At 36.3% G+C, this 104,475-nt stretch overlaps 5 protein-coding genes and 1 long non-coding RNA gene across 11 annotated transcripts; all 6 read right to left on the bottom strand.

The window, feature by feature from the left end:
• Positions 1 to 2,478: 2,478 nt before the first annotated feature.
• Positions 2,479 to 4,455, bottom strand: LOC142624144 (uncharacterized). Of its 3 annotated transcripts, none has more exons than XM_075797659.1 (4): positions 3,976 to 4,455; positions 3,828 to 3,894; positions 3,468 to 3,713; positions 2,479 to 3,322 (listed from the first exon to the last, which is right to left on the bottom strand). In XM_075797659.1, the coding sequence occupies exons 1-4, from the start codon at positions 4,054 to 4,056 to the stop codon at positions 3,210 to 3,212; spliced, it is 507 nt and encodes a 168-aa protein (XP_075653774.1). In that variant the 5' UTR covers positions 4,057 to 4,455; the 3' UTR covers positions 2,479 to 3,209. The 3 variants fall into 3 exon arrangements, with proteins under 3 accessions (XP_075653774.1, XP_075653775.1, XP_075653777.1); XM_075797660.1 differs by having other exon boundaries at positions 2,479 to 3,319; XM_075797662.1 differs by having other exon boundaries at positions 3,213 to 3,314.
• A 27,305-nt stretch (positions 4,456 to 31,760) lies between these two features.
• On the bottom strand, positions 31,761 to 46,592 carry LOC142624618 (putative amino-acid acetyltransferase NAGS1, chloroplastic). Of its 2 annotated transcripts, none has more exons than XM_075798265.1 (10): positions 46,179 to 46,592; positions 39,053 to 39,140; positions 38,596 to 38,804; positions 38,281 to 38,432; positions 37,497 to 37,920; positions 36,664 to 36,761; positions 35,113 to 35,224; positions 34,800 to 34,959; positions 32,975 to 33,047; positions 31,761 to 32,345 (listed from the first exon to the last, which is right to left on the bottom strand). In XM_075798265.1, the coding sequence occupies exons 1-10, from the start codon at positions 46,575 to 46,577 to the stop codon at positions 32,195 to 32,197; spliced, it is 1,866 nt and encodes a 621-aa protein (XP_075654380.1). In that variant the 5' UTR covers positions 46,578 to 46,592; the 3' UTR covers positions 31,761 to 32,194. The 2 variants fall into 2 exon arrangements, with proteins under 2 accessions (XP_075654380.1, XP_075654381.1); XM_075798266.1 differs by lacking the exon at positions 46,179 to 46,592 and adding an exon at positions 40,049 to 40,612.
• Positions 46,593 to 53,345: 6,753 nt separating this feature from the next.
• LOC142623929 (uncharacterized) lies at positions 53,346 to 92,879 on the bottom strand. The gene is made up of 4 exons (XR_012842249.1): positions 92,801 to 92,879; positions 92,473 to 92,532; positions 92,286 to 92,352; positions 53,346 to 53,357 (listed from the first exon to the last, which is right to left on the bottom strand). It is a non-coding gene; the product is annotated as an uncharacterized LOC142623929 (long non-coding RNA).
• LOC142624739 (protein CYSTEINE-RICH TRANSMEMBRANE MODULE 13) lies at positions 66,019 to 68,148 on the bottom strand. The gene is made up of 3 exons (XM_075798473.1): positions 67,744 to 68,148; positions 67,479 to 67,611; positions 66,019 to 66,237 (listed from the first exon to the last, which is right to left on the bottom strand). Exons 1-3 carry the CDS (start codon positions 67,793 to 67,795, stop codon positions 66,192 to 66,194), a joined length of 231 nt encoding a protein of 76 aa, XP_075654588.1. The 5' UTR covers positions 67,796 to 68,148; the 3' UTR covers positions 66,019 to 66,191.
• Positions 70,359 to 76,842, bottom strand: LOC142623310 (uncharacterized). 3 transcript variants are annotated; one of them, XR_012842105.1, is made up of 11 exons: positions 76,685 to 76,842; positions 75,878 to 76,094; positions 75,183 to 75,340; positions 74,942 to 75,087; positions 73,871 to 73,933; positions 73,691 to 73,783; positions 71,914 to 72,075; positions 71,589 to 71,770; positions 71,101 to 71,276; positions 70,690 to 70,998; positions 70,359 to 70,612 (listed from the first exon to the last, which is right to left on the bottom strand). XR_012842105.1 is itself a non-coding variant. In XM_075796707.1 (11 exons), the coding sequence occupies exons 1-11, from the start codon at positions 76,791 to 76,793 to the stop codon at positions 70,587 to 70,589; spliced, it is 1,566 nt and encodes a 521-aa protein (XP_075652822.1). In that variant the 5' UTR covers positions 76,794 to 76,842; the 3' UTR covers positions 70,359 to 70,586. The 3 variants fall into 3 exon arrangements, 2 of the variants coding, with proteins under 2 accessions (XP_075652822.1, XP_075652823.1); XM_075796707.1 differs by having other exon boundaries at positions 70,765 to 70,998; XM_075796708.1 differs by having other exon boundaries at positions 70,765 to 70,998; positions 71,670 to 71,770.
• A 1,648-nt stretch (positions 92,880 to 94,527) lies between the features above and the next one.
• LOC142625344 (serine/threonine-protein phosphatase 7 long form homolog) lies at positions 94,528 to 95,602 on the bottom strand. Its single transcript, XM_075799022.1, has 3 exons — positions 95,253 to 95,602; positions 94,962 to 95,052; positions 94,528 to 94,791 (listed from the first exon to the last, which is right to left on the bottom strand). Exons 1-3 carry the CDS (start codon positions 95,600 to 95,602, stop codon positions 94,528 to 94,530), a joined length of 705 nt encoding a protein of 234 aa, XP_075655137.1.
• Between the last annotated feature and the right edge of the window lie 8,873 nt (positions 95,603 to 104,475).

Below are 104,475 nucleotides of genomic sequence, written 5' to 3'. Positions count from 1 at the left end.
ACATAACAAACCAGATAATCGAACAACGAAGCCTTGTCCATGTTCAATACAGTGCAGATATCAAAAGTATTAACTGAAACAAAGGTGGGTGAAGCCCAAAAGAGAGGCCACCGCTGATCAAGAATAGAACTATCTTTTCAGCTTTTCTCTTAGTTTCCTTAGTGTTAGGGAACTAGTTAGTGGACTGTGTGATTAGCATTGTAATTGAGTAGGGCTGTGCTGTGTATGATAATCAGTTAGTTAGTAGCAGTTGTGGTTGTGGTGTCTGTTATATTCATTTAGTTAGGTTGTTAGTTTTGGCGGGAAGAGTAATGAATTGTATAAAAGATGCTAAGTGTTGGGAAATGGGGATTATGCTGAGAATTAACCAACTTTCCCTCTCAATTTCCTTCTAATCTCTCTCTCTCTCTCTCTCTCTCTCTCTCTCTCTCTGCCTGGAGGTGGTTACCCTCGAAGTAACTGTCCACCCCTTACTCAATTCTTTCTTTTTCTCCGCTCCTTCATTCTTCCTTTCTTCCATTTTCTGATTAACCAAACACTTAACACTTAGTTTCCCTAAGATGATGTTACCAGCAGAAGTCTCCAATTCTTTTAGCATTCACATTGATTATATTTATGAATTTACCATTGCTTAAGCTACCATACTTTATCCATAGATGTTTCTTGTAAATTAATGCCATTAGTACTGCCCTTACTCATACACTGATGCCCTGGCACCAAAAATTCATTGTCTTTGCGAAGAAATTAAATGGAAGCAAGAATCAGACCATAGAGGATGCTTCATGCTCAATCACCTTCCTTTCCTAACAAGAAATTCACGAAGTTTGTGATTAGGAAGGGAAAAAGAAAAGATGCAATTGTGTTAACTCCTACAGGGAAAGGAAAAAAAAAAAAATAAATAAAAGACCATGGCCTTTGGCAATGAATATGCTTCATATTTCTGTTTTTCTGCTGTTTCAGATTGAGGAACTGAAGGAATACGAGGTAACTTAATTTTTTGACTCAACCCCTTTTAAAAATCAGGTTTAGCCGCTGGAAGGTAGTTTGGCTCCAAATTCCAACGTTGGTGAACACACTGTCATCACCAAAGGAACTTTCCTTTCCCTTTTTATGCCATTAGTTTTCCTAGTAAAACTAATGGCTAAAGCATTGAAACAAAGCAGTATTGCCAAAGGAAAGGAAGAAAATCCAACTATGGTAGGCTCTGCAAAGGATTTGGCAAATCTAAGGATTTCAAATGGGTGATAGTGTCAACTGAGAGAGAAATTGAATCAAAGATGAAGGAAAAGACCCACCAGAGGATAAGGATTAATGGCCATCTTTTGTCTTCACTTATTCTATTCTTTGAAAAGACTAACTAAAGTTACTAAAACCCAAGTCTAAGAGGACAGATTTACTAGTGATAACCCTATGATTCCAGTATTCATTTTTTTTTATAAGTAAATAAATTTATTAAAAGCGACACAAATCAAGTACATGGGGGAGTATACAAGACAAGAGAGCAAAAATTAAAGAAAAAATGATACCAGTTTTCATATAAACCAAAACCAAGGTACAAAATTGAGATGATGACAATAGAAAGATCAGTGAACATTGTAAACACACTATAGCCTCCAACTGGTCTATGTTTCTAATTTATATCACTCTCTCTCCTTTGTCTCCAAACATTTTGCAAAACTGATGTCAGAAACGCTATGACAAGTTATGACAAATGTTATGTTGAAAATCTCCAAGGGAAAATCCATTATGATTGACTCCATATTCTAAAAGAATCCTGGTTCAAGTTAGTCTTCACCAAATGAAAAACCAAACACAAAAATATGAAATACCGTGGCTAACTAAGAACAGAGAGAGTCTGCAATCAAAAAGGCCTGGAGATAACACCTCCATATCAATGCCTTGATAATAAAAAACAGAGACAAGAAAAACAACCTAAGTTTGGAAATATTCATAAATATATTAATAGGAAATTCTGAGGATGGATTTGAAACAAGAAGTAGAGAAGTGTTAAGAGAAGCCGCCAGTGAAAATATGAAGGACGTGGTACACCTCGTCACTTTCATTTGTGTACTCTTCTCAATAATTGACCAGAGCCAGCGTCTCCTTAGTGTTCCCATCCTTGTACTATTCAATGGGTTTAGAAGATTTCATTTTCTGGTGTGTATTTGGAGAGAATAGAAAGTGAGAAAAGTGGGGAAGAAAAGGGCTATTTTGAAAGAACTAGCTTGTTTTATGTTATTATCATTTTTTTTAACTGCAGGCACAAAGGTGAGTTATGGCAGCATAACAGAGCTCATCTCAGCTAGATAAAGTGATACTTAATAAACCATGGGTAGGCAAGGTGCAACTGCCCCAAACCGAAGGTGGGTTAAGTGTAATCATCCTTTCAAAAAAAAAAATCTCCATGGTAAAAACCAGTGTGTCCCTTATAATTTGGGTACACATGTTCATTCCAAAAGGAAATCACAGACTGAGCAGTAGCTTAAGTTTTCCTATTTATAAGATGAGCCCAATTACTTCTAAATTGTGCAGTATTACTTTTAACAAAATTTAACATCTGCCTATTTCCACAAGAAAGATGCCCTTAAAACTGAATGCTCAATGTGAGCAGATCAAGTCATGATTGAAGACATGGTATGCAGAAACAGCGTTTAAGAGGCCAACAGTGTGAGTGAGGACTCAAATTTTGAAAACAGGGCACTGCAGTCCCCAAATGCACCATAAGTTATTCTTCAAGATTGAGTTCTTCATCTTGACTCCATTAACTATTCTGCCCCTTACATCACCTTTAATAGATTTTATAATCTGCAATTCATCTTTGACTTTCCCATCATGATTTCCTTCGTTCTAGTCTCTCCAAATATGATAACTCTAAATCCTAATTTTACTGTATAATCTCTCTCCACTTTACATCAAATGATGCAGCGACCCACAAGGGCCATTGACAGAGTCTCACAGTAGTATTTCCTTTTCAACCCGGATTGGTACTAGATTCACGCTGATGCTATTTCCAATGGATCTCATCTAACGTATTTCTCCATCATCGGCGATTCCAACATGTGTAATGAATCCACTTATCAAATCATATACAATAAGAATCTGCATTGAGACACTCGCTAGGCATCTTCAGCTCCAACACTTAAAAGGAGAAAATTCAACATCACGCACATGTTTTCTGGTAAAGTCCTCAATCCTTGGCAAAAGGGTGATTATTTTGGATCGCAATGCTCCACATCAGCTATTTTGCACCTTTCCTTTGCAAGCCTTTTAGCCATCCTTCTGTGCTTTCGTTTCTTCTGGTTAGCACAAGCTGGCTGCTCTGCTAAACAAATGCAAAAATCAACCTTACCATTACTGGCAACATTCTATATATACAATACAAATTACAATGTGCTGCTCTCCTCAGCAATATCAGAAAATTGATTACCAAATAAACATAATTTTTGGTTAGCGTTTGAGAATTTCACCTGACTTATCACTCGTAGCATCAACATTCTCAGCGGAATTTTGTCGAACACCACCTGTACAATCATCATCACCAACTTCCTTCATTGAAGGTAACAACGGCCCAATCATTTTTCCGCGGCGAGAAGCGTCCTCCTTGAGTTTCTTCTTGCGAAGCCTCTTCCTCTGTGCCCTCGTCAGCTTCTGCGTCCCAGACTCGCTATCATCATTATCATCACTTGCAGAGCAACTACTCTTTTCCAAATCATCTGAATTTTATCCAATCGTCAAATCATCAATCAAGAATCAATTTTTCTTATTCTAAAAAGAAATTGAAAAGAGAATACTAATAATAATAATTATAATTATATAGATATTGAAACCTGAAGAAAGATCCACAGCAAACTCTTCTTCTAATAGCTTCACTGGCTTTTCCTCCTCCTCTTCTGTCTGTAATGTCACACAATTACAATCCACATTACAGTAGAAGAAACAGAGAGAGAGAGGGAGAGAGAGAGAGATATATATTACTGGCGGAGAAGGAGGAGGTTGCGGATAAAGCATGTTGACAAGGGCTTCATTGAATCTGCGTCGTTTTTGTTCACGGTTCATTGGTTTAGAATATTGAGACAGACAAAATTTCAGTTCAGTGGAAATAACAAGGCTGTTTCTGTTTGGTAATGCCCTTCACTTTGGTAATTGCATTTGAGCTTTTATTAGTGGAGTATAAGGTGGAGCAGTAAAAGTAGGACAGAAGATTTGAACTCTTTCTCTACCGTCTACGACGGTCATTGGTGTTCTGAGTTTTTGTTTTTCTGAAATTTTTTTAAGGTTTTTCCGAGTTTGTAACCAGAAACCAAATTATTCTCAGCTCTTCTCATTATTATATATATATATCACATAGGAAGAAAACAACAACCAATAATTATAGAAAACAACGGTACAAGACTGATGATTTCTATAAGAAAGAAAAATTCAACGAATCTATTCCACAGGCATCAGACAAATGCTACAATTGTGAAAAGAAAGGTCATTTTAAGAGCGAGTGTAGAGCTAAGGCAAAATCCCTTATCAATACCCTCATTAGTGACCAACCTAGTAAAAATGAGATCTTCAAGTTACTAGAACTTGACCACTCAGATAGTGAGTCATTTAGCAGTGCTAGTGAGGGTGAACTCAGAAAGATATATAGGTCATCCTCTGAATCCTCTAGAACCAGTACCTCTAGTGGCCCAGATGAACCCACACCATGCAAAGATGGTTGTTGTAGGAACAAAACCATCAATGTTCTTAACAAGCAAGAAGAACTCCTTCTAGACCTCATAGAGGCAATAGAAGATCCTGTCATCAAAGCTCAGAAGCTTACCCTGTTTCATCAGACCTTAGTAAAAGAAACTAGTAAACTTGAACTAAGGATCTAGCAACCCAAGGTAGATTTAGAGCAAATCTACAATAGGTTTAGAGCAAATCTACAATAGGTTTACCCACTCCAAGAAGGAAGTTACGATCAACGACCTTCAAAGAGAAAATAAGGAGACCAAGTCAGAAGTTAGAACCCTAAAGCAAGAACTAACCATTCTCAAGGTTGATTATGATCTTCTTAATCGAAGAGTCTAACTTTTGGAAAACACTTCTCATCAAAGCAATGAGGAAGGACCCTCATTCCAAAATCCTTCTGATGATGAAGAAACAGTTAACCCCACAGCTGATCTTATCAATGAACCTTCCAAAGAATTGTTCTTAAATACCATCAGTAGGATTAACTTCCATAAATGGCATTTCAAAGTCAGGATTGTCATTAGCAAAGATTTTGAATTCGAAGTAATAGCCTTAATTGATTCAGGTGCTGATCTTAACTGCATTCAAGAAGGAATCATTCCCTCCAAATATTTCAAGAAGTCTACGGAGTGACTGACATCCGCAAGTGGTGGGAGAATGCAAATTGATTTCAATCTCCCTCAAGCCAAGGTTTGCCAAGGTGGCATATCCTTCAAAACAAAATTTGTCCTCGTTAAAAATATGACAGATAGGGTCATCCTAGGAAACCCTTTCTTATGTTTGTTATACCCTTTCATCACAGACAATGAAGGAATCACAGCCCATCCCTTTGGTCAGTCTGTCAAGTTTGAGCTCATGAGAAGCCTCGAACCTTGGGAGGTTAGCTCCCTCGAGAAAGCTTTTATATCAAAAACTCTCAATACTATCACTATCCAACCCCTTCCATCTCATAATCAAGTCCAGCACCTTGATTCAGTTGACCCCAATCGGTCCCAGTTATCATGCATTCATCATTAAAGCAATTGCATCTCTGCATCCATCAGTTTTAAAAACAAAAGGTTTTTTAACAAATATTTGAAAATCTCAAATGATCCAAACCTTTCTTGGCAGGTTAGAGAGAGAGCAATATTTAATACCACTAGTAAGTGGACAATGACTTCTTCAGCAGAGAAGACGAACAAGGGGAAAGCACCAGCAAGGGGTTATCCTCAAGACAAAAGACTACTAGCGGGACAGTCTTTTGTAATGCATGAAGGCGCATCCTCTACCAGCCATAGAGGATCAATATCCCTTCAGGAATTTGTCCCACCAACAGTGACATATTCCAGTGGTGATATGGCTATTATTTTATAGGAAGTTTTATCCAGGACTTTACAATTCAATGATGGAGCATATACAGACTTACCCTACTCCATTAAATGTCTCCTTGATAACCTTCAATTTGCCTACACCCGAAAAAACCAAGACTTTTTCCAAAAAACCCTTAGAGCACTAGAAATTCACCTAGTTAACCTTGAGGCTAAGACTGAAGTCTTAACCAGTCAACTCTTTGGCAAAGAGGATATCCATTCAATGGATAGGATGACTATCATGAGCACTGATTATGCTAGGCTCAGTCTTAAGACTCGAGCCACTCTAAGAAGTGCCACTGCCAACTTGCCACCAGACTTACAATTTCGTATTCTGAAAAGCAAGGCTATGAACAAATCTCTGAATTTTTGGTATAAACATTTCAAAATACTGGTCACAACCACTATCCCTAATCCAGATGATTCAGATGATATCGATAATGCCCTCATGCAAGCCACATGGGAGGAATACTTTGGAAGCAGCTCTAGAGTATATGAAAACAAACATCCCTTTCCGGGACTTTTGGTCAACTATAAAGACGGAACAGATGATGATGAAAGAGATCCTGCTTGGCTCTCACAAATGTTTGAATCCGGTTTCATCAGACTTATCAAGCTAATAAGTCATGACCAAATCAGCCAACTACCCCAGATCATCCAAAATGCTGTTAAGCAAATCAACAACCCTTTTTTTTTCTATCAGATGTTGGAGTACTCTACCAAAATGGGACAGAGATAATTGGATGGAGGTTCACCCATCGAAACATCTTGTTCTCATCAATGGTTTTACTTATCAGGGCCCATGGTATGAAGGAGACACATATATTTCATACAAATACCCTAATGCTCTAGCAGAACGCTAGAGGAACTACTTCAACAACCAAATCCTTGATGTCAGCTAGGATCTATGGAAAGATTACCATTTTATAGGTTCTACAGACAGAATCTATGTTTTTGGAAGAAGACCATATGACTCTGCTATTCGGCATCTTAAAAAGCTTGGTCCTGATAATCCTAGGGAGTTTCTTACGGGAAGAAAGCCTGTACATGAACCTCTCTTATATTGTGGACTCTGCAATCACTATACCAGGTATCACGAGCATAATTGTGACGACGATTCCCCATGAGATCCTTACAAAAGATATCCATCAGATGCTCCTGATACTGACTAAATTATCCTGACCAGCAACTCAGGATAAGGTTCCAATCCGGTTACTATTCAAAATCAGCACCAACCACTGATATGAACAGTACCCGCATCATGAACAGTTCCAGCACCTAGCAGATTCCCGACAGAATACTATTCATCCAAAAGCGACAGATGAACAGTACTCCAGAACAGCAAGGGGACAAGGCACTATTCATGAACAGTAAAAGTTACTATTCACAGACATAATCATTCAGAATCACTGTTGCTTTCGGTGGAAAGAGTTTTCACCTCAGTAAAAGCAATTTACCCTCCGTGATTCTAGCAATCTTCAGATGGCATCCAAGGCTCCCTCCAGTCTATATAAGGCAGCCAAGACTCCATTCTGAAGCAGGTCCAATTCTAGGAAGAGTTCCAGAATACCTCAGAGGTTCAAAATTTAGGAAGAACTCCAAAATACCTCACCCAGCTTTGCCTCCTCTTTACAACCCTTAGCATTGTAATCAGATCGCTCCCCATTACTTTTGTAATACCTCAACCGGTTTTCACAATTGTAATCCCATGGCCTCAACCGGCCTTTATCTGTATTTTCCGCATATGGCCCCAACTGGCCTTAGTCTGGAACATATCCCGATTCTTCTTATTTTTGTGTTTAACCCTAAAGTTTGTTGTAGAATTATACTTGTGAGACTTGTTAACCGAACTCTATGTGGTCTCTAAACCATAATTGTCTGAAAATCTTCCTGGTTTGGTTTGGTCAGCCCGTGTGTAGTCGGGGAAGGCGTTGAAGGGTGGTCCCCATTTTAGAAGAAAGTATGGTAGGTAACCGAGTTCACAGATTAGGTGTCTATCTCACTGTTGTATACTCCTGTTTTAGATTTAAAGGTTAGATCCAGAAGTTTGAGGATAAAGGTGACTAGGTTGTAATTGTTGATTTAAGCTTGTAATCCAGAACAATGAATAGGTTGTTTAGAAGTTACTCTTCTACCAGCAGTAGATGTTTCCAACCATCATCCATCCCAGAGATACCAGCAGATGTAGGAATAATTAATTCGGAGTCTTATGAGTTATTCGATGTAGATCTAGACATAGGAGATTGGAATATCCCTAAAGTAGCCACCAACCAGATCTATAAGTCCTCATGGTCTTGGAAGAGAGCCTTCAAGACATATTACCATGTCAAGACTATAGAACAAGTTTATGGTATAAACAAGGAGTACGAAACGTGCTACTTGTTATCCCCTTCACCCATTCAAGCACATAGGAACCAAGGTCATAACTTCCTACACATAGGTTTAGTCCAGGTCGGAGTTAAACCACTAGTCAGAAGAGGTTTGAACAGCTCAATCCTCATGGCCCTCAGAGATGCTTGTCACATCAGATTTAATGACAGCCTCCTAGGAACCATATAAACCAGTCTTAGCAACGGACCAGTCCATTTCGACTGTTTCCCAAATTTTGCTGTCCACATCCATGATAGCAATGTCATCAAAGCCTTTACACTCAATATCAAGACCCATAGAACCCTCATGACACAAGGAACTAGTCAGATCGCCTTGATATACAGAGTATACTACAAGTGCATGAGAACGAACATGAATGTCGGAGCACTTGACAAAAGAGAAAGAGGTGAGATAACCCTCATCCAAACCACTGACCCTAGTGCCAAGATTCAGGTTCCAAGAACTCTAAAATGGACAGAGGTCACATTCCTAGCCAATTGGACTTTAGAGAATGAGAACCATACTCTATAGATCCAAAATTCAGCCCAGAATCCAGATCTAGAATTTGTCCAACAACTAGCTGACGACATGGTTAGGCTGAGTTTTGACAGATCTAGGCTTAGCACTCCTCTAGACTATGAGTGTAGACCACCCCTGGATATATCTCGGTTTAGATCCCCAACAGATCTACACCAGCCCCATAGGTAGTCACCTATCTACCTTAGAGATAGATCTGCATCCTAGTGTAGCTCAACTAGACCCCTAGGATCACCATTCCCAAGGTCTAGAAGAGATCTAGGTGTACAGCTCAAGGGAGTTAGAACCAATTCCCAGCTTACCACACCTTGCTACACAGCCAAACAGGATTCGATTGTCAATGAGGAAGACGATCGAGAGCAATCCCCCCCATCTCCATCTGGAACTGATATGGAACAACCACCATTTCAGCAAGAGTCCATAGATAGCCAGCTTCTGGTTTTAAACAAAGACTTCGTTCCTGACTTAGAAGAATTAGGAAAGGAATTTGGTTTTGAGGAAAACAGAATCAAAAGAGAAGCCTACAAAGCCAATTACACCAGAGAGCAAAAAGAAAAAGTATTTGAAGCATGGACGACATTCATGAGGGAAATATCCCGTAATGTCCCATTTTTCATATACTTTGAAAGATACTTTGGCCAGCACAAGCAGTTTTGTGTTTTCACCAGACCTTGGACCATAGAAGGACCTAAAGCAACTAAGGAAGTTGTCAGGTCTAGCCATCCACCCCTTGAGAAGCTTCCAGTCAAGCTATCCACAAATAGGCACACCAGCCTCAGTTACCCTAAGGACAAAACAGCCTTAGAAATAGTTGCCCAGAAGCTTGAAGAGCTAGTTAAGAAGGAACCAGTCACCCCTTCACCAGTTTCTAATCCCCAGCTTAAGGTTTTAGATATCCGTACAACCTCTAGCAGTTCCTCCTCTGACACAGAAGAAGAGAAAGAACCCCTAGAAGCCAAATGGAAACGTCTGAAAATGAAAAGACTTGAAAACCGTAATAGCAAAACCCCTCGACTAAGGATAGTTTCAAAGGCCTATCGAAAGGCTAAGAAACTTAAAAATGGTTTTCCACAGAAACTGGGAAGATGCTTCAATTGTGGCAAGCGTGACCATCTCAAAAAAATTGTGGGATCAAATCCTTTTACATAAAAATAGATGACCCAGTGGTCCAGTCTCAAGAGCCTAGCCAAACTCATCAGCCTTTAGTACAGGAAACCAGTAAACCTAAACTAGGGATCCAGCAACCTAAGTTAAAAATAGCCTACACTCCAAAGGAAGTCACGGTCGACGACCTCCGGAGAGAAGCCAAGGAAACCAAATGTAAGATTAGAACCTTAAAGCAAGAGCTAAATGCTCTCCAGAAAGCCCAACAGTTGGAAATCACTTCTCATCAAAGTAATAAAGAAGGACCCTTATTTCAGAATCCTTCTGATGATGAAACAGTTAACCCTACAATGGACCTTGACCATGAACCCCCCAAAGAATTGTTCTTAGATGCTATCAGTAGGATTAACTTCCATAAATGGCATTCCAAAGTCAGGATTGTCATTAGCAAAGATTTTGAATTTGAGGTCATAGCCTTAATCGATTCAGGTGCTGATCTCAACTGCATTCAAGAAGGAATCATTCCCTCCAAATACTTCAAAAAGTCTAAGGAGCGATTAACGTCCACAAGCGGCAAAAAAATGCAGATTGAATTCAAACTTCCAAAAGCCCATGTTTGCCAGGATAACATGTGTTTCAAACCACATATGTTCTTGTCAAAAATATGACAAACAAGGTTATCTTAGGAAATCCTTTCCTATGCATCCTGTACGCTTTCACAGTGGATAGTAAAGGACTTACTACCCATCCCTTTGGCCAAACCATCAAGTTTAAGTTTCTTAGTGGACCAGTGCCTAGAAACATTAGCACCATCCAAGCAGACTCTGTCTCCAAAACCTTAAAACCTGATTAGTGTCAAGACCATACATTTTAAGTACCTTTAGGAGGAAATGAGATACAAGAAAGTTGAGGACCAACTAACTTGCAAAACCCTCCAAGAAAAGATCAGAAAGTTTGGGGAAAAACTTAAGCAGGAAGTCTACTCTTATCTACCCACAGCTTTTTGGCATAAAATGATACACGAGGTAGGTCTCCCATATGTCAAAGATTTCAATGAAAAGGATATCCCTACCAAAGCTTGACATATTTAAATGAACCAAGAACTCATGGATACTTGCAGAGCAGAGATAGAGGACCTCCTTAAGAAAGGAATCATCAAAAAATCTAGATCACCATGGTCCTGTCCAGCTTTTTATGTCCAGAAAAATGCTGAGATAGAAAGAGGTGTTCCCAGATTAGTCATCAACTACAAGCCCCTTAACAAAGTCTTAGAATGGGTAAGGTACCCAATTCCAAACAAAAAAGACTTGGTCAATAGGCTTAGTAAAGCAGTAGTTTTCAGCAAGTTTGATATGAAGAGTGGATTTTGGCAAATACAAATCAAAGCGTCTGATAGGTATAAGACAACCTTCACCACACCCTTTGGACATTACGAATGGAATGTAATGCCCTTTGGTCTTAAAAACGCACCTTTTGAATTCCAAAATATCATGAATGAGATTTTTAATCCATTCTCCAGTCACGCCATTGTATACATCGATGATATACTCATCTTCTCAGAATCTTTGGAACAACATCAGAAACACCTAAGAGCATTCCTCCATACTATCAAGCTTAATGGTCTTGTTGTTTCAGCCCCCAAGATCAAACTTTTCCAGACCAAAGTTCGTTTCTTAGGTTTTGATATTCACCATGGTGTCATCAAACCCATAGATAGAGCTATCCAATTTGCAGATAAGTTTCCAGATGAAATCCTAGATAAAACCCAGCTTCAGAGATTTCTAGGATCTCTCAACTATTTCTCCGATTTCTATCAGAATCTCAGACAGCAATGCAAACTTCTTTTTGATAGACTTCGAACCAATCCATCCCCCTGGACTCCAGCCCATACTATAGTTGTCTAGCATATCAAACAATATGTTAAGACTCTTCCTTGCTTAGGAATTCCCTCAGTCAATTCCTTCAAAATTGTCCAGACAGATGCCTCTAACATAGGTTATGGTGGCATACTCCTCTAGCGTGTTAGTCCCAATTCTCCTGAACAGATAGTTTGTTTCCATTCGGGAATATGGACTCCCACTCAGATTAATTATAGTACTACTAAGAAAGAAATACTATCTATAGTACTATGCATTTCAAAATTTCAAAGTGATCTTTTAAATCAAAAGTTTTTGATCAGGATTGATTGTAAATCTGCAAAACATGTTTTAGAAAAAGATGTTCAAAACATTGCATCAAAACAGATTTTTGCACGATGGCAAGCCATCCTTTCAGTTTTTGACTTTGATTTAGAATTCATTGAAGGAAGCCAGAACAGCATCCCTGATTTCCTAACCCGTGAATTCTTGTAGAATCATAACCAAGATGTCCAGGAAGAAACCCATACAACAACCCCAACCCCCAAAGTTGCCTAAACAGCAAAACCTTGTTAGTACTAACCAGGCACAAAACCCTGGCAAGCTAGTACCAATCACCCCTAGCCAAATTGTCCCTTTATCCCAAGCAAAAAACCCTAGTTAGAATAATCCTGCTTCCCCATCAAATATTGCCAATCGTTATTTGGTTTCAACAATTCCAAAACCAAATTATGAAAGGCCACCTTATGATCAGCCCAGTTACAGTTCCGCCTTAGCCTCTCCAGCTCCAAAAGCAATCAACCCTTATCTTGTAGAAGAACCTTTTGGCATTATCCAAACCCAAAAGCCTTCTTATCCAACCAGGACAGGAAATTCTTCTTATGTTAAGAAATCTTTCCTCTAGCATATCTCTTATATTGAGCCCCACCTAGTTCATATAACAGATCCTCTTGCCCTAGCCATGAAAGTTCTGCCACAAGGATGGCATTTCTTACTAAAGCATCTAGAGAAAAATATCAAGTTCTATAAGAGTATCCTCAGCCAGGAAAAGTCAGTCCAAATAGAAAACATCTTCAACAGCAGGGACCCCTGAGTAGTCCTCTATCACAAGTTCATCATCATAGGCTTCGTTAGTTGCCAAGATTGGGGACAATATCCTTCTGAATTAAGGATCCTCAAGAACTACAGATCTCCCTCACGCTCAGCACTCTATTATAGTTATTATGACTATATTGATGCCTTTGAAAAAGTTCTCTTCATTTAGAACTAGAATTACAGCCACTCATGGTTCTTAATGTTTAGCAGAGACTTCTTTGGTCAACTTCCATCCTGGTTCCTAAAATGGTGGGAAATGTTTAGATCAATCCCTCAGATTTTTCCGGAACCTTTACAAGATGCCCTGAGATACTTTGATTCAAGATATAAGACCTCAAGCCATCGCTCCCAATTTCCAGTAATTCTACTTTTTTTTTCCCAAAGATTCAGAATCCACTGGATTAGCAAGTGGGATTATAAGATTAATACCAATCTCTTGGATAGAGAATTCTCAGTAAAATGGTGGGACAGTCTGAGAATTGAACAAATCATCAACCAAGTCTATAAGGACTATCCTCCTCCAATCCAGCAACTCATTGCCCACAGGACAAGATCTCAGTCTAGCCTAGACTCCATCCAAATTGGTGGAAAAACCAGCAAAGAGTTAAAAGAACTAGCCCAGCAGCTAATGGCCCACTCATAGCAGCTAGAATCAGAAGAACATGTTTCTCCTACTGCTTCAATAGCTTCAATTAATCACAATCCAATTGATCCTCTTCAGGATTCTCAAGATCCTTATAGTGGTTACAATTTGGATAGTGATTAAAGCATCCTGACCAAGCAACTCAAGATAAGGTTCCTACCCGGTTACTGTTCAAAAATCAGCACCAACCATTGATATGAACAGTACCCGCATCATGAACAGTAGCAGCACTCAGCAGATTCCTTGACAGATTACTATTCATCCAAAAAACAACAGATGAACAGTACTCCGGAAAAGCAAGGGGACAAGTCACTATTTATGAACAGTAAAAGTTACTGTTCACAAACATAATCATTCAGAATCACTGTTGCTTTCGGTGGAAAGAGTTTTCACCTCAGTAAAAGCAATTCACCTTCCGTGATTCCAGCAATCTTCAGATGACATTCAAGGCTCCCTCCAGTCTATATAAGGCAACCAAGACTCCATTCTGAGGCAGGTCCAATTGTAGTAGCAACAATTACCTCAGAGGTCTAATTCTAGGAAGAGTTCCAGAATACCTCACAGTTTTGCCTCCTCTTTACAACCCTTAGCATTATAAACAGATAGCTCCCCTTTACTTTTGTAATACCTCAACTGGTTTTCACAATTGTAATCCCATGGCCTCAACAGGCCTTTATTTGTATTTTCCGCATATGGCCCAAATCGGCCTTAGTAAAAGTTACTGTTCACAGACATAATCATTCAGAATCACTGTTGCTTTTGGTGGAAAGAGTTTTCACCTCAGTAAAAGCAGTTTACCCTCCGTGATTCTAGCAATCTTCAGATGGCATCCAAGGCTCCCTCCAATCTATATAAGGCAGCCAAGACTCCATTCTGAAGCAGGTCCAATTCTAGGAAGAGTTCCAGAATACCTCAGAGGTTCAAATTTTAGGAAGAACTCAAAAATACCTCACCCAGCTTTGCCTCCTCTTTACAACCCTTAGCATTGTAATCAGATGGCTTATTTTTACTTTTGTAATACCTCAACCGGTTTTCACAATTGTAATCACATGGCCTCAACCGGCCTTTATCTGTATTTTTTGCACATGGCCCCAATCGGCCTTAGTCTGTAACTTACCCCCTTTTGAAGAAGGAATCATTCCCTCCAAATACTTCAAGAAGTCTATGGAGCGACTGACATCCACAAGTGGCGGGAGAATGCAAATTGATTTCAATCTCCCTCAAGCCAAGGTTTGCCAAGGCGGCATATCCTTCAAAACAAAATTTGTTCTCGTTAAAAATATGACGGATAGGGTCATCCTAGGAAACCCTTTCTTATGTTTGTTATACCCTTTCATCACAGACAATGAAGGAATCACAGCCCATCCCTTTGGTCAGTCTGTCAAGTTTGAGTTCATGAGAAGTCCCGAACCTTGGGAGGTTAGTTCCCTCCAGAAAGCTTCTATATCAAAAACTCTCAGTACTGTCACCATCCAACCCCTTCCATCTCATAATCAAGTCCAACACCTTGATTCAGTTGACCCCAATCAGTCCCAGTTATCATGCATTCATCATGAAAGCAATTGCATCTCTGCATCCATCAGTTTTAAAAACAAAAGGTTTTTTAACAAATATTTGAAAATCTCAAATGATCCAATCCTTTCTTGGCAGGATAGAGAGAGAGAGAGAGCAATATTTAATACCACTAGTAAGTGGACAATGACTTCTTCAGCAGAGAAGAAGAACAAGGGGAAAGCACCAACAATGGGCTATCCTCAAGACAAAAGACTACCAGCGGAACAGTCTTTTGTAATGCATGAAGGCGCATCCTCTACCAGCCATAGAGGATCAATATCCCTTCAGGAATTTGTCCCACCAACGGTGACATATTCCAGTGGTGATATGGCTATTGTTTTACAGGAAGTTTTATCCAAGACTTTACAATTCAATGATGGAGCATATACAGACTTACTCTACTCTATTAAATGTCTCCTTGATAACCTTCAATTTGCCTACACCCGAAAAAACCAAAACCTTTTCCAAAAAACTCTCAGAGCACTAGAAATTCACCTAGCTAACCTTGAGGCTAAGAATGAAGTCTTAGCCAGTCAACTCTTTGGCAAAGAGGATATCCATTCAATGGATAGGATGACTATCATGAGCACTGATTATGCCAGGCTCAGTCTTAAGACTCGAGCTACTCTAAGAAGTGCCACTGCCAACTTGCCACCAAACTTACAATTTCGTATTCTGAAAAGCAAGGCTATGAACATATCTCTGAATCTTTGGTATAAACATTTCAAAATACTGGTCACAAGCACTATCCCTAATCCAGATGATTCAGATGATATCGATAATGCCCTCATGCAAGCCACATGGGAGGAATACTTTGGAAGCAGCTCTAGAGTATATGAAAACAAACATCCCTTTCCGGGACTTTTGGTCAACTATGAAGACGAAACAGACGATGATGAAAGAGATCCTGCTTGGCTCTTACAAATGTTTGAATCCGATTTCATCAGACTTATCAAGCTAACAAGTCATGACCAAATCAGCCAACTACCCCAGATCATCCAAAATGCTGTAAAGCAAATCAACAGCCCTTTTGTTTCTATCAGATGTTGGAGTACTCTACTAAAATGGGACAGAGATAATTGGATGGAGGTTCACCCCTCGAAACATCTTGTCCTCATCAATGGAGATTTTGAAGGGAGAGGCAACTATCTCTCTTTTGCAGTGGTTAAAGGTTATTGCTTGTAGGGGTGGATGGCTAGACCTGACAACTTCCTTAGTTGCATTAGGTCCTTCTATGGTCCAAGCTCTAGTGAGAACACAAAACTGCTTGTGCTGGCCAAAGTACCTTTCAAAGTATATGAAAAATGGGACATTACGGGATATTTCCCTCATGAATGCCTTCCATGCTTCAAATACTTTTTCTTTTTGCTCTCTGGTGTAATTGGCTTTGTAGGCTTCTCTTTTGAACTGAGATATATCTAGGGGTGGTCTACACTCATAGTCTAGAGGAGTGCTAAGCCTAGATCTGTCAAAACTTAACCTAACCATGCCGTCGGCTAGCTGTTGGACAAATTCTAGATCTGGATTCTAGGCTGGGTTTTGAATCTGTAGAGTATGGTTCTCATTCTCTAAAGTCCAATTGGTTGGGAAAGTGACCTCTGTCCATTTTAAGGTTCTTGGAACCTGAATCCTGGCACTAGGGTCAGTGGTTTGGATGAGGGTTGTCTCACCTCTTTCCCTTTTGTCAAGTGCTCCGACATTCATGTTCGTTCTCATGCACTTGTAGTATACTCTGTATATCAAGACGATTTGGCTAGTTCCCTGTGTCATGAGGGTTCCATGAGTCTTGATATTGAGTGGGAGGGCTTTGATAACATTCTTATCATGGATGTGGACAGCAAAATCTGGGAAACAGTCAAAATGGACTGGTCCATTGCTAAGGTTGGTTTCTATGGTTCCTAGGAGGCTGTCATTAAATCTGATGTGACGAGCATCTCTGAGGGCCATGAGGATTGAGTTGTTCAAACCTCTTCTGATAAGTGGTTTAACTCCGACTTGGACTAAACCTATGTGTAGGAAGTTATGACCTTGGTTCCTATGTGCTTGAATGGCTGAAGGGGATAACAAGTAGCACGTTTCGTACTCCTTGTTTATACCATAAACTTGTTCTATAGTCTTGACATGATAATCTGTCTTGAAGGCTCTCTTCCAAGACCATGAAGACTTATAGATCCGGTTGGTGGCTACTTTAGGGATATTCCAGTCTCCTATGTCTAGATCTACATCGGATAACTCATAAGACTCCGAATTAATTATTCCTACATCTGCTGGTATCTCTGGGATGGATGCTGGTTGGGAACATCTACTGCTGGTAGAAGAGTAACTTCTAAACAACCTATTCATTGTTCAGGATTACAAGCTTAAATCAACAATTACAACCTAGTCACATTTATCCTCAAACTTCTGGATCTAACCTTTAGATCTGAAACAGGAGTATACAACAGTGAGATAGACACCTAATCTGTGAATTCGATTACTTATCGTACTTTCTTCCAAAATGGGGACCACCCTTCAACGCCTTCCCCGGCTACACACGGGCTGACCAAACCAAACCAGGAAGATTTTCGGACAATTATGGTTTAGAGACCACACAGAGTTCGGTTAAAAAGTCTCACAGGTATAATTCTGCAACAAACTTTAGGGTTAAACACAAAAATAAAAAGAATCGGGATATCAGGGAAGCAAAAGTTAATCTGAACAAATAATCACAGAATAACAAATAGAATGGTTAAGAAGGAGGCTCAGCCTACCATTTACAGATGTAAAAGAAGATGATGAAATAGTAGCAGACGAAGAAATAAATAAATGGGAATGGTAAAGTTATTATGAAATAGATGTAAAACAATATATGGGGTATGGGAGATATATCCATAAAATAATTCAAAATAATTATAATGCTCAAAGTAACTTGTATAAAAAAAAAAAAAAAAAAAAAGGAAAGAATGGAAATGAATAAAATATTTATTTCTCTTGTTTGGATGTTTGAAAGAAAATAAATTCAATGATGAAAAATAACATCTTGTGGAATATTTTCGCAATTGCTAATACATCATGATTTGATTAGTGCTAATAAAACTGTTTGTCAATAATAAGGATGGAAAATAACAATTTCTTAATTGATTTCAACTTAATCATTTGTGATCTATCGAACTCACTTTTTAAGTACCAAAATTCATCTAGACAGATTCTATACAAAAATTTGCAATAATTTTCCTTTCTAATATACGACTCAAATAGTCTATTAGATACTCGTCTTCTATTTTGTTTTGTATTCTAGTTTTTACAATATTCATGACTAAAAAACATTCACCAAATTGACAGTTTAATTATTGTAATTGAAAGTTGTGTTAAGTATAAGCAACTCAACATATGATCAATTATAAAGTCATCTTGTTGATGACAAGTTTGGTCTCGTCTCTCAACATAATAAGCATTCATATATATTATATTGCTAGCCTTACAAAATAAATTTCATAGTGTCAAAGTATCAATAATGTATCATCTTTGAAATTTTGGATAAGTGCTTTAGTAGATGAAATAAGATGAATGGCATAAAGTCCTTACATAATATCTCAGCAACTCAACATTTGTGGGAAGAGAACTAGGATAATTAGCTACATTCTCATTAAAAAAACACAAAATTTTCTATCCACTTTATTTCCCAATTCTTAAATCCATAGACAGTGAGTGCATTATTTCTACTAATCCAAGATGTTTAAATAAAAAGAGCATGATTGACAAAAATTGTTATCTTTATTAGGTGAATATTCAAGCTATGGAGGAAATAATGTGAATCAAGAAGGTTAAAAATTTCATATTTGTTATTTTATTATATGCCTGGCATCCTTCTAACTAAAAGACCGAGTAGTGTTGTGAAAAGAAAAATATACACACACATAAAATCAAAATGAAAGAAAAAAGTTCGTACAATTCTTTACCTGGAGTTAGATAACGTCCAAATCCCAACTATTTAACTCAAATACTAGACAATCACATTCTCAACAAAACAAAACTAAATATGCTAATGTCCAAATCCCAAATATTTAACTTTAGGTCTCAAATACTAAACAATCACATTCTCAACAAAATAAAACTAAAAATACTAAACAATCAAAGTGTCATGCCAAACACTAATATGTATCAATCCTTTAATTTTAATTCTTGGGATAATGATACGTTTTGCAATCAAAGTGCACTTTGCTAGTCCTTTTTTTTAATTTTATTTTTTTTAGTTCTTGGAATAATGATATGTTTGAACTTGTTGGTGACTTGTTTTTCTTGATATATATATTTTCCCTACAGTTTCAGCATTGTATTTAGTTAATCCTTGGTTTCGCCGATTTTTTTTTTTTTGGTTGAGAAATACACATATAAGGAAGAGGAAAATAGGTTTTAACTTTGTTGATGCTCATTTTGGCAATGAGGCCCAATTGCAGGAAGAAACCCAACAATATGGGAGGAAAAGAGGTAGTAAATTGAGAAGAAATCTATTAAACCTGAATGGCAAGAATAATGGATCATAGGCCTAGAAAATAGCAAATAGGCCTCAAAGAAAGCAAGCGGGCCTAAGGGAGCCCAGAGAGAGAAGTAGTAAACCTATGAACACTATGAGAAATAGAAAGCAAGCAAGAATGGGCCGAAGAGGCCCGAAAGTAATGAATTAAGTGAGTAAGGGGTTAATGGGAAGCCCATAAACCCCAAAGAAAAAAGATATGGAAATTTGGGCTGAGGAAGCCCAAAAGACTTAGCAAAGGCCCATGGGAATGAAGAATTAGAATGGGCCAAGGATGCCCAAGGAAAGGAAACGGGTTGAGGATGCCCAAAAGGATGAAGTGGGCCTAGGAAGCCCGGAAGCAATGGGATGGGCCAAGGAAGCCCGAAATAGCATGAATACTAGCCTAATGATAATATTGGGCCACTGGAATCAAGTAAAGGGAAAGCATACAGCAAGCCCAAAAGAAGCCCAGTAAGCACGGGTCAAACAATGGCACAGTAGGAATGACAAAATGGCATGGTAGAAGTGCTAGCAGATCCGTGAAAAGGGCAAAGAATGAATTAGAGAAAGAAAAGCCCATAATCAAGCAAGGCCAAGCCTAAGAAGGAAGCAAGCTATATAAAACAAAGGCTCAGAAACCCATTCACTCCACAAGAAGTCAAGAATGAGCAGTAGAATGCACAAACGAGCCTTCAGGTCATGGCAAACACATGAGTAGTAGACAAGTAATGGACATACATGGAAGTGGAGCATGCACAAGGCTCAGACACCACTAACTTGTACCTAACTAATACAGGAGTGGTGGGTCATGGGCCAGAAGGAAGAGAGTGTATAGTCTGGTGGTGAGAAGAAGGGGAGAGAGCCTATCTTGGGAGAAATGTCCTGCTGGGATGACATACCACCCAAAAGAGGGAAAGATGAGTTGGAATCACTAGGTGCATGCCATGAGGGATAATGAGAGAGAATGCCCACCCTTATTCAGATAGGGATGCCACAGTGAGCAAGCAAACAAAATAAGACTCTTTGTCTGGTAATGGGATGTGGCATGGCTAGCATAGGTAAGTGATGTTGACTGGGCAGCTGACAGACCAGTGGGTGGTTTGGAAGGACACCCATACCTAGACAAAAGTGGTTAAGGGGTAAAATAGTAAAAACTCATCATGGTAGGCAGTATAAAAGGGTACTATGCCGTGCACAGTGAACAACAACGGAGGGATCACAAGAACACGAAACAAGAGAGTAAAAATAGAGCAGAAAATTTAGAAAGAAAAAGAAATAAAAACAGAAAGTAGGCAAGAGTGTGGTAGCAAGCATGCACCAATAGGCTAATCCCTTCTCTCCCTTTAAAAGCCTACCCTTTAGTGAGGAATAAGGAATTTGAGAATAAGCCATTTAGGCCTTTTATCTCAAAGGGGATAATTTTTGTGGCAAGATCTCTCCGTGAGATTACCCACATTGAAGAAGTGGTTCCCTTCTTAGACTTAACTCCGTAAGGCAACCAAGCATGGTAGATTGGCCATCCTTTCTTTCATTTTATTGATTAAGCATTGGAGTTATTTCCCTTCATTTATTATTACCGTCATACTTATATTGCATTTCTATCGCTGCACTATTTCTTCCTCAGTTCATTCAGTATTCCCTATTTTCTAGCTAACTATAAACATACTTCCTTTTATTATTGTTATATTACACTTGCCTACCATAATTCTCTAGTAACAATTTTATCTACCATGGGCGAGTGATCAAGGTTTTAGCAAAAAAAGGGCTTCAATTTGCACATAAGCTGGTTTAAGGCGAGTTGTGATTAGGTTGGTCCTGACTCTCTAACCCGGAACCTTTGGGTCATAGCGTGGCAGGTGGTAGCCCAACCCCCAGTCACAAAAAAGGCCCACCACAAACTTCTAACACAAGTGCACATCACAAACTTTAATAAAAAACAATCCTTGATTGTAGCTAGAATCAAGATATATCAATTGTCGATGATTCAAGCCTAATTGGATCCTAGCTATTGTACGTCATGGCCTTATTATAACTGGCATTTATTAGCAAATAGCAACTGCTAGTGTATCTGCTATTTGGAGCAGGAATTAGAGAGTGATTACAGTGTATATGCATTCCTTAGGCATTTCATCTGGAGCTGTATGACCCCCTCCTTGCAAAAGTCATACTAATTAAAATTTCCCCCACTTTCACTTGCAAAACAATTATGGTTGAATAGCAATAGCACTCTTGCCTTTACAATAGCATATGTGAGGTGGTTTACGAATCCCTTTGTGAATCTGCATAAAATTTCAAACAATCAAAACTTGAAATAGAACCCTACATTGTAAACTACATCAGTATAACCATAGGATAGGCCGACCCTCCAACTTGATCATCTACCAGCCATTGACGCCACTCATCAACAATAGACAAATTTAAAGATTTGATCCACAATTGGGTTCCTATGTATGGAATGACCAAACCCCAAAAAACTATTGCACATTAAATCAAAGTTCAAGTGGGATTAACGGGTTATAGCATGAGCAATATACCCAATTACACTCATACCCATCAAAACCCTAACCATATTCCTAAATTTCTTTAAAGGAAATTACACAAGAAACTTTCCCTAGGCAATTCCATAAAGGTGAAAGTATTCATGAAAATAAGCTATATTTGGAATTTATGCATGACGCTATCTGCTTATTGCAAATGATCCAGCATATGTACCTGATGGCTACCCTGGTTTGATCAGCCAAGGATATGCAGCCCCAGTTGCCTTGGTCATGCTGGCATCGTCCAACCTTCCCTTAATCTCCTCCACATCATCACTCAAACTGATGATCTTCTCCTTCACCTCCTTCAAATCAGCACTAATTTCTTCCACCTTTCTCTCCAAACTGCCCCACCTATTAAAAGGTCCCAACCATTTGGATAGTCCCAACTATTGGAAAGGTAGTAGGTAGTACATCCTACAACCAAAATCTAGGCTCCATACCCAACATAATGCTTGTATTTCCAAAGGAATGCGAGAAGAGCAACTAGAATCAAGATAGCAGCAGATGGCCTATACACAACAACAACAAGACATGAAAATATGTATTGTACAGAAGGATACAACCATATATATATATATATACACACAACAGAGAAGGAAACAGAGAGTAACCAACTAATCAACAGAGGAAACCGAAAGTTTTTTATATATAGTAATTAAAAATAAGAGCATACTAAAGCATTTTTGGATACTCTTCTTGAATTCCCCAGGAGATAATATCATCACAACTTAAGTTTTATTGGCGCATACAGTAGTCAATGATTGTTTGGTTAAAACATCTTTTTCGATAAGTGATTCTTTAACCAAATAGTAGTTAGTGATTATTCCTTTAAAAAATCTTGTAAGGTATCCTTTGCATATTTTTTCTAAAAAGTGATCAATCCTGTACGATCCTAGTCTGTTTGGTGATGTGGAATTGAACAATCCTAGTGAAATGAAAACCTGTATCAAGACAGACGCAAGAGGCCTATACAACAACACCACCACCACCACCAACAAATTAATCAAAAACTAGCCTAATCTAAATTGTAATTAGAATTTAAGATTCTAATCCAAATACATCAAACAAGCAAAGAAATTATATGAAAAGCAAAGCAATTATGTGAAAAACAGAGAGTGGAATGAATCTAAACAATAAACCCTAGCAATTTTAACTATTGCATCTTTACTATCGCATATGCCTTTACATTATACACCAGAGGTCTACCCTATAAAATAAGAAACGTGAAGGAACAAAAAGAAATGGAAGTTAAACTTACTAAATGGAAGTTAAACTTACTTAATGGAACCAAATTTTGTGATCTTGCCAATAGGAACGCTTCCATTGTAATTTGGACCATTTCCTCCTCCTCTCCAAGATTTTCGCCAGCTTTCCATTTGATCCCCTCCTCTAGGTGCTCAACCGATTTAGCCATTTGACCCTCCTCCTCTAGGTGTTTGACCAACTCTGCCATTTCCTTCTCCCACTACAAGAAAAAAGGCTTAATACAATGAAGAAAGTCGTTGCAATAACAATTAATGTCGTTGTAATAGGTGTTATTGTAACGACAAAAAAGTCGATGCAAGCCGTTGTAATAAATTCGGAGGCAATAGGTTTATGCAATACTAAATTCTCGTTGAAAATAATTCAACATATTGCAACGGTTTACTTTGAAAATCTCATTGCAATAAGTTGATTTTTTATTTAAATAAATAAATTTAAAAATAAATAAATCATTTTTTTCTAAATAATAATTTTTCATTAATCTATTAAAAGGTCCCAACCATTTGGATAGTCCCAACTGATTGGAGAGGTAGTAGGTAGTACATCATACAGCCAAAATCGAGGCTCCAAACCCAACATAATGCTTGTATTTTCAAAGGAATGCAAGAGGAGTAGTCAAAATCAAGTTAGAAGCAGTTGGCCTATACACAACAACAACAAGACATGAAAATTTGTATTGTATAGAAGGAAATAACCATATATACATACAACAAAGAAGGAGACTGGTAATAACCAGCTAACCAACAGAGGAAACATAAAGTTTTTTTATGTAATAATTAAAAATAAGAGCATGCTGAAGCATTTTTGGATACTCTTGTTGAATTCCTCAAGAGATAATATCATCACAACCGAAGGTTTATTGGCACATACAATATTTAATGATTGTTTGGTTAAAATATCTTTTTTGATAAGTGATTCTTTAACCAAACAGTAGTCAGTGATTGTTCCTTTAAAAATTCTTGTAAGGTATCCTTTGCATATTTTCTCTTAAAAAGTGGTCAATCTTGTACGATCCTAGTCTTTTTGGTGAAGTGGAATCGAACAATCCAAGTGAAATGAAAACTTGAATCAAGACAGACGCATAAAGCCTATACAACAACATCACCACCACCAACAACAAATTAATCAAAAACTAGCCTAATTTAAATTGTAGTTAGAATTTAAGACTCTAATACAAACACATCAAAAAGGCAAAGCACTTATATAAAAAGCAAAGCAATTATATGAAAAATAGGGAGTGGAATGAATCTAAACCCTAAACCCTAGCAATTTTAACTATTGCATCTCTACTATCACATATGCCTTTACATTATACACCAGAGGTCTTCCCAATAAGCTGAGAAAAGTGAAGGAATAATAAGAAATGGAAGTTAAAGTTACTTAATGGAACCAAATTTTGTGATCTTGCCAATAGGAATGCTTCAATCAAAATTTGGACCATTTCCTCCTCCTCCTACAAGATTTCTACCAGCTTTGCCATTTGATCCTCCTTCTTTAGGTGTTCAATCAACTTTGTCATTTGATCCTCCTCCTCCACGTGTTCGAGCAACTTTGCCATTTCCTCCACCCACTACAAGAAAAAAAGGCTTAGTACAACGAAAAAAGTCGTTACAATAACAACTAATATTGTTGTAAAATGAGTTATTGCAACGACAAAAAAGTTGATGCAAGCCGTTGTAATAAACTTCGAGGTAATAGGTTTATGCAACACTAAATTCTCGATGCAAATAATTCCACATATTGCAATGATTTACTTTGAAAATCTCGTTGTAATAGGTTGATTTTTTTATTAAAAAATATTTAAATTTAAAAATAAATAAATCATTTTTTCTAAATAATAATTTTTTCATTAACCTATTGAAAGGTCCCAACAATTTGGATGGTCCCAACTGATTGGAGAGGTTGTAGGTAGTACATCCTATAGCCAAAATTGAGGCTCCATACCTAACATAATGCTTATATTTCCAAAGGAATGCAAGAGGAGCAATTAGAATCAAGATAGAAGCAGTTGGCCTATACACAACAACAACAACAAGACATGAAAATCTGTATTGTACAGAAGGATACAACCATATATATATACAACAGAGAGTAACCAACTAACCAACAGAGGAAACATAATTGTTTTTTTAATATAATAATTAAAAAGGAGCATACTAAAGCATTTTTGGATAAACTTGTTTGATTTCTTCGAAGAAAATATCATCACAACTTAAGGTTTATTGGCGCATATAGTAGTCAATGATTGTTTGGTTAAAACATCTTCCTTGATAAGTGATTCTTTGACCAAACAGTAGTCAGTGATTGTTCCTTTAAAAAATCTTGTAAGGTATCCTTTGCATATTTTCTTTTAAAAGTAGTCAATCGTGTACGATCCTAGTCTTTTTGGTGAAGTGGAATCAAACAATCCTAGTGAAATGAAAACCTAAATCAAGACAGACGCAAGAGGCCTATACAACACCACCACCACCACCAACAACAAATTAATCAAAAACTAGCCAAATTTAAATTGTAATTAGAATTTAAGACTCTAATACAATCACATCAAACAAGCAAAGCAATTATATGAAAAGCAAAGAAAATATATGAAAAAGAGAGAGTGGAATGAATCTAAACCCTAAACCCTAGACCCTAGCGATTTTAACTATTGCATCTCTACTATCACATATGCCTTTACATTATACACCAGAGGTCTCCCCTATAAACTGAGAAAAGTGAAGGAATAATAAGAAATGGAAGTTAAACTTACTTAATGGAACCAAATTTTGTAATCTTGCCAATAGGAACGCTTCCATCAACATTTGGACCATTTCCTCCTCCTCCTCCAAAATTTCCACTAGCTTTGCCATTTGATCCTCCTTCTCTAGGTGTTCGACCAACTCTACCATTTGATCCTCCTCCCCCAGGTGTTCGACCAACTCTTCCATTTCCTCCTCCCACTACAATAAAAAAGGCTTAATACAACTAAAAAAGTTGCTGCAATAACAAATAATGTTGTTGTAATAGATGTTATTGCAGTGACAAAAAAGTCAATGCAAGCCGTTGTAATAAACTCTGAGACAATAGGTTTATGTAATACTAAATTCTCGTTGCAAATAATTCCACATATTGCAATAATTTACTTTAAAAATCTCGTTGCATTAGGTTGATTTTTTTTATTAAAAAAATTTAAATTTAAAAATAAATAAATCATTTTTTCTAAATAATAATTTTTTCGTTAACCTATTGAAAGGTCCCAGTAATTTGGATGGTCACAACCATTTGGATAGTCCCAACCGATTGGAGAGGTAGTAGGTAGTATATCCTACAGCCAAAATCGGGGCTCCATACCCAATAGAATGCTTGTATTTCCAAAGGAATGCAAGAGGAGCAACCAAAATCAAGATAAAGCAGCTGGCCTATACACAAGAACAACAAGACATGAAAATCTGTATTGTACAGAAATATACAACCATATATATATATATACAACAGAGAACAAACAGAGAATAACCAACTAACCAACAGAGGAAACATAAAGTTTTTTTTATGTATATAATAATTAAAAATAAGAGCATATTGAAGCATTTTTGGATACTCTTGTTGAATTCCTCAGAAGATAATATCATCACAACTTAAGGTTTATTGGCGCATATAGTAGTCAATGATTTTTTGGTTAAAATATCTTTTTGATAAGTGATTCTTTGACCAAACAGTAGTCAGTGATTGTTTCTTTAAAAATCTTGTTAGGTATCCTTTGCATATTTTCTCTAAATCAATCTTGTACGATCCTAGTCTTTTTGGTGAAGTGGAATTGAACAATCCTAGTGAAATGAAAACCTGAATCAAGACAAACGCAAGAGGCCTATACAACAACACCACCACCACCAACAACAAAATAATAAAAAACTAGCCAAATTTAAATTGTAATTAGAATTTAAGACTCTAATCCAAATACATCAAACAAGCAAAGCAATTATATGAAAAGCAAAGCAATTATATGAAAAACAGAGAGTGGAATGAATCTAAACCCTAAACCCTATAAATTTTTTCTGTAACATCTCTACTATCACATATGCCTTTACATTATACACCAGAGGTCTCCCCAATAAAATATGAAGAGTGAAGGAATAATAAGAAATGGAAGCTAAACTTACATAATGAAACCAAATTTTGTGATCTTGTCAATAGGAACGCTTCCATCAACATTTGGACCATTTCCTCCTCCAAGATTTCCACCGGCTTTGTCATTTGATTCTCCTCCTCCAGGTGTTCGACCAACTCTGCCATTTCCTCCTCCCACTACAAGAAAAAAGGCTTAATACAATGAAAAAATTCATTACAATAACAACTAATGTCGTTGTAATAAGTGTTATTGTAACAACAAAAAAGTCGATGCAAGCCATTGTAATAAACTCCGAGGCAATAGGTTATGGAACACTAAATCCTCGTTGCAAATAATTCCACATATTGCAACGATTTACTTTGAAAATCTCATTGCATTAAGTTGATTTTTTTATTAAAAAAATTTAAATTTAAAAATAAATAAATCATTTTTTTCTAAATAATAATTTTTTCATTATCCTATTGAAAGGTCCCAACCATTTGGATAGTCCTAACCAATTAGAGAGGTAGTAGGTAGTACATCCTACAGCCAAAATCTGGGCTCCATACCCAACATAATCCATGTATTTCCAAAGGAATGCAAGAGGAGCAACCAGAATCAAGATAGAAGCAGCTGGCCTATACACAAGAGCAACAAGAAATGAAGATATGTATTGTATAGAAGGATACAACCATATATATATATACAACAGAGAAGGAAACAGAGAGTTACCAAGTAACCAACATAGTAAACAAAAAGTTTTTTTTTTATATAATAATTAAAAATAAGAGCATACTGAAGCATTTTTGGATACTCTTGTTGAATTCCTCAGGAGATAATATTGTCAAAACTTAAGGTTTATTGGCGCCTACAATAGTCAATGATTGTTTGGTTAAAACATCTTTTTTGATAAATGATTCTTTGACCAAACAGTAGTCAGTGATTGGTCCTTTAGAAAATCTTGTAAGGTATCCTTTGCATATTTTCTCTAAATATTGGTCAATCTTGTACGATCCTAGTCTTTTTGGTGAAGTGGAATCGAACAATCCTTGTGAAATGAAAACCTACATCAACACAGACGCAAGAGGCCTATACAACAACACCACCACCTACAACAACAAACAATAAAAAATTAGCCTAATTTGAATTGTATTTTAAGACTGTAATCCAAACATATCAAACAAGCAAAGCAATTATATGAAAAACAGAGAGTGGAATGAATCTAAACCCTAAACCCTAGCAATTTTAACTATTGCATCTCTAATATCACATATGCCTTCACATTATACATCAGAGGTCACCCCTATAAATGGAGAAAAGTGAAGGAATAATTAGAAATAGAAGTTAAACTTACTTCATGAAACCAAATTTTGTGATCTTGCCAATAGTAATGTTTCCATCAAAATTTGGTCTATTTCCTCCTCCTCCTCCATGGTTTCCACCGGCTTTGCCATTTGATCCTCCTCCTACAGGTGTTCGACCAACTCTGCCATTTGATCCTCCTCCTCTAGGTGTTCGACCAACTCTGCCATTTCCTCCTTTCCTCCTTTAGGTGAGTGAGGTTTTTCTATGCTTCCCAATCATAGTAATATTACGTTTTATGCTCCTCCAAATAACTGAAGCTGACATGGATCTGAAACAGAACAATTTAAATTAAAACAATTCAAAGAGAAAAATGAAGAGAGAATTTGAGATAGAGAGAGAGAGAGAGAACCTGAGTGTGAAAGTGAACTTGAGTGTGAGAGAGAGAGGAGCTTGAGCTTGAGTTGGAGTCATTTCGAAGTGGTTCTGAAGTTCTCAGGTTTTTTTTCAAATGTAAATAGTTTGGCTTTGCGCTAAAATGTGATAGTCGGTTACAATTTTTTTTTTGTTTAATATTAAAAAAAAGAAGGTAAATTCTAATAAACCACGATTTTTTTTTTTTTGTTTAGAATTAAAGTCTACTCCCACGATTTTTTGTTTCTAAAAAAACTAAAGCACAAATTTTAGGAATGGCAATGAGTCAGGTTTGGGTTAGGTTTTTTGATACCCGACCCGCGTGTCTTATTTGTAACCCAAACTCGGGCTGTTTAATAAACGAATTTTTTTTGCTTGCCCAAATCCGCCCCATCCAGCCACTTCTGGGCCTATTCAAAAGCCCTAATCTGTGGCCCAATCCAATCCAATCTTTTAAAAAAAATAAAAATTACAACCACAGAAATCATAACCACAAAAACTGTTTTGATCACAAACATAAACAGAAATACAAATCACACCCATCAAAAAAAAAAAAAAAAATACAAATCACAAACAGAAACTATTTTCAATCTTCAATGTGATATTGTTTTGTTTCAAATACAATTTATAGTTTTATTTAAAAAAGAAAAAAGAAAAAAAAGAGGACAAAAAAATGAATATAGATTATTTTAGGAATAGTTCTGAGGACTTCAAGTGTGGACGTTTATAGAGACATCAATTTTAGTGGCATCTATGGATTATGGTAGCAAGTTGAAGCAACGAAGAGATGAGATTGTTGAGAGGCTCTATGTTGCGATGACGCCGTTTCAGTCTCGTTATCAGATTTACGATGAAGATGATGGTGATAACAGTAACACTGGTAATGAAGCGAAGACGATGATGGTGATGAGAGATGACGACGACAACAAGAATTTGGATTTGTATTGTGGTTTGTTCGAAGATCAGCAAAAGTGGGTGGCCAGTGGCAATGTGTGAGAGCCTTTAAGAGAGAGAGAGAGAGAGAGAGAGGGAGAGAGAGCAGCTGAAAGGTGAGGGTGAGGGTAAGGGTGAGGGTGAGGGTGAGGGTAAGGGTTAGGGTTAGGGTTAGGGTTTGGGAAATGAAATCTGATAGGAGAAAGATAGTATTTATATCTAGGGTTTTTTATTTTTTTTTAATATTATATATGTATACGGGTCGAGTTCGGGCAGGGTATGCATAAAACCTAGATCAGACTCGGACCCGTTCTGGGTTTTTTTTTTTAAAAAAAAAAATCCATATTCGACCCTATTATTTATTGGACCAGGTAAAATCTGGCCCATTAGGGTCAAACTTTTATTGCCATCCCTATTGTTTTCTTCCCTTTCCACACAATTTTTGTTGTTATTTGATTTTTTTTTTTTGTCCCTTTTATTTTGTCTTTTCGATTGCGTTTGCCCCTTTATAGAGAATGGTGTGAGTTTGCTGGGCTTGCCTCACCTTGTCTTGCTATCAGTGGGCCTTTCCAGATCTCTCCCTTATTGTTTTCCATTAGTTCTTGCCGAGTTGCCTATTAGGCCTTATGCCTTATTCCTTCTTTTGCCCATTCAAGGCCCGTCCTTATTTCTTGGAGAGGGTCATCTCACCGTGGCTGATTCTTCCACGTTGCCCATATCCTGTAGTGGGTCAATGCATATTCCTCCTCCTTGAGCCTTTGCTTGGGCCATGCTTATTCACTTCCTGGGCCTTAGGGGAATGGCCCTATTGATTGGCTTCTATCCTCTAATTTCTTCCTTCTTCTTCTTGGTTTGGTTTGGGATTTTCTGCCATTGGGCCTTTGGGTCCATATTATCAAAGTGGGTTTCAACACATGGTAAAACTGTGCCTAATTTTTTTACTCTTTAACCAATTTATGAATTTTTATTACAAATAGAAGGTTTATATTATTAATAACATATAGATAATAATTTGATATTATATAGAACTATTTCAAAATTTACACAATTTAATCTTAAGTCTATATAAATATATTTTTAGATAAGTATACATATAAAAAATAATAATATTACATACAGTTAAATTGAGTTCATGTTCATAGCTTGTTCACAAATATAATATAATAGTTGAGCCCAGCTTGTTTAATAATCAAGCCTAACAAATGAATATAAAGATGTATTTTCCTGAGTTTAACTAAGATGTTTATAAATAGTTTGGTTCATTTGCCATTTGTTCCACATCAAATGGTGTTCATCAAACGTGAAGTTATTTATGCATAAGATTTAAAATCACAATCCAAACGTACTATACTTTGGAACAGTTAAACCCTTACAAGTCAAACCCTTTTTGTTACATAGATGTATGCATAATTTAGCCTACTAGTACTAGTGACACAGCAATCTTCAACCAAGAGAGTAAAACAATCCAATCTTCTACCAAATGAACAATAAAGCAAACATTTTTAGACAGAATCACCATATCATTCATTATTTTTGTGTCATCAAAGCATCTTACAGTTATGTGCCATCCACAAGTAAACCAACTTGTAAGTAATCCTATCTCAGAAGGATGCAATAACTGATTAAGACAGTTACAGCCAACTTTTTCTATATATTATCTAAAAAGTTGGCCAGCTTTGAAGTAAGCATCAGCAAGCTGATATCTTGCACTACTTAAAATACGACAAGACTCATGACTCCAAAACTCCAATGCAGCCATACACTGGTATTATCCAATACTAGTAGCTATTTTTGGTAAACCTCAACAAGATGGCAGACTAATCTAACAAAACTGAACTGCAAAAATCTGATGCAGCAAAGTGAAAGACATCTAGGATATACTTTCTGATCTTAATATAGATTAGATAATTTTCCAAACTGTGGTATTGCAACTTCAAATGACTGCCCTATCAACAGTAATTCCACTTGTATCAGGTACCAGCTTTTTCATATAATACTTGGATTTACGAGATAGATTGATCTTTCTCCTCTTCTTCTCTGGTATTGATTCAAATGAACATTCAGAGAAACCACGCCTCACAAACCTGTAAAACAAAAGGTGGAAATCCATTTTTCAAAATTAAGAATTTTACCCTTTCAACATACCATAAACTAGGAAGTAATTACAATTAACTCAGCACTAAACAGAGTTGTTTCTGCATGGCAGGCTGGGACACCAGTAAACATGACATCTTCCAATTGTGTTTTCCTGGGCTATCAAATGCACAATTCTAAGCTAAGGAATGGAGTTGTAACAATCAATAATCAGAGCTCTCCCTAAGAAGCATCTTAAACAGATTATAGTAATAATAGGAAATAATCCCCTCCCTTAAAACCATATTCCCATAAACATAGTAGATTAAAACCAACAGATCTATGAATTGTCAATCAAGTAAAAGAAAAACATAGGAGTGATGACAATGCTTTTCCTAGAATTATGAAATTTATCAAGTGACAAACCAAAGTTGGACCAGTACATGTAATGATATCAACTTAACGACAAAAAATCTGTGTGTAGAAAGAATATGTATCCTACAAGTTTAGGAGCAGAAATACTCCTGCAGCGTTAACCATACAGGCTTTTTATATATATTTTATCAAACACATTGCAAGTCGACACAATTAGCATACATTTATGGAATTAATATAAAGTAGTAGGTGGTTGCAAAAATACCAATCTGCAGTTCGGGTTGTAAGCAGAAAAAGCATCTCCAATCCAAGGGAGGCTGCCTTCCTCTCAACGTAATCTGCATGTATTTATTCTTCAGTTATATAATTGCAGGAAAAGAAAAGAGTATCACAAACAGCAAAGCTTGTATTTTTAGAAAAGAGAGAGGGGTGGGGGGGAGCCTGCAGAAACCACAACCAACCTGGAACCAATCCTATATCGAATCTAGAACTTTGGTTTTTCCTAGAATTTGTGATACTTTATAATACATATAAGATTAAACCATGGGTCATACCAATCAAATTACTTTTATTTTTTTTTTTTAATTTTAATGTAAACGAAAATGTTAATAAACATAAAAGCATCACTGGAAATTAAAAAAAAAGTTTTACATTATCGTATCAAAAAAAATCTTGAATTAGAAAATATAAATCAAATAGAAAAAGGATTCACGGACCAAGTGGATCCTGATGCGTCTCTCTCAAACCAAGAAAAAGAGGTTGAAGAAGATTCTAGGAGATTAGACATTAAAAATGTAGAAACAAAAAGCAATACAAGACTAACACGGAAGCAGAACTTGAGTTATATAATTTTCTTATATATATATATATATATATTTTTTTTTTTTTCTGGAGTTCAACTTGAAACTTGTGTAGAGTTTTATGATTTAATGATCAAGTGCATGAAAAAAAGTATATAATGTATTTTATATTCTCTGTGAGATGTGAGATGTGACTGCAGCATCTGAAAGAAGCTAAACTACTTTAGACATGACATATAATTGGGCAGAAGCAGTTCGTGTGAACAATTACAGTAATTTTTTCCCCTCTATATGTCAATCTCCAACAACATTGGTTTGGAGCAAAATATCACCTCATGTTTATGATATACTGAAGCTTCCAAAGGGTTTCTAAAAAGAATGATTCCAATAAGTCATTTTTATTACTACTTGTGACTCAGCCATGGAAGATTAATTTGCTATAACTTTGCAAATTCGCCTATTCAAGATTTATTTTATGGGGTCCACCTGTGAAGTCCAATTTAAGTAAAAGTCATGCGGTTATACAGGTCTAAGCACGAGTCTTTTAAGGTTAAAAAAAGTTTTTTATTTGGGTTTTTATTTTATTAGTTACAGTCAATTTAATATTCAGGGGCAGACCTGTAATTTCAATAATTCTTGCGAATTAAGGGTATTTTGGTAATTTAGCTGAGTCTTTTTTTTTTTTTGGGTAAGAATTTAGTTGAGTCTTGAATCTTCTAGGAGATTCAAAGTATCTTAGATTTTTTTTTGATAGGTAAAAGTATCTTATATTTTATTTTATTTGGGTCCAACTTATTAAATTTATTAGGTTTTAGTTTACTACTAGTACAAGGAAGGGTCTTTATATATATGTATACTCAATGTACTTAAATGAGGCAGACAGTTGATTAATAAAATTATTGAGTATTGGGTTACCTTGGTCTTAATGTTTTTCTTCCTCCATTTTCTCTTCTTCTTTTCTTTCTCTCAGTTAGTGTTCACGGGTACTGTTTATACAGCCCTTGAACATCATTAAACCTTCTCTTTTTTTCTTCTTCCTTAAAAAACCCCAAATCAACCTCTTTATTTTACCTATCAAAACCCTAGAAGCCAACATACTTTCTTCTACCAAATAGCCACCAAATAACTCATCAAGCCATCTTTTAATTCCTACAACAACCCATAACCCTTTCTTCAACAACTCTAAATTCCTTGTCCACAAATCCTCCTATACTTTAATACGTGTCACTCTATGGATACACATCTAGATGTTCCAGCAGTACTGTAAGAAGGGAATACTTAAAATCATACCAAGTAATTTGTCACCCTGTCCTTGTCCACGACAATCGGGAGAAACTGCAATGGCAGCAACCTCTCCACACTTCTCCTCAAAGAACGGAAAAAGAGCAGCACAAGCAATGATCTGACCTTCCCTTTCAACGACGATGAATGAATCCAATGCTTCAAGAAGCTATTAACACAAAATATGTGAAACAAAAATAATTCCAGTTTAAGTAAAACTACCAAACATTAGGCCCGTTTTGAGTTTTAACATTTGTAAGAGCATCTGCCAAACGATATCCAGACCTGTTGAACAAAAATATGAAAGGGCAAGGGTGCAAACCTCTTGATCAGTCCGGCGAACCAATGTTCCAGCTTCTTCCAAAGGTAGTAAGATTTCTCTTATTCCAGAGAGATCTTTGACCATAGCCATGCGGGTTCCTTCATACATGTCACTAAGAATAGAATTTAATGCACAAGTTAGTGAATGGGAGGAGGAACAGCTTGATGAAGTATAGATCAGCATCGTGATCGCATGATTCTAACAATCAAATGTCAACCGCATAGAGTTAGTGGCAGATTCCATGCCATTTCAAGTACAACTTCTGAACAAGGGATCACTTCAAGGTAAATGTAGTCTTCAAACAATCTATCTTCCATAACTATTTTGATTAGTTTGTTGCAAATAGATTCAATCTTCCTTATTTCTTAAATTTATTTTACTCATAGGTCATTTGAGTAGGAATCATGAGACGACACTAAAACTGCTTAGCGCTATACTGTCTTGAAGAGCTAAACTTGAGAATGAAAACAGTAAAACCATTAAGCTTCACGTACCTAACAAATAATATAAGCAATTGAAATGGGATAACTATGAGGAGTTTCTGGCTGAACAATAAAGTTGTAACATCTCAACTGATTTTTTATTTTTATTTCTTGTAGATGTTGAAACATCTCAACCGATGATATAATATTTTTGAGGATGTTGAAGATTTCTTCACATCTTTATTAAAGCAAAAGGTGAGATAGCTCTTGGGGTTAATTGGGTGTCTTCATTCAAGTGACAATAAATAGAAGAATGAAACAAAGTGAGAGCGGGAATTTTCAAATTTCAGTTTTCACCAAGGTACCTTGTTTTTCTTGTTTTGTACTCAAACAAGTTACCAAAACATGATATGAGGTAAGCTCTTACCATAAAGGAAAGTCAACCAGATAAGTTCTGATAATAAAAGTTCTGCACTCCCACTAACCACCTATCACTTTAGAATAATTTTCAGCAAACCTTTACCACCAATTCTATTTTTAAGGGGTCTGCCCCTTATGATCAGAACTTAATATGGGCTAATCATCAAATGATTTCTTACATTGAAGAAAACTGGAGCAGTTGGGTAAAAGACCGAGAAAAGAAAAGGGCAAGTTAGCAAAACAGGTTAGCCAGGTTCACTTATTAGCAAAGTTTAATGACCTACCTTTCAAAGGGTAATTGGCTCAAAGGAAAAAGGAAAAGAATAAATGCAACAGGTCTGCAAGGAAAGATACAAAACCCACTTGGGCTTCTTGTGAGGGAAGGTTATAAGCCTCAAAATTACTTAACCAAGGACAAGGAAACTACTAAAGCTCATAAGTTGATATGCAAAGTCAAATCACAATAATAAGCCACATGGTGACTTGTAGGAATGGTATTTGAAAGTCCACTAGGATGCTAACCAATTACCAGCTAACTGATTCACACAACACTTTAGAAATGAATAAAGGACATGGAACTCCAATATATATTTATGTAGAGAGAGAGAGAGAGAGAGCGAATGCCTACCAATAAGGAGCACATACTTTAGCTTATAACCACCACATAAGTCACAGATATTAAGTTTTTTTCATAAGATGATAGTCATACCTAGCCACCATAGTCCCCAACCCGTCTCTTGTAAACAATTCCAACAATAAAACTCCACCTTTAGTACCATCTAACAAATGAACTCTTTGAACACCTCCCTGGCAATAAAACAGAAAAGTATGTTGGCAGGGTCCTAGGCACCAACATAAAAAGCAGTTGAAACTTCAAACAAATGAGGCACATATCATGTGAAGGGCTTTCTAAAACCTGAGAATATGATGGATTATTTTTTCAGAGAAACCAAACACCTCACAAGGCACATAAACACCAAGATAGTATCAATGCAACCCTCTCGTTTGAGACAAAGATCAAATTATTCTAACATTTAGTATTAACAGAAATAGAAGAATAAGGAAGCATGAGGAAAATACCTCCAGCTCTTCCTCTTCCCCCCCACCCTTTCTCATCCCAGCAGGCAGGGAAAATACATAAGTAAATAAAATTTGACTAAGGACCTTTTGAAAATTATATGTAGTATCCACGTATCAACAGTGTACAGAAAAAAAAAGATCAACTTTGATTTCTTTTATTGGAAAGTTACACATGCACCCAGTGAACAGCTTCACTCTCCATCCCATTATTAAGGAAGGAGGAAGTGCCACTGCCAGTTGAACAACTCATTGGCAATTTCATTGGCTCTCTTTTTTATTTTTTTCTTTTTATTTTTTTTAATAATAAGAATAACCTATATTAAGGGAAGGTACGTGTTACCACTCAGATTCTGTGCACATTATGGTTAAAGAGAAATGACAAAATATAAGGGAATCAGTATTTAGGAAACATCCACCACTACTGACGTTGATGCAAAGAAAATGTGTCTATCATGGACTTACCCGGCAAACAAAAGCTGCAGCAGCCAATTCTGAGAGGTAACCATTTAATCGACTTTGCCGCTCATGACCTCCGATAGCAAAACCTTGCTCACCAGTCCAAAGTCCATTCCCATTGTCAAAACCAACACCATTATGAAAGGTTGGATTCTGCCTTTCACTAAAAAACTTCCCATTCTGGGGAGAAGGGTCCGCCCCATTAGAATTATTGAGTCCAGGAGAAGTGAAATCATTGACTCCAACAGCTTTCACATAGTTAGCAGCTATCTCACTTTGTTGAGCCCGTTTACGGATCAACATATCTGCCTCTTGAAGAGTCAAGAAGCGCATAAGGTGCCCACTTTCATTCAGGATTGGACCATCTATGATGCAAATAAGCTTGTCTGCTCCAATAGCTAATGCACAAGCCGTTGCAACTTCATATGTGCTGAAATTTATAAAAGCACAAAGAATTTGTTATCACTAAACAAACTTTTCTTAATTTTTTTTTTTTTTTTGGTGGGGATAACCCTTCAGTCAACTTATTAGATGACACTGGTTAATGAGGCTCAGGTACATTATAATTTACATGCAAGGGAAGCAGGGGATAAACATGAACAAATTCTCACTACCAAAACAAACAAAGATTACAAAACTACCAAGACAACACCCGTAGACCCTAACCAAATAAAATTGCAAACGAAATGAAGATTCATATGTTCTAGAATCAGGTAGAAGAAAAGCATACAACAAGACAGATAAGAAATAGAAATAATCAATGATACCTATCAAAAGCTATGTAGCTTACTTGCAATTTAAAACTTCTCCAGAGCTGGAATAGCCCAAGTTGCTTAATATAACTATACAGCCAGCATCGAGCCTCTCACGCATGCGAGAAACATCGACTTTCTTAACTTCACCTGTTGCCCCATAATCAACACCATTTACAACTCCTCTTCTCTGTAAATGAATTTAATGAGCCTCAGACCAACAAGCATACAGTAGCAATGACAGAAAACCCACAACCCAAAAAAAGAAGCTCAGAAAGGCCACCAATTCTTTAAAAGAAAAGGAATTGGATGTGGGTTTCTGAAGACATAGTATAAAGAGTATATATCCTTACCTTGGCTGCAAGAAAGTTGCCACTGGCAACACTAACACCAACTTCATGCCAACGACTACTGTCACCATGTCGACGAATGTCACATATGGAGGGCCCAGGAGAGAGTTTTGCCTCAAGCATCATACGAATCCCCCCCGCTGCTTCCATTGCAGCCGCTAGCGCTTCTTTGTCAGTTATCCTGTATTGACCAAGATACTTGGGCTCAGTTCCTGCAAGAATTACACACCTGCTCAAGCGCTATCTAAGCATTTCATCTAACTGGGGAAAAAATAATAAACAAACAAAAATCAGAAGCAGGTAAAGAATATATAATTTTAATAAACTGGCTTTATGGGAAAATGGATTAACTGAAAGACAGAATGATATCATTCAATTTAAAATTTTGACCCTGAGGCTCAAAATTGCACATGTACAATAAGATACATAAAGGCTCAAAAGCAACTAGGTTCTCGCTGACCTCTCTCTTCCAAAAGCTTGTCAATCTGCACATGGGTCCCGGGAACAATCACAAATCTTATCCCGAGATGATGAAGAAAAGCAATATCCTGCATAAAGATATATTTGCGCTATAAAAATGTGAACCCAGAGACAACTAATAATGTTAATAAGCATAGCTTGGAAGGGTAACATATTAGGTGTACACAGACATAAACTAGTTATGGTAACCAAAGAATCATACTTTTAGCTTGAAAAGTCTTCAAGCATTGTAGCAGAGACGCAAAATCAAATCCTACATAAGGGTGGGAGGGCTTCTTTGTGTTTTCTAGCTGACAGGTTAATGAGTTTTCCAGCAAGAACATGACGAAACCAGGCCAAATGCCTTGTAGCTCAATTGACACCTCCAAATCCCCCCTCCCCAATTGTAACTATCGAAATATCAAGAACATGGAGAAACCAGGTCTACCTGTCACTTTAAGGCCAGGCTCTCCATTTCTGATTTGAGCTCCAGAACTGAACGGCTTTCTTTGGCTTGTCTACAGTTGGGAATGGGAAATATAAAACTAAGAATTTTGGGGGTGAAAGGATACGGGTGGGAGGGTAATGAGAAACATTGTGGTGAAAATTACACTCTTCCAGGAGGAAGATAGGAAATTTGTGGAGAACCTTCAGGAAGCTCAGCCACATACTTACTTCCACAGTGACAATGCATTTGTCTATCTGTGTAACTAGTTCCTACTTCCTAGTCCTTGCTTGGATACTATACACATGTACTTTTCACTCTCTCTTAAAGTTTTACAACCTAATCATATAGAGACTGCCACTTTTCAAAAAACACTCAAATGCAGAATTCTTATTGTAATTGCAATTCTCAAAAGACCCAATAAAGTTCAAGCATAGCTTAATTTGAATTTGCTAATTAGGGAACAAAAGCTAACAATCATACTAGAATTATTCTTCTCTTGCATTTTCTCACTAACCAAACAAATAGTTTTACAAAAAATAGAGTACGTGCCTTGAGAATGGGATTCAAAAAAGGGCTGTCGACAATTTCACCGGAAATGATGACAACGAAAGTGGCACCCCTGTGGGCCCACAGGTACGGCCACGCCTCCCGAAACCAACGCACGAACTGCTCGTCCTCCATTGAATTATAGTTCTCTTCGGTCTCACTCTCTGGCTTGCCAAGCACATTGCACCTCGTCGAAATACCCTTCTTGCCCTTCACTCCCACTAGCGTCAACGGCCTCAAAAGTTCGCTTCTTTCTGTCCTGAAATGGAAGCTACGGGAAGGAGGACACCAAAGAAGCCTGCTTTTTGTAATGGGAAGGTTTTGGATTGGACTGTAGCAGCTCCAAATCGAAGCTGCCATTGAAACAACAGGCTCTGCTTCGATGAGAGAGAGAGAGAGAAAAGCTCAGGGCACGTAGTAGGGTGAGAAAGAAGTGTGGCAAAGAGAGAGCGCCATGGCTGACTGGTTGGTTGGTAATAGTGATTAGTTGTGGCGGTGGGACCCAGAGTGAATCAGAAAAGAGGTTTGTCTGACTGAGCCGCCATCACCAAACCTTTTTTGTTTGGTTGAGTTCGGATTTTCCCAGTTGCCTAAAACTGTTTCAACTCTCAGCCTCGAAAGTTAGGGGCTAGCGACAATAATACAAGGCCCAGACCAGTTTGGTGTTGTTTTTGTTTCGGCATTGTCCATGATAAGAATAAAATGGGTTGGGCCTTTCAATTTAGATAGCTCAGTTTAAGCTTAGCAATACGTAGCTAGTAGCTACCTTCAAATTAATTAAAGGTCACTCTCTACCAAAAAAATTACAGTTCAAAAAGTGGACCCAGACCCAGACCCAATGTCCATAAATCATAATTAAAGTTGCTCTATTATTTTGTCTTTTTAGCCATCTTTTTCATTTCTTCTCTCTCCTTTCATGTCAATTTTCTTTACTTTTTCGGATTGTGCTAACACATTTTCAATCAACGAAGTCCAAATTTCATTCCCATCATAATTATTATAATAATCGTATAAATTTATATTGACAATATATATATATTTTTTTCAACAACATAATTGCACGAGCTGATAGGAATGAGTGTTTCAATTTTCTTTTCAATCACATGAGCTACAGGTTTGTAAACAGTAGTGGATAGTGGATATTGACTGACTCATATTTAAAGTAGACCACACGCAGCCCAAAAGAAGGAAGATATGAAATTTGGGTGTCAGTGTCATCAACTTTTTTCGTAAGAGTGGTAATTGCTTATTGAAAATCAGGAGGCTTGGATTGGCGTTATGTGGAAGCAAAATAATTTTTTGGGATAAAAAAAAAACAGAAAAGTGTGATTGAAGTTTTCTAAATTGAACGGTAGAAAAGAAAAGGAGCGGGGCCGAATGTTTTTGTTTTCCACAGCTAATCCATACAATTTTTTCCCCTATTAGTCTGTCGGCGGTCTCACATTGGATGAAAGCAGGAAAGAGAGTGAGAGTGGCATTAAGTGGGAATACACTTACAAAACTTCCCACTCTCCAAACAAAACTAAACTAAAAAAAATCTACCCTTTATTCCTAATTTCTCATGTCAACATCTCCATTTTTTTTTTTTTTGGATAATGAATTGCTAATGACAAAGGAAATTGATGTCCATGACTTTTTTTTTCACCGACTTTTTCATCACTTTACCAAACAAACACAATAGAAAAATTAATACTATATATTTTTCATCTTCCAACTTTTATTTCCCATTATAATTCTCTACCTTTCTGCTTCTCCAACTTTCTACCAAACAATTTGTTTTACTTATTTTGAATGTTATCTTATGTCTAACTTTTAAAAACTTAGCTTTATTTTTTTGTTATAATTGTATTTTTAATCACTTGTTTTATTAAGTAAAGTAAAAACAAATACAAATAAGCCATCACAAATTAAAAGATACTTAGAATGTGGTTTGGCTGACTCTACATGTAGTTTTAAGACTTAATTTTTTTAATTATTACAATTTATTCCACAATTATTAAAATGGACATGCCAAATAGGCCATACCGAAAGGACAAGGCAGACATCATTGAAGATGAGACTTGACGATGTCTTGAACTCTTTAAAATATTCTAACCAACAATTTGCACCAACAATTTGCAGATTTTCCCTTAAAAAATTGCCCATGCAACCACACCAGATAAGCTAAAATCCTCTAAAATAGAAAAAAGTATAACTTTTACACATTTTGTGCAAAAAAACACCCACATCAATGGGTGTAAAAATGTACAAAACCATAAACGAGCTACAGTACCTGTGTAAATATACACGGGTACTGTAGCACATGTATAAGTTATTTTATTAATTTTTTCTCTCTCCACCTCACTCTCTTTTTCTCTCGGATTGTTGAATCCATTAAATTGCTGATCCATCCTCCGCTAATCTCCTCCATTGATCTCCGTTGCTCTCTCAAGTCTCGCCACAGCCGTGCCACTGCTGCTCACCCCGATCGCCGCTGCTCACCTCGATCACTGCTACATCAACGATCACTGTCGCTACATCAACGATCTGATCGCCATTGCTTTCGCCTCACATCGCCGCTGCTGTGATCGCCGTTACTTTCGCCTCATCTCGCCGCTGCTCTTATCGTTGATGGTTTCGCCTTGCGTTGCCTCTGCTTTCACCTTGCCGTTCTTTGATCGCCACTGCTCTGATCGTTGATGTAGCTCAATCTTTGTTTGGTGGTTTTGTGATTTTGATTCGTGGATTTTGATGGTTTTGATTTGTGGGTTTGATGATTTTGATCAGTGGGTTTGGGATTTTGATTAGTGGGTTTTGATGATTTTGATTAGTGGTTTTGGGATTTTGATGGTGGGTTGATGATGGAGGCTGGCTTGATGGTGGTGGTTGTGTGGGTTGTTGATGGAGGCTGGTTCCGCTGCTCTGAGCGTTGACGGTGGCTGGGTGTTGATTCAAGAATGAATATTTTATTTGTATAAACGTGTATAATAGACAAACTGATGTGAGGATTTTGTAAAAGTGACAGTGTAAAATAGAAAAAGTAGGTTTTTTGTGTAAAATAGACGGAATCTTTTAAAAAAACTGATGTGGTTGCTCTTATTCATTAAAAAAATATTTTGTAAGACAGTGACATAAGTGTGTTTTAATAAAGTTTACGAATGAGAGAAAGTTTCTCTAACCTGTTTGGTGGTGATTATTAGAATCATTCCTATGTACTTTGAGTCATATAATTTATTTAATGAATCATTTAAGTTGTTTAATGGGAAAAGTTTTTCTTTTTGGAGCAAGCACAAAGACTACGGTTAGAAATGGAGCAAACCAGCAACTTTTCAATTTTCTTTCTAATTGTTCTCCACCCAGCATCTTACCTGCATGAAATTAAATATTATATTTTTTCTCACAACTTAAGAGTATCCAAACCCACTAACGTACACTTTTAGTATGATGGTCACCTCACAAATATAAATGCTTGTGGGGTGTGGGGCGTAAGGGTTGGGTTCAAGTCTACATAAGGGAGTTTTATATACATATACACTTAGATCAAAGTAAAATTTCTATCTTGTATAAAAAAAGAGCATCCAAACCCAACTAAAAACTCAAGATGCCCCATCTGTACCTTCACATTTTTTTGGGGATAAACGGCAGATCCGTGCCTTTACATTTATTGTTATTTTTAGCACCTCTTAATATTTCTAAGAGCTCTTGGATTGAAACCCCCCTCCCCCAATGATTGTAACTATCAAATTATAAAAAACAACTCTATGATAATTATTTTATACCATCAAGTCAAGACAAAAGTGACTTTTTTTTTTTGTGGGGGTGTAAATGTGGTTCCAACTCATATTTTTTTAACTAGCTTAATTAATTGGAACCCATTTTCAGTAAATTGGTTATGAAGAAAGATTGCAATTAAAACTCTTTCAATGTACACTATTAATGTATGAAATTAGACATAGATGACTTTAGGTCATATGGCATTTTCTGACGTCTCTAACGAAAATGCCTAAGGTTCAAATCTCCATTCTCACTTAAGTTGTGTGTGTGTGTCTATATATATATATATATATAATGTATGAAAGGAATCTAGTTTGAGCATTTTCTTTGGATGTTTTACCACTTGTTTAAACGGTTTTCAAACCGTTAGTGACAGAACCATAATTTTAACCTTAGACATAATACAATTAAGGTAAAATTATACTTTTGATTTCAATATTTTAGGTACTTTTGTTTTTGAAATTTAGTGTAAGTTCTATTTTGATCCTTAAAAAATTTAAAAAGTTTAGATTTGGTTCATGAAATTTTTTGAAAGCTACTATTTCATCCCTCTCTCTCAATGGGATCGGTTTGGTTTTGGTCACTTAAATATGTGGTTGTTTGGTCCCTAAGAAATAGGATACCTTGGCACTACGTTTGTGACTTAAATAGAAAAATAGATGGAAGAACCAAATTGTTCATATCTTAAAATTTTATGAGCCAAATCCACACTTTTTAAATTTCATGGACAAACAAGTATAATTTATTGTGCAATTTGAGAACAGTAAATAATTAAAAGGGTCGGATTCAAGTTACACCCGTATAACTTTAAATAATGTTATAACACTCAATATTTTTTAATTGGATACAACTTTTAATAAATCTACCTTTAGATTTTATTATCTTTGTATATTCTAAATACTTACGAAATTTTAAGATAATCAAAGACTAATCGTCATATCATCAATTAATTATTTAAATTTATTCTTTTGTAGTTTTAAAAAATGCATAAAATATGAGTTTATGAATTGAACAGTAAATAATATCCGATTGACATGAAAATTGGTATACATATTAAGATTATATAGAATATGTAGTCCAACAATAATATTTTCAAAATATGAATTAAAAAACAATTTATTAGGTAGTGTAATATTATTTATTGTTACATTAGGTGTAGTTTGAATCTAACCCAATCAAAAAATATAAAAAATTAAGTAAATTTTATTTGCTTAGCCTTTGTTATAAGCTACGTTCACTTCAAAACAAAATAAATATATTTAACTTTTAAAGCATCACGTTCTTCAAGGTACAACTGTATTTTTGGAAAATAAACAAAAGATTTCAATATATTTTTGGTTCCTAAAGTTTAGTTCATGAACAATTTTAGTCCTTGAAATTTAAAGTGACCACTTTTAATCTCTTAAATAATATGGTCAAACAAAAAATTGACACACCATCACTCCACTTTACACTTTAGAGATTAAAAATAATCATTTTTAGTCTTTTAGGGACAAAATTTTTCTTTTCAAAAGGATTGTATGGACTAAAGATAATTGTCTTAAATTTCAAGAAATTTTAATATGCTAAAATTTAGAAACCAAAAATATATATTATGGCCTAAACAAAATAAGCTCATAGCATAAGATAGGTTCAGCCATGCACATATTAAGTGTCTGTTTGAGAACAATTTATTTAACTTTTTACTAAAAATTTTTTGCTGAAAGTGTGATAAAATATATTTGTAATTTGAAAAAGTAATAAAAAGTAAGGTATTAAGTTGTAGCCAAATAGAGATTAAAGTTTTTTTTTTTTCTGTTTTTTTATTATTATTTATAAATAGTTTGTTCCATCCTTTATGTTAGTGCACTTTCAACTATGTTTTGATAAAGATATATTAACATATTATTTCATTTAAAGATGAAAACTAAACATAAAAGGGTCTGGGTTGTGTCTAGTAGTCATTTCATTGGACTTGTTAAGTTATGGACACATGTCCAGTCTTGAAAATATATCCACATCGCAACGTGTCCAGTGCAGTGCCACTGGACACAAGCTCCACCCAACATAAAATGCTTTAAAAGTAGAATTTCGCTTTCAGGAAGGAGAAAGAAAAGAATTTCGTTACTAGGGAGGAGAAGAGGGACATTTTTGCTTTGTATTATTGGAGGAGGGTGGCAAAGCTAGCGGATACTAGTTTTTTTCAGTGGACCTCCGCCATTGGCAGCTACATTAAACAAATTAGAAGCAAGCAAGCATAGAAAATGTTGAATTGGTTTAGTCTGCTTACTATGATCGACGAATTTCTACTTATTTGTAATTCCTTGACCACATACCTTGCTGATATGCTAAATTCACTCTATTACAAATTGAATTCAGAGAGAGAGAAAGAGAGAGGTACCTTGACCATGGCATCCAAGCTAGGGCTGGAAACAATTTCTGTAGATATCAGCACAACAAAGGTGCTCCCTCTGTGCAAATGAACATAAGGCTGAGCTTCCCGAAGGGCCTTGACAAAACCCATGTCCTCCTCCGAGATATGATACCCTTCATCACCACCAATTTTATCACCGTGTTTCACAACCTGACCCTCCAACCCGTACCCTTTGATCACACAATTTCTAAACAGTTTCAGCTCTCTTTTCCTCATTTTCAGTTGCACACAAGCCGAAGGAACCCTTTTGTTAATTCTGAAGCCCAAACCAAAACTGAAGAAACGTGGCCTACAGTGACAGAATGGCCATGTTTGTTCTTGAAGTCGCTGCAAGCAAGTCCATGGCCTTGACTTTGAAGTTGCCATTGTTTTTTCTTACGTGTATATTGAAAGCAAAAGTTAGAATTCCTCAATTCAGGCTAATTATAAGTTGGAAACTAAGTTGAAACACAATAAGAAGACTTTAAATTGATGTATTATTTTAGCCCTCAGGTGTTAGATAAGTATTGGAGTAAAGTGAGAAAGCACAATACGCGGCAAAACGGCAGTGTTTAGGAGCCTGGAGGACAAAAAAGACGAACCAAATCAAACGGATTGTGGAATATTACAGATGCTATGTTTTTAACATTATACAAGTGGTAGGCATGTTGCAAGTTCCATGGTAGATAATGCGAGCATGCATAGGATGAGTTATGACCTTTTGTACCGTTTCTTTTGCTTTTTTTGCATGGGCTGTAGATGAATACAATGTTGCTTTCTGCCTAGACCCACAAAAATAAAATTCTAAGGGCGCTTTTGCATCAGACTATTTTTGATTGAATTGGTCTGCTGGAAATTAGCTACTTTAGGGTGCCTCAAAATATTTTTAAAGGTCTTTATAGGAAAAAAAAAAGAATATATAAAAGAAAAGAAAGATTTTGCCTGTGATTTGATGTCAATTCGATCTATATACGGTGATTTATGTATTCACTTAGTCACATGAGCATAAAAATATTGTGTTTTTGGCATATATACCTTGCCGCCAGTGGCGGAGCCACACACAGGCTTGGCCCCCCAAAATTTTTAAAAATTATTTTATAATATATATATTATTTACATTTAAAAAAATGTAACATGTAAAAATTGAATTTGACCCCCCAAATTTTGAGTCATTTCAATGGTGCTCTTAAAAAAAAAAAAAAATTATATTAAAATCATATAATTTAAGAGGTTTAACAAATTAAACTACGTAGAAAATGATAAATTTTTGCACATGTCTAATAGAAGAAATACATGACTTTTATATACTCATTAAAATTTAGAAGATGATAAATTCTCTTAGTAAATTAATTTTGTGTGTGTTATGTAGAGGTTTGTCTTAACTAATATATTAGTATCACAATTTGGCCCCGCCCAAATCAAAATTTCTGACTTCACCCCGGCTAGCTGCTCACAAAACGTGAGACCCACTTATTATGGGACAGTTGGCTGTATATACATGAAACATGATACCTTCTTAATTAATCACATGAGGTCCATTCGATTAATATTTAACAAACTTTTCCGCCAAAGTATGCAGATGCTTTAGAAAAATATTGAAAGAACAGATCTTAATTAAGTAAATGTCACTTTCAAAATTATAATTTGGCAAACCAAAATTAACCCTTAAACGATTCCACACATCACATGTGACATGCATATATACTCCAACTATTTATGTTTTTTAATGATAGATATGATACAATTTGAAAATTATGCTATTTCGTATTTGTTGTATGATATAAATGATTTTTTGTTCAGATACGGCACATGATATCTGCAAGAATGACATTTGCCATGCATCAGCCCTGTATTATGGGAAAGTTCATACTATAAAAGGTATGCAAAAGTAGATAGCAGGGTAGTTTCACAATGGTAGGGTTGGGCAAAGCAAATCTAACTATCTAAGGTGAAGTCCATTTTTGATTTGGATTATTCATGCATGATGAGAAGCAACATCTCACATCTCACATCTCACATAACAAGTATAAATATGTTTTCTAATATCTACCACATATATACAAGGTTGTATAAACTATAAAACCAATTAAATTACAAAAAAAACAAGTACTGAAGATAAAGAAGCCAATTAATATCTACCACTTATTTTGCTGAAAATATTGTAAATGAAGGTAAAAATTAGTTGAATTAGTACAGTGATCCATAAATAGTACCAAAAAATATAATGAGACCTATGAATAATAACAAAAATAATTTGAATAGTAAAATAAATTGACAAAAATAATTTTTACCAAACCGACACTAAGTTACAAGTTTGTCCTTGAAAACTTTATGGAATAGCGTTCCAAGAAATAAAACCATCCAATAAAACTAGGACAGCGAATCAATGGAACTGTGTAAACCATCATGGAGACCGAGAATTATACTCAATTAGATTACAAGATTCCTGTGGCATATTGATCGATCGCTATGTGGTTCTTAATCAAATGGCATCTCTATTATTTTGTTTTGGACAAAGTCTAGAAACATCAAACAACTCCATTATTTTGATAGCTTTCTATGACAACGAATTTATCCTTTTATCTTATGTTGTCCTATTCTTCAATTATTAGGATATGAAATGCATATTTTCGGAATTATTAGGGTGAAAAATGCATCTTCCTGAATTGTTAGATCTTTTTTTTTCATCAATTATGAGAAGAAATGCTGTTCCTTACCGATTCCTTTTAACGTTATTTTCTTGATAATTTTAATTGGATGTTGTAAGATTAGGTTTAAAGAATTGCCCACCATAGAAATTAAAGGGTCAAACAAACTAAAGGCCTGCAAGACCCTACACCTATCATTGTGATAAAAGCAACATTGACATAATATTTTTTTGTATCTTAAAATTACAAATTATGATTAGACTAGAACTAATTTCATATGTATCCACAACTAAAATCACTTTGTTATTTATGAGATTTTGTTGAAATGAAGAAACTGATTTTCATTAAGCTTACTGTTACACATCAGGTCCTTTATATACAAAACAGAGAATTAGTTTCTACAGTAACTAACTTAGCTAAGTAACTAACACTCTAACTAATTTCCACGTGCTCTATCACGTGCAACACTAAAACTATGTACAATGAATTAAAACTACTTACAGTTTTATGTTATGTACAAAATACAAGTCGTTTAACCACTATGTTCTAATTCTGACTTCTGCTCTCCGAACCATTGCATTGCTTCTCCTCCGACTTCGATCTAACTTCGCCCGAACCATCTCACTCTTCTTTGAGTTTTGACACTCCCCCTCAAGATGGACACCACTTGAATGAATATTTAGAATTCCCATCTTGACAATCAAAGTTGTAAAGTGGTTTAATTTCAATGCCTTTGTCAACAAATATTCTAACAGAGAACAAATCCTAATATTCATCAATCTTATAATTCCATCTTGCACCTTATCTCTCACAATGTGACAATCTATTTATATGTGTTTTGTTCGTTAATGGAACTCAGGGTTGGACCCTATGTGAATTGCTACTTCACTATCACTGAACAACTAGGCAGCTCTATCATGATTTACATTCAAATCCTTCAACAAATATAGAATCCAAGTCACTTCACACACACAACATTGACCTATATTCGGCCTCCTCATTGATCTAGAAACCGTATTTTGTTTCTTAGACTTCCAAGAAACCAATGAATCACCAAGGAAAACACAAAAACACCGTAATGGATCTTCTAGAATCCGGCAAGTATGAATCAGCATTCGCAAAAGCCTTTAGGTGCAAGAAGTGTTTGATGGAAAAAATAGTCCTTGACCTCGCCGTACCTTTAATGTACCGAATGATTCTATATGCCGCTTCAAATGAGGCTTCCTAGGCTTAGACATGAATTGACTCAATCCGTGCACGAGTAAGTGATGTCCGGCCTAGTTATTGTCGGGAATAAACTCTACCTATCAGCCTTCTATATATTCCGGCATCATGTAATAACTCACCATCATCTTTACTCAATTTTATACTAGCTTCCATGGGAGTTCTAGCAGGTTTGCAACCAAGCATTCGCATCATGAACAATTTCAAGGGCATATTTTCTCTCGACACAAAGAAATACCCTTCGTGATCTTGCAACCTCTAACCCCGTAGTCATTTCAAATTGCCCAAATCTTTCAGCTTGAAATGTTTGTCCAAAAATACTTTGAGATCTTCCCACAAAATTTCAGGGTCATTACTACCAATGAGAATATCATCAACATAAACTAGAAGAGCAATGAACATCTTACCATCTTGTTTGATGAATAAAGAATAATCGGCTTTGGATTGAACAAAACCATGTTGCAATAAAGTGGATGAAAACTTGGAGAACCACTGCCTTGAAGCTTGCTTAAGGCCATACGTGACTTATGCAACTTGCAAACCAATTCCCTTTTTGACTCCCCTTGCCATCCAACTCCCTTTTACAATCCAACAACTCCCTTGCCGTGCAAACCAGAGGAAGAGACATGTAGACTTCCTCATGTAGATCACCATTTAAGAAGGCATTATTCACATCTAATTGGTGAAGAACCCAACCTTGCACGGCCACGCCAAGAACGCTTGACAAGGACCATTTTAGCCACAGAGAGAAAGTCTCAAGATAGTCTAACCCCTCTTGTTGTGTATAACCCTTGGCAACAAGGCTTGCCTTGTACCTTTCTATGCTACCATCACTTTGTACTTAATCCTAAACACCCACTTACAACCAACAAATTTCTTTTATTTGCAGTAAAGGAACTACGTACCATGTATGATTCGTTCTAGTGCATCAATTTCAGTTGCCATAGCACCTCCCAATTAGGATCACCAAACTTGATGATAAACCGAGGTTCCTTGAGGCGCAGATACTATTGCGGAAGTGAGAATAACTAGGAGATAGAAGTTGAGAAGAAACAAAATTAGCAATGGGATATCTAGTAGAAATTGTACTGCACTGATAGGATTGAAGATAAGGAGGAGGTTTGGACACTCTAGTGGACCTTCTTAGAGAGGGAGCTGAAACAGTAGGTAAGGGTGAAGGAAGAGGATCAGGATGTAAAATAGGAGCATCAACAATGTCATGAGGTAAATAGATAGACAAGTCTTCTGGTAAATAGAGAGTGCGTGTCTCATATGGTTATAGAGACACGCACTCTCAAGGTACTGAGACTTTCTCTCCTGTGGCTAAAATGGTCACTTTCAAACTGTTCTTGGCATTGGCTGCTGTGCAAGGTTGGGTTCTTCACCAATTAGATGTGAATAATGCCTTCTTAAATGGTGATCTACATGAGGAAGTCTACATGTCTCTTCCTCCTGGTTTGCACAGCAAGGGGGAGTTGTTGGATTGTAAAAGGGAGTTGGATGGCAAGGGGGAGTCAAAAAGGGAATTGGTTTGCAAGTTGCATAAGTCACTGTATGGCCTTAAGCAAGCTTCAAGGCAGTGGTTCTCCAAGTTTTCATCCACTTTATTGCAACATGGTTTTGTTCAATCCAAAGCCGATTATTCTTTATTCATCAAACAAGATGGTAAGATGTTCATTGCTCTTCTAGTTTATGTTGATGATATTCTCATTGGTAGTAATGACCCTAAGGCTGTGGAAGATCTCAAAGTATTTTTGGACAAACATTTCAAGCTGAAAGACTTGGGCATGGAAATATTTTCTCGGGGGTTAGAGGTTGCAGATCATTTAAGGGTATTTCTTTGTGTCGAGAAAATATGCCCTTGAAATTGTTCATGATGCAGAATGCTTGGTTGCAAACCTGCTAGAACTCCCATGGAAGCTAGTATAAAATTGAGTAAAGATGATGGTGAGTTATTACATGATGCCGGAATATATAGAAGGCCGATAGGTAGGTCGTTATTCTCGACAATAACTAGGCCGTACATCACTTACTCGTGCACGTACTGAGTCAATTCATGTCTAAGCCTAGGAAGCCTCATTTGTAGGCAGCATATAGAATCATTCGCACATTAAAGGTACGGCAGGTCAAGGACTATTTTTTCCATCAAACACTTCACCGTACCTAAAGGCTTTTGTAGATGCAGATTGGCGCTTGCCCGGATTCTAGAAGATCCATTACAGGTTTTTGTGTTTTCCTTGGTGATTCATTGGTTTCTTGGAAGTCTAAGAAACAAAATACAGTTTCTAGATCAATCGCAGGCCGAATATAGGTCAATGGCCGTGGTGAAGTGACTTGGATTCTATATTTGTTGAAGGATTTGAATGTAAAACATGATGTAGCTGCCTTGTTGTTCAGTTGATAGTGAAGCAAAGAATTCACATAGGGTCCAACCCCGTGTTCCATGAACGAACAAAACACATAGAAATAGATTGTCACATTGTGAGAGATAAGGTGCAAGATGGAATTATAAGATTGATGAATATTAGAGTTGTTCTCGGCGCGTATTTGTTGACAAAGGCATTGAACTTAAACCGCATTTACAACTTTGATTGTCAAGATGGGAATTCTAAATATTCATTCAAGTGGTGTCCATCTTGAGGGGGAGTGTTAAAACTCAAAGAAGAAAGCAAAGGTGATGGTTCAGTAAAGAGAAGTTAGATCGAAGTCGAGGAGAAGCAATGCAATGGTTCGCGAAGTCAGAATTAGAACATAGTGGTTAAACGACTTGTATTTTGTACATAACATAAAACTGTAAGTAGTTTTAATTCATTGTACATAGTTTTAGTGTTGCACGTGATAGAGCACGTGGAAATTAGTTAGAGTGTTAGTTACTTAGCTAAGTTAGTTACTGTAGAAACTAATTCTCTGTTTTGTATATAAAGGACCCATGTAACAAGAAGCTTAATGAAAATCAGCTTTCATTTCAACAAAATCTCATATGGTATCAGAGCTTTTATTTTCTCTAGAAAATTCCCAAATTTTAGGGTTTTGTTCTTAGAAGCTTGGAGCTTCTTCAATGGCTTTCTGATTCGTTTTTCTTCTTCTTGATTCAACTCGTTTTCACCATTGTTGGTTGATCTTCGTTTTTCATTCTTTCTGATTCGTTTCTTCTTCTTGATTCAACTTAGTTTTTTTTGGTTCTTGATCTTCATAGAAATCTTACTCTGAGGTTCTTGAAGTTTCCGTAACCAAATTCAAGCTTTCCTTGAACTTCAATGGCTTCCACAGTTTCTGCATCAAATCCTTCTTCTTCCTCAACTGAGCAAGATCCGGCCGGTAGAGGATGTTCGTAATCCTCTGTATCTTCATCATGCTGAAAGCCCTGGAGCCATGCTCGTATCAGAGGTCTTGAATGGTGAAAATTACCACGCTTGGGCTTGATCAATGAAGAAGGCCTTAATAGCAAAGAATAAGTTTGGTTTTGTTGATGGCACGATCACTCTGTCTTCTCCATTGTTGAAGACACCAAGAATGGTATTGATGCTTGGATTCGTTGTGACAATATGGTTGGTTCATGGTTGATGAAAGCAGTTTCACCACAGATCAGAGTAAGCATTACCTATAGAGACACAGCCTTAGAAATCTGGAATGATCTCAGAGACACGCACTCTCAAGGTAATGGACCTAGGATTTTTGAGTTGCAGAAGGATGTTGCTTCAATCAATCAAGGTGATTCCTCAATTACTGCTTATTTCACTCAATTAAAGATGTATTGGGATCAACTCAAGAATTTCAGACCTGCTTTAACCTGTTCCTATGGAAAATGTACTTGTAATCTTTCACAAAGAATTGAGAGTGCTCATTTTCAAGACTCAGTGATGCAATTCTTAATGGGACTCAATGATTCCTATTCTCAGATCAAAGGACAAATTTTGTTAATGGAACCACTTCCATCCATTAACAAAGTTTATTCCTTGTTGATTCAAGAAGAAAGGCAGAGACGTGTGGGAAGTTCTAACAATCACATTGAGTCTACTGCACTTGCTGTGAAAGGTTTTAATTATTATCATGCATCAAAACAAATTATGATTAGATCAACATCATATTTATATGTATTCGCTGCTAAAATCACTTTATTATTATCACTTTCCAAACCCAATATATAAACTAGTCACATGACAAAGGCTACACACTTATGAAAGTTCACTTCTTTTTTGGTAGAATTCAGGGTTAATTATATTAATCATAAGCAATTGGAGCCTGAATTAAACGGGTACAAGGAACAACATTACAGTCAAATGAAAGAGCCTCCAAGTTAACAAAAGGAGGCGTTACATAGGAAATAAAAGGTTTAGATTGGCCAAGACCAAGTTTAGCAATAAGAGCAGCAACTTTGTTAGTTTTCCTGAAGCAGTGCTGCATGTGGTATTCCTGGAAAGCTTGGAGCATGTTCCTGCAATCATCCATGATAGGCTGGGTTAGCTGATTATCACAACTTGGTTTAGAGAAAAGGGAAATGACTTCAGCAGCATCAAAATTAATAACAAGCTTGGTAATATTGAGGCTTTTGGCCATAGCGATGCTATCTCTCAAAGCCTATAGCTCAGCAAGAAGGCAATTTGAGGCACCAATAAGTCTAGAAAAGCCTCTAATCCAAAAGCCATTTGAGTCCCTTATAAGCCCACCCCCACCTGCACAGTTTGAGGATATCAGAATTGATGCATCTGTGTTTAGTATATACCATCCTAGGTCCGGCTTGGTCCAAGAAAAGAAGCGCTAAATATTTTGGTTTTGTGCATCAGGTCCTTGGATGAGAAAGTGAAATTCAGCAGCTTTTGCAATACAAATTTTGGCAATAAAGGGGTTGTGTTGCTTTCCTTGGAAAGCCACAAAGTTTCTATTTAGCCATAGGGTCCATAGCTCGAAAAGGAAGAGAGTTTTCCAAGGAATATGGACATGTCTTGAAGTGAAGCCACAAGTGCTATTAAGATGCAGCCAATCCAATAGAGGGTGACCAAAAGATTGTATGGCTTTTGTAGGAACTCCAAGTTGATTCCAAAAACTAACCGAGGCCTGGCATTCCCTAAGAAGATGGTCAATAGATTCCAAGTGGTTGTTGCAAAAAGGGCATGATTAATCAATGGCAAAACCCCTTGAACCCAACACTTCTCTAACTAGGATGCTATTGTAAGAGCATAAACAAAGGAAAATGATAAGTTTTTGAGGAGCTTTCACTTTCCAAATCCAGCCAGAAGCAAAAGTGGGAGGGTTTAAAGCATTTAACCCTTTGGCAAGGATGTATGCTGATTTAAAAGAAAAATTACCATCCTTGGAGGGAGCCCAAGCTAACAAGTCTTCGCAAGAGGAGGAGGGGCTTACTAGGACAACATTAATGATGTTTAAGAGAGATTAAGGGAGGACGAAACTCCCATTTCCAATTCTCATTATCATCAATGAACTGAGCAACTAGGCTATTTTCTTCCTGGTGATTAAGAGGGCCTAATAGGACAGATCTTAGGGTGCCAAGAGAAGACCAGTTATCATTCCAGAAGGAGGTGGAGGTGCCCATGGATATAACTTTCCTTAAGCATTTGTCAAGAAGGGGCTTAGCAACCTTACAAGCTGCCCATGTTCAAGAGCATAAGCTTTTAGATGACCAAGGAAAGCTCCTAGACATGTATTTAGCTTTTAAAACTTTAGCCCATGGTGTATTATCTCCAAAAGAGAGGTTCCGGTTCAACTTGACTAGCAAGGACAAGTTCCTTGGTCGAGCAGTATGATTGCCAAGGCCACCATGGTTAGTAGGGAGGGTGACAACTTCCCATTTGACCATATGCAACTTACATTTTTCAGAAGTAGAGCCCCAAAGGAAGTTGCGATTAGCTCGATCAATTTCCCAACAAACTCTATTCGGCAGTAAAGCACCTTGCATAACATAACTCGCTACTGCACTAAAGTAGGATTGGATTAAAATGCACCTTCCAAATAAGGATAGGAGATTAGCTTGCCAACCAGCCAATTTGCTTGGGATATTTTGAATAATGAAATCAAAATCCTTGTTGCCCCTGTCATAGAATTTGAGGGGGAATCCTAGGTATTTATCAAACTTCCTAGTCTCCAAGAAGCCAAGAGAGTTACAAATACAATCCTCATTGCCATGGGAGTGTTTTTTGAGAAAAGAATCCTGAATTTCTCATTGCTGACTTTTTGGCCACATAGTTGACAAAAGCAAGTGAGAACCTCTTCAATTGCTTTAGCAGTGGGGAGAGAGGTTTGACCAAAAAGGATAAGATCGTCAGCGAAGAATAGATGGGAGAAGGCAAGCCCAAATTTGGAGGCTTTAATAGTTTTCCAAGCCTTGAGAGATGTCTCTTCATGAATGAGGAAACCAAGGTACTCAAGACAACAAATGAATATGTAGGGAGAGATTGGGTATCCTTGTTTAATCCCATGGGACAGGTTGAAGGAATCTAACTTACCCCTATTGAAGAGAATAAAGACAAAGGAAGATGAGATGCAATCCATAATGATGGCTATGAGGTCTGAAGGGAAGTTGAAGTGGATAAGAATTTCTCTAATAAAAATCCATGCCAGCCTGTCAAAGGCTTTCTTGAGATTAATTTTTAAAGCCATAACTCTAGATCGTCCTTTTTTCTTTTCCATTGAATGTAGAATTTCCTGGGCTATTATCATGTTATCTACACATTTCCTTCCTAGAATAAAAGCCAATTGAAGAGGAGAAACAAGCTACTTCATAAGGGTCGAATCTTGTTAATAATGATCTTCGAAATAACTTTACAAACTGCCGGGCAAAGGCTGATTGGTCGAAAGTGCCCCAATAGCATAAGCCCAATTCTTTTCGGGATAAGAACAACAAGCATTTGATTGAGGTAGGCCGGCATTTTTTTTGAAGCAAAGATATTTTGGACTTCCTCAGTGATTAAGCTTCCAAGGGTGGGCCAGAAGTGGTGAAAAAACCCAACATGGAGGTCATCTGCACCCGGAGTTTTGTAGGGTTTTAGAGAGAATAAGGCTTTACAGATTTCTAGAGGAGAGATGTTGGCAGATAGCATCCTCAGGTCCTCCTCTATAAAAGTGGTGGCCCAGTTCACTTCAAAATCAGAGTGGGCAATCGAAGTTGGGTGTTGTGATTTATAGAGCTCTTGAAATCCATTTGGAATATGGTTTATCACTTGCTACTCAGAATTCATCCATTCTCCAAGGCGAGTTTTAAGACGATCTATTATGTTGGCTTTCCTTCTATTGACCATTTTAGCATGAAAGAAGGTGTTGTACCTATCCCCCTACAATTGCCAGTTTAGATTGGTTTTAAGAGCCTAAAATTCTTCCTCCTGATTTAGAATCTCTATGTACTGTAAAGAGAGCTCCTTTTCAAGGGAGAGGATGAAGGTAGATGGTCTGGTTGCAATGGCTTTTTGGGTACCATTAAGCCATGCAAGGTCTTTTTCTTTTGAACAAAAATGTTCCCAAAAACCTCTCTATTCTATGAGATGGCTACTTTGACAAAAGAGGAGATTACATGGTTTAAAGGAAGGGACCCATCCTAGGCTTTTTCTATAATGAGGCAAAAACCAGGGTGGTTAAGCCACATCTTCTCAAACCTGAAAGGCCTTTCAACTCTACTAGCACAAGTTTTGGATAGGCTTAGGAGGAAAGGGTTGTGATCAGAGCTTATGCGAGGAAGGTGAGTCACATGTGCTTTTGGAAAGGCTAGGGTCCAACTAGGATTGCCCTAACATCTGTCAATTCTAGTTTGAATAAGCCCACCAATATCTCTACGATTGGTCCAAGTGAAAGTAGGCCTAGAGAAATCGAGGTCAATCATATTACAAAAGTTCATACAGTTTCTATAAGCAGAGGCTCTAGTCATACTAACCCTATTCCCTCCTCATTTTTCAGAATCATCCAAAACATCATTGAAGTCGCCAACAATTACCTAAGGGAGATTATGAAGCAGGGAGATAGAACATAGATTTTACCATAAATAGAAGAGAGGAGCCAGAATAGGTCAGAGTTAATTACCTTAACAATAGCATGGATTTCCTGTTCAGTTGCAGCAAGGACATCCATTTTCACCATGTCTTTGCGCTAGAGGAGCCAAATACCCCCAATGTATCTAACGGGGTCAGTGGTGTGAATACCATCATAGGGAATGGAGCAAAGGATATCTCCAGCTCTTGAACCACTAATGCGTCTCAGTAACAACAATAATTTTAGGAGAGTGGAAGTTTGTTAGATCACGGATAGCACTTCTAAAGGAGGGTTTCATGGCCCCTCCTAAAATTTCAAAATATTCATTTTGGGAGATATATGGGGTTCAAAGAACTCACATTCTTGGGCAAAGGCCTTCATGTATGTCATTCGGTTCCATTCCACCTAGCGTAAATCCTCCCTATGCATTATGGTTCCTAGCATCAGGGTGATGGCGTGCTCCATCAAGTTCAACTGAGTTTGCTTGGTTAAAGTTTCGAGTGTGAAGCTCAATATTGCTGTGATAGTTTGGATTAGCTTCAACTGTGGGTGAATGCCTTTAATCAGGACTCCAATGGATTCCCCAATTAGAAACCTCCTTTGACATATCCCTAATAGGACTAACTCTCTCTCCATCAAGTCGAGAGATACTTCAAAGAGGTCGAACTCCAAGAAAGTCTTTGAGGTGTTAGAGCTCATCTGTCCCGGAGGTAGAAGCAGTGGCCTATCCAGAGTATACCATTACTATGGATTTGGAGTGTAGAACCAAGTTGGGTCTATCAATAGGGGGCATCCATCCTTCATGCTCTTATTTGTCAGAGGGAAGATGAAGCTCCAAGCTTCCATTAGTTCCTTATCCATCCATCTATATATCATCAATGGATCTAGCAGATGTTGTTGATCATGGTGTCCCCTAACATGACAGCTTTGTTCTTAAGCCAGATTGCCCACAACATTTTGGTTAGGTTGAGAGATTTGGATGGGGGCTTCAGCTTAAGTGGAGAAGAAGAAAGGTAGGAGTTATGGGAGGTATAGAGGTGTGGCTAGGTTTTTTGTGGAGTTAGATAGTATCTGTTTAGCCTAGGCTTTTTTACTAAGTGATATAGGGGAGTGGACCTTAGAGGGTTTGAGTGGGCCCTGAGCTTTTGGTTTTGACTTATTGGTTTGTTTTGGAGTTTGGTTAGTTGGTGTAACTAATTTCCTTTTACCTTTGTTGGCACTTGGTTTGGCTTCAGTTACTTTGTTGGGGGAGAGGGATATGATGACTAATGGGACTTTGTCATGTAGGAGGGTAGAATGCAGTCTGGGTTGGTGGTTGAAAGTATGTACCTGGGGCAGCAGGCTTTTTCTTGGGATTTGGTTTTTTCCTTGAGACCAGTAGCCATGGGCTATACTGGTCTGGTCCAGAGACTGTGGGAGGGTCTTCATGAGCCAAGACAGGCTGTTCTGACAGGTTTGAAAGGGAGGAGGGGCCAGCATTGGTGGTTTAGCTAGCTCCATTACCTTGCTCTTGGGTGGCGGGCTTGAGGTTCACTTTGATAGTTTGAGGACAATTTTATTTTTTATGGCCTAGTTAGCCACATAAGAAGCAAAGAGAATGAATGCCCTCGTAGACAACCGGTTGTCTAAACTTTCTAATGAAGATAGTTTTTACAAGAGGTTTATCCAAGCAAACTTGGACACAAAGACGGGCAAAATGTCCTCTGGCATTTGTAGTTGTGTGCCCATCAATCCTAAGTATTGGCCTAATCATGGAGCCTATCTTTTTGAGGATTATCAGGTCATAAAACTCAATGGTTAACTCAGGAAGACGTATTCATATAGCCAATTAGGAGAAGCTGGTTGTGGATGCTTTAAACTTGGGCTCCCAGGATTTAATGGCAAGAAAGTGTTGTCCTATGAACCATAGCACATGATCAAAGTCTTCATTCAGCTTAAAACGTGCTTAAAAATAGTCGTGACCAAAATCCACCAAATCTAACCTTCTAGTAGAGCCCAGAGTTCTCTGACTCTTTGAGAGAGGAAATGATATCCCACTGTTCGTCCAAAGGTCTTTATAATGAGGGCCTTTGACCACTACGATCTAATGCAAATCTTGTCCTCTTTTGAAAGAGATAGAGCCACGACTCCTTCCTTAATTTTTTCTTCCTCAACATCTGATTCGGCATCTTCATGCATTTGATCAACAAGGCTAAAGGCATTTTCATAGGCACTAGGAAGTTGTCCTACAAGTTTTGCTTTGTAATTGAGATTCTAGAACGATGGTTCAAGTGATGAAGGGGAGTGCCCTTCCTTGATCTTTTTTGTACTTCGATGCAGTGCGTCTTCTTCTTCGCCGGAGAGAGAGGAGGTTCTAGAAGTGTGCAAGGCACAATAAAATTAAAGTAACTATTTTCAACGACAAGTAAAATTCCTTTGATGTTTTAAAATTAAAAAAATTTAAAAAAAAATACAAAACATTTATAGCAATGCACTACATTGATAACCTATAATAAGTACCTAACTCTGTAATCATGCTAACTTAAAAATTATATATATATATAGTGGCATCTCCTGAATTTTTTTTCTAGAGAGTTAATAAGAAGATAAAACTTAAGTAGGAGATAAAGTTTGTGGTCTATATGGTTTTATTACAAATTTGTCCATAGTTCTAAAAAGATAATAAAAGATAAACTATAAGTTCATTTAGTATGTTGTTTCTTCGTATAATGTCTATACTAATTATGACGCTAAGATTAAATCTTGGAAACAATTTATTATTTCTAAATACAATACCACTGTGCACCGTTAGTGTGATGGTCACTTCATAAATACAAGTTTTTGTGAGGTTGGAGATAAGGGTCGGGTTCAAATCTCTAGAAGGGAGTTTCACAAACATATGCACTTAGATTAGACCAGAGTGAGATTTTGATTTTAGTGTAAACATTTTCTAATTATTGATTGACTAACTGGCCCATGCCTTAATCCCCATTTAACAAATAACAAATTAAAAACACATTCAAATTCAATCACTCCACTCGCAAATTTGATAAAAAGTATATATTAATTGTAACTTTATATAACAATTTAACTCAACTTTAACAACTATTGATCTTTGTAATTCTATTAAGAAAATTTTTGTTGTGTTAATATTTGCTCTTGTTTTTACTCAATCACTCCCTTGTCCTATGTCCTTTGTCTAATTTTTATTTTATTTTATTTAGAATCATTCCTTGTCTAGTTGTTTAATTGTCTTTTAGTGTTAGCATTTACTAACTACTGATTGACTGATTGGCCCATGCCCTAATCCCCACTTACAAATAACAAATTAAAAACACATTCAAATTCAGCCCTCCACTTGCAGCGTCGATCAAAAGTTTTAATTAATTGTAACTTTATTTGTAAGAACATATTGTTTAGAGGATCATATTTAAATTTATTTCAATTGGACTTGGAATTAAAAAAGATTTAGAGTTAGGGACTCAAGATGTTCATAATTTTATTTTAGGGGGTCAAAACAAAAAATAAAATTATAAATATATATATTTATATATATATATTTATATACACATGGAAATTGAAGTTAAGATAATTTCACCATTGGCTGATCACCATTTTTGGAAAAAATCCATTTCTTGTTTATTTCAATTCCAATCACATTGAATTTTCTTCAAAAAAAATTTCATAATTTCCCCTACAGTTATTAGACACAAGTTTTTTCTTGGATTCTTACAGCGAGAGAGTATTCAGCGTTTCTCTCTTGAAATCCTTGAGAACTCTCCAATCTAGAATTGTTTGTGAACGTACCCCTACTAAAGCGTGTGGTGCAGCAATTTGCCAAGGGCTGTAAATGAGCTAAAGCTTTGTCAAGTATTAGATGTTTAAGCTTGGCTTGACAACAAATGTAAAATGTTCAAACATAGTCTCGACTCGAACCAAGTTTACAAACTATGTTTGAATTTGGGATCATTAGAAAGTTTTAAAACTTGAGCTCAGCTTGACATGACTTGATTTATTATAGTCAAGCCAAGCTCAATCTCAATATCAAGCTCAAGCTCAAGCTCAAGCTCAATTTTAAGCTTTTGAGCTTGAGATCCAATACAACTATACAATATCAAACCTATATTAAGTATATTATCAAGCCTATTTGGTTTGGACATGTGATCCTAACTCTCAATTCATTAAAAACTTTGTAAGATATGAGTTTATATTTTAAGCTCCTATCAAGCTTTTTGCCAATCCCATAAACCAGTCTAAACTCGACTTGTTTCTTATCGAACCCTATTGTTCACGAGTCTGTTAGCTTAGACTCGGCTCATTTTTTAAACAAGCTTAAAATTAAGACTTAAGCTTGACTTTGTTTATAAACAAATAAAATGAAAGGGTTTTTTATCAAGTCAAGACCGAATTGTTTATAAACAACTTGGTTCATTTATGGCCCTAAACCCCAAAGATGAAATCTTATTACTCCACTAGGAGGTGACAGCTTTAGGAACACATGATCAGCCACTTCGAATTCCATTTTTCGTCTCCTATGATCCACATTACTCTTTTGTCTACTTTGGATATTGTCTGTAGTCGCTTCCTAAATTCAAATCAATTGAATTTTGTCCACTGTCTGTTTCTGTTGTACAAGCTCAAAACCAAACATCTCCATTTTGCAATACTTCCTGTCATACAAAGCTTCATGTGGAGCTATCTGGATACTGGCTTGGTAGGTATTATACTCAAACTCCACCATAGGTAGGTGTTCTTCTCATAAGCCTCTAAAGTCAATAACACAAACTCTTAACATGTCTTCTAGTACGTTGATGGTTCTTTCTTACTGTCCATTCGTTTGGGAGTGAAAAGCTGTGCTAAATTCAATTTTTCCCCATTGCCTTGTGCAAGTTCCCCCAATAACTGAGACATAAATCTCTATCCCTATCAGATACAATGGATACGATAGTCCCTTGAAATCTAACTATTTCATTAACACATAGTCTTGCTAACCTTTGAAGTAAGAAATCCACCTTAATGGCTAGAAAGTGTGTAGACTCCGTTAGTTCATTCACAATCACCCAAATTAATCTTTACCTCTAGGAGTCCTTGGCAACCTTGTCACAATGTCAATATAGTCAAGTGTTCTTACTTCTATTCTTGAATGGGAAGATGGGGTCACAAGCCCGTGGGCCTTCGATGTTTAAATTTCACCTGTTGACATGCCATGCACTATGCAACATATTGAGCAATCTCCCTCTTCATATTGTTCGACCAGCTGGGAAGGGAAGTCTCTCAAATTTCTGTATATCTTGGTGTCCCATGGGTGCACTGCGCATCCATTAAGAACTTCCTTGGTGTATGTTTAGTTATTAAGAACTTTCTTAGTGTATGACTGTATGAGGGCGTTTGGATTCACGTCCAGCGTCTACGTTTTGGATTTTTTTTTTTTTTTTTTCAGCGTGTCTGTCACTGTTCATTGGCCATGAACAGTAATTTTAGACCAATGAACAGTAATTTTTGGCATAAACAGTACTTTTTACACATTTAAAAATTATTTTGCTACAGTGTTTTCAGTTCTATCTAAACAGACCCTATGTTTAGTTGGATACGAAAAGTGTGCGGATGAAAAAAAAAAAAACAAACACACAAATTTCAATTGTTTATCACTCTGGCCCACCAAAACTAAATCTTCCCAAATTGGGGAGTAAAAAACAGGTAAAACTGATGCTTTTTTCTTGCTCCAAAATGAAAGTCAAGTTTGCTCTCCTCACTGTCCCACATTAACCATCTTTCTTTAATAAACATATTTTATCTTTTTTCGTCTTCGACAGTCAGTATCAGGCAGGTAGGAGCCTTTCTTCTTCTTCTTTTTCTTTTTCTTTTTCTTAGGAAAAAAAAAATATTTTGACGGTCAGTACTAGAAGAAGCTGCAAAAAATAGCCACCAACGGCTAATTTTATGTGTTTTTTTATTTAAAAATAATAGTAATAATAGATGGGTTTTTTATAATAATAATAACTGGTATAATTTAAAAAAAAATGTTAGTAAGTAATATGTCTTTTGGGTTATATATATAAATAATTTATAATGTTTTATGTAATGAGGTAAAAGAGTAAATTTATACCACCACCATTTTTTATTCTTTTTTTTTTTTCTTTTCAATCAAATAAATAAGTTTTTTATTCCTTCACTTTTTTACCATCTCAACTAAACAATACAAGAGAAAATTAAAATCTATTTACTTTTCCATCCTTCTAGTCAAACAAAGCCTTAAAGTAATCTTTAAAGATTTGGATCATTTTGCACACAAAAAGATTATCAAACCTCAAGAATTCATCACTTGGATTGTGAACCTGTCTCTACCATACTCCGAATCTTTTGCAACTACGAATCATTACCTTGTGCAACATTTATCTTTTCAACCAAAGTAGGCTGAACTCTAAAGCTTTGCCAACCGTGTTCTTGGCTCATGAAAAAACCTACCTCTATCCTTAACTTCCTTAGGTCTTCTAGGATGTGTTTGAAGAGTCAACAATGCTACCAAATTTCATGCAGAATTCCTACTCAAGTCATCAACTACTACGTTGGCTTCCCAAGATGGTAATTAATAGTTAGCTCATAGGTTTTTAAAAAACTCCCAAGTCTCCAACCACGTCCTCTTTCTTATGAAAGGCGTACTTGAGGTCTTGTGGTTAGTGAATATCTCGCATTGCTCTCCATAAAACCATAGGTAATGCCTTAGAATAAAAATAATTGTTGCTAACTCCCAAGTTAGGTGTAGAGTAATTTTGTTTATAATAAATAAGTTATATGGCTCATTAAATAGATCAAGTGACAAAAAGTACACATGGTTGATCATTTGAATAACCATATAGTGGAGATAAAACTCTATTTGTAAATTTAAACCAATCAAGGAGGCTTGCAAGCCAAGTTGGACCAAATTTTACACAATTCCAACTGGATATCAAAACTAGTTTTCTCCTTTCATTTTTGAAGGGAAAACGAATTACTAGTGTATGGTCCTACTAACTGCTAAGGCATTTCGGATGATATACCTGCACCTAAATTTAAGTAAAAATATTTGGCCCCTAGCACCTTCTTCAAGTCTATCATCTGACATTAAGCATGCATCATGTTTCAGCAATCTGCTTGCTTGGGCAAGTGATAATACCTTCTACAAAAGGGACAACTACTACGTGCAAGTACTAAGTCGTGGTCATGGCAATCCAAATTAGTGGCTTAAATGGATTCATTTAATGGTTTGGAATGTATTGCAAATTTAAAAAGTATATCTAGTGCCAAATGAAATGGTACCATGTAATTTATTAGAGACGAAGTAAAATCCTAATTAAATGTAAAATCGAGTGAAATGGAGAGGATCTATTCTGCTCATAAAACCCAAAGAAATCTAAGTACGCTTGATAAGCCCAAAAGTTTCAACACAGTCCCAACATTTGCTGTGGGCTCCCTGGAAACTCAAAACTTTTGCAAGTGTTCTGAGAAATTGGGAAAGTACAATGGTGCAGGGAAGTATGATGGGTTGTGATATAAATTAGAACTTAATGAGATGTGAATTGTTTAGAACAAATTGATAGTGGTTAGGCACCTCTACAAAGAACACAAAGTTCTCATGATAAGCCCTCAAATACCTATTTTATTCACATACAAAAATTGATTTACAAAGTTCTTACATTCTAGTACATCTACTAGTTGTTTGGTTTGGCAACGTTCTAAATGATTGACAAGTGTCTAAATCCTACTAACCAATGCATAAACAATCATCGATCTAAATATCTAACTAATTAGTTACAAGAGGCTCAGGGTGGCTGCCGACTTAGCTACTGTTGCTACAGGTTTGTGCCAAGGCTAGCTGCAAATGTAAACAACCTCTTAAAATGCCCTGCATCATACAAAGAGCCGACAGAGAACCAATCTACAATGTTTTGAAAGAAAAAAAAATGGTTCATTTAGCAGAATTGCATTGCAGAAAATCCAACATACTGCAAACAAAAATACCAACATTTATCACAGAAGTAATTACTTATTATAAAATCTTTAATTAGTGGTTATACATATCCAAATAAAATATCAACTCAGACATTAGACGAAAGTACTTTTCCTAAACATGAATCCACTCTAACAAATAAGAGACGTCATAGACGAATGACCACGGCTGTATAGCTGAAGGTTCTTCTCAGAAGCAAGCATCCAAAAGGCAGCAACAACAGAGTGCTCCTAAACTGCAAAAAACACCAAACCATGTTAATTTTTCCCGAATCACCATATTTCTTAGCTTCATCTTTTTCAATTCAAATATCACCTAATTAAATAGTTCTTACTAATTGATCCATGTTATCAGAAACAAATACTTGTTTGCATTTTTGAGTATAATGTATGCAGCCTCATGTTTACGAACTCAAATACAAAAGATGCCATCTTCACTAGTGCAAAATTGATATCATAAATGATGGTTAAAAAATAATTATTCTCTGCTTTCAAATATTCCACGCTGGAAGGCACAAAGAATAGCATCTCCCTCAATTAAGGCAAAGTTGGTACGTCACCATTCATATGGAAATTTCAAAACAAAAAACCAAAATCAATATGGCAATAGAAATGGTAGATGTGGAACTATAATGCACCGAAAAAAAATACTAGAGCTAACCACTGACTCAGGTATTTATTTCAAAATTGTGTCCTTTAAATTGAGGAAGCACACATTAGGAAATCATCAGACCCTAGAGCCGCATTAGGCCAATGCACAGTTCAAAGACATATGGAGAGGATTGTTTAACACTATATATAGCTTACTCTGCTAAATTGCAATTGAATTTAATACTAGCCTAATTTACTTGATGCTTTTTTCCTGTGAAAGCAAGAATCTGTTGTACATATTACAGCGGAGCACCATTGAACACTAGGAAAGAGAAGAAGTATACAGATTCTTTTGTTTAAACGTCCTCCGGCTGACGAAGAACCTCTATGCTTGTTAGATCTGCCTGAAGTTTAATTTTCTCATACCGTTAACACTTGACACTTCATGTGGTTTTAAAGGGTAAGGGTTCCAGTGCTCTAGAGCTGACACGAACGCGTGTTCGTATGGTGTTGGACTGGAGCTAACCCGTGTCCAGTTTTTAATAGTATCTCCTATATTTACCCCAAAAAAAAAAGTAATATGCTGAGCAATTAAAAGATGAAAGGAGACCAGAAATCTTCAAACTTCACGTCCTAAAAATGTAGACGAATATCTTTCTTATAAAATAAAGCAACATAACACAAGCCGTGTGAAACAGTGCAACCCTCTTTAGAACCAAACTCAAACAATTAAAATTAACTAGTGAAAAAAAATAAAAAAAATTTGGAACACAAGGTAAAAATTCCCAATTGCTTGAAAAAGACGAAAAGCAAAACACAATCTACCAGCAAATGCTTAGAACCACGTGTGTTTGTGTGTGTGTTTGAGAGAGAGAGAGAGACATACCATCCTTCAAGAAAACCACTATCTTGCCTAGGAGGCTGTGAGTACTGATTATACCCTTGTTGTGGCGGGTATCCCGGTGGAGGATAGCCTTGCACAGGGTATCCTGTTGGAGGATAAGCATCCTTTGGATAACCTACGTGAATTCAACAACAAAAACCCATCAATGCTTTTAGACTATAATAATAATATACATAGTTAACCACAAAAACTAGTACTTGTTTTAAGTTCAAAAGAAACCCATATGAGAATTCTGAGAACACGTTACCTTGAGGAGGAGGAACACCAACTGGAGGCTGTTGCTGGGGGTAGTAACTCATCTTTTCTTCACAACAAATTAAAACAAATCTCTCCTTCTGCTTAACTAAAATATTTGAGAACGGCTGGAATTAAGTTTTGAGGCTTAAGGTGGTTTTTATAGAAGAAAACTATAAAGGCGGCGAAGCATGAGACTGGAATCTGACTCAAAAGAGAACGGCGAGAGACACGGTGCTAACTCTGTCTTAGCAATAAAGTAAAGAATAAAAGATGATCGCATCGCACTCGTTAAGCTAATAGAAAAGCAAAAGAAGCAGAAGTGTAGAACGTGTAGAAGTTTCGAGCTTTAACTATTTTTTCTTGTTTTTTCTATAAAAAAATATATATCTTTTTATTTTTTAATTTTAATTAAAAAAGTAGTTTCAACTTTTAATAACCTCCTTTTTGTTAAAAATAATTATTTCTCGGATTCTATATGGATAAATGATAATATAACCCTGATGCTAATCACGTGTTTATCTTATCTTATCATTTAAGCTTATTTCGAAATAATTTTAAAATATAAAAATAGATAAATGCTGATAAAGTTTAAACTCTAAACAATCAAAACTTTAAGTAATTTTTTTATTAAAATTATTTACTTATTTTATAATTTATTATTACTATTTATTTAATAATTTAATTTTAATTATTTAAAAATTTTGGAGCTTATGAATTTTCATCAAGCTAGAAATAATACTAGTTCTCAATATTATTTGCTTCTTTTTCCAATACTAGTTTGGGTAGGAGACTATACCAACAATGAAAGGAGAAATATTTGAGAATGAGACTATCACCACCACATTAAATAGACTGCACCAAATGAATTGGTTACATTTATGAAGAAATGAAACATGAACAATGTCATCTTAGCTCAAAGCACCTCTCATAGCTTTCAGGAGGGCCTTGGTGGGACAAGTATCCAAAAGATTTCCTAAAAAATAAACAGGTGGAGGGCTGAAATGTATAAAGAATGGATTATATAAGGAAATGACCACCATAAAAATGGGGCATAAGATCTAAAAAGAAAGAAAGAAAAGAATACTTTGTATATACTATATAGATATACTTGATTACTATAAGAACATTTCATTATCGAACTTGACTGAAGAACGTTATTTTCATCAGTTTGCGTGTTTAATCCTGTTGTCTTGGATCCTATCTGTTTAGGGCCTGCACTTAGTTGGCTTAAGTAGTTTGCTTGTGAGATCTACCTTCTAACAAATTTATTGTTTTAGTCTTATTGGGCTAAGTAGTTTGGTATAGCTCTCAATACTATTATCTGCATTTAATACTAGTTCTAAATACTATATAAAGTATACACAATTTCTCTATATAATTGTCTTATCCATTGTGATGACATGTGTAGTCAAAACACAATATTGCAAGAAAGTGGAGAATTTGGATGAGCAGAGAATTTTCAAATGATATTAAATATATTTTGTGCGAATCACAATTTAACATAATATATTATAAAATAAGTAAATATTATACCGAGACTCACCAAAACTAAAAACGTTATAAAATTATTGTAACATTTTGTTGTATCTTTAAACTTTCTCAATTCTATATTTTAAATGAGAGTTGACCTTGACATTTTATAATATTATTTCTTAATTCATTTTTCTCTCAACCAAACAAAAAGAGTTGCATACATTTTTTATCATCCTACTTTGATATTACTTCTATCAAATACATAAAAAAGAAAACAACAATTTTTTTTCTTCCTTTTAGTTTTCTATTTTCTATATTATATAGGGTAAGACTATCTACTATAACTTCTAAAGTGGGAGATTTATGCACTAATTACAGAGGCAAGGGAAACAGAAAATGAATTGTTACAGGGTAAGAGAAGCAGAATACAACCACCATTCGAGTGAAAAGTGAAAACAACCGCATAAATGTTGTCGGCTTTGAAACAGCCAGTACCCACTCGTTCGGCCTTTTTTTCAAATGTCAAAAAGTGCAGCTGAATGGTTTACACTTTACACCGAGAGTCTGAACTGCCAAACGCATATTTATCTCCTCTTTTTTATTTATTTTATTTTATAAAACTGGAGTCCACCTTGCTAAGCCCTGTCATCCACTGTTATGATGTTTCAGAATTTGTTTTTTTTGGTAATGAAAGTTAACTTGCGGTGAAACTGAAACATCCTTAGCCAGGTTACACCCTTCTTTTATTTGTTAGCCAAAAATTAATGGAAGTTTAACTTCCTTATTTACCCAAAAGAGAATATTGAGTGGAGTGAGGAAAATGGTGTTTCTGATCTGAACCTTTGACTGCAAATGTGAAAGAAAAAAAGAGTCTAGGTACAAATTAATTCATTGAGCTCTTTAATTATCCCATGAACACGGAGATCAATCTTGGTACCCAGGGGTTGTTGTACTGGAGGCAAAATCACAGTGAAATTAGCACGTACAACAACCTATGCACATAAATTACACAATCTCTCTCTCTCTCTCTCTCTCTCTCTCTCACAACCCCCCCCCCCCCCCCCCAACACCTCCAAACCAAAAAATAAAAAATAAAGAGACAAAATCTAATTTCTTAAACAATCTCATCTTCATAGCAGGCACAGCACCACCTTAATAAGATTTGGCACAGCACCAACAAGCCTCGCACTATTGTAGTATAACTGTTAATGCAGCATAGGCCACTGAGATTTCCTTGCATTGAAGTCAGAGTAGGATGCAAGGAATACTTCCCAGAGAGCATTAGGCCAGGCATACAAAATGCTTCATGATATGGCCAATAAAATCCAAAGCCACAATAAGCAGTGGACACATCGACGATATTACTGTTGAAACAGTCTATTAATCAATCCCCACCTGTTCAATCCCTGGAGAGAGAGATGGGAAAACTGAATGAATACAATAGCCTAATTGAGTATATATCGTGATGTTTAATTGATCCTACCAAACAAGTAAACCAGAATGTGTCCACTACTTTGAGCTATAATGATGGCTGCTTAAAACCAGAAGAGCCACTTACGACGCTTATCAGCTCCAGATGTGTTGGGGTTTACAGTGATTCTTTCTGCATTACCAATAAGCCATTTGCTGAAATCAGGTGAAGAAACAAGTTCTTCCATAGCTTTCTCTGTAGAGTGTCTGGTGAAGTTTTTCCACTCAGCCTTCGAGAAAATTTTCTTTTCAGGTGTAGTATGGAATGTGGAAGGGTATAACTCCAAATCTGACTGCTGAAAAGGTGATGTCCTGGAAAAACCTGAAGGATTGAATGTGTAAAGAGCATTTCCAATGTGTAACAGGCATAGATCCTAATATTTCTTTGTATTAGTTAGATTAAGAATACAAGAATCAGGCAAACCTCGCTCAGCAGATTTGCATGAAGCCAGAGTGAAGTTTTTGGTTCGAGGCGCAAGGAAAATGGGGTCTTCATCACTCTGAACCTTGTATGTATATTTGTCATGTGAATCTTCAAAAGCTGAAAAATCAGGAACCTGAGATCTTCTGCGGTTCTTTTTTGGAGATTTCACTGAATTCCTGTACAAGTATTTCACAAATGTAATGCATTTGAAACCACAGGACACGCGACAAGTGAAAAGGAATATGCATGATGATATCGCACATAGTTTAAGATGAGTTATTAGAGCTCAAAAGGTTCAAAAGACCAAGCAAATATGTTGCGTAATTTTTCCAGGTCAATCAATAAATCATCTTCAGATTACTGGAAACTAAGAAAGCATTTTACCCCCCCACCCAATAAAAATAAATAAATAAATAAAAAACCCCACAGAACATTTCCCACATTCTCAAATTTTGGAGACACCAATTAAACATATCAGTGCTGAAGACCTTAGTGGATGAAAAGGAAGCAGATCTTGAATTCCTGATGATGGAAGGTAATCGTTAAGCTCCAGAATAGTAAAATCATACTTGTACAGGCGACGAATGAATCTAAAAATTCTCCGCAATGATGAAGAGATCATTATTCCAGATATCAAAGCTTCTGCTGCCAGTAGAGGATCCGCAGAACTCTGAAAGCAGAACATACTTGTCAAGGTGGTTACCATTTGTTCAAGAATGAAACAACTCATATGCAATAAAGATCATGGTTTGCTATATCTATACATATGTGGGGAATAAGAATTTGATACTTCTGAGATCAATGAAAAGAAACCTGAAGAATCATAACAGCAGCCAAAATACGGATGGACCATGCAACAAAGTGAGAGGTGCTTATATCAATTGATCCATCTTCTGCCAGGACAAGTTTGCGAACTGCCCAGAAGCCCATCCATGCTCCGGTCAGAACAAGAAAAGCCAGCAGAAATACTGCCAACTGCAATTCACAATTTTGAGAAACATCACAATTTCTTAATTTGCTAAGCATTACCATCAATTACTACCTATAGTACTTACACATTTATTATAACTACATAAATCTAAAGCGCAGGGATTTTCTAATTGGATAGTTTGGCTGCAAACTTGGTTGTAGCCAATAACTACAAGTCCACTTAATATCTTTTTATTGGATGTGAATTTGACAAATCCACCATTAGATTACATTTTCTTCTTATATCCTTCATACTTGCAAAATTTACAGAAGATCAAAGATCAATAATTATGTCATCAACCAAATATTTAAATTTCGATTTTTTGTAGTCTAAAATTTTGCATAAAAAAGGTTTATGAATCAAATAGTAAATAACATTCAATTAGCACGAAATTTAACATGCGTGTTAAAAACATAAATAACATATAATCTAACGGTTAGATTTTCAAAAGATGTTGTCATATTAATTTTTTTTAGTGGGAGTAGTAGCTATTGGCTACAAAGCCAAACTTTGTCCTTTCTAATTTGAATGAAGCATTCAATATAGCAGCAACTGCCTGCTTTAACACAAAATCCTAGTGCACAACAGAAATGAAACTTCTAAGACACGAGGAATCCTGGATACAATAACAGAAACAACGATACCAAATGATCAACGCAAAGAATTGTGGTGTACTTCTATGGTTCCAAGTGAATTAAGAATTTGAGTTTCAATTTAGGCAACCAATATTACATACACATCCAAAGAAAACTTTTCTTTTTAATTATGTAAAGGTTAATAGATTGGAAGGACAGCCAATCAAAAACTAAGAAAAGAGACGAATACATTTTATTATACAACTGTACACTGCAAAATCTTGTAGACATTAGGGAATTTCCATGAAACAACTTCAAGGAGACACTCTAGTTTGAACAGGGAAATAGATAATTTTACCCTTTTCCTAGGGGGAGTAAGAGTGGTAAAGTGCTAGCAGTTAATCAGCATATTCCAAATGTAGAATTATCTAAATCACTTACAATGATGCTAACAAAAATAAACCCTAAAATAGGTTTTGCCAAGCTCTCAACTGCAACTGTATAATGTAGATGACTTGTATGATTGTGCCTGTGCTTTAACCTAGACTATTTTCTTTTTTGATATATAAGATTTATTGCATTCCCACCCGCCTCTTTACCACAGAAACCAAAGCCATGGCAATAAAGCCAACCCAGAACTTTATGCATCAAAGTAAAATGGCGAAACACTTCAGTAAATATACTATAAAAAATATAAAATAAAAAAGTAGACAAGGTCGATAAAGAGGTAGGTTCCTAAATACTACTACTAGCTCATCAAAAGAAGGACCAAGGAAGCCGGATAAGGACATGTGGCAGACCACATGGAAAAAATTAATATTTTAATATGCTCATTAGCCACATCAGCTTTTTCCATTTACCAATTAACGGCAGGAACTATTTTGACACAAGACCAAAAGGTTAGAGACTAAACTGACACATTTGAAATGCTAGGGACTATTTTGACACAAAAGGCAAACGTTAGGGACCAAAATGGTAATTAAACCTTTTTTTTATAATGGATTTACAAGACAGTTATCAGAATAATTTAATATAACTTACATACAGGATTATACATGTCTTCACTGATTCCTATCTCCGTAAGAATCGTACGCAACAATCCAGGTAAGTAACGGAGAAGAAAAGATCCCAAACCAACCTGAGAAAAAAAAATCATTGTATTCACATAATCTCTTTGATAAAATTGAGGAGGGAAAAAGTGAGTTGATTCAAGGTTGATACCCACAACAGATGAGTACATAAAAATTGCAAGAGAGTTCCTTCGACCAGTTGGGAGAAGCTTCATTCCCTGTCAATAACAAGAACAATACTAACATATTACAATATGAGAGACAGATGACAAAGCAACCAAAATAATTTCTCCAGGCTGAAGTTAGAGACACAAAAATCATTCAAAGCCTCAATCCCTCCAACAAGCTGACATAAATGACAACAACAAAACTGATAAATCCAATTTGAGCTGAAAAGAAATGCACAAGATAAAATCAGAAATACACATTAAATCAAACTTTAAGGAGATGTCAAATATCAAACTGAATGCAAAGCATATGTGAGTTTCAAACTTCAAACTGAATGTGGGATCCAGTAAATTCTTTTGAACAATTAGGAAACCTTAAACAAGTAACAATATGGAAGCAAAGCTGGGACAACCAATTTTAACCAAAGGAAAGAGGAAGAATAAAAAGGAGAAGTAGGAGGAAAGACATCAGAATGGATATTAAAATAAAGAGATATTGGTACTTGAAGACACTGCTACTAAAATTACAAATTTGAACCCTAAAAAAAAAAAAAGCATTTTGCAAATGCATATCAAATAGACACCACTATTTATAAAAATTAAAAAGAAAAAAAAAAAGAATATCAAATAGACACCACCACAAACAAAATCGTAAGTGAAACACTGGAGAAGAAGGCTAATAAGGGCCAAAACATCATCCTCACACCTCCAGATTTTGTGCACAAATAAAATAACAACAACGAAAACAAGGACATCTTAGTTACCACTGACCATTTTATCAAGTTAGGTAAAACTGATTTTTTTTTTTTTTTTTGTTTGTTGATAATTCAATAATTAAGGGAGGGGGTTTTGAACCTTTTAAATGTCTCTTTTGGAAACTCCAGGATTTGCCAACTAGTTGAGCAACAAGTTTCTTGGAAAATATAACTGATTAGTTAACATGGACTAAATACTTAATTGGCAAGTCCAATAAATCTTAACAGAAAATTCAAATTACATTCACAGCTTAAAATTGTATATGATATCCATAATATTAATAGTAATGGAAAACTATATTACCTGAAAAAGGATAATCAATATTACAAGGATGACCCCGATTGACATTGCACCTCCATAATAAAATACAAGTGACTTGCTCAGAGGGGATGCCAGGCTCATCAAAACTATTCCCAGGATTAAACATATTATGCGATACAAATAAAATTCTGCAGAAAAAAACAACAAAGTAATGGAACAAGTTACTAGTTTCATAGATATGGGAGGTAAAAAGGTATCCACAGATTAAACAAAAAATAATTACCTTCTCCAATGGACACCTCAAAGGGTTCTAAGGACGAACCAGCAGTCCGTATATCTAAGATCCTGTGATCAAAAGGTGACATGGACCTAACCCAAGATCCCTTAACAACTTTCTCCCACAGACCTTGAGGGCACATCCCAATGCCAAGAGAGACATTCCTGCAAAGTAAACATTCCACTCTTAATTACTAAAAATATACTTTTAAATTGGTAACATATGCTTCAACCATTATTTGACTCAACTAGTATTATTTCTAACCACTTAAAAATGAATATTAAAAAAAATTACTTAATTGTTAGCTGAGAATTGAGACAGACGGTTACCTCATTAATAAAAGTTAATTCAGCATTATACTCTTAAAATTAAGATATCAATTAAAATTATTGAGTAAATGTAACCAAATTCAAAATCTCTGTTATTTGAGATTGTTACTACAGCTATACAGCCAAAATCGCTCTTCCATATGTGTACTTCCCAACATATTTAAATAATGGATTAGACCAAGTAGTAGAATTCTTGATCTTGAACAAATACAAAATTGCTACACATATGCCAACTACAACAAAGGAACAGCAACACTAAAAGGAATTATAACCTCAAGAATACAGAATTATACTACAGAAACCTATTTTTCCCATCCAGTCAAATCAGTCATGCAAAGTCAGGAGTGAAAACCGCATGATATGATGACTCACCTATGGAAACAAACCTCGGTTTTCGATGTACGAATGCTTGGATCTCTTTGCGACACATTCACCTTCACTACGTGGGAAATTTTTCCAAGATTTTTAAGCCTCGGCAATCCCCGTATATGAACTCTTTCACAAACCACTGAAGTGCCAGGCTTTGAACCAGTAGAAGTATTTACTGGCAAGCCATGAGATAGCTGCAGCCTAGTAGATTCACCAACAACTGCGAAACCGAAAAGATAAAAGCAAAAAACCATTACCCATCCACCCATTCAAAACCCACACCAATTTCTACCTCAAAATGTACCTAACACAACTCTCACTCCCCTAAAACTTCATTTCTCGAGCCAACCTTTTGAAAACCAAACAGAGGGCATACCATCCAAACTTGGTATCTAAGAATCAAATTTGCATCAAAAAAAAAAAAAAAAAAAACTGAAATGGAACAGTTAATTCTATCAAATTAACTGAATCAAATGCCATTGCATAATGAGAAAGATAATAAATAATTTTCCTCACCATAAAAATTGAAACATTTTACAACAATAAGCAATAATATCAAACATAATTTTACCTAAAACTCTGTTACTAATCAACTGGCTGTAAAATGGTATTTTGTCATTGTTTGCCCTAGAAAGATAAAAATGACATTTTTTTTCCCTCAGTTTTCTTTGACACCAAACAGAACCATATATGATGGAAAAAGAAAAAGAAAATCTAATTATACTATTTAATGCTTTCAATTACTAAACAAATTTCAATAAAATAAAACCCTAGATTGCGAAATTGAACATGTAATGGAAGAAATGGTACCCAAAGAAGGTTCAGTGGCGGAGGCAATGGAAGCCCAGGCCGAAATTGCGAGGAAGAGAAGGCAGGGAAATCGGGCGGAGATCCGAACCGGTTTTGCAGAACCCGACATTTTCTGGGTTTTCGAGTGGGAAAGGTGGTGGGGTTTGAAAATACGGTGAAGTGGGGAGGGTAGTTCTGCTATTTTGCAAAGCGCGCTACAGCTTTAATTGGGCCTAACCGACTTTACTCCGGCCCGTCTAGGTTGGATGGCTAAGGCCCATGGGCTGTTCTTCTCCAACCCTAGTTTTCAATTCCAAGTCCTCAACTTTGTTTCCGATTATTCTTTACAAAATAAAAGTTTTTTAAAATAGATGAAATTCTATAAGGATGCGATTTAAAACTCAATTTTTACTCACTCCAATCCTAATATGACATATCATCATATTACATATTAAAAAATAGGCATAACTACACTTGATTAATTCTCGTATCTTTTTGAAGATTCAACTTAAGTGCGAATTTATTAAGATGTTATTACGTATGTATTAAGTTTCAAGTAAAAAACTAATATGACAATCTTTTATTGCATGGAGTAAAACATGGGTTTTACACTCTGCCCTTATCAAATTCGATCTCTTTTCAAAATTACAAGTAAAATCTTTTAATATTCTTGTGAATTGTCATTTTCTTCCTTTAAATTTCATTGTTGTTATCGACATGTCTTCTCTGCTTTATCAATTTTTTAGATAGACACATTTTTCTTATCGAATTTTCCTCTACTGCTTTATCCAAAAAAAAAAAAAGTTTTAATGGATATCAATTTTTTGAATAGACACAAAAGTTTAATGGTTAATATCATGTTTTCCCATTTCTTATCATCCTTTTCTCTAGTTTTAATGTTTTATCAATCAATTTTTCCTCTATTGCTTTATTATCATTCTTATGTGATTTTCTTAATTTTTTAGCTAAACATAAAATCTTAGTTTTTATTAACTTATTACTAACTTTTTTTCCAATCATAAAATCAATTTTAAAAACAAATCTATATCTATTACTATATATAATGGAGGAAGCCTAATCTACAATTCACTCCCGTTATTACATGTGGCATACCAAACGTTTTAAAAACCTTGAAATGACATGTTTCAAATGTCATTTGTTAGAAGAAAAAACACCGTTTAAAACAATTGTTGTGTCTTTCAACCACAACAAACAAAAATAAAAAATAAAAACATTACTTCTATGCATCATCCTATGGGGGGAATGTGCAAATTAGCAGTGTGGATGGCATCAATATAGTAAGTTAGGCATTGTTTGAAACTATAAAGGAAAATAACAACTCGAGTTTTTGAAACTCGAGATTAACATAAAAAATCGAGTCTCAGAAACTCGCTTTATGCTCGCTTTGCGCTTGCTGAGGTGGACAAAATGCCACATAGATCTCGAGTCTCTAAAACTCGTTTTACTGTTGATAAAACTCGAGTCTATAAAACTCGAGTTTTACTATATCTTATTTTTAAATTCTGTTTTCATACGCATGGAACTCGATTCTTTGAGACTTGAGTTTTTCCAGAGTAACTCGAGTCTTATAGACTCGATTTCCTCTGGACAGTTTATTTAAAACACAGCTCGTGGCATTAACACTCACAGAGACTCACATTAACACACTCACAGAGAAAGCCTAAAAACAGAGCTCCTCTCAGCCTCACTAACTCTCACTCACTCACCCTTACTAACTCTCACTCACCTATAACTCTCTCACACCACTCACTCTCACAAAACCACATTGTCCACTCTCACAAAATCACATTGTCCACTCTCACTGCTCTTCCCTCTTAGCAAATTCATATCTCAGGTAAGGGTTTGCATAATTTGATTGTCATTGTAGTTGGGTATGTTGTCTATGGGTGTGGGTTAAAGAGTTTTACCATTTATTTTGTAGATAGTTAATATAACTTAGTTAATTTATCAATATTGTGAATTATAGAACTTTGTTTTGTTAGTGTTAATTTTTTGAGTATTTATTTGTATAGTTTTTGTTATCAAAATTTTATTCATCATTTCTAGGTTTTTATTTTTATCATGATCTTACAAATTTCTTTGACTTTATTTATCATTGGTTTGGGTATGAAGTGGGTAGTGAATGAATGTAATGAATGGGAATGGGTATGTAATTATCAAAATTTTATTCATCATTTCTAGGCTTTTATTTTTATCATGATCTTTCAAGTTTTTTTGACTTTATTTATCATTGGTTTGGGTATGAAATGGGTAGTGAATGAATGTAATGAATGGGTATGTAATCATGCTCCTCTACCCACCTAGTTCTTTCAGAACCCTTTTAGGCATTATAGGTCACCACACAATGGAGTAATAGATAATTCTGTCTCTCCATCCACTAGGATTAGAAGGATTACGTCTTGGCCTTTAGATATTAATGGGCACTCTATAACCTGGCTTGAATATGTTCATTTGTAAGATTGCATTACTTTTTTCCCTCACTTTATGACTATGTGATTTAACTAATATAGGACTTGACTTGAACAGGTTCACAATGCCTGATATTGTTATAATCATATACCACGGTGGTTCGCTTAAGAATCCCAATGCGAACAAGGGATTGCCATTTGAGGGGCCGGGTATGAAGACCTATTATGCCCAAATTGATCGTAGGTTGAAAACCCTTGATGAATTGAAGATATTTGTCATGGAAGAGTTGTGTAAGAATCCTGATGTGCACAACATACAAATTACTTATCGTATGCCAAATGAAATCTTCAAGCACCGTATTAATTACAAGTATATGGTGATAGAAACAGATAGACATGTAAAGATCATGTTTGACAAGTTAGAGAGTATAGCTGAAGTAAGTAACATTGAGTTGTACATACAGTTGGAGCCGCGTGCAGGATGGCAAGAGGATATCCAACAAACAACCACAAGCTTACAAGTTACGATTCCGGATGCTCAATATGAGTATTCTACACATGTAGAGGATAATAATGTTCATGCCGATGGTGATGATGATGATGATGATGATGATGACGACGACGACTACATTGATGAGACTACTGCCGTTAACAATGATGATGACAATGATGATGACGACTATGTTGATGAGAATCTTGCCATTAACGGTGAAGATTTTGCCGATAAAGATGAGTATGAAGACATGATTGACAGAAGGGACTTTCAGGACTTTGAGAGGGACATTGATGACGATGAGACATTGGACGGTACTGAACTTGATGCAGACAATGTTATTAGTGTCCAAATCATTACGAACACAATCCCTGCCTACGCACCTCCTGCGTTGTCATTCTCTGCAAATACTTGGGAAAATATGGTTGATCCTTCGCATATTAAGGTGCCATTTGTGTCTACTTGGAGAGAGGGGATGAATTTGTGCAAAGGGTTGACTTTTGCCAGTAAAGTGGAGGTGAAGCGCGTATTAACAATTTGTGCCCTCAAGGAAAACAAACACTTTAAGATCACTAGGTCGATGAGGAAAAATTTTTGTGCGAAATGCGTGCATGAGTCATGCAAGTGGTATGTCTACGCAGTTATGAAGCCCAAGCTCCAAAATCTATGGATGGTCACCGTGTATGTGGGTCCTCACACGTGTATACCGACTGGGGTGCGAAATGATGGTAGAATGATGAGTTGTAATTTTATTGCAGCAGAAATCCATAACAAGTTACGTGAGGATCACACTACTCAAATTAAGCATCTCAGATCTCTGATAGAGACGAAATATAATGGCCATAAGCCTTCTTACTACAAGGTATAGGATGCGAAACAAAAGGCGATTGCGTTTATGTTTGGAGATTGGGAAGAATCTTACCAAAGGCTGCAAAAGTTGCTAATGGCGTATATTGATCAGGACCCGACTACCCAGTTTTGCTATCGTGTCACACCCACCGATGAAGATCACACCGTATTGTTGCATTATGTGTTTTGGTCTTTCGGTCCATGCATATCAGGATTCAAATACTGCAAGCCAGTTATTAGTATTGATGGGACCCATCTGTATGGTAAGTATCAGGGAAAGTTGTTGGTCGCAATGGCAACCGATGCTAACAACAAGGTATTCCCTCTCGCCTTTGCTGTTGTGGATTGTGAGTCAGGGTCCAGTTGGAGGTGGTTTTTACGATGCCTTAAAGAAACGATTGGCCACCTGATACCTGATGACGGCATTTGCATAATTTCTGACCGACATCTCGGTATCAAAAACGCCATTGCAAACTGGCCTAGAAGGGATGATGGAAAAGCAGGGGTATTTCATAGATATTGCCTTCGACATGTTGCTAGCAACTTCAACACCTATTTTCAGAACTCGACTCTAAAGTCAGCGGCGTTGAAAGCGGGATATGCTAGTCAGGTAGTTAAATTTGGTACCATAATGGACTCCATTAAGCAGGTGGAAATTGAGGCCATTAGGAAGAAGAAAAAGGTGACGGGGAAGGATGGTAAGGAAAAGAATCAAGATTATCTTCCATACACATACCTAATGAGCGAGTCTGTGGATATGTGGACCCAGTCACACGATGGTGGGAGACGTTTTGGGGCAATGACAACCAATATATCAGAGTGTTTCAATGGTGTACTGAAAGGTGCACGGGGCCTTCCTATTGCCGCGTTGGTTGAGTTCACTTGGAACAAACTTGTTCAATATTTCCACGACCGGCACAAAGAATACCATTATGAGTTATCAGAGGGTAAGAAATGGAGTGAATATGCCTTATCCACGTGGGATGGAAATAAGCGTAAATCTGAGAAACACTATCTCAAGCCATTTAGCAATGAAGAGCTGATATTTCAAGTAATTACCCAGCTCAACACGTGTAGCGCAGGAGGGGGAAACCACAATTACGAAGTTCGGTTACAGGAAAAAACATGCAGTTGTGAGAAATGGCAAAATATAGGGATCCCGTGTTCACATGCAATTAGAGTATGTGACTATTTACATATTGATTCAACCACGTATATTCACCCATGTTATGGTTTGAACCATGCCTTTAACACTTATGAGCATGCATTTGTGGTTCCTAAGTCATAGTCATTATGGAGGGATCCCATGGGGCCAAAGTGGTTGCCTAATCCGGCATTGTTGTGGGCCAAAGTGGTTGCCTAATCCGGCATTGTTGTGGGCCAAAGGTCGACCGGTGAAGTCACGAATAAGGAATGAGATGGATGGAGTGAGGAATAAGGATCAAGAACCGGGATGGCAGAGGGAGGACGCAGATTTGATAGAGAGTCAACCCAAGCAGACATGTGGTCTGTGTCATGCTTCCAGGCATAACCGCAGAAAATGTCCGCAGTCCCGTGGCGCTTCCACAAGCGGCCATGTTCCACACTAGGTAGGTAGATGGCAAAAAGTTATGCATCGGTTAAATAATTGTTGTTCATTCGATGTTTACCTAATGCTTACTATCTTTTCTCCTAACGTAAATACTTTACATTTTTCAGGCATCCTTCCATGGACGATGTTTTTGTCATGCGGACCGCTGATCTTAGGAAAAGTGACTACGTTGTATTGGCTCTATGTGAACTTTTTGATTGTTGTTGAATGTACTTGTTATTCTCTATCCAATGTACCTCTATGAAGATTGTGATTTGAGTAGTATGGTTAGAATTGCAAATTAAGCGTGGTTGGACATGTTTAGAATGGTGATATATTGAGAATGACTTTTGTTGTGATTTGAGTGCATTTACATTGTAAAACTATGGTTATGCAAAGACCGTAACAATTTCTATAGTTTGGTGCCTAATGAGAATGCCTTTTGATGTAATTTAAGTGCATTTACATTCTCAACTTGTCTACCTCTCAATGAGTATTTGTAGATTACATTTTTAGCTTCTCTATCTATGTTTCCCAGCAGGTGTGTGCACACATTTCAATTTTTGGTTTGCTGCATGTTTTTGGGGGGGGGGGGGGAACAGAGCATTGCTCTCTGCCTGAAACAGAGCATGCTTCTGCTGGGGAAAAAAAAATTTGCCCAGTGAAAATCGAGTTTTAGAGACTCGAGTTCCACTGGGCAATATTGCTGAAACAGGGCATGCCTCTCTGCCTGAAACAGAGCATGCTTCTGCTGGGGGAAAAAAAATTTGCCCAGTGAAAATCGAGTTTTAGAGACTCGAGTTCCACTGGGCAAATTTTTTTAAAACAGGGCATGCCTCTCTGCCTGAAACAGAGCATGCTTCTGCTGGGGGAAAAAAAATTTGCCTAGTGAAAATTGAGTTTTAGAGATTCGAGTTTCACTGGGCAAATTTTTTTGAAACAGGGCATGCCTCTCTGCCTGAAACAGAGCATGCTTTTGTTGGGGAAAAAAAATTTGCCCAGTGGAAATCGAGTTTTAGAAACTCGAGTTCCTCTGGGCAATCTCAATTCTTTAATACTCGAGTTTAGTTAAGAAAAATTCCCACTAAACTCGAGTTTTAGAGAATTGAGTTGTACTGGAAAATAAAATCGGTCCATTCAGTTTAATTTGGTCCCAATTCGGTCCTTGAAATCTTCTTTGGTCCTATTTGGTCCACATTGGTTTTATTCAGTCATTCGATTCTAGTTGGTCTAATTTGGTCCATTCAGACCACTTTGTTCCATTTTGGTCAGTTTCGATCCATCTTTGTGTACTTACATATATATAATTGGAGACAACAGGTTTAGGTTGAGAGCCCTTATTCTAAATCTAAATTTATTAAAACAAATTCTCGAGTTTGGGGGTCAGCTGTCCACCATTGCTACACTGATGTTCGCAGTGTTACATGTGCTGGTCAATAGCTCGACACTGTTGAACCCTATCTAGTCATATCATTCACACTCACGTCAATACACAGATCTGCATCCTTTTGCAATGCACTGTTTTCAAGGATGCAGAAGACCCCTAAAAAGTTTATGATGCATTTAACACAACTCAGTATTGTCTTGTCAAGTTCATGTCAGATGAAACACAAGCATGCTAAATACTCTTCACATGAATACTGTTCAGCTGAATAGTCGTGGCAGTACACTGCAACTACTGCCTAGAACAAGAGAATCTCACTGTGACATTGGGAACATTTGAACAAAAAATTCGTATCGTGGTTTTCCAGCCTGTATTGACATGACAAGCCTGAATATGTTAAATTTTATTATTGAATACACAGTGGAATGAGGTTATAAATGTACCACAATTCTTTTCTTATTCCTACACCACTAACTTTGTAGGTTGAGTAAGCTATGAGTCGCAACGCCTCAACATCATCTCGTACACGTAGAAACAAGTTTCAATCTACTTCAACAAATGAATTATTACAAGTTCCAGCAGATCAACAACTACAAACATACACAGACCACTATAGAGGGAAATGGGTTGGAAAGAAGAGAGATTTCGTTAATATTCCAATATATACGTATGAGAGTCTTGGAAGCGTTGGCCACATCATGGTCGGCAAACCTACAAAACTAAGTACAGATACCACCGCAATGGAGTTCACCGTAGCAGAACCACCATGGTCAACCCTATACGAGAAGAGGTGTGAGTTGGAGGTGTATTGTCGATGGCACGGGTTACGAGTTCCTAAGGCACGCTCAGCCGAGTTGCCTAGAGATGAACCTGCCAACATACTTGCTCGCCTTGAACAAGAGAACAATCAAATGCAAAGGCGGCTAGACCGTTTTCATGCAGTCCAAAAAGCTAGGAAGCATCTAAAGGGGAAGGCGCAAGAGCGAGCCATGAAGTCTATTAATGAAATTACTGCGTTAGATGATGAAAGTGACATTTCAGACTTCTCAGATTCAAGCAATGATGACTTCCAAAAATTTCTACCTACGAACATTCAACGTTGTTGTTGATGTCTACACGTTTTGTGCAATACAAAATGTTGTTGATCGTGAGGGCAAATGATCCTATTGTACGTGCACCTTTTGCAAATCTAAAGATGAATTGTTCATTACTTTTGGCTAAGTTTATAGGAAATCACTTGCTCATTTTTTCCCTGTTGTTCGTTGTTGGTATGTTATGAAAATGTGTACTTGTATTAGTGTTTGCAAGAATTATAAGTGCTTGGTGAAAATTATAGTCTAAACTCACATAATGTACAGAGCATATTTCAACAAGTTAAACTCAAATGGTATGCATATCAGCATATGGATAAAGTCAATTATTTCTCTCTAACTCCTGTCAGTCTCAAACCTTGGATCACTCCCAGCAGACAAAGTCTTAATTGCTTCAATAAAAACATCACACAGTTGGTATTCCCCACCATGAATACACAGTACTTGCTACATCTGAGAATTTTTTCGACTCCAAAGTCGCAGTAGTTTTGAATATGACTCTGCTAAATATTGAGAGTTTGACTCAGACAGTAATATGCTACATAGTTGCAAACTCATGTTCGCATGTATTGAATTGTATATCAACTGATCAACATTCACTCGAGTTTTATCTTTATCTTTTTATCATTCAAAACACCAATAAATACCAAGCATACTAAATAATTGATGCCTTCAATAACCACAAGGTCCACAACTTACTCACTGAGGATTTCATTTTCATATTTCCCCCTTTCATTTTCACAAAATTTTGAACCATCCTATTCTTAAAAAGAGATGTTGATAATAAGTATCCATATTATTACTTTTCTTCTAATGATGGTATCAATTAAAATTTACCATGAATGTTTCACTAGATTCTCTCGATGTTTTGTTTTCCCCCCCTTCTTCTTCTTTGGTTTATCAAAGGGATTAAAAATAATCTTCCATTCACTAAAAAGGAATCACAACAAAAAAGAATTTACTCGCTTATCACCTTTACTAAAATATAAGTATTAAAATCTGAAATCCAATAATTGACCAATTAGCAGGAATATATGAATCAACAATGCCACCCTCAATGAGGTGCAAATATATCAATTTGTTCGGACTTGTAATTGGTCCAGAGAAGAGACTATGATGACAACAAGCAACTTTCAATTTACTTAAACCCATTTAGATTGAATAACAAATATATCCAGCAAGATATGGTACATGAACCATTCTCAAATATAAAATGGTCTCTAATCATCTTCACAACAAATTTTGTATTCACTGTGAATGTTTTCTAGGCCAACCCAGAAAATTAAGAATCCAAAGCCGAAGGATCCTTCAATTGAAGACACCAGCCTTGTACAATCTGCAGATTCTCAGAAGAGGAAATCATTAATGCACTTCTCACTCATGCTCAGGTCAATCCGCTCATCCATCCTCAACTTCCCCACATTAAAACCAAACAGCCTACAATCACATGGAAAGGGTGAAGTGTAATTGTCAAAACTTGATAAAGGACAAGGTACAAAGCCTACAAATTAGTACGAGGCATGCATATGTGTGATCATTTAAACTAGAAATCTAGAAGCAACCAAAAATCTCCCAACTAACAGAAACATCACAAGAAGATACAAAGTAATTTCATATTCTGGGTCTAGATGCATCAACAAAACTAATCCAAAGCTCGGATAAAAGTTTCATGTGGGTATCAATGGCAAACTATGAAATGCCAACAAATGTGCCTATGTAAAAAGCACAAAGGGAATATTCTAACCATAAGCACTAACTCTAGTCATTTAAACTTCATCACATAAACAAATAACAGGAGAAGGTCAATTCAGCAAATACCACATGAAAGGACAAGATCACAACTACGTTCAATTTCATGCATAAAAAAAAGTACTCTAAAAACAATTATAGAAATCAGAACAAAAACCTGCTGGTTCGTAGGTTTTCGAAAGCTGAGAAGCAAACAGTAGTTCACAAGACTTTTTAGTTTCTGACTGTATCAATCATTACAAATGCAGATAATAGGAATTTTGGAAATCTTGATGCTAGCAATAAGGTCAGCAACTCCACCCCTATCTCCAGCAGACATCCCATCAACCTCGTCCATAATCAGCACAGTTTTTGGATGCTTTGATCTGCAACTTCAACAATAAACTTTAGCAGAAATTTCAAACAATCATATTCTATGCGCTTATGTGAGATATTAATAAATGCAAGACCAACCGATCCATGTTGACACTGAAGGCCTCATTGCTGACAAGTTCCTTTATAGAATTCGCATTGCTTCCACTAATTCCTTTCTCAATTTTGGCATCAGCCTTCCCACCATTGTCACTAGCATTTACCTAAACGAAATAAGGGAGATCATGAGGGCAAATGAAAAATCATACCATTGATTTATATGTCTTGGGGGTGAAATTCATGATCTAGATGCTCAATAGAAATGTGTATCTCGGTAAAAAATTACCCCACCTCTATTACCAGGTATTCAACTATCAGACACAGAAGATCCAAAGCTGATACTGAATTTGAAGCTAATGCAGGTCAACAATTGATTGTTACCATCCTCCAGTGTCATCTTAAGAGTGTAAGAGCCCTGTGAATACCACAAACCATCAGCTGGTTGATGCGAAACACTAGAGTAAAAAAAATAAAAATAAATGATAGATTAAATTGTTATATTGGACTGACAATGAAAGAAGGAATGGAAATTACTGATTTGCAAGTTTGCCTTCTCTTAGCCATGCATATGAATCCACATGAAAGAGGATACTTATATCATTACATCCATATAGAAATATGTAAATGACCAATATTTATTTCCCCTTTCCCTTGGGTTCTCTCTCTACAGTCAACACCACACTGGGGAGGAGGGGATTTTAAAGTGTGAAAATCTCACTAATCATTATGTAGCAATAGCAGTGTTAAAAACTGAAGCTGATTTAGCAAGTTTTTACTCCTGGCTCAAAGTCAATTGCTAATAAAATTCAAAGCTCAAAGTAGGATACAAACTATTTGAAAAAAAGATATGGAACTTCCCAAAAGACCTATAGTCAGATAAGTGAAGGTGAAAGTGGAATACAGACATATACAACAGAATAAAAAACTAGATAAGAAAGAGTTATAGACCTAGGAAAATGCTGCTCCCCACAAAATTTATTTGCTTCATGATAAGACTGTCGATTTTTCATGTAGGATACAAACTATGCAAAAAAGATTAATGGAACTTCCCAAAAGACCTATAGTCAGATAAGTGAAGGTGGAGTGCAGACATATACAACAGACTAAAAATTTTAGATTAGAAAGAGTTATAGACCTAGGAAAATGCTGCTCCCCACAAAATTTATTTGGTTCAGGTCATGATTGTTGATTTTTCATGTACATGTGGATTCACCATAAAAGAAGAAAGAAAAAGCAATACATGAAGTAAAAAATACCGTTGAAGGTCTTTATTTCTATAATCCTGTGAGAGGAAAAGGAAAGTGAAACACTTCAATACATTAATCTGTTTGGTTTGAGCGATTTTAGGGAGGATGTAAAATGAGGAGTATGGTGATGTTCTTTCTCTGGGCCCACATTCCCTTATCCAGCCCAAATGGAGAGAAGAACTGATAGGAAAATGAACAAGGGTAAACTAATAATTTTCCATCATTTTACCAGGACTATCAAACACTGTCAAACTAGGAGATCATAAGTATTTAGTATTTTCTTTTTCTTTTTTTGATCATTTTTTTAATTTGTAAAAAAAAATATTTTAGTATTTTCTTTAGTCCATGTCAGTCTTTTATTAAATTTTTAGTTTAATAATCAAACAAAGAGCCATAATGCCACTGGAACAAGAAAGAGTCATTGTATGTATTTGTGCTCGATGTACTCAAAGAATAGATGAAATTGATCTATAAAATATTGAATGTTTAAGTAATGAGGCATGTTGACCTTATTGTTCTTTTCTCCCTTTCTCTTCTTTTTCTCATCTTCTTTCTTGAGGCACTGTTCAGATTTCTTTTACCCATCAAAACCTAAAACCCCACGCACTTTTTTTTACCAAATAAGCATCAAATAATTCATCAAACCACCTTTTAATTCCTAACACAACCCCATAAAGGTTTCTTCTAAACCCCATATCCACAAATTGTCCCAATGCCAAACCCACCACAAGCACATGTAGGACAAATTCCAATTTGTCCTACGTCAATTTGGTATCAAAGCTAAAATCCCAATACAAGCATACACCTACAACTCTCTCTTCTACAATTCTAAACCCTAAAACCACAAATTCTCCTAACCTTAAACCCACCACAAGCACACATCGGTAAATTTTCTATTTTATTTTTGGACAAGTAACAAGAATTTTATTGAAAAATACTACTTCATGCAAAAGGGCACAACGTAGCCAAAAGAATTACAAAAAATGCAAAAAAAAAAAAATTATTTACAAGAAGATATAGACTCAATAAACATTGGAAAGGAATTTGTCATTAATGTTTGGCCACAAAGAGAGATTCTCTTTGGAGGAAAGTAGTGGACAAAGATATGGTAATGAATGGGGTGACTGGTCCTTGAGGGTGGTTCAGGGTCCTTGTGGTGTATGTCTTTGGAAGCATTTTAGAAAGGGCTGTAGATGTTTTTTCAGATTCATCAATTTTGAGTTTGGTAGCGGTATCAATGTTCGTTTTTGGCATGACTGGTGGTGTGGGGATGGGGTTCTTAAGGATGCATTTCTAGAGTTTACAAACTCACTCAAAGTAAGGAAGCTTCTGTGGTGGATTACATGAGCTGGAATGCAGGCAACTGTCATTGGGATATCACTTTTATTAGAGCTATTCAAGATTGGGAGAAGGATATTCTTACAGATTTCTTCAACTTCAACTATTCCAAGTTTCCAACAAAGATTAGAAGGGTTTCTGAATACCATATCTGCTGGGTAGCAACATAAAGCAGATTATTAGAGGTAAAATCCCTATAAAGTGCTAATGCTGGAGGTGTGCATTCTTTTCCTTGGAAAAGCATTTGGAAGGTTAAAATCCCTGATAAGTGGCTTCTTTTACATGGACAGCTGCTTTAGGTAAAATTCTTGTGTTAGATAACTCATGAAGAAGAAACATAATTGTTGTAGAATGGTATTGTATGAGCAAGAAGGATGGAGAAAAAGTTGATCATTTACTTCTATATTGTGAAATTGCTAGAGAATTATCTCTAGTGTGATATTTATTTGGGGTGCAGTGGGTTATGCCTAATAGGGTAGTTGATTTGTTGGTCTGTTAAGGAGCACTTTTCTAGGCACCACAGCAGTATTATTTGGAATGAGATCCCTCTGCATAATATGGGCTGTTTGGAAAGAACAAAATACCTGAATGTTTGAAGGAATTGAACATGCCAAAAGATCTTTTTATGTTCGTCCTATTGTTGAATGCCCACTATAAATGGTTATTCATTCTCTGATAAGCTTTAGTTTCTTGATTGTTGTAAATTTTGTTTATTTTTGGTGCCCCTTACACAGCCTATGCACTTGGTGGTGCTCTTTCTAAATTTTTTTAATATTACTTTTAACTTATCAAAAGAGAATAAGGGATTGCACAATTTTTAGGCACAATAAACTCCATGCAAAATATGCTAAATTGAAGCAAATGACCATATAATAAACAATCCATGATAATTTGGTATAGACCTGCTTAGATTTAAGAACCAACTTGCTTGTGATGGACTGTGAACTAGCATGAAAGAAAAAGAGAAAAATGTGATTTCTACACGATAATTGCAGGAGGACAGAACTACATTGTTGGTAACTGGTAATGATTACAAGTCCCTTCATATATCATTTTTAGTCAATCCTTGTTGTGATGCAGAGCCTCAGAAGTTTTTGTGTTACAATCAGCCTCAGAACAGAATTTTAAAAAGGTAATCCTTATTGTGATACAGTGCCTCAAATTTTTGTATCCCGTGCAGTGTTAGAACAGAATTTTATAATTTAAAAAAGAAAAAAGAAAAAAAAAAGGAAGTTTACATAGTGAAAGCCCAAGTCCAAGGAAAAACTCAAGACTTAAATAACAAAAGAAACAAAACTTTCAAAGCATTGGTAAAGATTGAGGACTGAGAAGCACAGTCCAGATTCCCCTTTTAAAATGAGAAATTGAGCTACAGGTCAAAATTGAAGATAAGACAACCAAAACACGAAGGTAAAATACTCGTGATCAAGAAACTGAAAATTTTTCCTTAAGAAGAGAGTGGTATTTTCTTTGGGGGGGGGGGGGGGGTGGGGGGGAAGAGAGGTCGATCTCAGGCTCACACCAAAAAACAAAGAAGGGAATTCATATGTTTAGACACAAATTTCAAATTCCAGGCACGGGCAAGGTGAAGGATGTGCGTCTCATCTTTACAGATGAAATTTTGGTTGCGGATTAACTTAACGTCCGGACGGATTGAATCACAACGAGACTTAAAGGTCTTTCGCAGTGAAAAGATGCGGGGAAAGTACAGCTCAACAATGTATGATGATTTATACTAATGGTATTGTAGCCCCAAGAATCTTTAAATATATCAATACGGCTATAAAATAGCAGGTACATCTCCAACACCATCCGGTTACGTAAAGATTCGCAAAGGAACTTTGACCATGACAGATTAACAAATTAAAGGTCCGCAAAGTTAGAGAAAGACATGCCTGTTCACCATCATCTGAAACAGGCAAGAAGTTCGACTCTTTCTGAATGATTCATAATTCAGTTTCAATAAATGGAAATAAGTAAGAGTGACAGCAACATGATGCATGAGGGCAGCAGAAAATGCATGGATTCTATCATCTGTTGATGCATGACATAAGAAGAAATAACAACTACTTCACAGAATAAGGGATAAGGAAATAAAATTTATCCAAACTAGGTTGATGTAAATTCTTTAACTATGTCACCAATGAACTCTAGCTCAAATGGCATCTCCTACCCCATAAGAAAGGGTAGAGGGTGAAGCCAACAGGGGGCAAGATTGTATATCTACATACGCAAATCATTTTTCCTACAATAATTGGCAATTGATTAAAGCTTTGTTCGAGTTAATGTATAGTTTAGCATACACACAATGAGAATATATGAAGGGTTCACCTTAAAAGTCAATACAGTTTAAATCTCTCTTCTTCTTCTTTTTTTGTTGATAAGTAGAGTAAGAGTTTAAATCTAGTAAAATGAGACTTACAGGTGGTGTAAATCCAGGTAAAGTTTGGCTGTGAGAGAGCACAAACTTTCCTGCTGCAATAGGACAGCTTGTCTCCTCAGAAAGATCATGATTTTCTGTATGGACGTGCACCCCAAAGTAAGAAACGTCAATGGCAACTTTCCCACTCGGAGATGGGTTTACACATGAAAGATAAAGGGTAGTAAGCACACCTCACAAAAAAATGGCAAAATATACGTCCAATGCCACATAAATTAACTTATACACATGCAGTAGACAAAAAGGGACAAAGGAACTCCCTGGATTTGATCAAATTCATAGTATTTGGAAAATCAAAACATGACACAAGTTATATGATCCAAGCTTACTTATATCAAAGCCACATAAATCCATACTTTCCTATACAAAGAAAACATATAAATAAAATATTAAGAAATTACCAGTTGTGGCTGAGATGTTAAAGGTGGCTGGCTTGCCTGACACCACTGGGTTGGGTGATACCACAACACCAGAGACCTTCACAGGGTAATCAGCTTTCTTATCTGCACAATTCCACAAAATCCCATTAATTTAAAAGAAACAAAAAAAAAATCTGGGAAAATTTAATCATTTACAAACTTATGCTTAATGTATAGCTCTCTATGTAACATAAAAACTAACCTAGGAAATCAGCAACATTAAAGGCCAAAACAGAGCCAATCAATGCACCATATAATGAGCCACTAGTCTGCAATAGGTAGCATCCACAAAATTAGAAACAAAAGCATGTATTTGTTTTCCCCATCAATGTAAAATATCAACCCATAAACATATAACAATAACAAGAAAGAGTCAATTGTAAACTCACTATGAGACCAATCTCCACAGAAGATAAGTTGTACCATGATATTCCACTTAGTGTCACTGACTGCAAGAAAAGACAAAGGTTATTAAGAAAGAATTTCATTAACTTGACTTAGTTATTTAAGAAAACTACATGCTGTTAACAGTAGTATGGGGTCAAAAAATAATAAATTATCTTATATAAGCTGCAGTTTTAGAGTGAGTCCTTCAAGCAAGGAAATACAAATATACTTTTCGGCTCTTAAATGAGAATTTTCATTCAAAAGAATGAAAACAAGCTAAGTCAGATGAATATAATGCCACTACAGTTCAAAATTACATTAAAAGCATACCTCTATAGATATTGTGGCACAAGATGTAGCACCAATGTCATAGCCATACAGTAGTCCTCCAAGAGCTGGGAAGAAAAATCTGGAAATAACATGACACTCCATAAGGGTAAGGCTACAAATAATTAGGTGCAAATTTATTGTTTAAATTTTTAAGAGCAATCACATTATCAGATTGAACCCTTGGTCTTAGTGGGACATGAATAACACCAAGCTGGTGGCACCTAACCAGGATAAGAAGTTTACAAAATTCACCTCACTTTTAACCTTGTCTTGCCTCGAATGGCCGAACAAAGATACAAATAAAAATATGAGCCATCATACTTCTAGTTAAAATTGTAAACTTAAAGCTGTAAAAATATGAAGCATCAAACACACACACACAACAAATAAGAGCCCCAACAGGAAAAAAGATCACATTAAACATTACCTTTGTAACAAACCTCTTTTTCAAAGTTCACCAATTTTGCGTTTTTTAACCCTCGTGTAATGTTTGGGATGGGGAGGAGGCTGCGGGGCATCATCCTTAGGCTCATCATCGTGCTGCAAACACATTAGATGCATACAGTCAATATTTGGTGTAATAATAAGATAAAATGAACTGCAAAATAGGCCTATACATCGTAATTAATGGTATCGTACCATAGAGCTGCCTTTGTGTCCTATTTTGTGTCCACCTGTCCCACAAGTGGGAGCTCTTCTAGCACGTTGCAGTCGACCTCGTGGGGGTGAGGGCTGATGAAGGGGATGCTCATCCGGTACATCAGTATCTGGCTGAAGAGTGTCAATCCCAACTGGAGGTCCTAGAGGGTCAGATGAGGATGAGGTAGGTGGGTAATGATGCTCTGTGTACAGGCCAGGAGTGGGGATCATTGTCATGGGTTCCGGACGGGGTGGGTCTATGGGCAAAGTGGGTGCACTGGAGCTGGTGGATGGGTTTGAGGGTGTCTTGGGGTGCATAGGAGGGGTCAACTAAGAATGAATACCGAGATCGAAACTGGGCTGTGAAGGTGGGGTGGGTGAAGGGACCTCGGGCTGAGGAGATGCATCTACCATGGGTGGAGGGACCTCAGGCTGGAGAGATGCGTGCGGGATGGGTGCAAATATCTCAAGACTACTTACAACCCGAGCGGTTGTTGCACACCGACCACGGCCCCTAGCTGCACTTGTGCTTCGGCTTGCTGTAGCAGGCTGACCACGGCCCCTAGCTGCACTTGTGCTTCGGCTTGCTGTAACAGGCCCACCACGGCCCCTAGCTGCAGTAGCACGGGTCGATGTACTTACGGGTGCTGCGCTTGTGCTTGGGGTTACAGTAGTTGCTGATTCAGTCTCATGCTCATTGTTTGCCTCCCCATTTGCTGCAGGACCACCACTAAGCCCAGCTAAATCATTTAGGACGCGTCGAACATGGTTATGTGCTCGGCTGCCTACAGGAAGCATCTCCAACAGCGCTAAATGGCTTTCAATCTGAAACTAACAAAGAACCAGTACAATCAAATTTGAGACATTTACATATCAATTGTAGAATGGATAATATAGTATTTATTAATCTACCCAAATACTCAACTAAGATATGTCTAATTAGAACACATTACAGATATATCTAATTTTGCGCTGTTGCGGTCGACATACTTTCGAGTGACCGAACGGTACCAGCGGTAATAGTCATGATCGCGAGGCATCTCACCAGTCTGAGGAGGTGCATGGCAAAGTCGTTGTTGTCTCATATCTCATGTAAGGATATACGGTCCATGCTCCTCCCTCCAATTCTTTTCCACCTTCCCACGCAAGTCCATTCTATGCAGTCTTTCATCGTACACAACATGGTCAGGCCGCTCTTGCTCCAACCCAAACTGACGAAGGACACGATCTGGGTGGTGTATCTTTACTATGCAAAAGCACACAAGTGGCACCCTTGCCGTCCACGTATCCCTCCCTGAAACGCAAAAGTCAGGAAGGTGGCCGAAGTCTACCTCGTATGGCTGCCACACAATCTACAATAGAAACAAAAAAAAATTATCATAACATCAAGGAACGTGAAACAAGGGAGAATACATAGATAAAGGGAAAAACAAAAATTAAAACAAAAGATATGTTAAAGGATGAAGCAATCATATTCTTAAGGAAAATTAACATAACCAAACAGAATTTTTGTTTGCCATACTTGGTCCAGCTGTAATCTAACTAATTGCTCGTAATAGTGGATCAAGGCCATGCCGGATGGCCTACTCTTCGAGCTTGGCACCCGCACCCACCTACAGTTACGAGCGAATAACATAAAATAAGATAATACCCATGTTGTAGTTACTAAGAAGAGTACATTGCAGAAAACACACAATATCAGAAAACTACTTACTTAAATGCAAGTGGAGCATATGGCCATGGGCCATAATCACATCCAGGTGGGGGCTCTATCCTCGGGCACAAGAATGGCAACCTTGCCCATGCCCAATACTGGACCAATGTGCACACCCCACCAATCTGTGATGCCCCTTTCTCGCTTGTCCGACACAACTCTCTGTACAACCAAGCCAAGCAACCACTACCCCAACTATACTGTGGCGGATCACGAAGGTCACGCAAGAACGCCAAGAACATCAAATGCACCCTATCTCCCGACTTGTCCATGAAAAGCTTATCCCCTAGCAGCGCTAAAATATAGCACCGGGCATACTGGTGTATCTGCATCTCCGTTGCGTCATGAGGCAGTGGCGCTGCAATGGCGTCAACAAAGCGGCTGATGAGAATTATTTGCCCCATCAAAGTTTTGTTGTCATTCGTCGGAGTAAAACCAAGCAACTCCATGCACAGATCTCGCCAATCCCCATCCACCACAGCAGTCGGCCCAACCAAGACCTCACCTTCTATAGGAAGTTCAAAAATGACCTCCACATCTTGTAGGGTGATTGACATCTCACCATGTGGAAGATGGAACGTATACGTCTCCGGCCGCCATCGCTCAACTAGGGCCGATATTAGGCAATGATCTATCTCTTTGGAAGAGGCCCTAAACAATCCTTCCAGCCTTAGCAACTTGATAATATCAATCACCCGATTATCTCCCATCTGAATGCTTGCCATCTCCTTAGTGCGACCACGGCACGTAAGTGGGCCCAGGTCCTGCAAAATCCATAAAAATTATAGCAGTTGTTACAACTACAAATACAACTTTGAAAGAACTTGCTAACTAAAAGTCAAAGACAACGTAAAAATTAAAGTGGTTGTTAGAGCTAGATATTTCACATCGCCATTCCAAATGTCCTCTGATCGATGATATCGTTGTCGCGTCAACAATGACTCATCAAGTGGACCAGGGTGCAAGATCTGTGGCTCGTCATCAATCCGAGGCTCCATACTGCAAACATTCAGATACTCAACTGTGAGATCATTAATAGTGCGGGGGCAAAGGAATGCTATTCTACATGCAACGAAAATCTATACTGAAGAGCAGCTTATTGGCATTATTTAAAAAAGGATGCTAAAAGAATGGAAAGCAAGAAGAAGTACAGCCTTGATCTTTTATGTTCCTATGTTTACCTATTCACTTTTTTTTTTTTTTGTGGATGTTTTTTGAATTTACTGAATTGATCCTATCTGGGTTTGCAGACTTTTTGATTATTTCTGAATTGGTTTCATTTGACATTTGTTACTTAGTGACTAAAACAGTAAAAATTTTGATGTCTCAAGATGGTTAATAGGATAATTTGGTAATTGTGAGTAAGCACTCTAATTTAGTTACTGCTTGATTATGGCCATCTTTTTAATGGATTCCTATGGAGAAATCTGGAGCTTGTGCAATTAAAAAATCCCATGAAAGTTTGATGGGTTTTTTTTTTTTTTTTTTTTGGTTAGGTAAGATGTTGAAGTCACTAAAATAAGATGAAACCATAACATAACTGTTAAGAGGAGATTCAATTTGAACAATGCCTTCTTAGCTGCATTTATCAGTTCCTTTTTTTTATATATACAAATTAATAATAACACTATCTCAAATTGCTTTGTCACATAAAATCATCAAACACAACCTTGTGAATAAACAAATCCACCAGAGTCTAGAGTAGAATTCCATAAGGGTTGTCTTAATTTGATCAAAAAATAAGCAACTATTGTCTTCAATATAAATATGAAAAAGTTGACCCCCCCTGCATGATTGAATAAGCTGCATTATATTTTTGAATAAAATTTCCCTGGAACAATCTACTTGCTGATAAATTGTAAATCACGATTGTCTTGTCACTTCTACATGCAAATGCTTTAAAACTTGCTTGCCAATACCTGTATCCAAGCCCTCTCCTAAAAATGTTCCTCAACATAAACTGACTAATACATCTAGTTTCCCTTTTCAATTACACCCTTATTAATGCAACTAAGCACTTACGTAAGGATGTTTTGGTTATTTTCTTGTAAACTTTTGCAACATATGCATATGAATCACATAAGCTAGTGCCCAAGAGCTTTGTATTTAGTGTTTAAAATTTTTGTTGCTACAATAAAAGGACTCTAGTGCCATGTATATGAACCATTCCTTGTTGATTTAATAGTTAATACCAAGTAATAGGTGTGCCAAGTGGTGGGTTTTTCATGTTTGTGGCAAGTAGACTTGCTAAGGAAGTTTTTTGTTTTTTCACATACTGTTGTTGGCAATACTACATAATTATAGCTGATAGGAAAGAAAATCTTCTCATCAAGGTTTGTTCCAGTTGAATTTTGTGATAGAGAATTTGCCAATTTTTATGTGTGATAAGTTGATCCCTGTTGTTTTGAGATCATATTTAGTATTAAGAGTTTTCCTTGAATTAGTACCACTCTCGGGGCCTGCACAAAAACAATGTTTTGCCCCTAATGTCCAATCAACTAATGTGCCTGAACACATTTCAAGGAAAATCATCTATCTCTGGGTTTGAGTGGCATTTCACCCTAATAACAACAATTTCTACCCTCTGCCCAAATGGAGGGCTAAGCTGAAAAGAAAACAACAGCAAAAAAAACTAGTTCTAATGATTTGCTTCTGAAACATTGAGATATCTAAATAAAAAAACTCTCTCCAACCACTCTCATTCCAAATTTCCAATTATTAGTATTATTTTATTCTATAACAACACTCTCCGACGACTAAACGGAAACTCTCATTCCAAAGGAAGTACTCGACCCATTATGAACAAGACCCAAATCAGAAAACAATACTGAACTAAAAATCCTTTCTTTCCTCATTTGTACTGGGTCTCCACTCTCCAACTCAATCAAAATTTGAAAAAGCAAAAAAAAAAAAACTAAAACAAAAGCAAAAGCTTGGGGTTGCAAAAGCAAACAATGGCGGCTTACCCGGGAATGAGCATGGGAGAGGCGCACAGAAATAATAATAATAAGTAATGCTTGATTAGGCTTGATGAAAAATATAAACAACAATCAAACAACAAGCAACGGTGTATACCAAACTTTCAACGATCAAACTTTCTTAGCATTCAAGAGCGAAAATTTGAAAAGGATTTACCTTGGTACAAATACTGTGGAATAAACCGAATCGGAGAGAAAGACTGAATCTTGAAGGGACTGGTGTGAGAATAGAATGAGGAGAGTATCTGTTAGAGTGAGAATCAAAGAGAGCGAGTCGAGTGAGAGTAACTGAATGGGAGTGAGGAGTGAGCTCTAGACAGGTATAGGTGAGATTTTAGGTTTGAAGCGGTCAAAAACGTATTTCTGAAAGGGGTGTTTAAAAACGATGATTAGATATCGAGTTTTAGAAACTTGATTTTATATACATAATCGAGTACTAAAAACTCGATTTTTAGTTGAATACCGAGTTTTAGAAACTTGATTTTGCAAGAATCCACATGGAAAAATTTGTCCACGTCAATAAATGAAAAACCCCATAATCGAGTACTAAAAACTCGATTTTCATTTCAATCTCGAGTTTTAGAAACTCGAGTTGTTAGTTTCCCATTTTCTTCCAAAACCAGCCAACTAACGAAATCTTTAGCACAGTAATGTTATTTGGAAAGAGTGTTCTCATCCTATGCACCAAGAGGACCCAATCCTATGCATCATTCTCCAATCTCTTCATTGACTGATCCTTTACAGAATTATTAAGCAATAAATAACAAGAAGACACCAGAAAGATCTGATCCTATACATAATCCTCCAATCTCCTCATTGACCGATTCTCTACAGAATCTTTGAGCAAGAATTAACAAAGAATCACTAGAAGGACCCAATCCTATACATCATCCTCCAATGTCTTTATTGACTAATTCTCTATAGAATCACCAAGCAATAATTAAAAAGCAGACACCAGGGGGACTTGATCCTCTACATAATCCTTCGGTCTCTTCATTGATTGATCCTCTAAAGAATCATCTAGCAAGAATTAACAAGCAAACACTAGGAGGACTCGATCCTATACATAATCCTTCATCCTTTCATTGACTGATCCTCTACAAAATCACCAAGCAAGAATTAACATGCAAACACCAGGAGGACTTGATCCTATACATAATCCTCTAGTTTCTTCATTGACTGATCCCCTATAGAATCATCGAGTAAGAATTAATTGGGAGTCACTAGGAGGACCCAATCCTATATATCATCGTCCAATCTTAGCATGAGTTGATGCTCAATATGATTAATCAGAAAAAATTAATTGTAAGTAAAACATGTGGAAAACCTAATCATCATTGCAGCCCACAAACCAAAATGAATTGTGTGATATGAAAATGATATGAATCTTGCTACTATCAGGGTGTGATAAAAATATATAAATTATGTTTTATAAAAAAAAATTTGGATAAAAAAAATATTTCTATTAAAGTATCTTTGCATTGAAGACTTATAATAATATTTAGTCTCCTTATGTAAAATTTACATGATGTGCATACTTGATTTATTGCATTTCATAGTGATGTCATCCAATTTTGTAATGGAAATTGTAGTGTAGCTAAGGTTGTCCTTCCACCGAGAAAAGGAAAATAGAAACACGTCAAAAACACCAATTATATACGGAAAAATATAATTGAAACTAGCACAAAGAAAGTTTGAGAAAATTCAATAAATAAAATCACTAGGGCGTCAAGATTTATCCACCAATAACATTAAGCATCTACTACCAATTTTAGTACACAATCAGGTAAGTAAACACACAAACTACCCAATTAGAAGATTTAGAAATAAAATTAATTAGTAAAACTCTTGGTTGATTCTATCAATAAATCGTTCCAAAAATTTAAGTTTGGACAAGAATAACTTTGTTAAGAAAACCCAAGAACATGGCATACCCTAAAGGCAATACAATGACAAAAGTAATATCTAACAAAATTAACGTGGTTTGCTAGAGAGACTATAAAACCCTATTCTAACAATAAGAATATTCAAAAATAGACTCATGAAAGAATTAGAATTAAACATCAATCTTACAAAACAATTATAAAAAGAGAGCAATTGATTTCAATAATCACAACATTAAAAACATGTTTTGATTGATAACTGGACAACTTACAATATTAGGGATTTACGCCTAACCCTAACTTAGGTTCTTAAATTTCCATAGAAAATAAAAACTTTAAAAAATAATATGTGAAAAAAGTTTTTCAAAAACAAAAAATGTGACTGTTCTTGTATATCTAAGAGCTACAGCGTAGTATCTATTGTTACTAGACTCCAGTTAAGCCACATTAGCAGCCATATTATCCACCTATTTCCAACATTTTCTCTTTCATTTTAAACTATTTTTCTCTTTATTAAATTTTCACCTTAATTACAATTCACTTTTATCTTCTTATCTCTCCACTACTTTATATTTTAGCCTTACAATTCTTTCATCTCTTCATCTTCCTTTTATTTTGACTATTCTTCTCCCATTTTATTTTTTATAAAAATTATTTTTAGAAAGAGTTTCAACCTATGACGTCCGCTCCTAATAATAACTTTTTATCATCAGACCAAGACACCAATCAGTTTTTAGTGTAGGTAAGGATTAAACCCCAGATTTATTTAATCATAAAAAACTTTACCAGTTGAGCTAACTAAAACTCACATTTTTTAAAAAAAAATTTGTTAATCTCTCTTCTATTCTATCCATATTTTGTCCATACAAAAAGTGAATACTCTCTCTCTCTCTCTCTCTCTCTCTCTCTCTCTCTATATATATATATATTTTTTTTTTTTTTGGATTTTGGTAGATTTTTAATTCTTGATTGCATCTTTATTTTAGGTTAATGAATTTTTTGTGTTGAATACTACTTTAAGTTGATGCAATTTGGTAGTATTTTATTTTTTATTTTTTAATATTTTTTATTTCATTGTGGCTTGTGCAGACAGTTTTAACAATAGCCTTTAGTCCAATAGGGTGTTGTGTAACTTAAGTGACTACACATGTGAGTTTTAAACTAAATAAAAAAGCACATGGCAACTGTAGTTGATGAAGTACAAAATAGAACATAAAAAGCGTAACAAAAGATTTTTATTCAATACTACCAATTTTATTGCAAAAAAATTTATAAATTGATGTACTAATGAATATTATTAATATTATATTAATAATATAAAAAATAATTTCCTTTCTTATTACGCTTTTGTTTTAAAGTTAACACACTATATATTACTTTTGTGTAAGTATTATTTTTTAGCTTTGAATTGTAGAAAAAATGTCGAGCGCACTTGTTGATTGCCAATTTACTAGTGGCCACTTGCCCAAAAAGACGATCAGAAATATACCTGGCTATTTTCTTATGAAATTTTCTAATGATCATCTGCTTAACTTTCCACTCCCTATTTCTTTGTCAACAAGAATTGCTTGCAAATGGAAGAAAAGATGGAACCTCAGCTACGTGCTTTCCCAACAGTGGAAATCATGTTCATTGCATATATAAAATATTGTTCTGGTTTGGTTGACATGGTTAAGACTTAAGCCCAAGACAAAAAACATGGCACAAAAATCTTATGAGCTTATGATTAAAGGTAAAGGATGTATCAAAAGTAGTAAGAGATAAAGTGATTGCATTATTGACCAATAATTCAATCAAGTTCGACAGAAACATTCTACACTTTCTAATTTTAAAAGGGAGTCTAGTGGTGCAAGCACTATGTAGACATATTGATGCGTTCAGCGTGGTGCTTGATTTGTTGGCGAACGTAAAATATTCATTCGGCTTTTAAGTTTTACCAATCACGTTCTCAACTTTTAAGATTTAAGGTTGAGTTTGGTTCAATTTTTTCAAACTATGCTTTTTAAAAAGATAGTGGTTTTAAAAAATGTCGTATAAAATTGAGTTTTTTTTCTTTTTTTTAAAGTAGATTGTTTAGTAAAAGCTATCAAAAAATACTTCTGAAAAAAACTGAGTGTTTGGTTAGGGCGTTTCATGGAGGCTATTGTTAATATATTTTTTTTAAAGTTTGTTAAAAAAATTCATGAAAAACTTTTTGAGAATTTACTCTTTAAATTGGTTTTCTATTATTTTTCCAAAAAAAAAATTTGAAGAAAACTGTTTGGCAATGTAATTTTTCCCCTTTTTCTCCTAAAACATCACAACCGGCAACATCCATGATCCAACTCCAATTTCAACCATTTCAGTGACATTATCTTCAACTCATTTTCATACCTTTTAAGTTCCGAGTCTACCCATTTTGACAACTTGTTCGTGTTGAGACTCATCTCCAACTCAATCAATACTATCTTAGACTATGCTCTCTGTTGTATATTTTGATATATATACTTTGTAATTTTAGAAGTGGGATTAAACAAGAATCCAATTGTGAAAGTGAGGAAATGATTTTGCAAAAGTTCATTTGAGCGAGTGTCAAGTGAATATTGGTGATTGAGATTTTCTGTTTAAAATTCTGATAAGTTGGGTTAAACGAGATATCTTGTGAGGTGTTAGGCAAACCTTTTCATTTGAAAATTCTACATAGTTTTGCTCGAGCAAGTTTTGAGTGAGCTTGAAACGGATGTGTTTTATGCAAAAAAAAAAAAATCCAGTTTTACTGACCCATTTGACATGATTTCATGTGCTTCACGGTCAAAATTGTTTTCAATTATTTCTTGAAAGGGTATAACACCTAATTAGTGTCATTTTATGATGCCTATTTATTTGAATCCTCACTGAATCTATATAAAATAGAGGACACAATCAGTACTTTCCCGCGATATGTACATATATTCTGCATAAAACATTTTATATAGAATTTCTTGAGTAATTCTAGAATGACTATATGTAAATATTGGGTTTTGTTGTATCTTGAAGACAATTTGCCTGTAGGATGTAGCCCTTTAGTTTTTTTGAAGTTAGGACTAAACAGATATTGAAGACAACATTTTATTTAGAACTTCTTGAGTATTTTTAGAATGGCGAAAATACACTTTTAGTCCCTACATTCTGGGCTGATTCTCATTTTAGTCCCAATTTTGATTTTGCTATTATTCTAGTCTCTAAAATCGGAAAATCAATTCTATTTTAGTTCTTGCCGTCAACCCACTAACAGAAAATGGGTACGTGGAAGACGGAATGTTATGCTTGCTGACATGGCATTGACGTGACAATTAAAATATTATTAAAAAAAAATTTATTTGGCATTTTAAAATGCCACATCAGATTTAAATTAATAAAAATAAATAAAAATAAAAGGCCAGATCAGAAAATTTAAAAAAAAATTTAAAATAAACATTAATCCGATTTTTTTTTCGATAAGAACATTTCTTCTTTCCCAGAACATGAACTTCATGTTCTTCAAGACCAAGCAAACTAGCAATCCCAAAAATTTTCTTAGAAAACAAACACATAAAAAATCCAGAAAATTCAACTGAAAAACAAAATCATAAATCTTAAAGCCACCATTTTCTTAACTCCAGCAAAATCATCAAATCCCAAAGCCCCAAAGTACCAAATCAATCCAAAAATATAACACAACCAACCAAAACAAAAAAAATCTCAAACCCAGAAAAACCCATCTCAAGCAAGTTGAACCCAGCAAACCCACCTCAGAACCCAGAAAGTCGAACCAAGAAACCCACCTCAGAACCCAAGAAACCCACCAAGTCGAACCCAGCAATCCAGCAAGTCGAACTAAGAAACCCACCTCAGGGTTTTCCACAATCCCTGAATTGAAGAGAGAGCAAGAGAGAGAAGATGGATCTGATGCAGAAGCTTCACGAAGTGTTCAAAGGAACGGTGGAGAGAATCACAGGTCCTTGCACCGTCTCCGCCTTCAAAGAGAAAGGCATTCTCAGCATCTCCTAGTTCGTCATCACCGGCGATAACGTCGTCTCCAAATAACCCACAACTGGTCCTGGTACTCCATCTTCTTCACCTTCTAAAAACCTATCAGAATTTTCCAATTTCCAAAATCCATACCTCAGTTTTACCTTTTTATACAATACCCAGCAAACCCACTGAGAGAGAGCGCTTTAGACGAGAGAGATTCAATCTAAAACCCACATAAACAAATCAGACCACCAATCACCACCACTGCCACTGATCAATCACCACCACCCACCACCGGACTGACAAGAGAGAGCTTCAATCTGAAACCCACCCACCACCGAATCGACTACCACTTCACAACCACTACCACCGATCTCAGCCCATCTTTTTCTTTAAACCCAGATCCCAAAAAGAAAGCTGAAAGAGAGAGACAAAGATTTCGATCCGAGAGAGAGCTTTAGACGAAAGCTTTGTTTAGAGAAATCGTAT

The sequence above is a fragment of the Castanea sativa genome, chromosome 2 (assembly GCF_040712315.1).
Source record: "Castanea sativa cultivar Marrone di Chiusa Pesio chromosome 2, ASM4071231v1".
Classification (NCBI taxonomy): Eukaryota; Viridiplantae; Streptophyta; class Magnoliopsida; order Fagales; family Fagaceae; genus Castanea; species Castanea sativa.
Note: the sequence above shows the minus strand (reverse complement) of the source record. Positions and strands in the feature narration are given on the sequence as shown.

What these genes read in the sequence shown, in the direction of transcription:
- LOC142624739 (XM_075798473.1), bottom strand. Translation starts at nt 67,795, where the DNA reads ATGAGTTACTACCCCCAGCAACAGCCTCCAGTTGGTGTTCCTCCTCCT. An exon ending in TGGTGTTCCTCCTCCTCAAG is followed by an intron (nt 67,612 to 67,743) that starts GTAACGTGTTCT and finishes GAATTCACGTAG; the next exon opens with GTTATCCAAAGGATGCTTAT. An exon ending in AGTGGTTTTCTTGAAGGATG is followed by an intron (nt 66,238 to 67,478) that starts GTATGTCTCTCT and finishes TGTTTTTTGCAG; the next exon opens with TTTAGGAGCACTCTGTTGTT.
- LOC142623310 (XM_075796707.1), bottom strand. Translation starts at nt 76,793, where the DNA reads ATGTCGGGTTCTGCAAAACCGGTTCGGATCTCCGCCCGATTTCCCTGC. An exon ending in TGAGGTGTCCATTGGAGAAG is followed by an intron (nt 75,088 to 75,182) that starts GTAATTATTTTT and finishes TTTTTTCTGCAG; the next exon opens with AATTTTATTTGTATCGCATA. An exon ending in TATTGATTATCCTTTTTCAG is followed by an intron (nt 73,934 to 74,941) that starts GTAATATAGTTT and finishes TGTTATTGACAG; the next exon opens with GGAATGAAGCTTCTCCCAAC.
- LOC142624618 (XM_075798265.1), bottom strand. Translation starts at nt 46,577, where the DNA reads ATGGCAACTTCAAAGTCAAGGCCATGGACTTGCTTGCAGCGACTTCAA. An exon ending in CAAGCTTTTGGAAGAGAGAG is followed by an intron (nt 38,805 to 39,052) that starts GTCAGCGAGAAC and finishes TAATTCTTGCAG; the next exon opens with GAACTGAGCCCAAGTATCTT. An exon ending in ACAACCCGAACTGCAGATTG is followed by an intron (nt 32,346 to 32,974) that starts GTATTTTTGCAA and finishes TTTGTTTTACAG; the next exon opens with GTTTGTGAGGCGTGGTTTCT.
- LOC142625344 (XM_075799022.1), bottom strand. Translation starts at nt 95,602, where the DNA reads ATGGAGTTGCTTGGTTTTACTCCGACGAATGACAACAAAACTTTGATG. An exon ending in GGGGTGTGCACATTGGTCCA is followed by an intron (nt 95,053 to 95,252) that starts GTATTGGGCATG and finishes TCGTAACTGTAG; the next exon opens with GTGGGTGCGGGTGCCAAGCT. An exon ending in TTAGATTACAGCTGGACCAA is followed by an intron (nt 94,792 to 94,961) that starts GTATGGCAAACA and finishes TTTCTATTGTAG; the next exon opens with ATTGTGTGGCAGCCATACGA.
- LOC142624144 (XM_075797659.1), bottom strand. Translation starts at nt 4,056, where the DNA reads ATGAACCGTGAACAAAAACGACGCAGATTCAATGAAGCCCTTGTCAAC. An exon ending in TGCTGTGGATCTTTCTTCAG is followed by an intron (nt 3,714 to 3,827) that starts GTTTCAATATCT and finishes GATAAAATTCAG; the next exon opens with ATGATTTGGAAAAGAGTAGT. An exon ending in TGCTACGAGTGATAAGTCAG is followed by an intron (nt 3,323 to 3,467) that starts GTGAAATTCTCA and finishes GCATTTGTTTAG; the next exon opens with CAGAGCAGCCAGCTTGTGCT.